The sequence below is a fragment of the Buteo buteo genome, chromosome 22 (genome assembly GCF_964188355.1).
Source record: "Buteo buteo chromosome 22, bButBut1.hap1.1, whole genome shotgun sequence".
Lineage (NCBI taxonomy): Eukaryota > Metazoa > Chordata > Aves > Accipitriformes > Accipitridae > Buteo > Buteo buteo.
Window position 1 is genome coordinate 3,648,757 of NC_134192.1, and position 139,449 is coordinate 3,788,205.

General features: G+C 41.7%; 2 protein-coding genes across 2 annotated transcripts; one reads left to right on the top strand and one right to left on the bottom strand.

Moving 5' to 3' along the window:
- The first annotated feature begins 12,529 nt into the window (after positions 1-12,529).
- Positions 12,530-78,217, top strand: TRPC5 (transient receptor potential cation channel subfamily C member 5). The gene is made up of 10 exons (XM_075053724.1): positions 12,530-12,907; positions 29,611-30,132; positions 45,962-46,298; positions 49,605-49,744; positions 53,740-54,062; positions 58,592-58,787; positions 74,552-74,758; positions 74,939-74,980; positions 76,655-76,744; positions 77,483-78,217. The coding sequence occupies exons 1-10, from the start codon at positions 12,530-12,532 to the stop codon at positions 78,215-78,217; spliced, it is 2,970 nt and encodes a 989-aa protein (XP_074909825.1).
- A 12,975-nt stretch (positions 78,218-91,192) lies between these two features.
- On the bottom strand, positions 91,193-122,751 carry ALG13 (ALG13 UDP-N-acetylglucosaminyltransferase subunit). The gene is made up of 29 exons (XM_075054554.1): positions 122,568-122,751; positions 122,047-122,209; positions 121,670-121,808; positions 119,840-119,945; positions 118,080-118,273; positions 117,805-117,961; positions 117,367-117,450; positions 116,358-116,408; positions 115,579-115,625; positions 114,563-114,635; positions 112,662-112,743; positions 112,123-112,303; positions 111,145-111,220; positions 110,309-110,417; positions 109,031-109,095; positions 108,019-108,119; positions 107,117-107,244; positions 106,165-106,402; positions 105,887-106,000; positions 105,518-105,674; positions 103,344-103,476; positions 102,277-102,312; positions 102,095-102,150; positions 101,402-101,464; positions 100,873-101,044; positions 99,453-99,575; positions 94,355-94,395; positions 93,343-93,526; positions 91,193-92,185 (listed from the first exon to the last, which is right to left on the bottom strand). The coding sequence occupies exons 1-29, from the start codon at positions 122,646-122,648 to the stop codon at positions 91,920-91,922; spliced, it is 3,420 nt and encodes a 1,139-aa protein (XP_074910655.1). The 5' UTR covers positions 122,649-122,751; the 3' UTR covers positions 91,193-91,919.
- Positions 122,752-139,449: the final 16,698 nt, after the last annotated feature.

The following is a 139,449-nucleotide window of genomic DNA, read 5'->3' on the forward strand; positions in this document are numbered from 1 at the left end:
CTCCCAGCAGATTCCAGACACCAGTTACGAGGGCTAGCTGGAAGAGAGCAGAAAAAAAGAGCCTTTACAGAGCCTTGGAGGTGAGAGGAGATCAGTATCAAGAGAGGAAAAGAAAACTAGTAGAGACAGCTGTGGTAATTACCACTTCAGGGGTGATTTTCATTAACCTGCAAGATCTTCCTCTCAGCAGAGATCAGACAGAAAAGGGGAAAGTGAAGCTGTGTCAGAAGAGACCTGAGAGGGAGGAGGAGGGAGGACAGGACGTCCACTCAAGAGAATCTGGGAGAGAAAAAGTAATGCCCAAGACCAGTCTGTGAATCCAGCACTGAAGACAGACCCAGGGGCAAGGTATTTGTTAACTGTTTTCTTTTTAAAGTTTGCAAAACATTAATATTTTAAATAGTTTATTCTTTATTAGCATAATTAAGAATACACAAGTCTAAACTCACTGAAAACAGAATTAACAAATTAGCAGGTGCAGGAATTTGGAAGCAAGAGGTTTGGGAAAACAGAGCTTGCAAATGTCGGCATTAAGTAGAGCAGTGAAATCGTGCCAAGCCTTATTTATGGATTTGTGCACTGCCTTTGCATAGGCCCACTCCTGCAGCCAGAGGAATACAGCTCAATTTAAACATGAACCCCCTGCAGTTATACTGTAGCTGAGCCTAAAACTGAGAACATACAAAATAAATCTCTTCTGAAGAAAAACTGATGAGCCTCACCTCAGATGTCTCTTGAAAGCCGAGATATCTTGAATGAACACTTAACTGAACAGGGAAGCAAACTGCAAAATTAAATCCAAAAGAAAATGGGAGAAAATTTTAGAACAGTATCTCAAGAAAAGAAAATAATAAAAAAAAAAAGCAGCAACATTAAGTTATACTGCAGACAAGAACTTGGGGAGAAAAAAAAAAGCATCCTATGCCCATGTGAGAAGTTCCCCTTAGGAAGACAAGGGACTGATTTCTAAGATAATGTCATGCAGATTTTTCAGGATCTGACAGAGTAGCCCTGTGGAATATTTAAAATAAGGTTTTTCTAGTAAGGTGGGGCTTTTTAATTTTTTATCATCACTTCTTGTGCAACCTTTCTTGGGACAGAACTGCTGCGGCCCATCAGGGCACTGGCCCCAGGAGAGGGAAGTCACTACTGTGAGATTGGAAAAGGGTGCCAGAAGGCTTCCACTGCAAGATCATGGCACAGGACTGCAAACTTCAGACCTGAGCCCAAGGAAGAGAGACTGCAGTATTCCTGTTAACCACAGTGGCTGCCTGTAAGGTGAGGAGCAGGTGTGGGCAGAGGCAAAGCTCCTGCTTGTTTTTCTCTATACAGAAGGCAACAGTAGGGCAGGGGAAGAGCATTTCACATCCCTCTAAAGGGGCTCAGTGACTCAGCTCCCCTGGAGGCATTTGGACTCCAGATCGCTCTGGCATTGTGTTTCTCTCAGTAGACACTAAAGGATCGGTTACACGTATTAAGCTATACATATATATGTGTGTGTATTTCTGGGGAATTCTGGTCAATTATCACTTGCTGTCACAAAAGGATGAAGCAGGTCACTTCACTTCTGTTTGCTGTGGATTTCCCACTCGTACAACGAGAGTATGAATGCTGCCTGTCCTTTAAAAATTACTTTTAGATCTGTGGCTGAAAAGCCACGTAAGAGATGGGTGTTATTGTTGGTAGCCAAAGGACACAACGTAAGTAGGCAAAGATTAAGAAATAACATGTTTACTCCTGCAAATCTCTGACCCAAATCTCTGACTTTATAAGAATGGTCTGGTAGTTGAATAGACAAGTTTTATACGGGCGATATTATTCAGGAACCTTATAAGGGCATTAATAGTAACAAACGTTTGTGTCCTATGCATTTCTTTACTTACAAGCAGTATAACAGTGTTACTCCTCTTCCATGCTGCTTTATGTCTGTGCAGCATTTTTTTGTGTCTTTTAGATTCGCATGCTTAATTCTCCTGAGAACAACATTTTTCTATTTTAAATGAATGTGTTTTTATCTCCTTCAGCCTTTCTGTGGGTCTTCAAAAATTGTCCAGTTTGCAGTTCTAGGTCTTTCCTGAGCTATCTTAATGAACTAGGATTTGGCTTTGCTTCTTTATTTCATCTGCAGACTATTCTGTTTATTGTCATTGTCAGGGGAAGCTCCCTCCCACTTTCTTTTTATGAAGATTCCTCTTTTCTTTTTTCTGTATGGCATTTCCACCTCCCCATAAAATACCCTGCTTTACTGCACAGCCGAGGCAGTCATTTTGTCAAGAGACTGTCTCAACAGAAGTGGCAGTGAAGGATGCTAGGACCAGGCCTGACTTGTGCAGAAACATGACTGAGATAAACTGTGATTGCACTACCATTGCAATCTGTAATGCTTGGTCTCCATCATTTTAAAATGGTACATTCAGCAAGACTTTTTGCTTGTAGAAACGTTTTTCCTTCTCAGCCCTACAACCATCCAGGTGGCTCAGACTACAGGATTTGCTGGCAAGGTGCGCCTGAGCCAGCCAGGATCCAACATGGTGGGGAAGCTGCACAGCCGCGTGGCTGCAGCCACAGGAGAGGAGACTGTGCCCTGCATTGGTCGGTACTAGTGAAGGAGAGGTAATACCCCCCACGCCGAGTTATGCTGCATTCAAATCAGTCACCTGCTCCAAGTACTTCAAATATTTGGATTTTTCAGAATTTTCTTCCTCTGTCTGGAAGCCCGTAAGAAATCTTTCTCCTGTGAAGGTTTTAGAAAGGAGAGATGTCTGAAAGCTTGTTATCTTTCCACAGAGCGCAGGCACAGAAGCATCACTGCCAGGCACTAGCACCCTCATGGGAGCAGGGCAGCCTCTCCTTGCCCATTGGGAGCTCTGATTTTGGTCCCATTTGAGCAAATGACTGCGAAATGCAAGTGGTGTGCTCGCTGCTCTTGGGACACAGATTCCTTGTGTTCATGTTCCCAGCATTCTGTAGGTGCAGGGAATTTGGCTTTTAATCCCTCCATATTTACCATAGTTTGGAAATTAACTCAGGGAAGCAGTATACATGGGTCTTACACTTTTTCATCTCCAAAAGGTGATGCAGGTGAGCATAGTACTGTCTGAAATAGCTTTTCTTTGCAATTGGGAAACATTTATGTGAGAATTGAGCACATGATTTTTCCTTCTCCTACCAAGAACCTCCAGTCTAGTTTGAATGACAAAATTAGGAACAAAACTAAAACGGAGTTACTAGAGCTAGAGTTACTACTGCACAGTAACCCTGGAGACTGTCAGCATAGGGGGCTTCAGGTGATGGCCACTGTATATGCTGGGTCTTGACTGTATTTTTACACAGGTGCCAATGAAAACAGTTCCAACAAAGCTTGTTCAGAAATGGTAATTGATAACCACAAATAAATCCACACGTTACTGAGACGAGAAGCAGAGCCTAAACAACTGTCACTGTTAGTTGTTTATAGCTTGCTGCAACTGCCCTTTTCTCATACTGGCAACTATGCCATAATCTTGTATTTTCCTTTTGTGACTGGATGGCTTACTTGCACTTTCAGCCAGGCTGAGGCAGGTCTAACAGTCCATACTGTCATCAGCTCTCCTAGAGACAATGTTCACAGATTATCTTGTTGATTGAAGAAATGATTACAACGCTCGTTGAGTGAGAGTGGGAACAGGCAAAAAAAATCTCTTCTTCAATAGCTACAGCAGCTAGAGATTACAAGCAGCGGGCACAGAAACAGTGGACATAGAGCACAGAGATGATAATGATGCCATGCCACATTAGTGCTGCATTAGCAGATAAGACAACGGGGCGGCTTACTTGACAGTATTTCTCAGTTCAGTTGACATCTCTTTTTTGTTATTAGATAGTGGAAGATGAATAGATAGCCCATCTCAAAAGAGTAGGGGACAGAGCGATGACGTCAGACAGACAAAATAAGCTTTCTGTTCTGTCTGCATTTGCAAAGATACGTACTGTGAATATATTCCAGAGTTTTGTTTTTTTTTTAAGCTCCTTACAATGGTGCATTTTTATTTATTCACACCTGTGTGATGGCTGTGTGGAAAGAAGTTGGAGAATTACAAACTGTAAATACTTCATTGTAATAGTAGCTAAAACCATGTGGTGCAGCCATTCCATCACCAGAAAGTCATTTAGTAGCCCAGACTGATTTTCGTTGAGGTAATACTGAAATATTCCAGGGATGGGTCAATACTCCCTGCTCCCTCTGCCTCCCAAATAGGAGCTTTGAAATTGGCTCTACACTAGAGGATTTTTCTGTCATCCATTCCATTAAGACATACTGGAAGCTGTGTGTTGCTTTCAGGACAGATGAAAACAAATCTGGGCTACCTGTACCCTGCAAAGACCACAGTGACAGAGCTGGAGATAGACAAGGATGTTGCTTGTCCTGAACACAGGGATGACTATTGGCCCATGTTCTGCATGGCTGCTTAGGCTGTGTGCGAATCACAATGGCAAGGAGTAGATGTCCTGTTTATTATTGTCCAGAGATCAGAGAAAGCACTCTTAAGTCAAATATATTACCAACTTTCCTGGAATGCAAACACTATACATGTGTGCATAGAACGCATCTACTGTTTGATAAATTCAGGCAAGCTTGGTATTAGCTTTTGCTGTCATTTCCCAAGAAAGGGTGCTGTTTGTTGTTTGAATTCACTTGCAGAGTATAAGGCTGAGCAGCCTTGTACCAGCTTGCTCACAGGCTGTAATGGATTCTGGTTTAAGCCCATATATCCAGGGCTTGTCCAGATTAATATGAAATGCTGCAACTTCTGTGCAACTAGACTGAAACTAATGAAGGTTATAACACAAACTAGGGGTTTCCTAATACAGTTTCCTTGGTGACTTTCACCCTTAAACGATGCCAGTACATCCTGTTCAGGCAAGAGGCCTTAAGTCATGTGCGATGGAGGAGTAGGTAACAGAAATATGCTGAGCTGAGTCAGGCAAGTACAAATCTTTTTCCTCCATGGCAAAGCAGAGTGTCCCAGAGAAGTGTTTTCCCGTGCACTGTTAAAGCTCAGGGCTTTGCTCATTCAGATCAATTAAGCAGCCTGCCCACAAAATGTAGTGACTGTGTATCTGCTGAAATGTTGTTACACTCTGTATTTTAAAATACAGCAAAAATACACTAAAATACACACTTAAGAAGCTTCCCATTGAGGAAAAACTAGTGTATTAAAGTCACAGATTTACAAAACTTAAATGTCTGGACAACACCTTTTTGAAATACAGTTCTGCTGAAGAGAACATCAAGCTCAGCAGGCGGAGATGGGGGACAGAGAACCACTGGGGGCAAAAGAGAGAAGAATAAATTTCCTGGGTTGCTACAAGTGATCATTGCTAGCAGTGAATCAGTGGTAGTTCACCTCTGCAGGACGTTTGAGAACGTCCTGGTCCTTTGAAGCAATGGTCTGCTCCTGTCCCCAGCATTATGAAGGACTCAAGTGCTGAAGCAGTAGGTTCAACAGAGAAACCTAGGAAGAACAAAATTCATAGTTGGCTTGAACAGGAAAGCAAGGAATATCAAACACCTCATCTTTTTAAATGGTTAGGCTTATGATGTGAGTTCTTCTCTATGGTCAGGTCAATCCAGATGTGAAAAAGGGCTTGTGTGCTGGCAAACTTGTCAGTTTTGTTTCCAGTTACAACAGTTCGATATAACAAATGCAAAAGTCTCTTCCTGCAAATTTTCTTTATGTACATCTGCAGACAAGTATAGTTATAATGGAACTTTCCATCTCTCCAAAATTAAATGCTCCTTTTCCATCCTGAATATCAGCCTTGGCTACCAGCTAGCTGACTTTGATTCTGCAGAGATATGGTGAGGTGGAGCCTTGCATCTACAAAACCCCCTGTGAAACCCATGGGATGTTTCAGGCCTGTAGAGCTCAGCCTGACACTGAGGCCAGTTTCATTGTGTTCTTCTCTTTAGGTTCTTGTCTCTAGTCATCACTAGAACATGGGACAGACCTTCAGCTCTTCACCAAGACAACGTGATTCACACCTGTTACATGCTGGCTTTTAGGCTCTCCCCATGGGTTTAAGCATATGTGGTGAAGTGTCATGATTTGTTATTTTCCTTTGAAATACATATGTAGCTGTGCTCCTTTACTTGAGAGGGCAAAGTCAAACCAAGTGCTTTGCATGTGGAATGGAAAGTGGTAAATTTTGCAATGCTCCTTACTTCCTGGATGAGTTTGTGCTACAGACTCATACTGGCTTTCAGTAAGGCTGTGTCCAGCAGAGAGAGCTTATTCATTTAGTAGAGAATTCAGCTGTGCCAAGATTTCCATCCTCCAGCATTAGGTGGCCTTGTAGATGTTCTGGACTGACATGATTGAGCACCCTAAAGCCAGAAGACAGAACTGAGTTTGATTCCTAAGTTTTAGTTAGGAGCACTGAATGCTCAGAGAGGAACAGGTACTTTCTTAAGCCCAACAGTATCTCCAAGCGTACTACATACGCGATATCTTTTGTAATGGTATTTTTATATATACATATATATACACACCCATATGCGGTTAGTCGTGACTCATCAATTGATCATGCAGCGGAAGAGAATTATACCAAAGAGTTGGCCTTTCCAAATCAAACATATATATCTTTGATAATTGTCACCCTCCCTAGGAAGTTAAGAGTTGCAGCTGGGACTTGAGTCAAATTATGGCATTTTGAGTTACTGGCAAAGAATTTTCTTTTGGCTTCTGTAAATTTATAATCTGAAGTTTGAGGTTGTCTTCTTTTACAAACACTTCTCAGATTAGAAGGTTACATGCAGTACCCCAGTGACTGTATGTATTCTTAACTACGCCTGAAGTGATGACGAGTGAAAAATGTTCTAAGAAGAATTTTTCTCTGCATCTTCTAAGGACATATCCTCCCATGTGAATCATGAACGTCTGCAGCCTTGCATTTTTATCACATACTCTATTAGTGCTCTCCCTTCACTCATCTTGGGCAGTGAAACTATATTACTCATCTCCAATTTTATTAGCTGTCGGTTTCTCATTTTTGTGTTGTACTGCAACCCTGCAAGATTTGGAAAGCACTTATTCCAGGGGAATGATATATCTTACATAACTTATGAGCTGAATATAAACTTCCTGAGATCATGGGGCCTTTGCTAAAGGGAATTTACACAGCCATATACACCAGAAGGTCATTGCAATTTTACAGTTTTAAAATACTTGTGAGGTTGTATATTTATTCAGTAGTGGCTCTTTTTGCATTTAAAAGCATCAGGAAAAATTTCTGCTTCTGACCAAAAAGGTGGTGAGTGTCATGCAGACACGTGAGAAGCAGTGAGACTTAGGTTGCAATCTGGTTCCCACTGAACTTCATGGAAAAACCAATTTTCTGGAACAAAAGGGTATCTTTGTAGAAGAAAAGGAATTGCAGAATGTTACAAAGTCAGTTTTATTTCCTCAAACTGTGGGAGGTATAAGCTCAGTCAGACATTGTTAGTAAATAAGATCTAGAGCACTTAAAAGAAGGATCCAATCACAAATTCAATTGGTCCATTAACTACATGTAATATTATTTACCTAAGTGGCCCTTCTGGACTATTTCATAACTCAGCTTTATAACCTTTTTAAAAAACATCAATATTACTGAGCACACAGCCTCTGAGTGTGATGAAAGAGTCAGGCCGTTTTAGCAGTTACGGTCCATGATTTCCAGACCTGAAGTCCAGATTAGAAATGCAAAATGAGGAAAATACTTTCCCTGAAATACTAAAAAGAAAAAGTAGCCTTGGAGAGAAGGATGGAGGGAAGCAGTGAAGTAAGATGTGTTGCAAGAGATCAGTTCTTTTATTGGGCTGATACAACTAGAAAATACAGGCAGGCTTTCCAGCACATAAACCCTTCTGCAGATCTGAGAGAGGGGATGTAGTGACATTTAAAGCCACACACACAGTTTTGCCAACATGTGTCAGAGTGAATCTCCAGTAGGAGGGAACAACCAACCGCTCTATTTGCAACTTGGCAGATGGGGTGTTTTGTTGTCTGCTCTAATGTGTGATGCGAGTTGGCTGCTCGTACCGAGTCCCATCAAGTGGGAAAGGTAGCTCTTGTCTATTGATCTTGTGTTCAAGATCGAGTATTTTATTTGTTCCTCAGGTAGTCAGATGCTCACATCACCTGGGAGCGATGAGCTCCAATATCTAAATTCAATACCCCTACAAGTCTCTGCTGCTTCCATTACACAGGGAACTCAGAAATGGTGCTTTTCCACCTCTTAATCAGCATCATGAAAATTCAAATGATGGTAAAAGCAAATAAAAGCCAGGAAGGTCCTATTTTATAATGGGCCTAGTGGCTACATGGATGTAAACCAGCACTGGCTCTCACCCTTTCAGTTATACTCATCCCATTTCATACAGGTCATTCTGATTCCCATGAGATGGTGGCATGTGGGAGTGTGTTGTGTGTGTAAAGTGGGAAATGAGGGATCGTTCAACTGCTAACAGATCCTAAGTTTTGTAGTGAAAACTCCTGAAATTTTTAGTGGCAAAGGGCAGTGCTGCTGAGTGATCTTTGCCTGTCTATCTTCATTAACCACATCTATTAACTAATGGCTACTATTCAGTGCTGCTCCCCTGCTCTTCTTTCTCCTTGCCCTCTCCTCACTGCTTCTTACACATTGATCAGGCAGCCCCCCTTGCCTTTTCCCATGCTACCAGACAACATTGCTCTAAACTTTGTGCAGTTTTCATAATGTTCTGTCTCCGACAAGAAACGTTAGAAAGGAAAGCTAATTTTCGTTCTTTCTGTTGTCTGTTCCTCCTTGGTGCTGAAGCAATCTCTGGTGCACCTGGGCATGATACATCAGTGTGATGAACTGATCATTTGGTATCAAGTTGTGATCCAGGGTGGGAGACAGGCAAGGGTGTTGAGGACAGCGCAGTGTCTATAGAGAGTGCTGACTGTAGATATCATACAGACGGTGACAAGTATAAAGCCGCTTCTTAGTTTTCAGCAAAACCCATTGTTTTCAGCCCTCAACCGAAGTAATACCATTCCCTTGTGATTGTGACATGTCTGTCCCAAGAGTTCAGTCCAAAAAACCCACCTGTGGCAGCTGTGATGCCATTTCATTCTTCGGAGTGAAAAAAGTGGACCTCTTGGTGCAGGGGATAAATACATCTGAACTGAGTATTGGAAGATGCAGAGAAATTTTTGCAGGGATAGAAAAACCATTTTGTGTTATTAGACAAAGTAATGTGGCTGGAAACCTTCCTTCCCCAAACCAGAGAAGCTTTTTCTGCCAGGTATGGCTGCTTTTCAGGGGCTAAAGCTCTCATTTCTGTGCCAGGCAACATAGAAGTGGTGTCAGGCTGAAATGGCTTGAAGATTTGGACTAATAGTTCAGGGAGAAGAGCAACCCAACTGGAGAGAGGTCATAGAGTCCAAATTGAGTGGTAAGTCCTCCTCCCCTTATTTTGTGTAGTTTGTTATGTGGTTCTCTTCATTTTTCTACACCTGTTTGTGCTGCAGGTATCACCATTGCATTAGCCAGTCATTGGATATTGTCTGATGCATCTGCAATCAGGCATAGACTGGAAAAAATTTTCCTTGCCCCAAATATTAACTCAAGTAGCAGAAAATGCCTCTCTGTGAAGAGAATTCGTATGGAAAACATGTGTTTTCAGGCTCTCTGCACAGATTCCAAAATTTTAATGTGACTATGTTTCTATTTTCGCTGCCTTTCAAGTACTTAAATTGTTTCTTCTCTCTAGGCACCTATGAATTGCCTACCCCTTTTCCTACCTGGATTTCATCAATATTTTTGTCATTTTTTAACTGTTAAGTAGGAGACAGTACAACTCTGGGACAAACAAGTGGTTTAGGGTCTACCAGCATTGTCTGTTTCTTTCACCGAAAGATGCTGCCTCCAGGAGATTGGTGGTATTGGGAAGTGATAGCTAGAGAGCAGTGATCCTTGGGTTCATTTGTTCCATCCACACGTTTGACTGATGCTCTGTTAGCCAGTTTTGGAAGAGAAAGACATCAGGTTTGGAAGGTCCATCTGTAATTGTGCTGGATCTCAGGCTGAGGGGCAGCTCAACAGCTAAAGGTTTTGCTGAAATCTTCCATGTAATCCAGACAGACAGATATTTGTTTTGATACTGCATGCTATAATTTCCAAACCCAGTCAGCAGTGTGTGTTTGTTAGGCTCTGCAGATGATGGCATGAGAATACTTCAGGGCAAAACATGCATTTCGTGAATCTTTCCTGTTTGGTTTTATTGCAGCTTCTTATGTGCTTGCAGTACTAACAAAATGCTTTCTTGGACTGGGGTCGTACTGGGAGATGAGATCTGGCTGAGAAGTTAAGATATCTGAAGCTTTCTTTTCTTTCTACAAAACTGTCGGAAAGGAAAGGGATCCAATTCTGGCATGATGTTTCATAAGGTGACATTTGTTATAACTCATTGCAAATGTTACTCACCATCTACAAAACATTCAATTAAACTGAAGAACAGTGAAAAATATCCAGTTCCACTTTAGCAGCTGCGCTTGTCACCAGAATCCTTCAGGTTTTTCGGAGCCAACAGATTCCCCCCTGGAGACCTCTACACGGTGGCTACTGTCCTCTGCCACCCGTCCCACCAGTTGGTGTTCCTGCTCCTGTGAGCCAGATTGTCACATGAGGACAAAATTTCCCTTCCCATTTGGGCTTATCTTTACTTTCCCAAAGATTTATTTGGTCCTTAACTCGTTATCAGACCTATTCTGCATCCTTTTGTGTCTTGTCAGTATTTCAGTGGGAATTGGCTGGACCCTGCAGGGATAACATTTTCAAAAACAAAATTTGAATAATGACCTGTGTTCCTTAGTCTTGAAAATCGGAGTAGTTGGTTACACATGTAGTTTATTGAGACTTCAAGCTCCTAAGTCACTCAAGATTGTTCCTTAGTTTTCAAAGCTTTAGTGGCATAACATTTCCATAGAAAATAAGCCAATACGTTTATGATGGTTTCCATTCAGATCATAGGTCCTTTTGCCTGTTAACACCTTTGTGTGTGTCTTCAGGTTGAGGGATATGTGCAGAGAGCTGTAACTCTGGAAATGGAACAAACAAAAACTTTTCTCGTACTTGTAGGAAACCAGGATACTAAGAGAGCACATTTTTTGAGATGCCAAATGCGTTGTTACAGATCTCTGGCTCCCCAGGAAATTCGCAGATGTAACTTTGCTGTATGCTACAACCACCCACTATTTTGCAGTGTCAGCTGGGCTGGAGCTCAGATCCACCCACTCCTGCCGCACCGGGCCCATTACACTGGAACTGAAGGCAAAATGCAAATTGGCTCTGCTGAGCACGGTTGCCTTATGGCATGCAGTGGGATGGTAAAGACAGAACCCATGGCGTCTCACTCCTGGTTCAGCACCTGAACCACAAGATCCTACTTCTTATTATCTCTTTATCAAAACCTCCTCTTTCCCCTGGATAGGGCACTAAAATGGAACAAAACTCTGGCTAATTTGCTGCAGGAAACCATTGAGCTTTGGGCAAGGAGATGGAATAAGTCATCCAATTAGTTATAGCTGCTGGTGTCCACTGGTCCTGATTTGGTGTGGCTTATTGATGCCAAACAGAGGTAGATAAGCACAGCTCCTTTTTTCCTTACGTGTGAATACCTGTCCAGCCCATGTTTCCTATGACTTCAGTCACCTGCTAGACTCTTTGAGCCGTGGGAAGGAACAGTAGTAATTCATTCAGTTTGCCACACTTGTTCCAGGGCTGGATTGATATTCTGGGCTTCTCATTTTCCTAGACCATAAACAACATCACTGCCTCTGGAGAGCAAGTGTGGTGGCTTTCTACATCAGCCTGTCTTTAGGTCCTATTTATGTATGAGGAGAGTGAGAAAATACGTTTAAAAACATGCAAGCTTTAAAAATAAAACTATGACCTAGTCAAAGAGTAAACATTAGGGAAAAATAAAAACCTATTTTAAGAGATGGAAGCAGAGAAGAAGCAGCAAAAATAAAATAAATCTTATTACTGTAAATAGGAGGGTGTAAATCAGCAGCTCCCATCACTGACAGTTCAGAGACGCTGAGGACCTGGCTCAGCAGTGAAAAAGGACGGAAGTGAAAAAAAAACATAGAGTGGGAAATAAAGCAAAGATGAGAAATCCACCTACCTGCACGTGATAGATTATCCACAAACAACAAGATCATGCTTCTGACCAGATAAATAAATGGCAGAGTGTTTAAACCAGATTTTAAAATTTACTGAGTGTCTGTCATTCTGTGTACCTCTTCTGAGCAGTAGTGTAACCTTTATTTTTTCAGGTAGCCTTTTAATGTGGGGTTGCTCAGGGGGTGTTACAGTCACTGTGTTGAGAATAAAACAGCTCAAAAAGGGATCAGAAGCTTTTACCACGATGGACCTTTGGAAGTTTGTCCCCTGTGAGGAACAGATAGGGGTTGCTTGTCTGTTTTGTCACTTAGGCATGCTTCTTCTTTCCCCATAGGTTGCCCGGTCACTATGAACAATGGCCCAGCTATACTACAAAAAGGTAAACTATTCACCGTACAGAGATCGGATCCCACTACAGATCGTGCGAGCGGAGGCAGAGCTCTCGGCGGAAGAGAAGGCCTACCTCAGCGCTGTGGAGAAGGGGGACTATGCCAGTGTGAAACATGCCTTGCAAGAGGCAGAGATCTACTACAACATCAACATTAACTGTATGGATCCTCTTGGTCGCAGTGCCCTTTTAATAGCCATAGAGAACGAAAATCTGGAGATCATGGAGTTACTTTTGAGCCACAGTGTGTATGTGGGAGATGCTCTGCTGTATGCAATACGGAAAGAGGTGGTGGGAGCTGTGGAGCTGCTGCTGAATTACAGGAAACCGAGTGGTGAAAAACAGGTTAGTTGAATGTTCCAGTTCAGTTTTAAGCTATTATCCACAGAGAGGTGCTGTGCAGGAGTCATAAAACAAAGTCCTTAATGTAGGTCCATTGCTTTAAATGCCCAGAGTAAACATGGGCAGTCCTGTTTGGATGATAACCTTCCAGTCTGAGGAAACGTGTTCTGCCTGACTTAAATAGTCAGCATTTTCAATTTCACTCGGTGTTCTTTTCAGTCTTACAGTGTTTGTGAACCTACTGATTTATAGGTTGATTTATAGACGTGCACTTTGTAAAGGAATTTGGGGCTGTCTGAAATTATATTACAATCTATAAATATGAACTATTGCCATGCTGTTGTACTGATATTAAGTGGAATTTCTTTTCATAAGTAAATCCTGAAAACACACAAGCTTATAAATAACTGTAAGTAAGCAAACAGTCTGCTAGGTTTCAGTACTTAACCATAGTGCAGACATATCATCTTGGTCTCCATCTCCAGAGAGCTCTAGTTCAAAGATGCTGAGGCAGTACATAACGTTCCAGCATGAGCTATGCTGCTGTATATCTGAGCAATGAACAACTATGACTTGTAAGAAGGATCCTTAGCTACAAAACCATCGGTAAGTCACATAAGGATCTTTGTGAAAAACTACAAAGTCTGAATCCTGTCATTTCAGGTGTCACATATCACGCTGTCCTTAACGTTTCTTTTTTTTTTTCTTTTTTGCTTCTTTTCATTTGCAAGTACTACTGCCAATAACTAGAATAGTTTATATACATTACTGACCACTGACAATTTTTGCATGTTCACTGCTTAGAAAGGAACATTCAAAACTTGGATAATCCTGAAATATCAAGCCTCGTTTTGAAGGCTACTTGAACATATCCCTCTGTGTCTGAAAGAAGAAAAAGATTAATACCAGTCAATCATAGAAGAAAACATTTTCAATGGATAGGCCCCTTAGTACATAGTTTTTCAATAGTAATTTTATGTAGCCAAAGCAAACAGTAAGGATCAACCTTGACAACATGCAAGAGTGCTCAGCTTGATACTTTGAAACAGCAGCATTGTGCATGCTGTAGCAATGTGATTCCGGTGTATAGTTTAAGCACTAGAGAGAGGAAGAAACTCTTCTATCAGACCTAAAAATTGAAATATTAGTACTAGGTTTTAGTCTGACAAAATGTAAGTAGCAAAGTACAGACCATACATGGAGAATGAGCTATTTTTTTCTTGGTCTTCTAGAAAGTTTGAGCATCCTATAGGCCAACAGGACAGAAAGTAGAATAGAAGAAAAGCTTTTTTCAGTAGCATGAGGAACTGCCAGTAATTATTACAGGTTAATGGCAAGTTTCTCCTGAAATGTCATGGAAAGCAAGTGATGGGATTCATGTGGATTTCTGTAAGATCTCTTGAATACCAAAACTTGTGTCCACTCAAATTCACAGCCTTGCTGGCTTAACTGAACAGAGGTCCATGAAATAAGGTTGATTTATTGCAGCTGAAATTCAGCTCCAACGTCTCTAGTTCAGTGATAACATGTCATAGCAGGTCTGTTTCATTTTTCTTTATCTCTATGGCAGTGTGCAGCTATCCTTCTGTAGCTAGGTTTGTATCTGCTGCGAAGTTTACAACTTGAAGGAGAACATGTGTGTGGGAGAAGAGATGCAGTGCCAGTTTTAGCTTTATTTACAAGGTTGGTTACAAGACCAGATTTTATCACTACATTAGACTAGTACTGGCTTGATGCAAGATCCTATGTACAAACTAGGATTAACTTCCCTGGCTGTGGTTCAGGCTCTTCTGTAGACTGCAGGAAGTGTTTTCTGGTAGAGGCCTGCAGGACTGGACTTCCATTTCAGCAGTTTCACTGATTGTTCATGCAGTGATGGTAATTAACATTTATTTCATGTATAGTGATAGAACATAAATGGAAAGACATGCTTAGTTAAGCAAAGTTGGGACAAAGTTAGCTTGTCAAATCACAAAGCTAATATAGAAGGGGTTTCTGAACACAAGTTCCTGATGCTAATTCCACAGCAGTATCGATATATGTTCAGTAATTATCTTTTCTGGACCCTTTCTCAGAAAGTCCTTTGGGAATCCTATACCTAATTGCTTTCACAAAAAGTACCTGATAAATCAGATTAGCACAGCTTTGTCCTAATCAGCTACTTACGTGTTCTAAAACCTATAGAAAACCTGCTTTTTTGGTTGAGTAGTAACAAAAATTAACACTTCATGCATTGGTTTCTGTCTGGCTGAGAAATTTTTAAGATAGTGTCACAGCACTTCTTATATATAAGGTTTAGTATAATCTATTCATTAGATGTACACAAGGTTCAGTCTGCCTGAACAAACCTGTGTGAAGGCAGCTCCTTGACTTATGTGTAGCAGCCTGTTTCCAATTAGGGGCTGTCTGTTTGTCTTTGCTGCACTCCGGGCATTGGTGCAGAAAAAGCATCTTCTGATTGCTCTCTCTTAAATGTTCAGTACATCGCCTTCATTCATTTGAGTCTGGGGGCTGTGAAAACCTGTTAGTTCCCATTTTCCTGCTCTCTGCCTCTGAGAGGTTATTATTTGACTCTATACCAAAGTGTTGTTTCTCTAACTGCCAGGCATGAAGAGCTGTTCCTATTTGCGTCTGTTCACGTCAGCTCAGTTAATTGTTGTCTTTGCATCTCAAAAGCAGCTGAGTAGCGTAATTCAGCATAATCCATTTTATGGGCATGTATTTTCGCTCATTCCCACAACCTTATCATCGTACCACAGTCCTGACTGAAAACGTTAGAAGTTGCATTATGCCAGCCTCTTGTGGGGTTCCAGTGACTGCATCTAGTTCGCAAAAGATACACCCAAAACAAGGTAGAAAACCGTAGCCCCTTACAGACTTGGCCTGCAAAGCAGTTTCGCTCACCAGCTACAGAGCCTCTAAAAGGTCATGTGTCCTGGGCGCTCCATACCTGTCTCTTGAGAGCTGCCCGAGGAGAGAAGCTCTGCTTTTCCCCTGTACGATGACCTTTCCAGGGAGCAGAAGTATAAAAAATTTCAAATATAAGAAGTGACCTTTGTTGTGTTTCTTATGGAAGAGAATCAGGGTCTTATTCATGATGTAAGGGACAGGGAGAAATGGATGAAGAGGTTGGGTGACAGAGATACTTGTGTCCTGTTATTAAGTGAACACAGGCAGTCGTTATTCTGCAAACCTTTGCTAGGCTGCTGTTTAAGCGCCGTTTACTGAAAATACCATGACAATGGCAGGGGTAAGTCATAGCCAGTAACTATAACAACACGCTTCTCCTGCACTGCAGCCGTGCATGTAAGGGGTGTCTCGGGAGAGGAAGAAATTACTCTGTTTACATGTGGAGCGTATGAGAGCTGGGAACATGAACCACCTCTCTCTAAATCCTGCTACAAAGCACATGATAGATGAGTGTGCTGAACAGTGATGTGTTTGAGTAGATATATTTCCTTTTAGGTTTACCTTCAAGCAAGGTTCATGGGCTATTTTAAGAACTTAACATTTCTCCTCAGATCTGTTCTGCCCGGTCCTGACAGCTTATAGCCATGGTTTTGTGTACTGCTCTCTGAGTCTCTTGATAAAGCTGGGGAGAAGACTTCATCAGTTGCAGCCAGAATAACTGGCTAATAAAGTTACAGCTGTTTTGAAAGATACTGTCACTTATCGGAGATTTTCAGTTCGGTGAGAGAGTCATCATGGTCCAAGCATCTTACTTTTGCTACCATGGGAAGACCATAGAGGTGTGCTGGTGTGCTTCACTCCCAACAAAGAGTAAAGCCCAGGTTTTAAAGGACCCATTCTCTTCTTCAGGTCAGAGCTAACCTCTCCTCAAATATGCCACACCATGCTCTGAGGTACACTTTAGCTTTTTTTTTACTGTCAGTGTGCAAGTGTGGTCCAGAGGGCCATGGAAGATGTCCGTGTGCAGAGTATGTGGTGCTGCAGGCTCCAACAGCCCTGCCACTCGCCACGGCATAGGTAGGAGCTTTGCTGACCTCAGCGGGACATGGTCTGGACCTGGCACGGCACTAAGAGCTGAGTTCTCAGGGAAATAAAGGAAAATTCAATTATCTACTCAAAATAGATTAAGTAACAAAAGAGCTTTTCTAGTTCTGTGATTTTTACAAGTTCACTTGTTATTTCCAAATGTTATGAAATTTACTCCAATTAATCCTCCGACCTTTTTTGTTTAAACCATAGTTCTCTTTGGCCAGTCACTTCGTATTGCTGATTGGTCACTTAAATCATAGGATAGTTTGTTTTTCCCCAGATAGATGACAGACATTTGGAAAGAAAGCAGCCTATTCATTAATAGTAAGAGGAGCAGCAAAACAAGCTAATATTCATGGAACCTGGAGGGTATGCAAGTGTTGCTTTTCCTGAGAAGATTTGTAGTCAGTGAATATGTATTCTCCAGGAAATAAAAATGAGCCTAATCTGGTGCTTTGATAGTTATTGTTTGCTTTTCAGGACAGTGAAGAGGCTGATATTGTACTGCATAGTGGCAGAAGAGTAGTATACAGTACTGCAGGCTGTGTGGCACGGCAATCCATACTCAAGTCTTCCACATGATAAGTGTCATGTTATTTAAATAAATAAGACAACAAACCACTGAATAATCATCAGAAAGAGTGGGGCTAGGTTAGAAATAGTAAAAATCAGCACACACAGGTGCAGTATGAACTTTAGCCCAGGCTTGAGTCAGGTGGCTCATCTCTTTTGGGGTAGGAATGTTAAACTTCAAAATTGTCTGTGCACAGGACAGGTCCAATACATACAATGGCAAAACAAGACTTTTTGTACTATTCCATCAAAAACAGAGATTTGGCCGGGGTCCTATGGGGTTGGAATTAACAGGGAACTTGAAATTACTTCTTTCTTTTTTTTGATTCAGTACTACCGTAGGAGCAAGGGAATGTATATATGAAACCTGTTGAACAAATTCTCTTTTCCAGTAAAATCTGTCTCCCAACCTATTCGATCTTTGAGTTTTGGTGGTTTTTTTCGCTAGAAGTCTTAGAAATTTTTTTTACTATACAAACATCAATATAGTGGGTTATGTTTTCAGCCAGGCTGGAGTCTGCACCTAAACTGCAACATCAAAGAGGAGGAAATATATGTCTCAAAATTCACATTTTCCTACATGTTTGATTCACTTTCAATTTATCATTACTAATAGTTGTATTTCCACACATTTTGAAGCCCACTGAAATCAGTACAAATTTTCCCTTGGGCTCCAGATGAGTCTTCAGGAGCTTCTCGTGTGAATTCTGTGAAGTGGTCCCCGTTCTCCATTAAACATGCATCACAGCTCGCAGGGTAGCGCTCTCAGTTTGCACAGATCTCACATAATTTTTTGCCTTGCTACAGTGGATGTGTTTGCAGTGGACCAGACATGGTCTGTGCTGACTGCTGAGCCCTCCTTCCTTTCTTTAAGAAGCTGTAATCAGTCATCTGAATTACTACACATTCATGGTGTAGCCATAAGCACCTTTACGGGTAGCTGTTTTCTTCACAACAATCAGAGCTGACATCAAATGTTTACATAAGGATGATAATAGCATCTCTCTGGTATCTGCCAAAATTAGCAATTTGCTCATGGCAGATGGCTCCAAATTAATCTGGTTCACAGATGGGACTACAAATGCAATTCCTCAGTAACGAGAATAAAAAGAAAAGGGATCTCAGTATTTATGACTGTGATTCAGTTTGTTTCGACAGTCCAATGGCCTTCTGAATCAATGAGATCTCAACAGATACCTATCCATATGTCTTCCAAAAGAAGGAGCTTTACAGAGATAAACCCTGGAAGAATAAGGTTGTGAAGGGGAAACTATAGAGAATAAAAGGCAAGTTTTCAGTCTGAGTTGCTAATCCTCAGATGCCTGCTGGTAGAAGGTTGCTGCACTTGGTAGTATTAGTGAACTTAAAATTTGACCTCAAAAATCCTCTTTCAGATGAGCTGATGAGTAAAAAATCTGCCTTAATCTTTGTGCAAATATCATAGCTCAACAGCCTAGAGAGAATCTTTTGCGAACCAGAAATTTTATATTGTATTAAACCATTTTAGTCTTGCCCAAATCCAGTAACTTTTTTGATACAATGTGGTTTAGCTTAATTTTCCTACTCGCATAAGGTTCTTTGTTCTGTATGGAGAGTCCAGTGCAAAGTTTAGCTGTTACCACCAACAGCCCTTGATTTCTGCAGACTTGCTGATGCTTATTAGATGTACAAGCTCATTGTTAGCATTGTCAGCCCTGTGCTATCACTGACAGGACCTTTTTAAGTCAAAGGAGGCAGATCAGTTGTCCAATATTTCATGACATAAAAGCTAGATTCTGCAGGCAATTAGATAGGGAAGAGTTTTAGAAGCAGCTGGTGTTCCTTCTGACTTGGCTGAAGTGGTTGCTGTGGATCTGTCTCACCTGCAGGCAAAGTGGACAGAGGCACCCTGGGGCAGGACCAGAGGATCCGGGGTTTGTAGCTGTGAGAAATGTTATCCTGCCTCCTTCAGTAAAAGGTTTATGTTTCTTTTAGAGGTGAAGGACAGACTTACGGACTTCCCAGCTAAAATTGCTAAGCCTTGCAGCACTAGCTCCTAAGCTATAAGCCGAGGATGGATGTGGGGCGTTCACTCACATACAGGCTGAACAAAGTCTTGCTTACATGGTGGTAATAGATATTCTGGGTGCATGCACTGTCTTTTTCTGGAACATGACAGACAAGATGGGTGCCAGCAAGCGTGGAGCGTTACAAAGATGTGAAGTACAACAAAGTGATCAAAGCATGCCCAAAGTGCAAGCAGATCTGTGTAGCCCTTCTGCAGTGTTAACTATTGCATACCAGCAGTATTTGTGTTCTTCCTTGAGTTTAAAAAGTTCAGCTATTTCAAGAAGTGTTGCTGAAACCTGGGCATCTCTATCTGGAAGACTATAGGCATGACCTGTTCTCATTGAGTTCTTGCTATTGAGCATTATAACAGAGAGGGTAACAGGCTGATTGGTATGACTCAGTACAGATACGGTACCCTTTGGTATGACTCAAACCAGCCATTTCCATGTTAATATGAGAGGTCCAAAGTGAAAAGGGAAGGCTGAACCTGGTTAGATACACTCTGAGCAAGAGCAGGTTCCAAAGAATAGAGAAAAACTGTTGAGAAAAACTAGCCACAAGTTCTCAGTATGAAAATATTTGAAAGGCACAATAAGGAAGAAAGATTGTGTCTGAAAACAGAAAACTAGCTGTTACTGCTCCAAAGCCTAATGGCTCTGCTAGCATCCAAGCTTTTCATTATTTTTATTGATGCAGTAATAATTCACAGCTATAGTTAACATGCCTTTGACATTGGCGTCTGCCTTCGAAATGAATTCCATCTAATTAAACTAAACAACAGAGAAATCAAAGACCACTTCAGTTAATGATTACATTTAACTGGGAATTTCTCTCCTCCCTCCCCACTGCCTTCCTCCCCAAATAGTCTTAAATCTACGAGAAGGAGGTGTGAGGCAAAACGAAGAACTCGGGTGATACATCACATAGACCTAATGAGTGGCATCAGGGCTAGGGCTCACAGGCCGCAGTGCCAGCTACCAGACATCTGACAGTGGCAAGTAAGTCACTGGCTGCTTCTCCTGGGCGAACATAAAGTCTGTTATTAGTTCCTAGGAGAGCTGGTGAGGTCAGGCTAAGAGCAGCATCACAGCATGCACAAACATGTCATGCTTGAAAGTTAACGTATAGACAGGTGGTGGTCAGGTATGCACTGTTATATGAGATGCTTCCCAGGGAATTATCTTTATTAATTTGTGGGAATGATCTTAGCACTTGCCTGTGTTTGGCACGCTGTACGGTGTATTTTCAGTCAGGAGTGATGGGTGCATGGGTTTCAGCTGGATAGACTGCCTGTAACAAACTCTTTGTAGGGAAAAAAAATCCTGTTTGTGTTCCTACACAAGTAAACTTTAGGTCTCTCTATAGATCTGTTGATTGAGGTGTTAAGTTTCAAAAAAATGTATTTCATTACCTACCCAGCATCCATGAATATGCCTAGTTTACTCACCACCTAAGTGGTGAGTTGCTCCTAAGCCCCAATTACAGCATTAGCTGCTTCCTTACATCAGCCCCCTGACATTGCACAACGTGTGGGTTTGCTTCTAATCTGTATGGCTTCTGAAACTCAGAAGGGGCTTTTGACATGGCTATCCAGATTCACTGATAGAAATATGCAGGAGAGTCTGCCTGGTACAATAGTTGCAACACATTTTCCGAGGGAAGCTTCTTTGTACGGGGAAATTGAACATAGCAAATTACAGGCTCCTCCAAAACAAAGCTTTGGGATCTATAAAGAACTGCAGGGTGGTTTAGTAGGAGTTCGCTAGTCCTTATCTGGCTGTTAAATAAAGCTGTGCTTGGGTTTGCAGAGTAGAATGGCACCTTTATGGCTCGTTTATCCCTGTGCTGGGCAGTCTTTTGGTTGGGGGTGGTGGGGTAGATGGATCAAAAACGCATTGACTGAGAACAATATTCTCCCTGCTGGTCTCCACATTGTTTACAGCAAGGGAACACTGTAATCCAAGGTCTGTGCTCTGTCATTGCCTTGGGAGAACATGTTGGAAAACTGCTCAAGCCTGCAAGAGGCTCAGGGTCACATGCATCATTGGTACTTAATTCATGGCAGTGCGAGAGGGCTTGTGTGCTCCACTTAAATACTCTTCAGGCAGACAGATGATGAGTTACAGCCAGTCTGTGAAGCATGAGGGGCATATCATTAGCTAGATGTTTTGAACTGCCTAGCATTAGAAATAACAAAGAAAGTCACTGCTTAAGTGGTGATAAAGGAGGATCAAAACCACACAGATTTTATTCTCATGTGAGACCCTGCCACCTGTCTAGATTGTCATTTCTTTGCTATCGCAAACTCTGGGGTCTTTTTGGAAGCCACAGTGTCTTCTTGATTGGTATAATAACAATGCCAAAAGCACAGCTCAATAGTCAAAATGGGGAGAAACGCAGCCTCCTGGTTTGTGAGCATCAAGATGTGTTCTGTGCAACATCAGACAGCGCTGGGCTGGCACCAGATGCAGTTACTCACTCCTCTCTGTGATGTTGTCTTATGATCAAATCTGATTCTTTCCTTTTTTATTTTTTTTTTGAGGAATGTGATTGAATAGGAACACAACCCCACCTCTCCCAAGCAAAAAGCCCTCCCTTTTCAAGCCCTATTAGCAACATATTACCTCACCTAAACTTAATGAAACATCTCTCATCCGCACAGAGTAATAAATTACAGGAAATAGGGATATTTTATGTACAAAGATGACATAAAAGGCTATAGATAGCATGATTATTAGCCTATATTAGTACATCTTGTCCCTGTAACCACTAAGAATAGAAAATACAGAGACCAGATAAAATGAATTAGAAAGCTGGACAACTCTTCCCTCCCAGAATAAATCCTGGAAAATACTAGAAAAAGAGTAGCCATATTAAAACAAAGATTACCTTGAATACAGAGCCTGCAAATTTCCAGCTAACCATGGACTGTCTTTGTTTCAGCATGCTTGAGGTCAGGGGAAAGCTTATGCGTAAAATGAAAAAATATCCAAGGTGCAGCGACATTCCAAGGCCTTTAGTGTAGCTAAGAAATTTACAGGACTGGATTAAGTATGCTCTTTAACAAAATTCATTCCCAAGCTTAAAAACAACATTAAAAATTGTTAGGGTTTAATCTTTATTTTTACTGAAAACAGCTGCTTCTGTCACAGAGTAACTCTTGAAATGGCAATGAAGAAAGGTGAAAAAATGAACAAACAGCATTTTATGTTTCCAAATGGGGAAAAAACCCAGCTTCAGGCATGTATGAACTAGTCTGCCTATCCACACTTGAGGAGACAATTCAATTTACTGTCATGTCAGCAATAGTAGGCTTACACCTGTGTTGGTATCAGAAGGTCTTAAGAAACAGATCTAACAAGCAGCCAGGGAATCTCTGCATTTTGGCAAGGCTTTGGTAGGTCCATAATATGCTGTGAGCCAGGTTCTGATGTCAGTTATGCCACTTTTTCTCTAGCAGGTTCATTAATGTCTGGATTTGTAACAGTCCCAAACGTTTGTCCCTCGTTTGTTTTAACTGGACAAGTGTCATCATTCAGCTAGCCCCAGGCTACATAAGTGTATGATGAAACCAAGATCCATTTGATAGTTGGTCATGTCATAGATATAACATGACATAACATGTAAGGTGTGACTACAATGAACTTCTCAGCCATTCTTACACAGATGAGAAGTCATAACCAGGAGGGGGTGCAATTGCTCACGGCACAACACTGGTCTGTCTTCTCTAAACAACACTAGGCACTTGCTAGCCCCTCTTCCTGCTGGATTCAGTAGTTCTTCGCTGAACCAAGACACAGAAATTCAGGGCAAAGCAGACCTCAAGACTGCACTTCATTTAAATACAAGAGGTTCAAACACAAGCTAACTCTTTAACAGCATCCCTCTGTGACTTGGAGAATGAACTCCATGCTGACTGCACTCTTTCTTCATTTCAGCATCAAGTGCCTCAGCTTATTTCCTCCATCCGCATGAGAAAGGGAGAGTGGCTTAGAGGAGAGTGCTCTATCTGGAATAAGTTGCCATAGGCCATTTGAATGCATATTTACAAAATCCTTTCCTTCTGAAGGTTTCTCTCTGGATTCCTCTTTTTTAATCCCCACAAAAGAGAAGTTATTATGTAGCATCAACCACAAATGGTGACATCTTTTGACAATCTTTCTGGCTGTGCTGCATTTCCTAAACACATGGCTGAACACAAGCAGCTCTGATGCAGTTCTGCCACTGTCAAATGCACTAGGTTTTAGTTTAGCTCTGAAAACTAATCCCTTGGGTCTACCTCCATTTTTAAACACATGGATAAGAAGCCAAATTAAAACTTAAAGAATCTAGAGCAGATTTATCTGTATTTTGCTTTTGTTTATTGGTTGCAGAGAAAAATGTTTGGTTATACAGGTATCACAAACCTAATTTTTCACATTATTTCAGTAGTAATGCATTATATCATGCTATTTTTTATTCAGACATACCTATTTCAGTGTTAATATGTACCATCTGGTAACCCTGTATCAGCATTTGGCTTGCCACAAGGCACTAAAAGGTACTAATTTTCTGTGTTTTGCAGTATCAGTCTGAGGGGCAGAGACTTTATTTGGCTTTACAGGCATGTAAGTCACTGAGCAGATTTTAGACCAGAAGGAGCCTTTTCTTCAGCTGGATATTCTGGGACAGCTGTATTGAAATCACTGGAATACTTCAGTAACAACAGGAGAGCTTGCCCAAAAGTACATCTATAACCACATGTGCTCTTTGCTAGAGTTACAAACTTGTTCATAACCAGCACAAAAGCCCGTAAAGTACATTACTTTTGTTATCAGTTTGTGTTGTTCATTATATTTCATTAACCAAATTACATCATTTCAGACAATTAGTTGCTCTTTAGAGAAAAACCAACCTCCCTATTAATATAGATACTGTCATCACTCTGATGCAAGATGTCTCTCAAGGCGTCTCTGATTAAGATACTCAGTTATTGAAACCTGCACTACTGCATCACCTAAAATGAATGCTTAAGATATTCAGTTATTGAAACCTGTGCCATTGCATCACCTAAAATGAATGCTTAAATCTACAGAAGGATGTAACATTTTTCCAGAGTCCCACATAAGAAAATAAATGCCCATGGGGTTCTGTCAGTGAAAGAATTTGTTTATGGGTTTCAGCAAGGAGCAGGATTCAATTGGTCGTGCCAGTTACAATATGTATTTTTTTCAAGACCCTTTTGCTGGTAACATGGCTGATCTGCAGTCTAGCAACACTGACTCCGTCTCTCATGCTCTATTTATAGAGCTGCAGCTAGAAGTACCACAGAACTGCGATTCTGAACAAAATCACAGTCACTGCTAAAGCTTCTTCTGACCACTGAGTCTCACACTAAATTGATGTAGTACAACATCTTCTTTTTGGAATGACAGAAATCGGCTGTGCCTGTTACTGGACTTGTGGATGGCATATGCACTTCCCCCATAGGGCTGCATGCAGAAAACCAAACTAGAAATAGGAAATCCTTGCTCAATAAGTTACCCAAGCTTCCATGTCCATAAGTGTTACATTTGAAGTTTTCCAGTGATGTTGCATGAGTTTGTTTTGTTTAGTAAAATGTTGTTTTGGCAATTAGAACATCTTTTATAACATATAGTTGTATCAAAAAGTTATGCAAGCTGAAAATAATGCAGATTAATATATTTACAGTTTATCATGGTTATACTTACAATTTATTACACCAGTCCAGGTGAGGTGCTAGTTTATGGAATGGAGATGGCTTCGAAATGGGGCAATTCCACCTGTAACAGGTAAAAGTATTACTAGTTATTTTCAAGCAAAAGTGGCAGCATTCTCAATGCCAGACAGGATGCATATTTAGACTGCCTCTGACCCAAGAAGATTACAATTAGAGAGTAACAAAACTAAGAAAGTAAAGAATTTTGTGGTTAGGCTTTGCTTTACTTTCTAGGTATTCTCTTTTCAGTGCAGGTCTGAAGCACTAAAGGGTTATCTGTGGAGACTGTAGCTGTGAGCACCACTAAAGGTGAACACTGAGGAGAGACCTGAACATGAAGGGAGACTAATGTCTGATAGGGTTACCACACCATAATCGTGAGGACTGTCAATAAAGAGGGGGCAGAAAAGCATAAGATTCAGAGATAGAAACAGAAAACCACCCCCAAATAGTCATTAGACAGAGCCAGACTACTTCCTCGGAGTTCAAGATTTTGCACTTGACTGGCAAGTTCCCTTTGCTCCAGAACATCTTTCTTTCACCTAGTTGTCCTTTTTTATATGCATAGATAGATGACAAATGCTGTAGAAACACTACAGCTTGCTTTGAAATCTGCTGGTGTTTAAACCTGGATATTAGCTTCTATGGTCCATAAAAGGCAAAAGATGGATTCATATTAGTCTTTTAGTTTGGTTGAGGAGCATGCTTTTGAGCTGTATCTCCTTAACCTCCCCATTTACCGCGCTTTGGTTTATTCACATTGCTGAGCAGTCTCAGAGCACCCGAGCTGGATTTCTTTTACACAATACTAAACCAGAGGACGTGCTTCAGAGGCACTCAGATACCAGACTAGATTAAGTCCAAAGTAAAACTAAAAGACCTATACAACAAGGCTGTCAGGTCTTCAGTGCCAGGGTTTCTTGTTGCTCTGTAGTTCTGCTCCTCTTATACTGTACTAGTTACTAACATAAGCAGAGATTCCTGGTCTTCCTATCTGGAAGTTCTTTCTAGCAGTGCACTATTTACTGGAAAACTTGTTTTTCCGTTCAGAGGAGAGCTTAGCTATACTGAACAGTGCTTTTATGTGAGCTAATCCTCCCCTTTTCTTCTCCTCTAATGAATTAAGCTTGTTTCTTCCCCCCGCCCCTTTTTTAAATAAAGATTTTTCACTCACTGCAGTATCTTTTAGAGAAGCAGCAGTACAGTGGTAAGCAGCCTACCTACCTTTATGAGGTAGTGCTCCATTTTTGGGGTGAGGGCTTGTGATACGAGCCAGAATAAAGGATGAGAGATCACTTGATGGATACCCCAGATTTGATCCCAAACGTTGGGACAGCTTTTATGAGGATTAAGTCTAGGAAGATGGTAACAAGCATTCAGTCACTTGTTAATTGTAGCATTAATTTCTTAAGTGAACATTACCAAGATGAAATACAGACAAGGCACATGCTCCTGTGCAAGTAGTGACAATAAGGTTTTGAAGGACTCAGCCTAACAGCTTGTGTCAGGTGATGAGGTTAATGGAAAAGAATTTGTTATTCAGGTCACTTAATGAAAATAACCTTGGAAGAGCTTAGCAGAGCCCTTGGGGTAGAATAATTTATTCCTCTTCTGCTTCCATCACTGTAAGTTAACCCAAGACATAGAAGAAGCTGATCTAAACATGAACTCAACCTGTCAGAATAGTGCAGGAGGAACATCAACAATTACAATGCATTGTTGTAATCTCTGCTGCCCCTCCAGTGATAATATGTAGAATACAGCCTTCAGAGCAAAGGCTTGCTTTGCATAGCCCCATCTTTAAAACAAGACAGTTTAAGATGCAGGTTGTCAAAACACTATGCAAGAAGACAACAAAAATATTCACCACAAGATATGTAATTCTTAGCCAATGCATGGTCTTTGGATCAGCCAGGCATAGAAAAGAGAGAGGCCACTGCAGCCATCATTCACACTGTTCCTGTTCTGTGTTTTGTTGGTTTGTTTTGCTGCTCAGCTATAATCAGAAATAAGCTTCAGCGCCTGTGATTTGAGGCCTTACACTGATCTGCTCCCAGACCCCAGGGAGCCTCTCTGTCTCTGCACCACCATTTCACTTCTTATCCCTTAATTAAAAGTGCTGCACACTGCCTAGGAAAACATGCCTTCCACACATCAGCTGCCCGAGTCCTAACGAAGTAGTGCTCCATTTTTGGGGTGAGGGCTTGTGATATGAGCCAGAATAAGGGATGAGAGATCACTTGATGGACACCCCCAATTTGATCCCAAACCTTGGGACAACCATTTTGATAGCCTTAGATCCAGATTTAGAAAACCTCAGGAGTAGACAGGAGCAGACAATATTAGCACTATCCCCACCTGTAACATTACTACCTTGTCTTGTCTGCAAGTGCCCGTTTCGTATTCTGAGCAACATGAATACCTCATCTGTGTAAAGCTGAAAATCCTTTTCACAACCCTGGATACAATAACTTCCATACAGGAAAACAAGATTAAACTTGACAGTAATAGGAGTGATAGAGAGGGAAAGCGTTCTTCCTTTGAGGCAGAGGCTGTGAATACAGCAGCCAGTGACTGACTGAAAAAGGAGGGGAAGAAAGATAAATGCAATTATTCAAGCATCAGGGATTTTAAAAAAATGCTTCTAAGAGAGAGAAAAAAGAAAAACCCACACCTTTCTCTTGACATTTAACAAACTACCTAAATGAGCTAAGTAAAGGAAAAGAAAGTCAAAGACCTTACAGAGAGAGCTGCTTTCAGCTGTTTGTTACTAGATGTCTTAAAATACATTTATCCAACCTTGCTAAGAGACACCAAGCCCTGCACAACCCACAGCAAATCCTCACTACCATTCTCTCTTCTTTCCCGTGAGCCATATTTATAGGCTCCCTCCTGGCTGCCTCTATAGGGACCAGCCTTGTTAGCAAAGCCTCTTTACACCTGGGTGTCTGTAGGCTGCCAGAGATTCAACTCCTCATGTGCTGCATCCAGGGTAGCAGACTTGTATTATACCCGAAAATACCCATAGCCACCCAGTGAGCCCTGCTCCAGTAAATGACCCTGCATCTCAGTGTGATGCCGACCTTTGGGAGAGTGTTGTGTACTATGAACAGGCTCTGTCCTGCTGTCGCAGGTGGGTTGTGTAGAGATTTATCAATCAACTGCAGCCCAGGAGTCTTTAGTGCTAGAGGCACTTAACTCACAGGGAACTCAGACTCGTGGTTAGAGGTTCACTGTCTCATAACCAGTCCTAGGTATATCCTACAGAAGGATTTCTAACCAGTTACTTCATGCTACTTTATTGCTGCTTTACTTTTGGATTTTTACATACTGAGTAATATTTCCTGTCATTAGGACTCTTTGACAATAGTTTCTCTGAAACGCCTTTGGCATTTGCAAGGGGAAACAGGCCTACTGTTCACCAAAGCCAGCAATCACCCCTTGAGCAGCAGGATGCCAACTGCCAGGGCAAGAGTGGTGGGCACACGAAGTACAGTATGCTTGAGTAATGATTAACACACAACAAAGAGAGCTGCCTGTGCTGCAAATGGGAACATACTGCGTGCTTGGGATGTAAGAGCATTTTGGTCTAATTTTGCACTCTGTGTATAGTAATAAGACACAACAGGGTGTGCATTAAGCTCATCTTTTGAGAAGTGCAACAGTAGCTGAATAATGCACACCCTGGAGTGTCTTATTTGTAGTGGACTATGGCTCATTAATTCTACATTTAAATTTTTTCAAACCCATTATAAAAAAAAAACCAAATCTATTCTGAGGGCAGTTATGTAATGTATCCTTCCACTGAAAAGTATTTTCAAATAAAAACAGTAGGGAAAAGGTGAGGAAGAGCTTTGCTCAGCTGCAGACCAATGTTTGGTTTGGTTTTCGTATGGCCTACTACGAGCAGGTTCTTGGCCTGCTAATGCAAATGATGATAGTTATGGAAATCTATTCAGTGTTCACTCTTTTCTAGACTTTCTTTCTTTTTGTGTAATTACCTGGGCCTTTTGTCTTCCTTTTTTCCTGCAGAAGTCCACCATTTGGTATATGAACCAATACCCATTTCAGAACAGGTTCACATATAAAGCATTCAGATGGGGATATGACTGACTTTTACACCAGACTGGGAGCTGAATGAATGGTCACAGGTTCCTGCTCAGGAGGCAGACAGGCATGATTTGAGGGAAGATGGTTTTGCCAGAATAGCAGTGTGTGTGTGTGCATGGTTACAATAGGATTTAAAGAACAGAGGGTGTTATAGAAAGTCTGTTTTGTTATGACATCACTTCGAAAGTATGAAGAAGGGACATCTGATTTCTGCTGTTCCGCATGAAATATGACTATGGTTTATCCCTTTATATAGGTTCCAACCTTGATGATGGACACCCAGTTTTCAGAATTCACTCCAGATATCACCCCAATAATGCTGGCGGCTCACACCAACAACTATGAAATCATCAAACTGCTTGTCCAAAGACGGGTAACAATTCCACGCCCACACCAGATCAGATGCAACTGTGTGGAATGTGTCTCCAGTTCGGAGGTGGACAGCCTAAGGCATTCCAGGTCAAGGCTGAACATCTACAAAGCCTTAGCCAGCCCTTCGTTGATTGCCTTATCAAGTGAGGACCCCATCTTGACGGCCTTCCGACTGGGCTGGGAGCTGAAGGAGCTCAGCAAAGTGGAAAATGAGTTCAAGGCTGAATATGAAGAGCTTTCACAGCAGTGCAAGCGTTTTGCTAAGGACCTTTTGGATCAAGCACGGAGTTCCCGAGAATTGGAGATCATTCTCAATCACAGAGATGATCAAAGTGAGGAGCTGGATCCCCAAAAATGTCATGATTTGGCAAAGCTAAAGGTAGCAATAAAGTATCACCAGAAAGAGGTAAGAGTCATCCAAATGCAAATGTGTGTGAAGGCTTCATGTATTGGGTAAAATGATTCATTTCTCTAGTCTCCATGGGTTTGTTCCGCGTTGCTGAGAGCCAGCAGGGGTGAGTTTGGATTGAGTGGAGAACCACGTGCAAATGAGTTACTCACAAACCAGGAGGTTCAGTGCACCTTGGTGACAGCGTGAATCTGATGACAGTTGAGGGCAACAGGACTGGGACTTGCTGCAGTGGGTTATGGCTTCTGTGTCACTGACACTTTCTGTTTCAAAGATACTTCAATCCCATTTCATTGTAACCCATCCCCCTGCAAAGAACAGCCTTCAGAGATTTCCAGGTTTGTTAGCTCTGAGAGCTTTTCCCAGTAGCTGCTTTTATACAGGAACCAAAAGCTAGAAGGGGTTGCCTGGCTCATGAAAGTCTTGACTGCAGGAAATAACATAATGCAGAATTCACTTCCTCCAGCCACCAAACACTTCCTAGCACCCATTCAACACTAACTCATAAGGGCCAGAGAAACAACAGCAGCAAAAGAGAGCTCGACAACACTCTCACTGTCCCAGGTCTGCATGCTGCCAGCAATTTTGTTAGGTGAAAATGCTTGTGAGGTGCTAGGAAGTGGATTATGTCATGCAAATACTTCTTCACACCTGAGACACCTCAGGTTGATTCTTGCCCCTTGATTCGTCTGTGTTTTAGGAACTGAGAAGCAATTCCCAGAAATTCAAACTCCTGCCCATAGTACCAGAAAGGAAAGACATACTTCAGCTAAAGGGCACAGAGCCTTTCAGAAGCCCTGCAAATCCAGAGATTTATAAGTTGATTCAATAAAGGCCATGAACCTATGGAGAATGCTGACAACAGTTTCATTAGTTGGCTCTGGATTTTCTTTCTCTTTCCAAACCTGGACAGAATTTAGTAGATGATGTATTACTGTTGGCCAGTAATGTTCCAGGTTATCTGAAGGAGGAATTTAGCTTGCTTGGTTAAGGAACTGAATTGCAGTATCTATCACATTCTTCTGGAGAGTCTGGAGGGTGACAGAAGTGGCGGAAAAGCCTGCCACATTACTCTTTTCACTGTCTTCCCCACATCTGACACTTTGTTTTATGCATTGACCCAGATGAGGACAGCCTGATATGATACATTCCACCTCCTGTAATGGCTGCTCAAGTCGTCCGAGGTACAACAGTCAAGAAGTGAAAGATACAGACCGTCCTTTCTTCTCTTTGGTCTGTTATGCCTCCTGAGTACTAGCCCCTTGATGCAACAGGCTGGAGCTGAAGCCTCAAGCTTTCTGGGATCTAGGACATGGTCACTTACTGCTCTTACTGGGCTTCTCCAGGGAAGTGTCAGCAAGGCTCACTGGCTTCATGTCAGGTTGTGTGTTTTACTGTAGCTGACAGGGTTAGGTAATGCCCTAAGTGCTTTAGGGACACCAACAAGTAGTGAAGAATTGGTCTGGAGAAAGGTAATACAATGTATCAGGTCAAATGTTCCTTGAATCTAGGAAGGGTGAGAAACTCTACTTCTGTTTTTTTTACTGGCCTGATAGCCACAGATGCTGCACCCACATACACCCTTCAGCAGCCAGGATACTATTGGCACTGCTGTGTGTAGATCACTGCTGATTTTGACATCTCGTCACAGTTCAGGCTCACTACTGACATCCAAGCATAAATCTGTGGCTACCCTTATCTTGTGTTTGCATTAAGAAACTGCAAGTCTGAAGGAGTTTGGTATATTTGAAATGTAGTGCTGAACAGTCCTGAAGCTCTTTTATTTAAAGTAACAAATTTTTAATCTTTGCTTGCTTGCTTGACAGTTCTTAGCTCTTTTTTTTAGGCATATTTGACTGAATTCCAAGCATATGGACAAATTCCATGTTTTGTGACATATTCATGACAGTTCCAGCATATAAATGATAGCAAGTATGCTCTATGTTGCCAGCTAAGTCAGTGCTGTTTCCAGGTAGAATACTGATGGGCAGGAACAAAATGAATGAGTTTGGGAAACCAGCACTACTGAACGCCCTCATCCTACCCAGTTATTCACAAATACCTGATGCGTCCTGCAGGATGGTGTTTGTATGCAACAAGATATTGCAGTGGTTTTCTTAAATTGGTAAATTAGTCCAATACAAAACACCAAGCAAGGTACAAATGTCATTGCCAGCTTCTGAAAAAAATGAGTAGGAACATTTGTCAGGGAGACACTGAGAAATGCCTTTTAATCATGATTGAAGAGTATCAGACTGAGAGAATTTTTGTGGGGACGGGAAGGAAAATAAAAACAAGTTTGGTTTTGTGAAAGACAGTTCTGCAGAGAGAAACAGCAGACTTTTTAAAAGTAGATCATCTTGTTCCACTGAAGCTTTTTATGTCTTAATATTAAATGGGATTGGATTGAATGGAGAAGCTTTTTATATCTCAACATTGACAAAGTTACAAGTCAAATATCTAGTAACCTAAGACAAAAATCCAAAGTGGACCTTAGTTATTTTCTGGGGCTGTAAATTGTTACTGCAGTTGTTATTTCTTTGTATTCAGCGTAAAGAATGTGTAATCTCACATAGATTTTAGACTAATTGCTAGACAAATTTTCTGCAGCTTTTTTCTTTTTGAGTGAAATAAACCTCAAAATTTTCCCCAAAACATGAAATGATGCCATTTCAGCTTATTCGGGCAGATACGTTCAACTTTAAGATTCTTTCTAGAGGTGCTGTTAAGAAGAAATTGGTAAAGAGATCGTTGCCTTTGCATGGAGGGGCAGTACTGTGTGTTCTGGGTAGGGAGTAGATCTTAAAGTTACTTTTTCTTGGTACCGGAGTGAGTGATCTGGGAATTCAACAGTACTCTTCACCAGACACATTTTTCAGTGTTCTTGTCTCCAAGGCATTTCAGATGAACCCACTGTGCCTTTTTTTTTCCCCCCATCACACTTCTGTACTGAAGAGTAAATGCTGGTTTGTTCCAGGTACAGAAAAGTAACAGCATTCAAATTTCTAGTGCAGGTTGATGATCTTCAACAGTGAATGTACAGGACTGAAAAAAATCCTGATGGGAAAAGCTAGACATCTATGGGCAGTTCTTGCTCCAAACTGGGGCCTTGGAGGAGAGCTTTTTAAAGCTAGTTAGGCTGCTAAATATGCAGGTAAGTAGGCAATAAGTTTTTAAACAGCGTGTAATCTGGTTAAGTGCCTAAATCCTGTTGGAGATTAGACACTTATCTTGCTGAGGCATTTTGAAATTCCGCTGCTGAATTAGCTGCATCTTTTGGCACCTGGCTGCTGGAGAAAAATCTGATTTTATACGTTGAGTTTTAGCAAACAATTAGCAATCATCAGCCCCACCACAGACACAAATCTGTGTTCTTTGCACTGAATCTAGTAGACATATTCATGGTATACACAACTTCATCTTTTGATCTGGCCTGAGTGCCTCAGTCTTCACAGTGAGCAACCTGGACGATGGCTGGATTAGCAAGGGGAACCACTTCAGTTCAGTCGTACCTCCAGGGGAATACCGCCCTCATCACAAAGGCTCTACCTCAGTCTGCATCCCCAGGTAAATCTCACTGCCAGTGCATTTCTGCCTCATGACATAGATACGGGTTTCATGTTTACAAGGGTAGAAAAATCTCCCATTCTTTTTTTCCAACAAAAAAGCCTGGGAGATACAAGTTTTGATTACTCCCAAACATTACATGTGTTAAGTATTTTATAAACTGACAAATGGGTCGCTCATGAGGAAGACAACCTTTTTCCTTTGGAGGAGGGCCAAAACAATGGGAGAAGAAATTTCTTGCTTTCCATATTTGTTTTTAATAAGACCATATATCCTGGAAGGTAAATCACTGTTCACACAGAAGGAAAAATTTCAATTATACAGGAAAGATTAAAATATGCCCTAAGGTAGCTTTGTAGTATATTTTATGGTAGTAAATGTTAAAACCATGCTGTGCAATGTTCACAAGCTCCCTCTCCATCTTAGGTATAGAATGGTTGTGTCCTCAGTTTCAAATTACAAAAGGGCCCTGATCATTTCTTTAGAAGATAGGAAGGACGTAATAATTGTGATCACTATTTGCATCACAGTGACAAAATATTAGAAAAAAATGAGGACAGCTCTAGTATACTGTGAAACACAAGTTCAGTCCAGCACACACACATCAGTTTTCTCAGTCCACTTCTGAAAGAAATTATTTTTGCAGGATCACAGCAATTCATGGTCTAAGAGACAAGCAGGCATTTCCTAAATGCTCTGTAGTATATGGCATTTGTCTTCATATTATTACTTTTCTCATTTTTTTATTCATGACTAATTTTGGAAGGAGAAAGATGCTGAAGACTTAATACGAAAAGGCACAGCTCAGCTGTTGAGGATCAATCTTCACTATGCTGTTCTGGCACCAAATTAGCTCTGCATTTGTTAATTTGTTTGCATTTCTAAGAAAAGATGGGGAAAAGTCATCTCTTAGGATCTTGCCAGTCACATAAAGCACAGTTGTATCTACAGTGTACCATTGCTGTATTAGAGAATCAGAGCATAGGCAGGATGCAAATATAATTTTTATGTCCTTTAAGGTTTTTTTACATTGCCAAAATAATGTAAAGCAACCATAGTCTAGCAGTGAAACAGGTCTAAAAGGGGAGATTTCTCCTTGTATATAACATTCTGCTAAGCCACAAGAATAGCAAAATACATTCAGCCTATTCCTGCTTTCCTGCTCTCCATCACAGGTCATTCACATCTTCAAAATGAAGTGAAACACCACAGTAGTGGTTTTTTAGTGCTTTGCATTTTTCTGGTACTGGTAGTTGCAAATGGCTGTGCCGGTTTAGTTTATATGTCTGTAAGAAATGCACACAATGCAAGGCACTCAGAAAAAAATTTATTTTACCTATGACTATATTGCTTAGCACTTTCACCGAACTAGATCAAAGGAGTGCATTAAATTCACTCTCAGAAACCTTAACCTTAGCCTCTCTTACTCACTGTACTCGAATCAATGACAGGAAAGGAGAGAAGTAGAATTGTTTGCTTTTCTAATTTAAAAACAGTGCTCTTTGCTGTTTTCTCCTCAGGATGAAGCTTCAAAAGTTCTAGTTCCTTTTTTCCAAGACATTTACATAGACAAGTACCTCCTGAGATACAGTACTGAAGTGCATGAATAATCATTCCTGCCATGCCACATATTTTTCAGCTGTGTCTTGACTCTTGTCAACTGTGTGGCTGCAGTTAGACGCACAGCATCATTCTCCAGGGAGTATGCATAAACCTGGCAAATTTCTAAGGGCACTTCAGTTAGTGTATAAAAAGAGCTTTTAAAAATATCAGAGATGCATGAAAAATGAAATGTGAGGTCTGCAAAAATCAAAGCTCATCTACAGCACCTTGTTTACCTGTTTTGAAAGCCATTCAGGTATCTTGATGGATAGCCACAGATCTTTCTTTGCTTGCAAGGCAGTGCTAAGTTATTCTCACATGAATTTGTCTGTTTTCTTGCCACACTGCCTGGAGGTATAATGATACAGGGCTGAGTACTTGTATTGTGCTCTTTAAAGGCACAATAAAAAAGCTAGCTTTTTGGTGACCCTGCAGAACTCAGAAGATTAATAAACAGGCTTTTACTTTCAGGTTTCTAGAATGAAATCATACCGCATCGTGAAAAGATCTTTATTAGGACTAGATGGAGGAAGCAGAGCTGCTCCTTGTGGAAGCTTTTTTCCTTTTTAGTGACCTGGAACATCTGTATCCCTTAGGTATTAGATGGTGAGGAATGGTGTGGTTATGCTAGGTCCAGATCTGTCCTACACCACAAACCTGAATGTAAGTTTAGGGATTTCAAAAGCACTGAATGTCCAACTGTCACCTTTCATTTTCCAACAGCATTCATTCATTCATTCTTGTATGCAGCAAAGTTACCATCTGATGTGTGAACAGTGGCCTATGCTAAATGAAGCTGTTTTTTCTCAAACTCAATCCCAGCAGGCAGATGACCACATTACAAAATCTTCCATGCATGTGGTACTAACAGAGCTCTTATCAGCAGTCTCAGAAGCAGGACTTTGGGGTGGCAGGTGGGGAGACTTATCTGCATTTGCACCCTTAAAACAGTCTTTCCTGCTGATTGCTGGTGGGGCAGCAGGGTGAGTGGTGCATATCTTGGAGCCCCTATTCTATAGGTTTGTACAGTTGCCAGATCTATTTGTTCAGTTTTGGAAATTAGCATGGAAATTTAACCCATACAGGGCATTGTGTTACAAAAATTAGGACAAGTGACATTTAAGTGTAACTTCCCTTCAAACTTGGAAGAAGAAGAAATATTCAGAGAACTGATGGTTCATCAGTTTGACAAAGTGGACTTGAATGTTTATTTGAGGAAACAGTATTATTTGGTATATTATTCACGTAACACCAAAATGTTCTAACTTGATGAAGGTTAGCCACATATTGCAGCTGTCACAGAACAGAACTGCAGAAGACTCTCTGTTGACAGCAAAATCATCTCTGACTAATCTCGCCATGCACAAATTTGAAAAAACAACATAAGACCGGTATGTCAGTCAAGGACAAGGACTCTGCTTGTGTTAGCGTAATGTGTAGAAGGCAGTAAATGCCTGGATCATTCTTTAAGTCATTTTTGGTGTCTCGTGCCTCCAACTTAAATGATCTCTCAGACAAAGACAGGAAATATGTTGAAAGCTAAAGGGATTGGCACTGTTTTAAGAACATTCAAGAATGATTTAGTGAGTTTGTCAGTTCCCTTAACTTCATGTATCCCATCAGTCTTCTTGCCAGCAAGAGAAGAGGCTTGGGAAGCCAAAGTTGAAGTACAGGACGTGATTGATTGGCTTTCTATAGACAACAGAAACTGGAAAGAAGTGATGCCTTGTATGTTGTATAAGCCAAGTGTTGAGTCTTACTGCATCTAGAAGTCTAGAGTGCCTTTCAGAGTCAGCTTTACATCAGTAGTGAAGAGTATATCATGTTTATTTCATACTTCATTTTGAGTGATACCCTGAAATAATAAACTCTATGGAAAAAATATTGCTGTGGATTCTCGCTTTTGGATATAGAAGTGGTCGTTGTTACTTACCTGATTTCTGTGAATTTCAGCTTTACTTCTGTAGCTTAGTGAAGAGAGTTATGAAACTCTATAGAGAAAAGAACTGAGATTCCACTCCTCTTACACCTCTTAATGTATACATCAGATCCATCATCATCCAGACAAGCCATTTTAGGTGTCTCATGATTGAGAACACAGTTACCTCATAGTTCTTCACTCCAAGAAAAGTGAGATGGATAGATGGGTTAATCATAACCCCCCCCAAACTGATATCTTTTGCAGAATGGCATTTAAAAGCTGTGACTGCATTTTTGTGTTCTTATTCTTTCTCTACAAACCCCAGCTGGCTGAGTAAACATCCTTCAGCAAAGCATAGGTCCTCCTCACCCTACAATGGTGATATTACTCAGAAGCAGAGGTAGCCTTTAGAGGCTCCCAAGAATGTGAGAAGTGTTTATAGAATGCTGGTCTGTTCTTTTCCTGGATATTGGAGTAAATTTACTCATTCAGGAGAAGGTAAGGTAGAAAGAAAAAAGAAACATAGTTTCAGTGTAGGTATTTCTCAGGTCAGAAAGGAAGCAGATGAAAAATATTTTTAGAACTTTTTATTAACACTAGTAGGGTAAAGTAGATACGCATTTAAAAATACTTGTGAATGACTTTTAAAATTCTCATGTTTGCTTTACTTATCACTTATTTAATGTAAATGTTAGAAATTCACGAGGGAGAATAAACACAGCCTTTTACTTAAAAGTCAATACCTTCTCCACTTCAGCTAAAGCCTGTGAGAGCTCCCAGTGTTCATTTGCAAGATCTGTAACTCTTGAAGTGCTGCCTGCAAGAGGGCTTAGGAAACTCTGCAAGATTTGTCTCTAAACAGTTTTTAGCCTGAGTGTTTTTTCAGTGCTTCTGTAGAATATGTCTGATATCCCCTGTTCAGCTCTTGAAAACCAGTTAGTGTGTTGTGAATTAACTGACTCTCTCAGGTATATCGCTCATATTCAGCACTTGCTTGTACTACAGGACTCTGCCTTTGGAAACCCAGTCTATACCTGCTTAATCTTTGTAACAGAACTGTATCCTGGCATGTTTGCTGAAATACATCCTACAGGAATTTATTTATCAACTGTAGTCTGCTGTCTGCTAAAATAAATGCTGAAAAGTTTTGCTTACGTCTAGACTCTTTGTGCAAGGTCTGAGCTAGAGGAACCGTGTTCTGGTGGGGTGTTTGCTAACAGAGGTTGGCCCCCAGAAGCACTGTTCAGCAGCTTCCCCTTTTTCACTGCAGAATTTATACCTTCACTTAAATCCTGCTGACACAAACCACAAATATAAACCTATAGCTAAACACACATTTAAGCACTCTGAGTAGAGATGGATTTAATTTCAAGCTTAAATACTTTGTTAATTGCTTCTTCCATGGGTACGTACCCAGGGTTTGCAAGCCTCTGCCATTGTCCTAGAATATGTGGGACCTCTTTTATTTAAATATTTAAGCCAATCCAACATAAATTTGTGAAAACTATGAATTTTGATGGAACTGTAGCAGGCTTTCAGATGTTATTCAGTCTTTTCTTTTGCCAGCATATACATCACTGGTGAATTTCCAGTTGCTACTGCTTAAGCTGAGTTCATGTCTGCTACCATCAAGAGATGTTATGGACAGGAGACCTTTAGTTATAATTCATGTGTCATCATCACTTACAATATTTTAAGAACAGATTAGACAAAATTTGGTATAATTTGAGGCCATATGTTCATCTGTGGAGGATCTGGAGTTTGTTGTATTCACCAGCAGAGGGATTGAGCAATTTGGGTAGCACCTGGTTTTCTTGAAGGACTCTTCCAGCTCAGCTAGTGATCTTAATGGCAGGAATGACTGCCATTTGGATTTGCATCAGTGCTTCACTGTTAGTAGTAACAGGCATGTGAGTAGCAGCTGTGTTTTTTATAGGATATTCATCCTATATTTTCCTGAGAAAAAATATTATTTCTTGGCAGTGCCTGATGAGGAATGTTGAGTTGTAGTCCCTTTTCCCCAAGTTACACAGCCTCCCCTCCAACTTCTTTGTCTCATTTCTTCTTTTTTTTTTTTCCTCTTGCAGAAAGTACTTAATTAACAGGATGAACAACCATTAGGTGTTTACCCTCTGCAGCTCACACTTCAGCAGCAGAATGTAAATAACTTTGCAGTTATTAACAAGGTTGAACTTTAAAAAGAAATGTGCTACAAAAAAGAATTTTCTTATTCATCTCACTGTTTGTAACACTGCAAACTTGTGGAGGCTGGTATTTCTTATGTAGAATATCTGATCGCATAGGGCTTACTGGCTCTCTGCAGCAGACATCAAATTAGGCCACAGATAGTTTCTTGCTTGTCTTGGGCTAGTTTAGAAATGTAGCTCTTTGAGTATTGCCCACTGTAATTTCCTTTAAGAGCAATCAAACTGATACAACAACCACACTTCCTTTCTTCCTCAGAAGATCCTGTCCTTGGTACGAGATGGAGGCAGAGTGGTTTGCCTGTTGCACTGGAGGTGCATTGTGCTACTTGCTTCTGAGCAGGGGCATCTGCAGGATTTGGGAGTGCAGGAGGAAGATGGGATTTTAAAAGTTCATTTCTTTGCACGCCATTTCATGTTCCTGAAGTTGGAGTAAAGAGGATCACTTTATTGCAGAGTGTGATCCATATGCCTGCTAACATTGTGCCAAGTGTTACAGCATGTTTGGGCTATTGGACAGTGTGTATTGAGCTTTGTGGGTTTGGCATTGATTGATAAACCCAAGCCTGTGGTAGGACTGACAGTGTAGGAGTTTCCTGTATCTTCATGGGAGGAAAGAAATTCTAGCCAACTGATTCTGAAAGTTCAAGTATGAAAGGCTGTGCTCTCCCCAGTCCATCTGCAGTTGTATTGGTGTGTATGGGGTAGGTACTTCTGTGCCTGGGTAGGTCACCCTTGCTAGCAACCTGGGATGAAGAGGACCATAGACCTGCTGCTCCCAGCCCTGCCCGGCCACACCGTGCTCACCAGCACAGGGGGGAGATGTGTCTTCAGAGACATCTCCCTTCAATCTGCCAGAGAGGGGGTGCAAGGTAGTACCTCTGCAGGATGGGACAGGGCTTTCTACTGAGTGGAGAAGGGCAATGGCATTTATCCTTTTCATGATAGAATTGGATTCACAGGAAATCTACATTCTTTGCAGATCTTGCTAAAATATATACTTATGCTACTACATCAGACACTGCAATTGCCCGATTGTCACATAGACTGCAAAATCTAGCTTAGTTCATGTGAAAATCTGCCTTTCCAAAGCCAAAATAGCTTTAATTATAGAGGGCAGCAGCATGTAATAATACCCCCAAACACAGTAACCTTGCAGGTATTCAGCTGCCATGTTTTAGATACTGTGGGATACAGTGCTGTTGGTGAGATCTAACCTATTGAAATGAGTGTCAAACGGGAACTAAAGTTAATTTCATGGCTCCCATGCCACATTTGGCTCTCAGTGGTAACCTCATTGGGAGCTGATGTAGCTGACTGATAGAAGAACTCGGTCCTGCTTATTAACACAGGGCTCTGCAGTTACAAATTAGTGCTTATTCATCTATGAAGAGCATTCACTATCACCATCCACAGCAAGAGTACAGAAAAGAACTCCAACAAACTCCAAACAGAAGAGCCTGTTGGCAGCCGTCACGATGATAATCAGAATAAATGCAGAGAGATACTGTGCTCAGCCCCTGTGATGTCTATCAGGGAGCTATTTCAGTTGCTCCCTGAGGCATTCACATCTCAGCCCATCTGTGTCTGATCCTAAATTACTTATGACTATGAGAGATAAGGGATTTCCCCATAGATAAGGGGAGGGGGGGGTAGAACATAATTTCAGTGTTTGATATTTATATTAATGGCACAGCATGCAGAAAGCATTTAAATCCTGAGAAGTAGAATTTAGGTGACATAAAAATATCAGTAAAGATTAGATATTAAGAAAAAGACACTCCATCCAGCAGCTGTTTTTTTCCCTTAAAAATTTTCCCCTTGGTAGAGGATCAGGTGACAATGAGCATGATGAACATTGAAAATGAAATTCTCTAATAGCACAATCCAGCTGCAAGCCAAATGTTACACAAAGACCCTGGCAAGACTGAAAGAAGAAAGAGAGAACATAAAAGACTTTGTATTGCAGTAGTCTCTATCCTGAAAGTGCTTCCCAACCATGACTGAAGTTGCTGATCTCACTTCTTGGAAAGGCAAAGATACTTATCCCCATTTTCAGAAGCCAGGAGACTGAGCATCTTGCCCACTGGTGACACAGTGGCATTGTCCTCACAAGAAGGTATTCTGAGTTGCATCTTATCTCCTCGTCATTAAGTGAACTGCATCTTCAGCTAGGGACAGGTTCTGCTCAACAGGTAATGGAGGAGGAGCTTGCTCTTTGGCTTACCTCCCCCAGAAATACATCTACAGGCTTTGTCTACAGGTAGGGACAATCCTGGACAATGTTATGCTAGCACTACCACAGGCTTCATAGCATTGAATGTTTAGTTCATACATTAGCTGAACTGATTATAAATGCCACCTTTTGGAAGCATTTCTTTTCACTAATGCAGCTGTCAGAACATTCTCCATCATGTCTATGGGATGATGTTTTGTGCTGCCATTTGTAATAGAGATTGGAGGCTCCTATAATGCAGCAGTCCTTGAAAAAAATGCTCGATACCATGCGTGTTATGTATTGGAGAAATACACTGTTTGCAAGTCATATGCTCATCTTCTTAAACAAATAGAGAGCTTCTGGCACAGTACATCTGCCTCTGATTCTGGACCATCTACAAAACTGGGACAATACGCAGTTTTTTAAATTACCACAATCTCTCCTTTTCACTGTGTAGAAGCTTCAACTGATACCAAATCCTGTCACATATGGTATGTTAATGTGAAATGATAAAAGACTATGATATACACATGCGCTATTTCTGTCTATGGTAAATGAAAGGCTTTGCAAGAAGGTGAAAAAATGTATTTGGGACCCTACTTACATGGAAATTGAACTTGTACTCAGGAAAGGCCTTGGCATAAGTAGTGTTGGAGAAGGCAACTTGCTTTTCCAGATCTCAGTTCTGTCTATTTGCAAAGTAGAAATAAGATTGTTTCCTTAACTTTATGAATAAATTTGAAATTATGGATGATAACAGAAGTTCCACGATATTATTACAGTTCCAGGCTACTTCACACCTAAAAGGGCTAAAGCTGAGCTTTTTCATGTTTTTATATTTTATGTGCATTGATTTAGCAGTATGAATCCTAGACAGTCTTTAATGAGTTGAGCATTCAATGGTTTTGTCTAGTCAATGAATTTGATGGTTTAGTCTAGGTAACAACACCTAGAAGCAAAGATGAGCCTGACATTCACAGGACTACTTAGGGCAATAGCTAGTTTCTGTATTCTTTCAAGTTAACACAAAGTTACTGAAAAGCAATTGTCTCTTTAGGCAGCACACCGAGGGCTTAGTTGAGTTCTTCAACACAATTCAGAATTCCAGTGTTTCTGCACACTGGAAATTCTGTTTTTCAGCCAGCTGTAGCCCTTGCACTACTTGAGATCTAAGCTGCAGTATTTACTAATTTTAAATCTGTGATTAGTAAGTTGGACTAATACAAGTTAATAAAAGCCTACTCTACAAAAAATAAGTGCTTAGCCTTACCTTTAATAAAGACAACATTTGATGGTTTGTGACATTAGGGCGAGTTTCTTTCTGTGGTGTGCTTAAATTTCCCTTAGGCCATTTTCAGTGAGGTAGGAATGGGCTTGATTGGAAAATTTAATGGCTTTTTCCATTTCCATTCCTTTTTGCCAGGCTGGTCTTTAAAGCTGCTCTTTCATGATGTGTGAATTTCTCTCCATTTGAAGAACTATCAGATACAACACAGAAAGCAGATTTTAGAAATGAGCTATTAGGCAGAGAAGAGGCACTTTTAAGATGCTCGCAAGTTGCACAGCAACCAGGGGAACATATAGTCATTTGATTTCTCAAATGACTCTGACTTTGACTCGAGGGAAAAACAGTTTTATCCTCCCTTAGAGCTTTCTATCATATGTGATAAAGAGAAAATGTGTTTATACATTTTCCCCCTAAAAAAAAAAAAAAAAAGAGTTGTACCTCATCTCAGAGAAACAGCAGCATCTATTACCATGTAAATTATCACAGAACACATCTGGGCACAGCTCCTGTTTGTGATCTTAAATGAGAAAATATAGCAGTGTTAGCAGTATAACCTTCCATTTCTTCTAGCTTTTAGACATAACCCTTCTGAAATCATAGATTAAAAACCAACCAACCAAACAACAACCAGTGCTTGATGTTTTTTCAGTTTCTGTAGAATTGTTTCTTTCATCACTGTCCCAGACTTGGAATTTTACAGTAATATTTTCTGATTGTTACAGGCAACAGGTCTTGGCTTTTTCTGGAGATCATCACCATATCAGCTATCACCCAGTTTCTGCTGCATGCACATGTAGGTTGATTCCAAATCAAATGCATTTCTGATTTTCTTTTCTCATGCTCTCTAGAGCACGGTGTCACTTGTATGTTAGATGCAGCAGTCATGTTTATTATAATAATAACACATAAACATCCAGCTTTATAAATGCCAGATATTCTTCTTGGAGATCTTATTTTCAATACTAATTTTGGTCAGTCCATATATTTGAACTATTCAGTCCAAAAATGGTCTGATTCTGATATAAACAGCCTGTTATAGCATATAAAATATATTCACAAAATCTAAAAATACCTACAGAAATTAATTACTTTATCAGACCGAGCAACTAATTTTTCCTTTCGCTTGACCTTGGTTTAGTCATTTTGAACATGGCAGTGATAGTGCTCTGCTTGTATAGAGCACTCCAAGAACTGCACATAAAAAGTCCTCACAATATTGGGCAGTTTTGGCAGTGAATGAATATTTAAAAGATATGGGTGTGTGCTAAAGCTTTTATTAAGAAATTGTCTCTTTCACACCAAATCTGATCTCCTGGCGACTAAGACCTACAGGAAGTCCTAGGTATCTTCAGACATGATGAGAGGAGCCGTGTATCTGTCTCATAAATGCACATGTGATGGCTGATTCAGTATTAGCCTAGGCCATGTCTACACTGAGTGCAGTAGTGTCTACATAGAGGCTTCTGCCAGGGTTGAAAAATCATACCCATTTGGGGTGATAAAACAGTAAGACTCTTGTATTCAGAAGCCAGTGCTGTTGCTACCATGGCATAGTCCTTCCAAGAGCTGGTTTAAATTGTAGCGGTGAAAGAGTGCTTTGCCTGAAAAAATCTTCTCGGGGGAGGGGAAGAAGAGTTTGGTGGCACTACATGCCTCCCAGAGATCCCTTTTAAATATAGAAGAACCAAGTGTAATAAACAGTACTGTCATCTTCAGGTTAGTCACTACTTTGAGTCTCCTTTATAAGAGGTCTCTTCTCCTTGATAAATGCTGCTAGTACTATTGTGTCCACTGGAAGTGTGATTCTTTCTGATATAGCTGTGTCTAATCATAGATGTAGTTATATTGCTACAGGAGTATGTTTATCGATAACTGTATCCATGCGAAGACAGTTTTTCTGGTTTAATTACAGCAAAATAAGTATAACAAGCATCCTTAGAACAATAGTTGAGATTTGCTTTTGAACTTGCAGAGCCCAGTGAGAAATATGAATTTAGTAGATCAGAAGTATAACTTCATTAAGATGGATTAGAAATCAAATCTGTGAAGAAAACCACAATTGTCTGGGGCTTGCAGACATCTCTAGCTATGGGTCTGAAAAGTTTTGAAAACCATGGGGCTGTCCAGGTATGACAGGAACATAAAGTCTTCTGGCATAGACCAGAAATATCATGGCTTAAGTTTGACATTCCAAATGCTATTAGATATTAGAACAGCCTGAAGTAGTTGCAACCTGAGCATGTCTGGTATGGAGTCACTGAGATGCAATAAATCACCATCGTAATGCTATTTTTTGCAGAGTGAAAGTAAACTTTCAAGTGTCACTTTTGGTACTGTGATCAAAGATTTCTTTTTGCATCTGCTTAATCTCTTATATTTTACAACTGCTCTCTTCCTTAATAGTGAGGCAGATTTACAAATATGCTGTCCTGCTTCCCAACAGATGTCACCTGGCTGAACTTTACATTACTGCATGCTGTCTCATGCCTAGCCCATCCCACACACACATATGCTGGCCTCCTTGCACAAAACCACGTGCAGCACCCCACACACTTCTGGAGACGTTCTCTCTCCCTCTCTCACACACAGACTCTCAGAGCTTCACACCTTTTCCCTCTTCTCTCATCTTTTAGTCACTTCTTTAAGATGCTGACAGTGAATTGTTTGAGGCAGTTGAAACCTGAAACATTCTGAAAAGAAACATGCTGAAAGAGAAACACATGGGAAGAGAAAAAGCTTGTAGTAATTTTTGTTGTATCACTTTTGCACGAGGCTTCATATGTGGTAACTGATCTATATAAGGATGCTTCAAATAGAAAAAAACTCATAGAAGAAATCTTAAATCCTATGTAGAAAAATAAGAGCGAAATCTCCCTCCTTTCTTCCCTCTGTCTCCAAAATATGCTTTTCCACCCCATAGCCAGCCCCAAAGTTAATCTGAGGGTCTCTGTGGGCTCTAACACATATTTGAGGGGGAGTGCACATGAAGTACCAGTCAGTAATAATCTTTTTTTTTTCCTCCTCAGTTTGTTGCTCAGCCAAACTGCCAGCAGCTACTAGCAACACTTTGGTATGACGGTTTTCCAGGATGGAGGCGGAAACACTGGGCAGTAAAACTCTTGACCTGTGTCACCATTGGACTGCTATTTCCTGTGCTATCCGTGGCATATCTGATTGCACCGAAGAGCAGGCTGGGACTGTTCATTAAAAAGCCATTTATAAAGTTTATCTGCCACACTGGCTCTTACCTAACCTTCCTCTTCATGCTCCTGCTGGCATCGCAGCACATTGTCAGGACTGACCTTCACATGCAGGGACCACCTCCCACCATCGTGGAGTGGATGATCCTGCCCTGGGTTCTAGGTAAATCAGAAATACAAAAATGCCTGAGCCACAGCCACCTGACTCGCACCCATGGCAACTGTGTGGAGACTCATTCCTGATCTCAGCATCATCAGCATGTAAAGAGATTTGGCAGCCAGCTTCAGTAACTGCATAAAACAGCTGGGCTCCTTCTGGAACAACAGATCCTGTTGGCCTAGGGCTCTTCTGCTGTTCATATTGCCATCTGACATGCCTTTAGACATGACCCTGAGTAAACTGCACCAGACGCAGCACTCACTCTCCCTGTTTCCCCCATGCTCTGTGCAAGGAACGGGTTAGGAATTAGCTTCTGGGTCACGCTAGTAACAAATAGTGTCACTTCTCGTGCTGGCTTAGTTCTGCTGGCTGGTACGTGGCAGAAGGCAGTGCCGAGAACCTGTCTCTGCTTTTGCCTTCTCACTGATCTGCTCCTGGAGCCAGTGCGCAGGTACCGGGCCTGTTTATTCCTGGGCTCCCAGACTCCCAAATAGCCTACAGGAAGGCAGCAAAGGGAAGATAAATCTCAATCTGCTGTATGCCTCTGTGCTGATAAACACTGACCAAATCAATATTGAGTGCTCTAATATAAACAGGAGAAGGAGGGCATGTTTATTATCAGAAGGTTAAACGTGAGGCTGTTATTCTGGTCTGGCTTGGGCAACCACAACTGTGAAGAAAAGGAGGTGTCCATGTTCCTGAGGGCAGGATGTATGGGTGAGGTAGTGAGATGGGATGGGAGAAAGCAGATAGAGGCACTGAGGAAGAAAAGCAGAGAAGCATAGTTGGATATATTTTTGATGAGAGAGCAGTATTTACCGTTTCAAACTGAGCTCCAACACAACAGCAAGTGAAGACCTGTGGACTCCATTAGAAGCATGATCTCTCCTCTAATTAAGCTCCTATCTCCCTTGCCGTGCCATTAACGTGTAGCACCACTGTGAGCTGGGCTGTTACTAGGACGCCTGCTCACAGGGCATGGTTTCCACACCCTTATAGCTCTCCTCCAGCCTCTGTCCGTACAGCCCAGGTCAGTTCAGTGCAAAACCCCAGAGGTCAGGTACAGTGAATTGCAACTGTCTAGTAGGCATCAATGGCCTGGAAAGCCATGCTGATGCTTTCTGAGGATACCCCTCACAAACCTCAACCTCTGGAGCTCTCTGTACGGCTCCTCAGTGCTTCTCGTGGGTCCACCTCTGCTTTTCTGTGCCTGCCGGCTCCCCTCTCCTGGTAACACTGGGCCCCAGCTCCTCATTTCTGTGGTGCCTCTGGATCAGGCTGGTTCTGTGCTGAATGAACCTAGCTGTTCCCCATGCCAAACCTAAAATTGCTGATGGAAAACAAGGAAAGAAAGTAAGAGTTGCAAACATGCTCACAAATCACTTTCGATCATGACCCAGGGCACTTGACTCCTTGCATAGCTGTACCACAACTTAGAAATGGTAACTCAAGCCTCATTATCTTATTAAACTGATTTATGGCATTGAAATTCATGCCTTGGTAGAAATTTCAGAATAAGCTGAGAAGTTTAAATGTCTTTTCTGAGCTTAGGTGATCTCTTCACTTTATCCTTAACTTCATGGTTAAAATTGAGGGAAATGGTAGGCATTTCAGCAAAATTGATTTGCAGATGAAAGAAGGATAATCCATTTAAGAAACCCTTTCAAAATCACCTCTTACAGCTGTCTGCTCTTCTTTTTGAGTTCCTTTGTTTCGGATAAATAGGGACATTGGGGGACTGTTTATTAAATGGAGAACTTAGAACAGTTTCACCAGATTAAAGGTTATTATTTAAGAAATATTTTCCACTATAAAAGGAGAGAGAGAACAGGCACACACAGCATTGCTGTAACTATAGTAACCAGCAATGATAACTCAGTATAAATACAGTGTATGAGTTCAACAGGCTCCTCTCCATTGATTTTTTTTTTTTTTTTTATGATTTTGTGTGCATGCAAAGATCTGGAGGCAGCTGTAATAAAATTACCTTTTTGGCCTTGACATTATGCTTGCCTGACCATTCACCTGCCGGCCGGCAGCTGAAGAGCCAAGGTTGGTTATTTGGATGTTTGCAGCAGTTCATTTCAACATTATCTACTCTTCAGATTGAACTTTCAAGTCCTAAAACTTGAGTTGCGAGTAGCATTTCAGTGACCACTTCAGTATCCTGTGGTTAGGCATAGATAGCAATTTAGGTAACTATATTGGTTATGCACCTGGAGGTGTATTTTGTTGTTTGTGTTTTTTTTCACACGTCTCAGGTCTTCATTCAAGGATAATGTTGTAAACTGGGTAATGCAAAACACCTGGGGGCTCTAACGACCTTCTCAGAAGCATGTAGGCAATGAAGGAGCCTATTTGCCTTTTAATGGGACTTAGGCTCTCAAAAATACTTAAACAGTTCTACAATAAAGGACATAGAAGTTACTTAAGATTAGAATTGTATGCCAGGTGAGTTTAGCAGTCTGGTAATTAACTTCAGAATCTGCCCCTCATCCCTCCAGCTGCAAGGAGCTATAGTGAAGGTTAGCAAGTGCCAAAAATTATTACCAGAAGGAATTTCAGAGTTGAGATGATGCGCTCTGGCTGTATCCTCAGGAACAAATATTCACCTCACAAAACCCATAGCCATATTTGACATTAGGTGAGTCATTGCTGAGAGATGCGATGCCAGGCTGCAGTGCCCTTTTTCATGCTGAGTCCTCCCTTTTTTCACAAATAGTTCCTGTGGGCTTTTTGTGCAGCAAGATGCATAAATACAGTGACTGAGCATAGAGAGTCAATTCACTTCTTCCTTCTTTGGTGTGATATTTCCAGGTCAGGGAGGAAATGTACTGGCACGCAGAGGCTGGTACTAGTGTTGCATGTTCTGCAGAGCAAGTCAGGAAAAATCAGTACAGTCCACCTGAGCAATGAATTACTTCTAGTTTCTATGAGAGCAGACAATCTTTTAGAAACTGTACCAAATACAGTTGCTTAAATAGTTTATTGATGTAGAACAAATTTCATCTGAGCCAATCCACTCATACTAGTTATAATTAAGATATGTTTCAAGCAGTCTCCTTGTGTGCTTATCTGGAGCCCTGGATAGGAAACTTGGGTCTTTTTCATCTGTCTCTAGACTACCTTCGCCACAGAGTTGTAAAATGTCTCATAATCAGCAGTATTATACTTTGTAGAAGACAGGAGGGATGAGACATTTTTTCCAAGCTGTTAATTTAGAATTGTCTCTTATTACATCAGATATACACAGTACTTTAATGGCGAATAATACCTTGTCATGACAATGAACTCTCTTTCTTTCTACAGGTTTTATCTGGGGAGAAATCAAGGAAATGTGGGATGGTGGATTCAATGAGTATGTACATGACTGGTGGAATCTGATGGATTTTGCAATGAACTCCCTCTATCTTGCAACTATCTCCCTTAAAATTGTGGCCTACGTCAAGGTACAGTAACTTGGGAGAGAGAATTTGTAACTTGCTTGTGAGAACTGTAGTACACAGGGTAGAAACTGTCAAAATCACAGATCAAAGAGAACAGCTGCTTTTCAAGCAGCCCAGTTTTGAAAATTCACCTGGAAAGCTTATTAATTTGTTTGGAGAATGATTGTCCTTCTCATCCTGGCTTTTGATTAAGACTGAAGTAGATTGTTTGGGCATTGGGTAGAAGTTTACCCACTTGCTGTCTGTTTTGTAGCTACTTAGTTGTCAGAGATATGTTTTGTTTTCCATACCGACACTGGACCTCTTTCAACAATGCTAGAAATAGTGAAAACATGATTTTTAAATAAAACAGTAAAGGAAAAACAAGAATAGGTTTATCTGAAAACATCTACAGCCAAGATTTATAATCTGTAGTCCTACAGATCTGTAGGTTACTAATCAGAAGTTTGTGAAAAGCCTACTAAGAAAAGCAAGCCTGCTAGTAGGAGGCTTCCATCTGATATAAAGGAGTCAACTTGCTCTCTTCAATACAGAGTTTTAAACTATAGGCAAAGAAATGACAAAAGAGCATGCTGGAGCTTTAACACCATGTAGATTCTTCACTGTCATGTTCCATTTACGGCAAGAATGCACATCAGAGCTCATCCTCAAAAGCACCTTCCACATTTATAAACTTCTGATGCTCCAAGTTAGCATATGCACATGTTTTGAAGCCAGAGGATGGCCTGAAGCACTTTCCTTCTGTCTCTCTTTTTTCAAAGACACAGACGAGACACAAATGGCCTCCTGCAAACTTCCTTATGCAGTGGCTCTCTTTGACTTCAGTTGGAGCTGCACGCTTGGCCTGATTCTTTTCTTGGTATGAATCAGCAGTAACTTCACTACAGTTAGTATAATTATACAGGTGTAAATCAAGTAACTGGAGTCTGCTCCTTGGCCACTTGTGCACTTTCTATTGTTGGTGTGCTGCTGTGATGGTTTTGCCCTGGTAGAAGGGTACTACTTCTTTTAGCCCAGCTCCTAAAAACCAGGACAAGCACTTCCCCAAAGCAACCTTGTTTAGTCCCACCCAAGCATGTATGCAGGCAGAGAGGAAAAGAGGAGAAAATTTCACAAAGCTCATTGACTCTAAAATGGCAAGGCTTTTATAAAAACCTCTTTAGCAAGCAGTCCTGCTATGGGGCCTTTTTAAAATCCAAAAGGCTGCATAGCGGTGAGTTAGTTTTTCAAAGGGAGAAGCTTTAAGATAGTTGCTGTTCCCTGAAGAGGCAGCTCTGTAACAGCATCAAAGCAGGAACAGATTACATCTTTTTTCTCCCAACATTCAGAAGCAGTGAGGAAATCACAGACTTGAAAGGTTGGTCTTTAAACTGTGAGCAATAAAAAAAAAAATATGCTGGAAATCATAAGATTCATGAACAAATCTTAAAATGTTAACAATCTCGTTCTTTCTCTTTCTCACACACAAATTACTAGAAGAGCTGTGCATCCACAGAATTATACAGTCACATGCTGAGATATAAACTCATAGCCAAACCGCACATACAAAGGAAGTACAGCTTTGTTTATGTACTCTGTAAGAACTACAGAAGCTTACAGGCTAACTACAAAGACCTATATGCCAGCACACAAAAGAATGCTTACAGGAATATATCTGTTTGTGTACAGATCGGACCCACTTGGATTAGACCTGGCTGATCTAAGGTCTGTTCCTGATGAGGACCAATGTCAGACAATTCTGAGAGGTGCATAAAATCTTATGTAGGAGTAGTTCTGAAACAGTGTGCTCACAGAAGTTCCCTTCTGACCTATGTCACTTAGAGGTTGCAGTATGCTCTGAAACATGAGGATTTATAACATGATAATAGCTTCAAAACCTTTTGACTTGCAAAGGTTTTTGTTATTTATAGAACAGCCCCGAGCTGGAAAAGGCTGGTATATATATGCCAATATACCATATTCTAACATTTCTTAGAACTTCAAAGGATTACATGGACATTTAGCTTTCTGCCAAATATCAGAAAAATAAATTGTATACTGACACTAATGTTTTCCATCCTTGTTTTTATGTGGAGACTTTTTTTTCTTGATTTGACTGGTTCCAAGACCTGGCCCTAATATTGTCCAATACCAATGAAATCTTCAGGCTAATTATAGGGTGAAAATACATTCTTAATCAGTTTTCATGTGCTGTATTGAATTATCATGTAATGAGGAAGGGTAAATGTGACTGCCTGGTGTAACTTACTTGTACTATTCTGTATACATCTTTGCTGTGTTTCATCTTCATCTTCTGATGCCCACCCCAAACAACTCTAGCCTGCCCAGATACCCAGCTTCATTAGATACCTCTGAAATCTTGTTTCTCTATGATGCTAGGCTGCTCTGAAGACACTACTATTTTCCAAGCAAGGATATACCATCAGTTTATAAAGGGCCAAAATATGACCCTAACAAGTTGCTTTAAAATTAGATGTGAGATGCAGAAGACCTTTTCACATATCTTTACATGCAGTCTATGCTAAACCCTAGCAGAGAGCCCCTGGGCTGCTGTGTCCAGCCAGCATGCAGAAGAGAATTGCTAACAACTGTGCAAACCTGCTGTCTAGGCAGGGGAGGCTTTCCCATCACAACTATCCGCCCCCACTGCTGGATACTGGCAAAAAGTTAACATGTCTGCCTGTTTGTAAACATTTTAAGACCCATCTTCACATCAAGTTAACAGACTCAGGCCATGATGTTCATGTAATAAAGAACAGTTTGGAAATGTCAGAAGCAATCAGAGGTCATGCTGAAATGCCTTTGTATCATGTCTCAGCTCCTTCATACAGAGGAATAGTTTGAACTATCAACTTGTTTTTAGCTGTGTCCTTGAAAAAATTGTGCAGTCCTGTACAAGACCTTCAGATTTAAGTAGAAAGTCCCTGCAAACTCATCTGTCAGTATGATATTGATACCATTTCTTTTTAAAAGGTACAAAAATTATTTCAGGAGTCCTAACAAGCTGGCTATATTAGCTATATTATTCTAAGTACATTTTTGCCTTTTTATACATGTTAAATGAGCAGAGACAAATGTTAAAAGGACAATTACTCCTTGCTGTTAAAATGTCTTAGACTCCATTCTGGCGTGCCAGTGTAGTTACATTTATACAACAGCTCTTTTGTGTTACCTATTTGCATCTGGCTGCACTTCGCTCAGAAAATGCTTCTGCTTTTAGAGTTACATTACAAACCAAGTTAATGTTATAATTGATGCACTCAAATGTATCCAATATTTCAGCTGTAATTATGACCTCTGCTTTAGCAACTCTTTTAAAATTGCCATGACGAATTAACTAATAAGAAAATTAATATGAAGAAACCATTTTGGTTCTGGGCTGTTGGCACTTTTTTTTGAGATTACTAGGGAAGGAAAGCATCCACTTCTTATGCTCAGTTCATTGCTTGCTTTCTTCCCTCCCTTATCCCTCCCTTGCATTCTTCCTGGAACGTGCAGTGTTTTGAATGTACAGTCATATTTAGGAGGAAAAATTTAAAAAGGTAATTGGAAATTTCTGACCTGAACTCCTTTAAATGGTAAAAGAGGAGGAGATTGTGTATGAACCCATGGACCTGAAGAACCCGCAAACAGTAAACTCAACATTCGAAAGGCCTGTTTTCTAAATTTAGGCTAAGAACAGCCAACATACCAGAAGCCTCTAAATAAAAGCTGGTCCCACAACTATCCATGTCAGGGGGTCATAATCTAGCAGGGAGGGTCCATAGGAACACATCATTAAGCCTAAGTCTCTGCCCTGATCAAGTCAGCTTCAATCCTGAATCCCGGATGTTAGTCTGACAGTAGCTGAGACTTAAGAGTTTAAAAGTACTTCTTGTGTCACCAGTACCTGGTTAGTATTTATAGGTGAAGCATTAGTATTAGCAGGTGTGACTTTTTGAGTTATCTCAGAGTAATTACAAGATAATTCACTTCTATACCCTTGTTATTTCTTTCAGTACAACGGTTCTCGTCCAAGGGAGGAGTGGGAAATGTGGCACCCGACTCTCATTGCAGAAGCCCTCTTTGCAATATCCAACATTTTAAGTTCCTTGCGTCTCATATCCCTGTTTACAGCAAATTCACACTTGGGACCCTTGCAGATTTCTCTGGGACGCATGCTGCTAGACATCCTTAAATTCCTTTTTATCTACTGTCTGGTGCTTCTGGCTTTTGCCAATGGACTGAACCAGCTTTATTTTTATTATGAGACCAGTGCCTCGGAGGAACCCAACAACTGCAAGGGGATCCGATGTGAGAAACAGAACAATGCCTTCTCCACGTAAGATGTCCTTTACCTTTCTGTTTTTAAGGTTGACTTCCACTATCCCCTTTCTGCCTTTGCCTGTTGTCTGTCACTGCATTGAAAGTGCCTTTATTCATTCATTCGCAAATATCAGGTTAGCTGGTTGACTATGCAGGAAAGGTGTGAGTTAACTGGGGCAGACATTCTGCTGAGCTTTGCTGTGGGAAAGACTCTTATTTAGGTCTGGAAGCAGGAGACAATTGTTTTAGTTCTGGACCAAAGGGTCTCCCTAGATGATCCTGCAACTTAAATTTTATTATGGCTATGTACGATTTCAGTATATTTGAGAAAGCAAGTATCCTTTTGCCATAATAATAATAATTGTTTTGTCTGATTCCGGAGGAAAGGAGGGGAAGCTAAACAAAATGTAGAAAACAAGGGATAAACTTATGAAAAAAATTTATTAATAAATAATGTGATACAGCAACAACAACAATCTCACCTAGGCCATTTTTATTCATACATGATGTTGCAAGTTTCTCTGATTTCCTTGCAGTGGGGTGAGACCAAAATCCCAGCAAAATCTTTTTTGCTGGAAATGCTGGTACTTTACTGAGATGTTGGCATGGAAATTGCTGTGATGACAGCTGGCAGGGCTGAAAGAGATAGCATATGCTGAAAAATAACATGAATTGTCTTTCTGATGTATTTGTTTTAATTACTAATAGTTGAAATAATTATAATAATCAGCCCCCACCCAATTGTTCTTGCTGCTTGCACAGTACTTAAAACACAATGGGAAGAGAAATAAATAAAGCACGGTCTAGAAAAAGGCCTACGCCCTGCAAACAAGCAAAACAAAACTGTTGTCCACCACTTTATGCTAAATTAAATAAAACTTGTCATAATGCCCAATAATTCTCCACCCTTCCTCAGCTGAAGGCTTGAGGTTAAGAAAGGATTTGTGACATATTTGCACTGTTATCAAAAGCAGATGATGGTTGAGGCCACATGACTAGGTTGGAAGAGGAAAGGCTCCAACATTGTCCTGTGAGCTCCCTCCTTAGAAGAAGTGGGGGATTTTCATGGGATAGAGTCCAGCCTTACAAGAGCATCATGACCTGGTAGACCAGACGTGCTGCCATTTTCCACTACAGAGCAGGAACACCATAGGCTTGATTGATTAATTTTGTCATTAAACCCATCTATATCTGGAGGAAGTGAATAGAACTCCACTGTGCTAATGAAAAACAGAATTAAAGACTTCAGTCTTTTTTCTATTTTAATTGCTTCGCATGCTCCAGAATGTGTTGTGCTGCCCTTGCAGAGGAATTAAAGAACAAAAACTGTTCCTTGATCTACGTTGATATTGATGCAGCAGCCAGAGAGAGAAATGTTTGGCAAGCACAATGTTTGTTAAGTGGCAATTTCCAGCTCACGAAGGGTCAAACTCCCAAAGTTCAGGACTAGAGCCTGCCTTTCCCTGGAGCTATGGTGAACAGATGTATTCAGTTCTGCATTCTGGTTTGGACCTGTCTCCGTTGAAAATCAGTTGTTTTACAGATTTCACTGTCAGCAGGTTAGTGGAGAAAACAACAGCAGGATTTGACTAAAGAAAAAGAACGTTGGGTCAGCAGGAAAAAAAAAAGATTCTCAAGTCTGTAAGAAGGTATAATATCTTGGGAACTAGAAATGATGCAGAACCACTTAACAGAAAGTGTGCAGATCAGCTTAAATACAGACCACAATTTCTCCCACCCTAACATTCACTTCTCTCCCCTGCCAAGGAGAATGTAGCACAGAAAGGAAATTGAGGGGGCTCAGCCTTTATGGCAGAGGTTTGTTTAAAACAAAATCGCAGTGGGAGGGGATCCATTAGGACTGAGGTCTCCTGGCAGGGGACAGAACACTCTGCAGTTACTTTTTGTTTGAGACTTGCTTAAGAAATTTATTTAACATGTTCTTAAAAGTTTAAATAGTCGTTATTAACACCCCCAGTACAAGCTGACATTTGGCCCTTGAGCAGCTGCACAGCATGGGTGACAGGCTAAGAACGAGCAACCTGCAAAACGGAAAATTGTATTGTTGGGCTGGGGAGAGCAAGCATGGCTGGAGTGAATTCAAGCCAGGGCTGGTGTTACCTCAAGTTTGCTCATAGTTCATCCCTAATGAAAGAATAAGTATAAAAAGCTTTCAATCAGTACCATTTGATTCCTACCAGCATTTCTAGGCAGCCACACAATAAGATCTAATTTTGTAAGGGAAGGAAAAGCAGGACGCCACTCGTGTTTGTACAGCTTGTTTAAAATGTGACACCTATTTACTGGTGCATTATTTCCTACTACTCCCAAAGGATGGGTTTAATATTTTCTTGGTGAGGAAATTTTCTGCATCGCAAACACAGATCATGGAAAAGTAATATTCCTTTGTGACAGCAATGAGGTGAAGTCATGAATAATTTAAGGTTTTATGCTTTGGCCTCACCATCCCTTAGAAAGCAGAGTGTCTACTGTTTATGCAGACAATTTGAAAATATGTTTTATTGCTGTGACTCTGGCAACTGAAGGAGGGAGAAGAGAAAGGAAGAGGAGGAAGGGGTGGAGGAAGTCACACCTTACTGCCTGCTATGTCGTTCTCCCTGGAGGGTCACACAGATCGCTGGAGCCATTTCTCCAGGGACTGCGGGAGGTCAGGAGGGTTCCTGTGGCAGAGGGGGCCACTTGTTCTCTCTAAGTTGCCATGGAGAGTGGTGGATGGAGCCTTGAGATTTCCCCTGTTTGCTTAAGATCTAAAATATACTTGGCAGGAGGGGATGGTCTCTCAATCACAATTTCCAAAAGTCTTTTTTTAAAGCTGCTTCTCTGAAGTGATGTGAGCCCACCTGAAACACTGTGAAAAGAGATTGTGGTCCTGGCCTGTCATTAAACACTTAGGAAAGAGTAACTAAGCCTCACTTCTATGCAATGTTGCAGAAACCAGTTACTGTCTTTTTTGAGGGGGACTACGTGTCCACATGTAAATATATTGGCCTTAGTCTGGGCCCCAATTATACTCCTACTTAATACTGTGAATTCAGAGCAATACACTGATCATTTCTAAGACATGATTTCAGTTTCATGACAGGAACCTCTGTCTCCCCTGAGCCTACAGCCTAATCAGTACTTTAACTGCTAATAGTTAAAATAAGTTAAAAGATAGCTAGCACTGCACCATTTTTAGTACACAATTGCTTAGCATTCTTTGGTTAATCCTTATTTTACCACCTCACTTATTTAATAAATCTAACAAACAGCCTGACTTTTGGGAGAAAGGATTTTTTCTTTAAAGAGTCTTCATAATTTTGGCCAGTGAAAAACAGAAAATACATCCACAAAATATAAAGAATCTAAATCCCCATATAAAGCATGGGGGTACCTGTGGAACAAGATGCCCAGAGAAGCCGGGAGAACAGATTCCTGGTATGTCAAGTAAAGTACCTGAATTATTTTTATTGATTTTTCCACTAGGAGCATTTGAAAATATCTACTGACCTCAGGCCAAAATGGAAACTCTTAAACAGGCATATAAATGTCATTTTTGGATGATATAAATGCCATATTTTGGAAAGACAAAACAAAGATGCCCAAATAGAGCAATTATTTAGATTGCTGATTATGTATTTGACGTGGTTGGGAAAGGTCACTTGTCTCTGGCTGAAGCAAATAGAGACCTGGGATGATCTCATCAGCTGTAAAGCACAGTGAGGTCAGGTCTAGTTCATCTATGGAAAGAAGACTTCAAAAGAAGAAAACCTCTCGAGCTGAATTAATGTGATGACTTTCTTTCATCTGAGTCATTACTGATCAGTTGTTGCAGCATGCTATTGAGGGCACTGCACTGTGGTGGGTGGGAGCTGCTGCACAAACAAGCCATAGCGACCAGCATTTTTGGCCACGTGCATTGCTAACAGACAGGGTCTTAGCACACTGGCCTGATTCACTTGCAGCCAAAGTAATTGCGAGCTTTCCGCTTATATTAGAGCAAAACGTGTAAGTGGACGTGGTTTCTTGCATCTCCTACTCCTACCTCATGGTGCCTTGTTGTTGTGCACTATTTAACTACTACGGTCATGCTGTACTTGGGGATGTGTTCCCTGAACGTTTAGTCTGCAGACATGTTAATGATGCAGGCACTGATTAAACAGGAGAGTTTATATCTATAGCAGTATCACAGCATGGCAATTTTAATTAGAGGGAATTTATTGTGACTGTTCTGTCCATGTGTGTAGAGTGGGCAAGGGAACCTTGGGTTTCTTCAGGGCAGTTAGGTTTGTCGCATCTCACAAGGATGCGGACAGGGCTCTCGGACAGGTAGCAAGTGTTGTTGATGTGACACAAGTCTCACATGCATTGGCCAATGGGTCACTGTGGCTGGAGTGCAGACTGCCTCCTGGGGAGAATAAATGGCTGTGCGTGTCCTAGGCTCCCAATGTCTGCATGTTCCCCACCTGAACACTGCCTGAACCAGGCATTGTTTTCCATTCTCCAGAGTCAGGTAGCCAAGTAAAAATCTTGTTTTATTTGCAGACTTTTCGAGACCCTCCAGTCACTCTTCTGGTCTGTGTTCGGTCTGCTGAATCTCTATGTCACCAACGTGAAAGCCAGACATGAGTTCACAGAATTTGTTGGGGCCACTATGTTTGGGACCTACAACGTCATCTCCCTTGTTGTGCTGCTGAACATGCTCATAGCCATGATGAACAACTCCTACCAGCTCATTGCCGTAAGTTATCTCATTCTCTCTCTTCTTGCTTTTATTTTTCTCCGTGTGCCTCATCTGTTTGGCTTATAGCAAGTGTGTATCTTCTGGGATGCTAGAGACTGCTGCCCCCAGTTTTTGACAGCAGATAGTTGGGATTTCTACTCACTAGCCTGAATCATGCTTGCGGAGGAGTTTTTGCTCTGTTTGTAATGCTTCTTAGCTGGAAAAGGCTTATCAGCTGTGATCTGCCCTTGTCTTCCTCTGTAGAGTAACCTCACTAATCACATTGTCATTAGCAGCTGATTTACTTTGTAGCAGAGAGGGCATATAAAGGGAAGCCTTCCCACTGCTTCCTGATGTTTGGTTTTAATTTGGGAGGGGGGGCGGCAGTGGTGTTTTATATTTTTTTTCTTCTCTCCTATTACTATTTTCTCATTTGAAACCGTGTGTGTCAGGAGCCCAGTCCTGTAATTTCTTATTCCACAGTCTTCCCACTGAAATGAGATCATTTCCATCTGTAACACCAGGCCGTCTCCTGGCAGCTGACTGTAGACCCATAATCTTAGATTCCTAAGTAACCTCAGTGCAGAACGGATCTGAGCTGAGGCAGCTCAGGGCTGCCAGTTGGCTGTAGAGCCAGTTTCAAACTTAACTTTACCTTCATTTGAATGTTCAAAACTGGTCTCACTACTGTAATCTCATTCTGTGTACCTAAAAGCTAATCTGCACATTGATGATTAAATTTGTCAACAGATTGAAAACTAAAGCAGCGTGCTCTGCATTTTAAGGTTCTTCAGGTAAACTACACAGAAACAGTATGGAAAGAAGCTAAATCTTGTGTGCACAGTACTTAAGATAAACCAGCGGGCACTTGCTTTCCAGTGTGATAGGTTTAGAGATAGTGAGGTGATGAAGTGTTACATCATCTGTGAACAGAAACAGGAGTTAGGAAAGTCATTTGTGTCCTCAGCTGGTCACTCAGAAGTACAGGCAGAGCACAGACTTCCTTCTCTGCTTTGGATGACTCTTGGATTTACTCTAGAAGATAGAGGATAAAACAGAGAAAAAAAGAACCAGCACCAGCTCCCCTACTATTTCCATTCCCAACTTCCTGGACAAATCTCTGGGGAAATGTATGGGTGAGCTCCTTTCCTGGCTAAAGCACACAGAGGAAAGTATCGAGTTGTCTGCTTGAACAGGTTCCACAGCTGCTGTTGATCATCTGCTGATTGAAGTGGCTCCTAAATTTAGTTATCTAGTCAAACTGAGCACAGACCCAATCAAATCGGTGATACTTTTGGACATCTGATCTTTATCACATTAAAAAGTATGAGAAAAACTGGACCATTGACCTTCCAAATGAGCAGAAAAGCAGCTTATCACAAAGGCATCGCTGCTTTATCAGTCTGTTTCAATGCTTTAAGTGCTTTCTCTTTGTTTAGTGCTACTCCTCACATTCCAGTGAGACTGGAATGAGGGGCAGAAAACAAAGATATGCTCCTTGGCCATTTTCTCCCATTCCCCTTCCTTTGTTGTCATCAAATAGGCTTGTCACTGACACAAAGCCCAAACCTAAGATTGGCATAAGAATAGCAGTATTTGCTATTCACTGGGATACAAACCACTCATCATTCTTTTCCTTGAATAACTTGAGTGATGCAATGACACATTACAAACAATCCCGCATGACTTAGAGAAACCCATCATAACAATTAACTGAAGTGAATGGTCCAGAGTGGACTGCCGTATTAATGTTTTGTATATGGAGCAGTTGGGAACAGTGAATTGCTCCATCAGAAAATGTGCTTGTGAGAGACCTGAGGGTAAAGACTGAACTCACCAGTTAACCTAGGCATAACACACAATTCAGCGTGCAGCGTGAGCCCCCTACTCAGAAGAATGACAGTGAAAATGCTACAGGATACTTCTTTGTCATTTAAGCTGTCATATTGCAATTGCTACTGAGAGCAGTGACATTTCTTGGGAAGGCAAGAGGCAGTCACTTCCAGCCTCTTCTTGTACAGCGCATGCGGCTTGTTTTTTGAAGCTACTATTTCTACATGCTCACAGCATTCTCTCAGGGATAAGTTTTCTTCATGTGTCTTCTAAGGGCAAACATCAATTAATCTTTTCCCTGAAGAAAACAACTCATTAATAAATGTTGAGCTTTACAACTGTGGGTCATTTTTTAACCTCCTATAATCAGGTCTACCCCTTTCTGAATCACAGTAGACTGGTTGCTAGACTGAGCATTTCTTTCTCCTGGTATTTATATTACATTGAATACACACGGAATAACAGCATTCCAGGGAGGGAGGAGGGGAAAGGACCAAGAAGCCCTTGGAGTAGGGTGGAGGTCTTCTCCTCAAACACATCAGTAGGAAATCTTGTGCCATGTGCAGGACTCTGCAGAGAAATTAAATGAGCGAGACGTCAGGGATGAGAGTGCATCTCTGCTTGTCGATTTCCCTGCAGTGGAGTGGTCAGGACATCTTAATTAATTCCACTTGTTAATGATCCAGTGGCATTGCTGCAATGCAAACAGTCTTTCTCCCTTCCTTTTTTTCGGGGACAAATACGTTAATGCATTTGTAGTGGTTACTCTTCAGGTTAGTTTTTCTCCATTGTCTCATATATATGTGAATTTCTGCTGTGAGGTTAGAGAAAGGAGAATCTAAGCTGCTCTTTCTTTGCTCTTCATTGTGTCTCCCGAGTATGGGGGTTAGGGCTTGGTAGTTAATTAAGCACTGTAGGCACACAGCATGAAACCACAGAGTATCTGTGGAAGACAGAGCAAGGCAAGCAAAGAGTAAAACCTCCACACAGCTTTGAGTGATTTCTGACTCACAGAAGGAAGTATTCTTCTGCCATAATTTTGTTGTTTTTTTACTAAGCTATTTCAGACTTCAATAAATACGTTTTTCGAGGGCTACCCTGAAGCAGTTTCAATATTGATTTTTTTCATACAGCCCATTTTTCTCTTTTGCCAAACCATTGTCAAGAGCTGGTTATGGGAGACACTATGTTTCACTGACAAAGCAAACAAAATCCAAATGCACACAATTTCCATACGCTTTCCACCATTTCAATATGTGAAGGTCAGAATGTTCTATACAAGCAGCACAGAATGCAACTGGATGTTATGCACTGCCTGGTCTCTCATCTCAATACCTTCCCAGACGTGACAGAAATACCATCACCTGATGAATAGAAGAGGAATATGTCACGATGACACAAGGAAGGACAATGGAACTTATCTGAGAGTAGCCAGATGGGTCCATCATTCGTAAGTGGCAGAAAGTAACAGAGTGGGTAATGAGGACACTTTATGTCATAGGCTATTTCTCACAGAATTGCCACTTGGCTGCATCTGAAGTTATACAAAATCAGTTTGTAATTTCTTCAAAACAATGTGATAGTGCGTGTTACTGGGGGTCCTAGGGTGCAGGTACATTTTGCAGGGAATCAGCAATCACGCATGTTTTCTGAAAGCATGTTCCTTACGGACACATCCATGATATTCTGGGAAGTCATGCAGGAATTAGTCACTGGAACTGTACCAACAGTTCTGACGCTGACGCTGCAGGAGCAATGGGAAGCAAGATCAATGCAGGAACGGCAACTAAGACCCATCTGCAGGAGGAAAACCGTAGAGCTGTGAACTCATAATCCGAGTTCCAGGTGAATTAGAGCGATAAGTGGCACGCGACAGCACTGCAGCAGTAGGCATCCCACTGATGTATTAAGGAGAGATGTAAGCACTTGCAGCTTTCAGATGTTTTAGGAAAGTACAACAATGCTTAATACCTCAGGGATACCGTCACACCAACATAGGTCTGAGAAAAATTAACTAGTGTGCATTAAAGTGAAGGTGTTACAGTTTCAAGTGCGTAATACATGGTGTACGTGTGATGTTGGAATGACTTCACTAGCAGTATGTATTAAGTTACGAAATTGTTTTGTATATTGTATTTCGTATCCTCCTGTTGGTTTGTATGTCTATTATTTCAACTTAGTTCATCTCGGACATCTGTTACTGCAAAAGACAGCTGCATGTTTAATTTTTTTAAGTGTATCTCTGGGAGTAGAGTGTATGACCAAATTGAAACAGAGTTGCCAGTGTTCGGATTGGAGAAATTAGGCCACTGGACACCAAAATAGGAGTGCAGTTTTAAATGATGGAATAGAATTGGGTGGATTAGCGCATACTATGGAGGATGAGAATGAAAATGATAACTATTTTGCATAGCAAAACAAAAGCTGTACAGTAAACAGAAACAGTTGGTATGTGCAGCTAAAAATAAGTGACCACTTTCAGAAAATTTTGACTTTAAGTGTGGGGATGTTGCACATGGAATTTTCTCCATGTTTGCAGAGAGATTAAAAATTAAAGCACAGAGGAATATAAGGATCTTTCAGCTCCCTATTACATTGTTTCCAAGATGACTTTCGATTTCCCCCAGGAAGTAGTATCAAACTTTTCTTGATCTACAAAGAACAAGAATTCCTCTAGTTTGCTGTGCCAGTTGAACTCCCTCAGCACCGTGGCAGTAATTGCTACCCAGTTTAATTCACAACAGCAGCAGAAATTCTCTTCTCCACTGTGATCTATGACCCTTAGAACTGTCAAAAAAATTTTGCACTTCCTCTGCTTGCATGACCTGCACAGTTATTACTTGGTGGTTTTGCTAAGGAAGAATTTTACACATCAATAAACTTAGTTCAAGACACACAGCTGGACAGTCCCTGCATGTGGCAGGTTTTGGGATGGTAGATTGTCCCTCTGTAGAGGGAAGGCTAGCTCCAAAGCTGGGACTCAAATCTAAGCTACTGTAAAGCATCAGGAAGTGTTCATCTCACAAGCCCCATTTCAGAACCATTAATTTGAATTTCTGAGGAGAAATTGCGATGTGTTTGTTTTTTTAACTCTGTCATACAGCAGGAAATTAAATTATGCTCTTGTTATACTCTTGTTGCCAATATGATCTGGGATTAATGTCTCTTGAAGCTTTTTATGGTGTAGCAAAACAACTGGGCTCCAGAAAGGGGGTTAAATGGCTCTTCTTTGGTTTGCTGGCTGAATGAAATATCACTGTTTGTCACCCAGTTTTATGGCCCTCGGGGGCTCCAGCTGACCAACATACACATCCTGCTGGTCACTGCCCATGTGCAGACCTCGTGTTCTGGGTGCAGGTAATATACTCAAGTCTTTTCTTCATTCTACAATGCCACTGTAATTACCCAAATCTCAATTACTGCACTCCCAAAACTCATCTGTGTCATCAGTAGTAATTAACTGAAATCACAAATTCTTCTGAACTTAATTGGTGCCTTTTGTGACATTTGGACAGGCAGATTTCTGTTATATTTCCCCACAGAGTGTGATACATGTCGAGAAATGCTACACCCCTGCTCTCTAGTTCCCGCCTGGGTAGCACATCTTTAGAGGAGTGGGATTGATTCCCAAGGCTGGGTGCTCTCTCTGGAGCTTGTGACTGGATGTGGGGGACTGCCAGCAGATTTTTCTTTGAAAGTGAAGGGAGATATGTTGCAGCAGTGGTGTGCTGTGATGCTACCATACAGTGAGAGGTCTGTGCGTGAAATTAGCCCTGGAGCCTCGCTCTAGACTGGCAGGCAGTTTAATTGCTTTTTGTTAGCAAGCTAAAGTATTCATTTGAAGGTGTAGAACTGTTTGTCTTTTTGCTGGCTTTGGCCTAATTACATATAACCGATGGACTTGAATCAAGTTGTTAATATTCATCGGGTGTTTGTAGAGCCTCTGAAGGGAAGCACTTGATGTGCTCTGGCTTCACATGCTGCATCTTTCTTCTGTTGTTAGACGAGACAAAGCTAATTCTCCATCCTAGGGCCCAATCCTGCTAACTCCTGCTCATACAAGTCTCATCAGCAGGATCAGAAGGTTAATCCTTTCTCTTGTTGTTAATCTTTGAAAACCCTGATATTTATCTGACTCTGTGTACCACCATGGCCAAACCACTCCAGCACTTACTCAGAGGAGCAGAAACATTACATTTAAGTAAAAAAGATGAGCTTGCAATCTGTAGATGACCCCTGGCTGATTTAAGATATTACAGGGAATTTGCTGGCATTTGTATGGGTAGGTTCTGTTTTCTTTGGTGTAGTTAACACACCAGTGCCCCGCATGACAGGTCAATAATTCTCTGCCCATTACGTGCGAGGCAGCGCAGCAAGGTTTGTTCTTGCTACATGATAGAAGTTGAAGTATCCAGATGGAACCACGTAGGTTGCAGCCCCCTGCATTATCCTATCTTTTATTTAGGCCTGACAAGCTCAATTAGCATTATCTTGTGCTTCTGCATCGAGGGGACTTCTGTTAAAAAGGCAGAAGAAAAGACAAAAAGTGAAAGATAAAGGAAAAATATTACTGAGGAAAAAGCAGTGAAAAACTAAAAGGGATTTATCTGGGAAGAGCTTTCACCTGATATTGAGCAATGGGAACAGCTATATTAAGAATCCTCTGAAACATGACCTTTTAGATGCCAATGCTTCACCGATTCCCTTTTCAACACGCTGCAATCTAGCAAATAAGTTGATGCTGATTATAGAGGTGAAACAGGATACAGACAACTCTGTCCAATTAAATGGGAAGATGTCTCATAACCTGGATGCTGAGCTGTGGCTCCTCGTCTGCATTTCTGTTCTCCGGTCCAGTCCTCCACAGCTCCTCAGCTGCAGACCCTGTTTTCAGAATCTGGAGAAGAAACAGGGTCTTCGTCTCCTGAATCGGTGCTATCTGCACGGCTCAAGATTCACTTAGAGACTTGAGTGATCTCATACATTTATAATGGTTCCCTTCCTTTTGGCTCAAGGATATATTTAAATGATGGGGATGTTTAGCTAGGATTTTTCATTTTTGAGCAATTTTTCTGGTTTTGGCAACTAAGCTCATGCATTGCATTTAAGTGACTATGCAGGCAGGCTGACTTCCAGAGGTGTCGGGCACCTGCTTTTCCCACTGGTGCTATGACCTTTACAGACTCAGTAAAAGACATAGTCCAGCTCCACTCCTTCGCTGAGGAAAGGCACTTTATGACCAGTCATAAAAGAGCAAAACACTAAAGCATTTGGTACCTGAATACATGTACACGGTTTCATTGCTTAACTATGGAAGATTGAGAATGATAATTTTATTCTTTTCGTTACTTGAGGAAGGGATATAAGGGCTGTGTATATATGTGCATAAAAAGGTTGTAAAGCCGAAGGAGATACAGTGAGTCTCAGAGCTTTGATTCAGGGAAATTCCAGCAACACATGAAAACAGCTCCCAGGGTCAGACCAGTAATGAATTTACAGTTATTACCCCTTTTGGTCAGCTCAATATGACCAGATATTCTGGTAAATATTTTTGTAGCATAGGAGTCAGCGGCAAAGACTATCAAATGTGCTTTGTGATTATTCATAATCAGAGCTCAGATCTAAAAGTTACAAATGGTCCAAATAACACATTAAATAAATTGTTAGGCCTTTAAATACATTTGTCGCAGCTGACATTACATTTCCCAGCTAAAATCACATCCTCATAATGGCACAGACTGGATCCTGGGATCTGAAATTCACATGTGGATCCAAACTGGGATTTTTCTTCTTGGGACTAATTTCTCTTGGGGAAAAAAAAACAAAACCAAAAACCAAGAAATAAATAGAGGGCTACAGAGAAGTACCTGATTTTCCTTTGTATCTGGCTCCTACCAGTCCAGCAATAAACTTCAAGACATTTCTTCCATGGAAGAGTCAAATCCCAGGCTGACCAGCTATGCAGAAAAAAAATCAAAGATAATATTCTGGAAATAGTACAAGTAGAAATGAGGCAAAGCTCTTTTTTCTCTTTTTCTTTTTTTTTTTTTTGCCATGGTACTAACAGAGTCATCAACATTTAAGCACTTTGCCTTAGACATACCTTCTCAGCCCACTATTTCTCTACAGGTATGTGTGAATTACTTGATTTTGACCTGGCTGGAGGTAGTTAACATTATCAGCACAGATGCACCTTATCTCTCTGACTTTCAGCATGAAAAGAGGCTCTTATCAGGCAGCGATAAAGGAGAGAGAATGGATGGTAGGAAGAACAAAGCCTCAGTGATATCCTTCTCATTGTTTCCTCCTGCTGAGGCTTTTTTAGAGAACTATTTGTCTGCATGACCTTCCTACTGATCTGATTTATTTGACTATTAAAATAAAAACTGAATTTTGCTGGGATATGACTGAAGGAAAAAAAAAGGTGTCAGTTCAAGTAATTCAACTGCACTAAAACCAGCACAGTCCACAGTTCTCTGTGTGTCTCAAATATAATATTCCCTGGCCTTCTCATTAGCTATCGTTGTTTCCATCCAGTATGCTGGTGGGAGATGAAAGGTAATTGATATATATAACCTAAATGCATTGTGGAATGTAGTGCATTGCAAGCTATAAGAAAAATGTTAATTATGAATATATTCTGCACATAGAAGATATAAATAGCAGAGATGCTAAAGCATGCATTTTCCAAGTACAAACAAACTGATTCCCCAGAGCTGGGAAAATCAGCCAGCTCGCAGTATGGACGTCCGTTCTGGGGAAGCAATGGCCAGTGCAGCAGCTCATCTAATAGGTCTGCTGTGGCTGTGGAGTCACTCAGGAGTGAATGCCCATGCTCTTTGCTTGACCTTGTGTATTCAGAAGCCATTAGGAGTTTTCTTTTCCACTGCAGCCAGTGACCTACCCCATTTCCATAGTTTCCATGATTTCAGAGCCTCTTTGGCTATTCTCCAAAGACGAAGTCCTTTATCCATCTTATTATAAAATGCAGTTGCTGTGATATATGTCTTGTTGACGCTGAACTGGCCATTCCCTTGATCTGTTTGAAGTGATGGACCTCGGACACTGCAAAATTAATGAAGCTTTACCTAACTTCCTCTGTTACAGTGTGTTCTTTTTTGGGCTCTACCATGACTGGGATCTTCATACAGCTTTCAAGTTTTTAAGGCTTGCAATCCCATTGATGGCTTATCTGAAATTTTTGCTATGTAAAAATTTAGATTTTGGGTTTTTTCTCCCTTGTGCTCTGTTTGATTTCCTCACCTAAGGGCCTTGCTGCTTTCTGCCTCTTACCAGATAAGGATAGCTCTTTTCTGAAATCCAAGTCTTTACCAGTACCCTGGCCCAAGAATTCACTTTTCTCATATCCCAGTGGTGGTATTTATTTATGAGTCTTTCTTTAGGACCTGCCTGTGCTTCATGAACATCCTTTTCTGTGCTGGAACCAGAAGGTGCCCCGCATCCCCAGCTGAGCTGCTGCCTGGGGAGCAGCTCTCCCTTCTCGCCCTGCACATCCTGCCCTTGCCCATTTGCCTGCATTGCGTGCTGGCGCGTGGGGCTTGCTTTATTGCTCTCCAGGCATGTTTTCCCACATATTGGAGCGCTCCTTCGCTATGTATGTGCTGGTTTGCATCTGCCGCGGGCTTTTTCTCCCCTGGGTATTGCCTCTTCAAAGCCGTGTGTGGTTGGCGCGGGGCCGCTGCAGCTTCCCTGGTGTGAATGTCTGGTTGCTGGTCAGGACTTCGTTTGCTTTACCCAGTGCAGCATGTGATTTTGTGCTAGACAGTACTTTCATCTCCTCTCTGGCTGTCTTATTCCCCAACTGTTCTAATTGCTTTTTCTAATGCTAGATTGTCCTCCTTTAGTAATTTTTCTTGTATTATTTTTGAGATTGATCCTATTAAGTTCTTATCCTTCAATATGTCATCCCCAGCTTTGAAAGCAAAGTCATTTGTTGTGAACTGCAGCTGAATTACCTATTCATTAATTGCCTTTGTAGGTCCCTGATTTTTCTCATAGACTTTTTTTCCTATGACATATTTTTCTTTGAAAAATATTAAGCATCATTTACCTCAAATAGCCTGCTTGGATTTTTGCTGCTTGCTTCTCTGAGCTTGTCATTAAACCCCCAAGCTCTGCTGATGTTATTACCAGTTTGTCCAACACATATTACAAAATTAACAGCTCTGAAACTGCGCAAGAGTTGTCTGTGTCAGGCTCTGTAAAGATTAACTTTCTCCTGACCCTCTTCCTGTAATGCTTTCTGTTCAGGACACACAAGGGTGTAGTTCTTGTGCTAGCCTGCTTGAAAGCCATTGCTGATATATTTTCTGTGCTGTTTCCTGCTCTGGGTTTTGCAATGAGCAATAAAGAGGCACGTGAGATAGAAATACACTAAATAGCATTTAATGACTTCTGTACTTCACAGCGCAGCTAATTACACAGCAAAAAAAGCACGTTTGAAGTTCCTGTGCCTCTCAGGCAACGAGCCCCCCGCTCCATAGGCTGCAAGTAAGATAGATATGTCAGCGAGCGCATTTTAAAGGCGAATGCTGCATCTCCTCCTTCCTTCCTGGAGGAAAGTACTACAGCTTGGGCACTTCCTAATCTTGTGGGGCTGCTGCCGGCACCTCCTGGGACAGCAGCAGACAGCAGTCCTGCTACTCCTGATGTAGAAATCATGCCGGCTTCTGTCAGCATTCCCGGCATAACGGGAAGGCTTCCAGACTCAGCCACGGCCAGACAGCCTGGTCCTGAGGGCATTGTCACAGCCATCTATATCTGCATCTGACAGGCAGCAGCCTGATTTCCAGCTTAGCCCACTGACTGCTGTATAATAAAACACAAGAAAGGCACACACAGCCCTTTTTGTGCCAGCGAGAAAGATGCTAGATATCTTTATTCTTTCCAAATGGGCGTGGGGAAGATTTGCATCCCAGGAACACACTTAGAGGAAGGGGCAGAAGCCCTTGTGCAGCTCTGTGTAGCGTAGAAGTGCTTAAGTAACTGATTATCTTGTGATTGTTTCACAGTAGGAAAGTTTGAAGATCTCAAGAGTGCCTGGCTGCTGAGCATTACCATCACCTCAGCATTATGTTTTAGCTGAGTGTTTGTACCATGGCTCTGCACCAGCCTAATCCAGAGCTAACCACAGCGTGCAGCAGCAGAGCGCAAGGAGCTGCCATAATCCATTTCAGCCTATCGGCCCTGAGCTAATGTAAACTCAGGACTATCCCAGTGCTTTCAGGGAGCTAAATCGAGAGTCACGGGATTAAGCTCCTGTGCCCCAATTTGCCACAGGCTTCCCATGGGACAGCCCTGTGCTTCAGCTCCTCTGTGCTAAGTTAAAAGTAACAGCGTTTTCCTCCATCAGCTTTCCAGCCACAAAGGAGCTGAAATACTAAACACATGAAGAGGTTGAGGAACCTAGAGGCTGCAGCAGTGGTAGCCATCTCATACAGAGAACTGAAACTGTCTTCCATCACTGGGGTCTGCTGGCTGGGTCAGTACCAGCTGAGAAGCTGGCTGTTATTTGGCAAAGTATGATCTAAACCATATGGCCCAGCAAGGAAATGGTGATGGAAATCTTTATAGAAAACATTTCACAAAATGTAAACAACAGATTTTCTACACAGAGATGAAGATGGAGATTAATGCTTGAATTATCCTGGATAATTAGTGTAGCAGGTAATTATTTAAAATCTGGCACATCTGTGAATACATCACTTTGACTGAATTAGAAAATCCTCACAACTGCTACAGTAAGATGGCTTCAGCGATCCCACGGGGAAATCTTTATGGGAGATTAATTCTCACTTCAAATGGCAGAGATTTGCAAGAGGATTATGTGGCCAGTATGACACATTCGCATTGTGATAGTAAGTGATACAGTTTTTTTTCCTCACAGAGAAGCCGAGTGCTGGTTTCTTTGAGTTCATGTGTTCTTTGAGCTTGAGGGCTCAAGCCCTCTTAAGGAGTGTTTTATAGCTGAAATGATGAGCAGTGCTTGAAAGAAAATGGTGACAAGAACAAGGGCAGGAGCAGCAGAAGCTCAAAGAGAGGACAGTGGTATCCAAACTTGGATTTAAATTCCTAAAGCAACAAGGTCACACTTCCAAAGCTAGTGGATATGTTTCTTTAGCTTATTATGAATGTTACCAAACAGTTGTAGTCTAAGAACGTTGTATGAGACAGCACAGGTCTGCGAGGATCCTGTCCTCGCTGTGTAGTGGATCTGCTTGAAGCCCCTTGCCATGGCAGAGCGCTGCAGGGCACACCTCGCGCCACCGAGCTCCCCTTGGCACGTGAACTCTCACTGTATTGGTATTCGGGAGCTCACTTTGAGTATTCACCTACGTGCAATCTTTGCAACAGCTCTGATGCAAAGCAGGCTCACACTTGGGCAGCTCTCAAAAATGTAAATCTTGCCAAATGGCCTGCGGTCACTGGGGAGACGCACCAAAAACCTGCAGCACGTCTGGTGGTCCACTGGGCCACGTTCACAGCCCATGCAATGACTCAGGTACTGGTTATAACTCACAAGTGCTTCAGGTTTGAATTGGGTATCGAATGATTGCTGAAGCACGGTACTCTTGGTACTCAACACAGGGAGGAGAGTTAGGAAAGTGGCAGTTTTGTGTGCAGATTTCACTGCTTATAGCACTAAAGAGAGCTCTAACCAAGAAAATGGTGGTTTCCTGGCACACAAAGACATTCTCAGTAAAATTGAAATGTATCTTTGCTATATATTTCCAACACAAAACTGCTGCCAGGAGCTCTCATCTGATTTTTCTCAGGTTCTCAGAACATCAAGGTGAGTAATTGAGACAGGCAGAGTTTATAAACCCTAGGGAATTCACAGCAGCAGAAAAGAGAGAAAGAAAAGATACTTTGAGCTTTGTACAGAGGGTCTAGTCTTTTAAGAGAGGTTATATTGCACTTGTTGACTGAGACTGCACAGGAACAAATACAGGTGGGGCTGAAGCCAGCATCCACCAGCCTCACCCACACATTTATATCAACAGGGATTTGTTCAGACCAACCACAAAACTTCCCCAATGAGAAACTCCTGCTAAGTTTCACAGCACAGCCCCACACCTGCATTTAGCCCCTAGTCAAGCCCATGTAGTCCCCTTAAGCTATTTTAAAATGGAAGAACAAAACCCCAAAACACTCTGTGCAGAAAAACTAATTTACAATTCCTAAACTACAGATTTGCCTTATCCTCCTCTACAAACAGCATCCAACATCCACTACTAAATTGCTGCTGCCTAGGACATGCCCTTTTTATAATGGGCTGAAGGAAATTGCTACCAAGTCACCACACCTGATCCCACCACCAACATTGGACATTTGATGGACCTTTGTAGAAGGGAAGGGTGGATTTATAGCCTTCTCCAAACTACCTTCTCCCTTCTGACTCCTCAATAGGACATTTACACCTACTTCTGTATTGACAAAGAACTTTAAATATATGTGTCTGTATCCAAAATAACAGGTTTTGCACTCTCCTTCAGCTACTGCCTTGCCCTAGACTCTCCAGCTGCCCCAGATAGTGCTATCAGTGTTGCCAGGTGTCTGTAGTTCCTGCACACCCCAAGAAAGGCTTACTCACAGTTGGGCTGAAGAACTCAATGCTGGTCTCATGCAGCTATTTGCCTACAAAAGGCTTTAGATGCATGAACCAGCAATGCAACCCTTCTCTGCCAAGAGAGGTTTGATCTCCTGCCTCCGTTGCATACAGCATATCCTCCCCAATAGCCCCTTGGCTCAGCTGGTGTGTGATGCCAGTCATTCTTCTTCCGAAGGCTGTTTCCACTGAAGTTGCCCAGACCAGGAAACACTCAGGTAGGAAGATGGGCACGAGTGAGGCTTTAGGATTGAGCAGGGAGCAGCCAGCCCTGCTTCTGGAAGAGGCTGGGACAGCTCTGCCTTTAACTGTGAGCAGTTATTAGGCAGGAGTCATCCTGTGGGCTGGTTGCGGAGCTCAGAGCACTAACCCAGAGTCTGGGAAGGAAGAATAGTAGCTGCCTGACACCAGCTTGTCCTGCTCTTCTCTAGCTCTGCTGAGCTTTCTGCGGCCTGCAGGTAGAGATAAATGAAGAAAAAATGAGCAAAAAAATTTTTTTTTAGTGGGGTGGCAGTTATTTCTACTGCTGTAAACTGCATTTGTTACTACCTGGAACATTGTTTCCACCAGCATTAGTTTCTAATGCTTCATGGGGATACTGCAATTTTCCTGCTTATGGGGTCTGATAGTGTATGAGGCAAACAGGAGCATGGCAGGCTGCTTCTCTGAGTCTACCTACAGCTTGAAAACAGCCCTTTTGGTAAGCTGGCAGGGGATAGTAGTGTTCTGGGCTGATTCAGACCATCTGCAGAGACAAATGTGCTCCTGGGCCACTGAGGAAGTCTTTTTAAATTGATTGCTGCACATAATTTGAATACACTACTAAAATGGAGTTCAGCTGCACCTCACTGTCAAAATGTAAGCGTATTTTATCCATGTCAGAGCACTGGAGCGTAGCCAGAAAGCCAGTGTAGTAATTTTTGGGGCATGATGTTCAGCCATATTTTATTGAACTCCCTGTCCTACACATCGCTGCTTGTTTCTGAGAGCTGCTGCCCTGCAGCCCAGCATCCTTGACTCAAGAGGGCTGCTTGTTCCAACCTGGCTGAAATCTCCTCAGAACCTTAAAATCCTGCATTGTCCTTTTCTCCTACCTTGTGCTGTTACTTAGCCTAAATCATTACGGCTTTGGTTTAATCTCATGTCAGATACCGTTAGCGTAAATGCTGAACAGCTAAAATGTCATAACCATCAGCTTAGCGCTATACTCTGCAATGACAACAATATACAAATTTACCATTTAAATTCAGTGTACGATTATAAGCTGTGTTCAGCAGTGCTTGGCTTGAAGGCTTCAAACTATTTCCTTCCTTTTCTGTCTAATGTCAGAATTTCTGCAGAACATACAAAACAGTGGCATTTTTTAACTTTAAGACTAGTATGAAACAGCCTGAAATCCATTTTGAATAGCTGCAGTATCTCTCTGAATCCAGGCTGCAAGTAGATGTCTCTGCCCTGATGTTGAAGGGAGTATGCAGTTTGTTACTGGGCAGGACAGCCTGTTGACTCCATGGACTAGACAGCAAATAGCTTGATTTGGGGATCACCATTTTGCAGTCTGTAAGGTCAGTGTCTTGTATAGACTCACTATTCCTTTCCTGGTGACTGTATGGACTGTGTGCCTATCTGTGCAGCTGGAAAATGATGCTGTTAACTTTCCCCCTTTATTTGGTTGGGATGAAAAACACTAGAGCACAGCAAGCTAGCATGGTGATAATATAAATGAAAAATACCCACAAACCAAACAGTAATATGTCTCCCGTTTTATGTAAGGATAACGCAGAGGCAAGATTTAAAATATGGCACGCATAAAATGTGTTACTTCCCTCTAAGAGCTGAATTAATGGATGCTATAAAAAAGAAACGAAATCAAAAAACACCATGAAATATCTTTTTCCAGGGAAGAATGTGAGAATTCATTGGATTTGGACATGAGAAACAGCAATCTGTGATAATAAAAGTGCTAGCAAAAAGCAAAATAAGAAATGTGTTTTCTTGCTTCTTGTTTGGCGAACTAATAAGCACAACCTCTAAAGGACGAAGCCAGGCTTTAGCATGTGAAATTATTTTTGTGGAATATTGCTATCATCTCATTTTTAAGTGATTGGTATTTTTACACTCTAGCTACATGTCACACCGATTTTTTTTTTTTTTTTTTTTTTTTTTTTTAACTACACCTGCAGCAAGGGAGATGGAAGAAGCGATACTGCTTTGTCTGCAGCTGGAGAAATCCTTTATTGCTCACATCACCTCAGCCACAGGCATTTGTGCCAGGAAAGCCTGCCTGAAGCTGTTGATAGTCTCTTTCCTTCTCTCATAGGACCATGCGGATATTGAGTGGAAGTTTGCACGGACGAAGCTCTGGATGAGTTACTTTGATGAGGGTGCCACTCTGCCACCTCCTTTTAACATTGTCCCGAGTCCCAAGTCAGTTTGGTACCTTTGCAAGTGGATTCACAATCAGCTGTGCCCAGGAAACGACTCTGACAATGAACAGAAGAGGCATGAAAACCTCAAAACGTTCACAGTAAGGAGCTGCGTGGGTTTATACTTCATTTTTCGAGGGTGCTTGTGCATGTTCAGGATTGTGAGGGCCATTGCTCTGCTAGTGCAGTAGAAGGCTGCTGGATCCTTACCTGCTAAGAGCCATCAGGAGCTCTAAAGACAGGACTAAACAGGTAACATATCTGTGCCTTTCTCTTTCCAGGAACGGCACGCAGACAACCTGATTCAGAATCAACATTACCAGGTAAAGTCTTGAGCACATAAAGTTTTTACTTGCTGTTTCTTCTTCCTGCTCATTTTCTAATACCTCAATTCTTGCTTGCTTCTAGACTGTATTTTGGAAGTGTAGGTTCTCTAAGAGGATTTTGCTTATCATGGACTAAAACATTTCCTCATTAGAGGTGGGATGATTCAGTAGATCACTCCTTTCACCCCCTCTGAAGTAGTAGAAACACTTGCCAGGTATCAGTCTGTCTGCTGAAGTCAAAGGTGACGTCCCCATTGCCATCAGAGGGACCAGGCTGTCACACCATCCTGATTAAAACTGTTCCTGCAGCACTTTTACACATTCTTGAATTGTTCCTCTTCTGCTCTTTTTTGCAAAGCATCCCCAACTCAAACAGTGGTTGGGATTTTCTTTTGTTTTGGACAGCTCAGGAAGGAGGAATGGTTCCTGTGTTGAATTTTGCTGGTTTTGTTTATTCTCAGCCTGCCTGTCATCAAGTACTCATTGAAGTCAACCTACAAAAGGATGAAACTGTATTAAAAACACCAGCTTCAGTACTTGAATTCAGGGTGATGTATTATGCCAGCGTGCTGGAAGGAAAAAAATTCTCCAGAATGTTAGGTGGTACGTTAGGCTATACTGTCAAAAGCCATTAGTAATTTGTCTTACTGAAGACATCTCCTGCTTTTTGAAGAGTATTTTTATCTGCAGTTGATGTTTAACACAATTAGTCACCTCTGACAACAGACATTTGGTACTTTCTGACTGCGCAGCACAGCTTATGGGTGCCAGCAGTGGGAGCTCTTAAAAAAACCTCCCAGTAAAACCTTGGTGTGGAGACCATCTTCATGCTTGGTGTTGCTCAGAATTATCCCTATTTATGAAACAGGGGAAATGAACGGAAGGTTTGCAGTAGTCTCCTCTTTATGTAGAGATCACCCTCTGTGTACGTTGGCTGGCACAGATAAACGTACAAGCTCGAAGTACCAGTTTTTGCTTACATAAAGCCAGCAAGGAGGGACACAAGCACAGAACAAAATGGATATCATCCTACAAAAAACCTGTACTGTAACAAACAGCCCAGGTAACACAGAGGAGCAAAAGCCCGTAGAGAAGTCAGAGGGTGTGATTCAGTCCCTCCAGCGCTGTCCACAGACACTGCAGCAGCCTTGAAAGGAGTTTCTAACCTGCCATTAGGGAACGCAGGGGCAGCTGGCAGGTGTGGTTTAATGTGAATGTGCATTGCCCCATGGGGTCCTGGCTGTTCTTCAGGTTATTTGTTGTCAACAGCCTGCTTGCCTTTCAAATACTCGATAAACAATCTTCAAATGGCAAGCTTAGCTTATCACGATACACAGCATATACACATGAGATTGGTAATCTTAAAAACTTTCAGCAGCTGAGATTAAATGGCTTGAGGACATTTAAGACCACCAAGAATTTTTTCTCAGTGACTTTTACATATACAAAACAAGTACAAAATACCTGCTTGCTGTAGTTAACAACTGAGCCTTCAAGATGGAAGGTAGATAACCCTTTCCAAAGGTGTGTTCTGTTTCAAATGGTAAGTGATTTTCTTTTTAGACAGCAGAGTCAGGACAGTCGCTGTCAGTAAGAACTCAGTAAAATGCAGTAAGAACAGAGTTTGGTCTGAGCCAGCAGTTGAATCACTCGTATTGTTTCCTATTCCAGGAAGTGATAAGAAATCTTGTGAAAAGATATGTCGCAGCAATGATAAGGACTTCCAAAACCAATGAAGGTTTAACTGAAGAAAATTTCAAGGTAATTTATTATTCCTTAATAATAATTTATTATATTAACTCAAGTAAGCCACTTGCAGAGTTTGCACTAACTTGTTAAGATGATTTGTAACCTGCTGTGGAGACGGGACTATTACGGGAGCTGGGAATATATTTGATGTGCATGTAGGGGTTTTTTGAGCAGAGAAAATATTATTATTTGAGTGTCTTCTCATATGATCGCCTCCTAGATTTAATATACAATATGTTATGTAGACAAAAGCATTGGAAAACTGTAGGAATGAAGTATCCGATTTCAGTCAACATGACATTCCTAATCCTAACCGAGACAGAGCCAAAGAATAAGTCTCAATTAACAGATATGAAGAACACTTACCAGCAAAGTTAAAGTTGGGCCTATCAACTAAACAGGATTCCTGCCATATTTCTAAATTTCAGCGGCGTTTCCCCCTCTTCTATAACTGTCTTATTTGACTTTTTGGGGGGGAGGGGAGCGGGGTGGGCAGAGGGGGCTGGTCAAGAGGGCCAGTCCCACAGCTTTAGAGACAAAGATCTTGTGAAGTCTACAATTCTCAGGATTACCAATACTTTTTCGTGTGTGTGTGTTACTGAATAACGAAGATGTATGTGGTATTCTTGTAAGTGTGATTTGGTATCAGCCATTTGCATAACTCTGAACAGCTCTCCCAAGAGAATGTGATCATTCTTTCATGTCACAGATAAAGCTGCTGAGTGTAACTCATTTCTCCTCTTGCCCTAGGAATTAAAACAGGACATCTCAAGTTTTCGCTATGAAGTTCTTGACCTCTTAGGAAACAGGAAGCCCCAGAGGAGAAGTTATTCTACCAGCAGCACAGAGGTGTCCCAAAAGGATGAAACAAATGAGGATAGCGCTGGAGAAAAATCCAAAGCCAAGAGCGTGTCTTTCAATGTAGCCAACAAAAAAAAGGACTTCAATGTATCTGCTCTAATTAAAACTATGTCTGGGATCGATATGGTGGAAGAGAAGCCAAAAAGCAATGGGATCAGTAAGCGCTCTTTTGTCCGAAATGGAAATAGAGTTCAGAGACTTTCCAGCTCCAAGAAGGAGTCCTTTAAGAGACTGGGCCTGCTTTTCTCCAAGATGAACGGACACGTACCTGAACCAAATTCAGAACCCATGTACACTATTTCAGACGGAATTATTCAGCCCCACTACATGTGGAAGGACATTAAATATTCTCAGATTGATAAAGAGAAGGAAGAGAATTGTTCCAAAAGTGAAATTAACCTCAATGAGGTGGACTACAGTGGGAACACAAGACTTGCAGGACAGAGCAAGGAGTGCCCTGTGGTTTGTACCAGCTCCCTTCACTGTGCTTCCAGTATTTGTTCCTCTAATTCCAAACTTATAGACTCGTCAGAGGATGTGTTTGATTCATGGGGAGAGGCTTGTGACTTGTTTATAAACCAGTGGAAAGACGGGCAGGAGGATCACGTTACAACTCGGCTATAAGTAAAGCTATCTTAACACTTGCTGGAAAACTTAGCCAATTATTTGTAATGGTTTGCTCTCATCTGATTCAGCATTACTATTTCCTTTCTGTCCACAGGTGGGAAAAAAAAAGTGTAAAACTACTTCTGTTAATCTATTTTGTAGCCATCTGCACCTTTTTTAATTTACTTTTTTTACTAAACTAAAGGTTTCACCATTTATAAGGTCACTATAAACCACAGGAATCCCTTCGGATGCAGTCTTAGTCTTCAAACCCCACAGACTTCAGACATACTGGTGGCCAAGTAAAGGATTTCTCCAGTGCTCTCATCGTTATCCCACTGCCGCTGGGTTATCGCTGCTGCTATCCAACACAATCGGCTCTGCATCCTGCTCAATTTTCCTCATCAGCACAACCAGCTGGTGAGCAGTGGCTTAGCAGGAGGCTGCAAATCATATTTAAAGTCTTTTTAGAAAGGGTTTCAACTTATAACTGGCTTTTTGTTTTCTTTAAGCAATACAACCTCTGATTTTTTTCGGTTGTGTGTTTTTTTCAGGTTATTATATTAATATTGTCTCCTATTCAGTAATAATTTACCCCTTTGATTATCCAGCTAGAACATGTTATGATTTGCTTATTTACCTAATTGCCATAAGAAATTCCCCCCACAGGGAGCAGAATGACCTTCCAGTTAGGCTGACAGTGGAAACCAGCACCTGGCCTTGCTGCCAGGTTCTGTGTAGATGAACTGACCCAAAACCAGCTGTGGCTGCTTGAAACATAAACCTCAGTGTGGTTCTCATTTCTCATGGGCTGAACTGAAACCCAGCCCTGAGCCTTGCCCTTACACCCTACCCCTCAAGCTCTATCTGTTTTTTGAAATGACTAATCTTACTTCCACTGCTGCATTTGCTTTTTGCTGCCTCTCTGATGGATGTCAGGCTTTAGGAAGAAAACCATCATCCTGGTATATGGCAAGAGAGATCGTCTTCCCTGGGCCTGTGAGCTGCATTTCTGAAAAGCAACCTAAGCAATAGCAGCTCAAACTGCATCTGGCAGCCTGCAAAGTCTCTGCAGTTCCTTTTCTAAGGCGCAACAAAAAGGAGTGTGGTAGATGTTACCTTTTATTTCCCCAGTTGCGGTAATGTCCGGACAGGGCCTAGCGCTGTCACTGCTTTTGTCCTAAGGAGCATCAGAGAGAGGAGAAGACAACCCCATGAAGGGCAAAACGGTTGAATTTTTAACAGTGATTTTTTTTTTTTTTTTAAAACAATGTGATACTTGAACTTTCTTCTGCAGTGTTGCTAAGAAACACAGATGATTGGCACTTATTTACCACCACTTCAGAGCTGTTATTAGTCAGCTGCTTTCTTGGAGAAAGCAAGTCCTGACCGGGAGCTCAAAAATGGCAATCGTGTGTGACAGAGCTTCGTTACTGCGCTCGTGCAGTCACGCCTGAGGCTCCGTTCCCAGGAGAGGTTACATGAGCTGGAGCATATCCCAAGGGTGGTTGCCAAAAATCACCTCTTCTGTGAACTGGGTTGTGAATTGCATTTGTAAAAGCATAATGCTGGAAAATCTACACCTACTGTTGGCCTGGTCAGATTTTAGCAGCAAGGGGCAGGAGCAGCTCTCACGGCAGCACGGAGGGTCATGAGGAGAGGGATTTCTCACCACAGCAGTCCCCCACAGAAGAGATGCTGGGATGTTTGCAGCTGGATACTCTGCCTGAGCTTTAAACCTGACTCCCTCCTCCTGTGAAGGAAAACCACCTCGTTGTGTTTCCCTTTGGGTACCTATACAGCATTACCTAAAGGTCATGATGGAGCAGCACCTACATCAGAGAGAGAAATGTGAACAATGCAGCCAGCTCCTGTAGCGGAGTTGCAGATGCTAGCACACCAGTCATGGGAAGTTTTCAATACAGACCTCAATCAGGGTGGAGACCGTGGCTCTAGGCCAGCTCTGGTGTCAGGAAAAATTAGCAACTAAACAATGTTTCTGTATTCCTTGCTTATAAATGACACCAGTCTTGTTACCAGCATGCAGTATAAAGCGCCAAATATTTAAGCCCCTAGCTGTGTTAGTTAAGGCGGAGTGAAAAGCATTTTTGTATCATTGGGTTTCAGGCTTTCATACTAATTGCAGGGTTAGAGTTGTCTTTGAAAACTGCATCTCCTCTTCCTTTATGAAAGGCTTAGCAAACTGACATCGGCACTACGCAAGGAGACTTGCAAAATCTGAGGCTCAGAAGCAGTTTGCTGATCATTTGTGAAGAAATCCAGCACCCCAGTCTTTTAAGAGGCAAATCCATCGATACGGGAGCGCTGTGGTCAGAACCAACTGAAAGCAATTCTCAAAGCAGCTCACAATAAAAGCCCTACAGTTTAATAAACCAAACTGAGCACACTTCTGGAAAGATGAACATCAGCAAGACCTGCTACAGGGGGATGAAGGAAAGGGTTTGAATAATTTTCTGCCTCACCTAACCACACTGCAGTTTCTGAACTCTACTTGACATGGGGCCAGCAAATCTTTATGGTATTTCCTGTGTAACGAGTAAGAATGAAAACAATCCAAGTACAGTTATGCAGATTACATCAACTGAGTCTGAGGCTGGGAGAGAAGCAGGGTTCATATCCTTGGACAGTAGAAAGGCTTTTAAGTTTTCCACAAGAGCAAACACACTGTTACTGGTGATGATAATATTGTGTCATTCAAATGCAGCACTGCATTAACAAGTACAAATAACAAAATGAAATGCAATTAACTCCGCAGTGGTGCCCCCCAAAAATGTAAAAATGACACCAGGCAGCACAACTCCCTTCTGTGCAAACTGTGAGTCATGTGCCCCTGCTGCATCCTGAAAGGGCAGGAGTAGGAACTGCCACGTTGGAATGGCATGATGGATAACGCAGTCTGCAAAAATCTCTCTATAACGTTATGTTAAAGGCAAGAGGTACGTCACATGGCTGCTTGGCTGGGGCTCCCCTGGGATTTGTTTCATGACTCAGATACTTCCTAGCTCCCAGCTATGAGCTAGTCTGAGCTGACTTTGGAATTTAACACAAATATTTGATTTGGCTGTGGTTAATACATGTGTCCAGGAGTTTGCAAAACTGTCACATTGGTTCCCCAAAAGGCAAAATTCTGTTTGATTGCATCTATGCATCCCCTTTGGTAGCAACAGACTTCATAGCAGCTGGTGAGTTATTATGATTATTACTCTAAAACAGGAGCTTCAGGGGAGGGAAATTAAAGTACCTTGTGAAAAATACACTTGATAAGCAAAACCTGTTTTTTTTAAATTCACTTGCAGTCACAGTATTTGGGATTTCCAATTGCTCAAAAGAAAACATGTTTTAGTGAAAGTTTTTCTTTCCTTCAGAGAAATCAGTGAACTACCCCTGTGCTATCTGTACAAGCGACCGGGGAGGAGCTGATGGGACACTCGGAGCTTCTCCTGTGAGGAGTTAAACTTTTCCTTGGCTTGGGTTCAAGATGCACAGCTATGCTCCAAGTGGTACATGCCTGGCCTTTATTCTTTATACATATGCAAGGAATTTGGAATTAGTTGTAGCAGAGATCTTGACCACTTGCCCTTTCTTAAGGTGTCTTGCTCTTGAAGCTGCTTTATTTCTCACCTCCCATCCCTGGTGTCATTTTCACCTAGCTTTTTAAAGCAGCACACCTACAAATAATCACCAATTAAAAAGTTAACAACAAATATCCAGGGTTAAGAATATCAAATAGAGTTAGGGGGTGTTTGTACTCAGGTCAGAGATTAAAGAAGTTGTTTCAGAAACAAGAAATTAACTGACATATCTCTGCAGATTATTTGGATAATTGCATTTGTATATTATTCACTTACTGGTATATATGTAAATACTCAAGTATTTGTATATGTGGTCCCTACAGAGGAAGCATGCACAGCGGCTAGAGTGCAGGATTAGCGAACAGGACTTCTGAGGGCTAGTCCCAGCTCTGCCACTGACTCACCTGTGACCTTGGGCAAGTCACTTAGCCTCTCTAATGCCTCAGTTTCCCCATCTGTAAAATAGGGATAATAATACTTACCTACCTCGCAGGGGGGGTTAGTTCATTATTTATAAGCACTTTCAGATCTTCAAATTAAAGGCGCTATATACAGTAAGTAGTTAATATTCGTAGCAGTAGTATGTACTTTTATTTTCTTACAACTAATTCAGGTTAGGATTTAACTGTATGTCCGTTACGATAGTTTTCCATGTAGAAAACTAGCACGGTTTCCCACGAAGGGAATTTAGGGGACTTCTGCAGTAGACAGAGAGCAGGAGCAGCGTACCCTGGAAGCCTAAATTCTTAACACCCTTGCTTTTGTGATTTATGTCTCACCCTTAACATCACTTTACCGTATTTGTGTTTCACCCTTTTTCTGACGGTACATGTAACATAATTTTTAGCAGAAACAGCCACTGTAAATATTAAGAGTATTTAAATAAATATATTCATGTATAAATGTAAAACCTTTCCTTTTAAAGAGGTTAAAATTAGTTGATGCAACAGACTTCTAAGCATGGGGAGGTTCCACAGGCAGCCCAGCACTGATGCACGCGCACACGGCAGGATACTGGAGCAGGGCTATAGGGAAATTCCACATCTCATCACCTCCTTAGTATTCACATTTCACCCCATCACTGGCAAGGGCAGCAAGTCACGCAGGTGACAAGGTGTCACAGGAGGGCACGCCATGCGCTGGGGCAAAGGGAGGCCGCGGCTGGAGCAAAATCGCCCCCCCCAAGGAGCGGGATAAGGTGGCTCCCAGACACGCACCTCGGGCAGCGGTGCGTCGCCGGCACGATGGGTGCGGGAGGAACCTTTCCCGGACAGCAGGAGACTGTCTCCTGCGTCCCTCCGAGGGGGCTCTTCGCCCTCATGTCTCTGTAGGTACAGTTTGGTTTTCTTTAGTGCTTACTCGGGATAAAGGTCTTTGGTTTGAGCAACAGGAACTCTAAGATTTGACTTGCACAGTATAGGCACTACGAGCATCCTAAGCTCCCTTCCAGGAACGTGAGCGGTTGCAGGGTATCCGCACTGGCTATTTGGACAGTTACTAATAGTGTGAGCAAGGATCTGATTTACTGCTGGCTTTTCTAGCAGTCTGAAAACTACATGAGCACCTGCTGCTCTCACACCATTAAGTGTATGTCCCACTTCCCTTGGGACTTCTCAGCTTTGCTTTGATATTTCTACTTTCCTTTTCGAAAGGCCAAAATCCCAAAGAAAAGCATACTTCAGTTAACCAGGAAGAGGTGCAATTTTGGTTTAATTTCTGGCTGAATTCTCCTTCAACCGGTTAACTTGTCCTGCAGCGTGCTAACACTTTTCCACAGACACATCCATGAGAAAGCTCTGTGCCCCCTCAAAGGCTGATTTCCAAAGAAACAGGACCACTCCACCACCACCGTTGCAATTCCACTAACAGAATGGCAAAAAATAAGCAAAAACATCCGAACCACTAGGGCAGCCTATGATGAATTAAAGTTGTTACTTAACTAAAAACTCTCTGGAGCTGTTTTTGGGTTGGGTGCACTGCAAGGACCTCTTCCTCGCAAGAGGGACTCAGCTGGCCAGGGCAGGCAGCACAGCAGGTTGCAGCCCAGGTGTGCTGGAAGCACTGATGACTCTCATTCATGTAATGGTAAAATTAATTGGAATCAGTGAGACTACAGTGAATAATAAATCAGCTCACTGGAGGAGCATCTAAAATAAGCTGTTACCAAAATAATCCGTAGTTTTCAGTGACTGTGTAACTTGAAAGCTAACAACTATAAAGTCAGTCCCTTATTGGATTTTTTTTTTTTTTTTTTTTGGAGGAGCAAGCAGGGAACACTCCAGGCTAGCCACATTAGTGTATTTTCTAAACATTCGTAATTTGATTCAATTTCATTTTCACACTACTTCTTTCCCCATTTCAGGCCATTACACTCTTACAAACAAGTCATTTATATATTATTCACATAATTGCCTCCACCCAGAACAACTACTGCTCGAGTAACTTCATGACCAAGAACAAGTGTTTTAAAAACAAAACATGCTTTGTCTAAAAAGGTAAATTTAAAAAGCGGAAGCATTCGATCCTTATCTTCTGAATGTTTGATAGTATTTTATGCTTCAGGGAAATACTTTTACTGCTCTGTTTTTTTAAGGTGTGCAAAACAAACCAAAAAACCGAACCATAACAGCAACAGAAACACCCTAACCTAGCTCAAACCACCCACAATTTTAAAGGCCAAATTGATCCTGGAGTTTGTTCTTTACATACAGACCCTTCTTGATCGATGGCTCACCGACTACAGAAGACAGTGCAGCCCATTCCTCCTGGCTAGCACATCCTCCTTCAGCATGGCTTATTTTGTTTATTTTGGGGCCGTTTGTTTTGGTTTGGTTTTTTTCCCCTCTCCAGTTTAAAGCATTTCCATATCAGCAGTAAGTCCTAAGCCAGCAGAAACGATGTGCTTGGGACAAGACATGATCAATCAAGGAGCTGGCCTTTTAGCACATTAGCTAACAGAACACTGTGATACCTTTAGCCAACAGAGTGAAATGCCTTTTGACTATAAATAGTTGTTTTTGAGCAAGGGGGCACTTTTTGGTCTAGCTATTTTTTGGGTATTGTACAGTCTTATTTAAAAACTACTGAATGTGTTTATAGGTGGGTCTGGGAACTAGAGGGCTAGAGATCTTTGAGAAACCAAGGACAGCAGATATTTAAGTACTCTCTTTTCTATATGGCAAGCCCTAGAGACCTGGGCTTACTCTGCAAACAGGTTTTTTAGCAATCAAGTTTTAATATCAAATTAAATCTTCATTAAAAAAAGCTATCACAGAAACGGCTTTACACCTGAGCATATTTTAAAATGCCATTTTACTTCATGGGATAAAAACGGTGAGGCTTTATTTTTTTTTTTTCCTCCTTTTTTATTTTAGTTTTGGTCAAAAACTTGATGGCCTTTTCCAGGCAAAAGAGCTTTTAGATGTTGTAAGAATTTTGCGTACATAAAGAGAGAGTGGGGACCTCAGCATTTGCCAGTTGGGTAGTAATAGCCACCCCTAGAGAAAGTGGGGGGCGGGGGGGGAGAAAAGGAGAAGAGCAAAAAACAAAAACAGACGCTTAGTTTTATGTACTTTTCTACTTGCATCTCTTCTGTCCGTAGTGCAGACTCCATGTCATACCCTCGTATAACATGTAAAAATGAAATGGTGTACATAATAAATAAAATTATTTATTTTATGTGTATTTTTAGCTTAACTGTAAACTGAAAAAAATAAAAAGCATTTAATTTTTTTCCCAGAAATGTAAGCCTATTGAAATTCAAGGTGTTTCTACCTTTTCAGATGTAACATTTCCAGCTGCCTATTGATAATAAACATTTATGAACAGCAATAGATCTGACATTTCATAGTTTTTTAAGATCGTGTTCACCACAGACTTCTCAAGGGCTGTCAGTGGTCAGAGGAGCACTTAAGGGCTCCAGTTCTAGAGCAACTTATATTGGTATTTACATAAAAAAGACACGGCACAGCTTACCTACAATGAAGTCGGCCACCCAAATTGGAGCGAGTGTTCATGGCCAAGAGCTGAACAACACCTGGCTGTGGAAAAAAACAAAAACAAAACCAAAACCACAACCCCAAAACATTATATCCTGTCTACAACAGAAAATAGCAAACCACTGGAACTGTTGGTAAATAAAATGCACCACATGAAGGCAACTACTCCTGTACAAAGAAGTCTAAGTGTAATTCCTTTTTAATTTGCTCCCCAAAGATATCTTCTATGAGCACAACTACATCAGCCACACTGCAATATACAGCAATATAGGTAATAGTGTAAAAGAGTCATTAAGCAACAACATATAACTGTATTTATGTAATTTGCTCACATAAAGCTGTCGTCCAAGCAAATCTCATTAAAGCACTGGAGGCATGCAGATACATTTCAAAAGGTTTCCATCAACTACCAAAGGCTCTTGGTCAAGCCTCCAGTAAAATAAGAGTTTCCTCAAGTTAAACAATAGCAGTATCCCTTTCCTTTAAATGCAGAATTCTGCACAAAAGAGACAATGTGGACACACACAGAAATAAACACAGTCCCTGCCAAAAGCTGTAGCAAAGCCCAGCACCACAGTGATCCACAGCCACAGAATTTTAAATACCCACATAAAGACAGAAGGCTACTTTTTTTTTTAATAGAAAAGGACATTTCAAAGTCGGATGTGTACATTCCCACTCACATCAGAAAGCCTAAAAGTTCAAAGTTAAGGCACCCCAAATCCCCAGTTGGGCTTCCTATCCCAGAAACGGGAACTGAACTGCACCTGAAAATGACTTCCATCCCCTCAGCTGTCCCTGCAGAGGCAGACAGATGTGCTGCAGCAGAAAATACCAGATTTGACCAGGGAGGTGGGAGGCAGGGGAAGAAGTGTTGCAATGTATTTTATCTCCTCTTACTTGCGCTTCCTGAAAAGTAATACAAATCATGCATTCACATAATCACCACAAACATTAGCACTAAGATTTTTTGCTTTCAACTATGATACATATTAAAAAAGTACTGGTTTAAGAAGTCAGAAACCATAGTTTTAGATTTGATTGGAAAATGCAAATTGGCAGGGTAGGGAACAGGAAAAATATATAAAGGAAAGGGTAGAGGGAGTTAGATGGCCCATTAATTTCATCGTTAGAGGATATTTCACTTTCTCTTAAAAAAACATTTTCTCTCACACAACAAACTTGAGCAGTCATCACAGCTATAAGAACAGAATGACATTTATCTTGGGGTAAACCCCAGCACCCCGAAGCTAGCGGCAAAATGTTCACCTGTTGCAGGGAAGGCAAGATTTAGCATCTGGAATAAAAGCACTACCGTAAACTGAACCCAACACATAAAAACTCCCTGTCAGGACTCGGGCACATGTTCCTGTTCCTGCAGATCACCACACTGGCAGAGATGACTAAATTGCAGTAGCTGCCTGTGTACGTGCTCTCAGCCTATGGCTCATACTGGCTGAACTATTTCATACTTGCCGCAACTGAGCTGACTGTGAAATCTGGTAAGCAGCAGTGACTTGATCATGTGTAGGAGTTTCTAGATACAGGCCTACCCTGCAAAATCTAAACTCTGATCTTATTTCAAAGCTATAAAGCCCTGGTCCGAGGGCTTTATCTTCCTCCCTTATGAAAAAAGCAGTTACTTGGAAGTCTGGGTCTGGATTTGTGTGTTGAATATCTTCCATACATAATACAGTCTTCTATGGTGTAATTTTATAAAAGAGAAAGGTATCCAGCACCACTGCAGAGAGAACACTGGAAGCTAAGAGTAAAACAAAACAACTGAGCTAGAAAAACAACTTGCTGTAAGAATCGGTTTGGTGTTCTTATGTGACCAAGGGGAAAACAGCACAGGAGCAACAGCCGGTGATAGCCCAGCAGGCTAACGCTGCTGGCAGGCAGAATCGGTGTGGTTTTTCTCTACAGTATTTATAATAATTATCTTCAGTAACAGATGGATTTTACAATTCAAAAGACTTCAGAAAAACACTCATGCCTCTGGCAAACAGCAGTAACAAAACGGGTGTTAACACACGCAGACTAAAGCAGGACTAGCGATACCCCGGCTGTGGGGGCAGGCTGCGTGGCGTGGGACAGAGGAGGAGGAGTGGGGTACGCACCAGGAGGGCAGTGCTCGCAGCCTGACTGCAACAGGGCACAGGCTTGGCACCTCCTTTGGTGCAAGACCCAAGCACCTCTGCCAAAATACCATGCTTTTACTTTACCGCGTAGCAAGCGGCGCTCAGAGGACAGAAGTACGCTCTGGCGTCTGGAGACCTGCAGGCAAACGCAGCCAGACCGAAGCCTGCTCCTTCTAAGGGCAGAAAGATTTGCAGCAGTTTAGAAGAGTGACAAAAAGACAAGAAGCTCACACCCCAAAGCACAAGAACTGCGGTTGATCACCGCTTCTTTCATCCTGCGGCTTCAGAAAAGGCTCGTCTCTGAGGCTGTTTATAAGGGCTACGAAATCAGAAGGGCTCACATCTAAAGAGAGCACACTGTGGCACTGCCAGCTCATGGATCCTTCCTGCACATCCTTCAGGTGTTAATTTAATTTGAGCCCCTGCCTTTCATATATAAAAACATGGTGTGGAAAAGAAGGCGGCAAGCATGACTAGCACAGACTTGGCTGCACGACTCTTCTGTTCTCCCTTTCAAAGGCTGAAAGCCCATCCACAAAAAATAAAGAAAAATGAAAAACACATTTCAGGATCAAATCCTTGCTTTAAAACTTATTATGCAACATACCTCAAGAAGCCCAAGAAAGAAAAAAAGAAGTCTGAAGGAAAATAATTGTTCCCAATAGAAATCAATACTCATGGATTTTTTTGTGCTTCTATTTAAAGATAAAATATGCTTATAGCTGCAAGCTATGTCCCACTACCCCCATTCATGACAATTCTGCTGGGCATGAAAAACCCAGAGCATTAGGGTGGTACCAAATTGTAACAAAGCAATAATCAAACCGTGTGCCAAAGTAAACAAGTCTGGATGATCACCAGGCTGACACTGGGCTCCCTACAAAAAAAGACCATGAGCCCACATCTTGGCACCCGCAGACCACACATACACGTACACCGCCCCCCCCCCCCCAAAATAACCCATCTCAAACCCCCAGAATTCTGTGTACTTTTGATGTGAATTATCTTATAGCCTTTCAGGAGGCAACTGTTCTGTAGCAATTAGCCACCAGAACACTTAACCACAAAACTAGGAATATTATCGGTACAGGGATGCTGCAGCCAGACCTAGTAATTTCTAGATGAGGAAATGGCTGACATATGAAGCAGGTTAGCTGTGTTTTAGGTAGAGCTGTGGCTTTTTTTAGCAGCTGCTTTAGTAAGTGATGTAGAGCTATTGTAGTGCAACACAACTCAGGAAAGCAGAATTCAAGAGAAAAGACTCCAGCATTCACTTAAATTTCTGTACAATTCTAAGCTCTTTTGCTGTTAGTAAGAACGTAGCACTCCCTGACCTAAGGAGAGCGTGCATCAACCAGCTCCAGGACATGCTGATAACTGTTCCCCACAGCCCCTGCTTGCTAGTTCAGAAAGTTAATTTTGAGCCTAAACAGCCCTGGCAAAAATACATCTATCAATTCACAGAGGTACCTGTGTGTATCAAATCCATAAATAAGTTAATTGGCTACATATTACATACATTATTATATCAATTAATGTAATTTTCCTGTATATCAAAGTGGCCAACATGGCCATGATAGCCCATAGCTAATGCTGAATAATCCAGCTACTAGAAGGGTAAGCAAAAACATGCAAAAAACTTGACTCCATACCAGAATTATCAGTCAGTGTTTCCAACTAAAAAAAAAAAGTTGACTTCAGGATACAAACTAATACCAGAAGATAAGAGACCAACACTTAGCTAGAATAGAAAAAAGCAAGGCTGTCTCAGTGACAGCAGAAGAAAGGAGGCATTATTCATAGCTAAAGCCTGAAAGTAGAAGATACTGACTTCGGTGCTTGACAGCAGCTGTTTGGGATATGACAGATGGCACTCGTGACTGATGCGGAAACACACTTCATGACTCCACCATGGAAACTGTACTTCTTGAATCTGTTCTACTTTAAAGTTCATAAAATAAGTCACATGCTTTACTGGTCCCTTTAAGAGGTTAGTCTAGTAAATGCTTTTTCAAAGAAAGGAGCAAAAAAATCCAGTAGGAACTTCTCCCTTTCTGAGAAATGTCTGGGCAAGTCAAGTGCTCCTCCAGAGGCAGAAATACAACGGCCAAAGTCCTAACTGCCACCAATTACTTTGTTCTGTTTGGGTTTGTTTGGTTTTTTTTTAAACAGCACAACAGCTCATAATCAAATTAGCTATTCGCGTGTCATTTTCATCATGCTTTGACTTTCTACCTGGTTCCTCCATCTTGAAAAGCCATTATTAAATTGCCAAGTTAAATGTACAGCAATTAGAGATTTGAGGAGACAAACCAAAAGCCAAGTCTGCAACCCTCCTGACAGAGGATTATATTACCACCTTCTCTTATGAAAGGAAAAAAAAGGTCTCAAGAGTTTTAAGGAAATAGGATCAACACCAGAAGTGCTGCATGAATTTAAGATAAAATTGAAAGGAGTCACTTTTTCCTACTATGTTTCTGCTTACATGATTACTTACAAGGGATACTGAAGGAAACCCACTTTTTCCCCCTCCCAATTCTGCAGCCAATCACCTTTTCACCACCACCACACACACACACACAAAAAAAAAAAAAATCACTAAACAATAGCATGGGCCCATAGAGTTGATTTCAACTTTGGCAAATGGCAATTGTGCCACTATCTGAAGCTACCAACTTCATCTCTTTATCTAAAACAGGCTATGTGTGAATTTGGAGGACTCAAAATTCCCTACAAGATCTGTCAGGCATAGCTTTCAAAATCCAGCTCAGACACCCAAATGCTGAAGTCATGTGAAAGTCAAGATTTGTTAAATAAGGGTCTTTGCTCCTTTCAGGGCCTCTGGCACTGAGCCGGCATAACCCACACTGGTGCCCTTCTCTGTTAGCCCAGGACAGGGCTATGCCACCATGATGCCCCCAGGACTGCAGGCAGAGCCCAACTCGCGCCCGCTCCTTGTGGATTTTGCATGTACAGAGCAAGTTTCTATCAAGGACAGAGCCTCTGCAGACAGTCATTTGAAAGAACTGCAGTTCACATGCACAGACTAAATGTTTTCTTCCTAAACTTACCAACAAAAACACAACTAGAGTTTTCCACTGCGCCTCCTTCTCACGCTGAAAGCTTTTGCTACTTTCTCATAGAAGGCTGAAGAAGCCTTACCCCACACAAGACAACGACATTTCTTTGGCCCAGGCTGTCAGATGTCCAACCATCAGAAACGTAGCCTGCCAGTGATAAATGACCACTCGTTTTCATGTGTTCAATGCTTTTATTTTGTGCTGTCAGTGCAAATTAAACACCAAGACTACCACCACTTGTGCAACAGCTTTCACAAAACAAATCTTACAAACATACAGCAATATACAACAGATCAAAACAGTAGTCTTACACTTTCAAGAGTCACAAAACCTACGCAGAATGAAATTAGACAGAAGAAATACAGCTATTACAAATATGTGACCACTAGTGGCAAAGAAGCTTTGTTTTGCAAAATCTGAGAAAACCAACCTATTTCAAACACTTTCATCCTCTAACAACCCTGTGCCCAATTTCTACCTGTAGTTGTAATGGCAGCCTATTTCAGTGCTTAAACAAGAACCAGGTGTCTCAGTGTTCCAGTGCAACCCCTCACAGAGGTACATGATGCAACATTCCTTTAGTGATAGCATATGGTTTTTACACATATTTTATGTAGTCAAAACCAAGCTTTGTGTTCCCTGCACTACAGTTTGTGTACATATACTCTTTTCCTATGCTTTCCTATGTAATCGACTAAAACAGTATCTTGTCAAGTCAACAATCACTAGCATAAATCAACAATCACTAGCATAAGCCTAAAGAGAAACATGAAATTTGAATGCAGTTTAATCAACTGAACCAGCCCACCAAGACAGCGTAGCGTTTACAAAACAGTATTAACACATAGAGTTGACAAACAAGATACAAGAGAAACCAAGGGCAAGAAGTGAGCTTATAGCTCCCAGATTTACATTCCTTGAGGCACATCATGAGGTGCAGGGTTAGGTGAGGCAATATAGCTGACCTGGTGCAGCGGTCCAGAACTTACAGCATTAGCAATTTGCGGAGAATTTCCATATGGTGCATTTACTGGATGCCAGGCACTAATATAGCGATAGGCAGGTACTAAAGAATCAAACCCAGGAAGAGATTGCTGGCTGAAGGGGTCCGACACGACTGGGTAATATACTGGCCCATAGGACAGGGGTGGAGGCTCTGCATTTTGAAAGTTACCTTAAAAGAACAGAACAAAATACACACACACACCATATTTTACCATATCTATGGCCTTTTTTATGCAGACTTGCATTACCATGAACACAGCATTATTGTGGTGGCCAAAAGGGAAAAGCCATTTAGATGACAATTTTATGCCCATATATGTCCCTTCTAATGGAGGGGTCAAAATCATTTTGGGTTCCAAGTTACGACTAGAGGACAAACTTGCTCATCTTCTCACTAAACCCTGTTCCAAGAATTGCTTAGCTGCCTTCTGCTTTGGAGCATCAGCTTTCAAGACAAACTCAGATAGAGAGCTAATATATTCTTTCCCTGTTTGATCTCTGACCATGTGACACTAATCTATGCAAAAGAACCACCCTAGCTGAACAGGTGGAAGCATTAGCAGAGCAATAAGCCTGTATGCCTCTGAGCAACAGTTTTGTTATGATGCACTCCTTTCCAACAGTTTGCCAAGTTCCATAGATTTTAATGAGCTAGGCATCTGACCTTTTTGACATCTTTTTCCTCATTTAATACAATCGTCCTGTTTCCTGCCAAGCAGATCTACAAGCTTGCTACAAAGCCACCAGGTGAAACTAAGTCTCACTGTAAATCTTATGCACAGTAAGAGACACAGCTAGCAATAATGGCTACTCAAGAGGTAACAGTTCAGCATGCTGAGCCTAAAACCAAGGCTTGCAACATCTTCCTTTTAAAAATTGCCCTGGAGCTGAAGCACCAGTGCTCAGTGCTTGCCAAAACTCAACTGCCTCCTTTAAATACAGGCATTCTGTTTTGATACCATCACTATTTGCTTATGAGTAAGCAAAGAGATTCCTTCACAGTTTTAGACAGAGTTGCCCCAAGTTAAAGGTAGCGTACCTAGTACAGGTCTAGAAAGGATTACTTCTTCCCTTTTATGGCTTTAGAAAGCCCTTTACACATTGGTGGCTACACCAGTGACTCCGACATACTTCAAGTACTACCACAGATGGCAGAGGAACTTGTGATAACCCCTTACAAGGCATACTCTACGTCCTCTCAACCTCATGCTTCCTACAGGACAGCAAAGCTGCAGGCAAGCAGCTCCCATGGAGCAGTCATGCTCTGAAAACCTGTTCCCTCACGTCTCATTAGTTGTGTCTGTGGTGTAACACTCAGATACTAACCATTTGCAGGTGCTTCCAAGGGAACATGGTGGACTTCAGTTCGCCCAGCATCAGTGTAGACCTGAGGTATTGACTGATCTAGGACAGGAGCTGGCTCAGCATATGCTGGATAAACTTCCACAGGCGATGGTGGCAGCGCTGGCTGTACATACACCATGGAAGGCCAATAGCTCTGATGATAATACTTGAAGAAAAGGAAAAAAAACCCCACAAGGTCATGCATACAACCACATACTCTCCATCCCTCCTCCAAATCACTGCTAGTTTCAGATCTAAAGCTCCCAAGAAGTGCATTTTTTCCTTCCTAGCCCCTTAAGATACTACACATACCAAAACAACCCAATACTGCCTACCAGAAAACATACTGCAATACCTGCAGCAATAGCCACCTCAGTTCCACATTGCTGTTGTGTCAGAAATCTTTACAGAGAAAGATTCCCACCTATCAACTTTGTCATATTCAAAGAGATTTTTCTTATTTCTTCAGTTGAAGAAGCTGACATTACTTCTTTTACTACCCTGAGCAGCAGCAGCAGCACTGACACCGCATATGACTGCTGGTGCAGAGACAACTCTTCAGCAGAGCAAGAGCTCACAGAACATGGAGAAATAGTGCTAACCAGTCTGAACACTGTTGTACAAGTCCTAGAAGACTCAAACCACACACGCCTAAATGGTCTTTGATGTCTTGTCTAGGTACACACCTTTTCTTAAGAATGGCTTGGGTTCCTCCCTTATCTTGAGGGAAAAAACAGTATTTATCCACCGTTCTCCGCAAAAACAAAAAAAACCACCACCACAACCCAAAGGAAAACAACTAATGTGCTTCACATTCACTAATGTGCTTTACTTCCCAAGCTGTTAATCTCCACCAAGCAAGCCTATATGTATTAATAGTCAAGTGCACAGGATGTACATTTAGCATGCTTGGAAGTCTTAAATACATCAGTACATTTGTCAAGAAAAACAGTTTTCAGAGGCAATTTTCTATACTCATTTTAAAAGCACTTACTTGCAATCCCAGATTAAAATAATACCGCAAGACCTTCGTATCTGAAAGGAAAGGTTATGACATTAAAGAGCAGAAGAGCATAAACCAAGAAGCAAAAGAAATTTACACACATTAAGAGCATTTTATTTTAAGTTACTCAGTGAATAAGTGAATGAATGAATTTTAGCACTACTTTTTCTTTAAAGTTTCAAGGGTAAAGAATACATCTTGAATATAAATAGTTGTTAAACCTACTTTATCTTTTTCAGTTAATCCAGTTAGCTATTTGTGCAATAGTAGAGCATTTGTCTGACCAACTTACTATCAAACTTCAATGATTACATTAGCTTTAATTTAATGTTTATTCATCTTGATTACTCAAGTGATAATTGTCAGCGTTGTTACAAGTCTCCCCTGTCAAAGCAACGAGGACTTAAGCAATTCTGGCTTCCTATTAAGGCTGCATTTTTAGAGGAAAAGTATTTTATCAAATAAGAATTTGATTATGAGCCCCTAAATCAAGTTGACCACTAAAAGCACTCCCTCCCTTCCTCACTACAGAAATGAGAAAGGGTTTGGGAGCACACAGACAGGCAGGAGCAGCCTTCTCATACACGAGTGACAATCCACCCCCAATGTATATGCATTAGATACACACTCTGCATACATATTGCAAATACCCATACGGGGCTGGCATGCGAGGCAACATGCCAACTCCATGGAGGCTCCAGCTTCACAGGGTTTCTGCCCAGTGTGAAGTCTGGCTCTGCCACTATCTCCATCTTCAGAGCTTTGTTGAACAATGACGACAGAGACGTGTCATATGCAGCAATCCTAAGACCTTCTGACCTAGTTCTGGGGTCCCCCCAATTGTCCTATCAAGTCAGAAAATGGAGGAGGGGGAGGAATAAGGAATATATTCCATCCTTCCCCTTCCTCACAAGGGTACTCAGTTCCCTGCTTTCTTGCAAGCAGTCTTTTACGTCTGTCTTCCATGAACTGAATAATTTGCCCCCAGGCAAATACACAACATGCTGAGAAGCAATTCCAGATGTATGGACGAACCTTGAAACCACTCTCCAAGAACAACAGGGTTTTGAACTTGGAAATACAGTTCCAACTGTCCAAAAACAGTGAAGCAGTTTTAAACCTTTAAAGTTGACCATTGAAAAGAAAAAAAGAGAGCACATTTTAACCCTGTGACACAGTTCCGGAACTGTGCACAAGAGACATTGTTGATTTCTCAGATTCAAATACAGATTTGTTTTAAAGGCTCAGGAAGAGCAAGTCACCTATTCCACAGCAGTAGGTTTGCACATGCATGCACACGCACAGACTTTGCTTTAGTACTACTGGGAACTGAAAGGGAAAGCAGGGAGACAACTCAAAAGGAGCAAGCCACTAAGGGCTTCAACTTAGCAACACCTTCAGAGTTACCATATTTACCATCTTCTTACCACCTACCCACTTAACTCTAGACCAGGGCCTTGGCTCCACATTGCTCCCCTGTCCACCCATCTACAATGCATGCACACTTTCCCAGCCCTGCTCTTCTACGCGTCATATTTTGCTTCAGATAGGCACAGTGACAGAAATGCAAATGGCCAGACTTGAAATGCACGAGGATTTGTTCCTCTGTGGCTGCTGCCAGTTCTCAACTCTTCTACTGTTCAGCAGCATATCTGATCAGGGCAACAATCCATGCAGCTATTTTAGGAAGTGCACACAGATCCTTCCTTACATCTAACAGCTGTAAGCTTACTCCTGAAAGTGCTGGTGATTGGCTGTGATGCTGACCAGTCAGTATAATATTAAAAATAACCCAAAGGCTAACACAAATGCCAACTTCTTAGTATCTAGCTGAAACTGCATCCATGTTTGGAACAAGTTGTTGTGGGTTTGGTTTTTTTTTTTTAAATCTGAGCTCATTCTTCAATTGTTTATGCAAATCTATGCAAAACAAGCATAAGAGTCGAATGAAACAGCTGCTTCATAGCAGCAATGATAACAGTACAAAGGAGAGCTGGGAGACTGAAGTGACAAACTGATACTGGAAATACTGACGTCTGTGGAATGCTGGAACGGAAGCCAGTACAGTAGGAGACCAGTTTTTGTTTATATTCCTCTTTTAGATGTCTAGAAATCAAGTCAATCTTTGCTAAAACATGACTACCTTATGAAGCAATAGCTAAGCCAAAAAAGTGAACTACCCCAACATGAAAACATAAAGACCATGTTGACTACTGATAAAAATCTCATCTCAATGCATCAGGACAAAAATCATGATGGAATTTTTACTGTGCTGATGGGAAGCTCTGGTCAACCCTGAGCACTACTGCAGTCTCTGGAACACAGTAATATCAAGTGGTCTTTTATCAACAGCTCCTTCAAGTACAAGCGAGCAGGCAAGGGTAGGACACCTAAGGTCACCAAGTTAATAAACATGTTTCACAAGCCCTAAGATCCATTAAAAAAAAAGATCTCAGAGACTGTGAAAACTGGAACAAATGCAGGGGTACCAAGTAACACTAAGGCACAGGGCAGGGTTTCCTCCCAAGTCCAGGACTTCAGTCTGTTGACAAGTCACACCCCCCACCTATACCATGCCATCTCCAGCTAAGTGCACAGAACTCTAGGTCAAGCATACCCACATACTTTACCCCACACTACTCCAAAGCTTCTGGATTTAACTTAAAGGCCATAGAGATTATACTACAGCAAGCAGTGTGTCAACATAAATGCTACATGCAATTCCTAATTAACTACCAACCTGAAAATCCTTAACAAAATTTCTAGAGTCTATGCCAAGAAGAATATGGCCAGTATTATGTGGAGTGACTCAGCTGAAGAGCTACAGGCAGGGTCTGAAGAGGTTATTAATCCACATCCACTCCAGATTCTTGTCAGTACACTTAACACTCAACCCTCCTAAGTGCTGAGAGCCTCAGTTAAGTGCATTCAACTAAAGCTGAAAACCGTTAACACTGATGTGTGCATAGCATCATCTAGAGCGATACTAATGCAGCAGGGAAGTGTAAACAGAATATTCAAGATTAACAAAACCAGGAATTGAGAGCACCTGCAAGAGAGCAGAGTTACTACAGACCACATTAGCAGTACCTGTGAAAGCAGCACACGCCATAGTGTTTTGGAACCTGCCTTTCTCCAGATCAAATTCTGACAAGACAAGCATGTTACATGGTAAATGCAGCTAAAAGACTCCATACCATTTCAGCCCAAAGTTCTTCTGCAACCTACCAGATGTAGCTACCTGAACTGTAGATACCAAGAGCAGCTCTATCTTACCCAAAAGTAGCCCTCTAGGATTAGGATTAGTACATTGAGGAAAGGCCCACACAGGGACAACAGAGCTACTTTAGATGGCAATACGTCAAATGAAGCATGAAAACATTTTGCATTACTAAAACACTTTATGCTCCATCTTCAAGTAATAGATTTTGGAATAAAAGCCAAAAGCTTTACAGTCTGATGCAATAAAAGCTACAACTGCCATATACCTAAAATGCAGTCAGTTACAGGGATGTTTGGGTTTTTTTTGGGGGGAGGTGGGGAGGAAAGCAAGTCAGGCAGTTATAGCAAAACTACACTTTTCAAAAGAGTGTAAAAAGGAACACTTGGATTTCACAGACCCTACATATATGCAGCCAGTTCATTCCCCCACTCACCCATGAATGAAAAACTACTCTCTACACCAACAGGGAACATGGGAGATTCAGGAACTTGAAATAAAAGTAGTTAAGTCTGATATAACCATGTCATCTCCTGTATCTATAGATAGCTGTTAGAATAAGCCAGCTATGATACACAGACTTTCAACATACCCAGTGTATGGGGGGATATTTTAAAAGTTTATTATTTCAACCAATGTGCAGAGATATACCTACTACTTCAACAGCAAAAATGTCAACAGTCAGCCAGTTTTGCACTGCTGCTCTTCAGAGTAGGCTACAGCTTACCTCTAGCTTGACCACACTACTGACAAAAATAGCTTCCCCCCATGCTCCCTGCCAGAGGAGGGACACAACCAACACACAGCCAACAATCCTTATCAGTTAAGACAAGACACTGTGGCACACAACAGTTTTATCTGCCTCTTGAGATGTGTGCAGCGATGCAATGGTGGCACGCTTGGGCCTCACAGCATTCTCCACCTAGAGAAAAACAAGTCACATAGCATAATAGCAAGCAGTACTGTTATTCCTGTAGCTGAGAGGCACTTAACTTGCAATAAGGACAGCAGACAGCTTGATCTTTGGGTTATTAAAACAAACAAACAAACCACCAGCTCTGTGAATTACAGGGTCTGTTTATGCCTTGTCAGCCATAAACATGGCAGAATAAGGGAATAAATTAATAACAAAAAAAATAATCAAATATGTATATGCCTGTTGCACTGCCTACCAAGCTTGGCTGTCTGATGCAACCTTGCATGGTACGCTGATATTCTTAAGTTTTAAGAGCAAGTTGACCGATGATTACCACTTTCAAAATGAAGTCCACATTCAGCTGACAAAGCTGAAAGCTGTTTCTGAGCTGCTTTGCTGGTTGGTACTATGTTCTTTGCACGCTTGTTGCTTAATAGCTGAAACGTACCACAAACACTGTCATAATTGATGCCCGTATACAAAAAAGGCTAGGCACCCAAGGAACAAGACACTGTATCTCTGCTGTTTGATGCCACAGAACGAGATCTTGGAGCCCTACAGGAAAACACCACAATATCCCACTGAACTGTGCAACAGCACAACTGTATAAATACACAGGTGTTTTTTTTTTTAATCAGTTACCAGAAAAATAATTACTCCACCAAGAACCAGTATGATATAGGCTAAGCACCCTCTCCCTTGGTATTCCTTTCTTTAGGATGCTGTCTAAAGCTGCAGCCATCACATATTTGAGTCCAATATGAACTTGCTATTCAGAACTGGGAATTAAAACATTTTTAGCATAAGCATCCATAATATTATTTCTCACTCCCTGTGAACTGCAAAGAGCCATTTCTTCTCACTAGAGGTATTCTGTTAAGTTTCCATGGAGAACACAAGTCAGAAGTGTGCTGAAGAGCAGCAGTAGTAAAAGCATAAAATACCATCGTTACCTCGAGGTAGATCACTGCCACTGGGATCACAAGAGTAAGGTGGAAGAATGGCACCAGCCTCTCCCACCTCACTGACTGGAGGAAGAGGAGCTGAATAAACTGGAAATGGCATTGAAGAAACTGCTACAATTAGAAGGAAACAAAAGTCAAGTCAAATTTGCAATGGCATGTCAAATGAGCAAGATGCTAAGTCACACAATTAACCATGTACTACTTCGTCATCTCAGTGCCCCTAAATGCAAGCTTTAACACAGTCCTCTTTAGAAATCAGTTCAAAAGAAGTCCAGAAGAAATTTTAAAACTAGATGGGAAGTTTCCAGTCTCACAAGCCTTAACTGTATGGCTATCTGCAAGCTTTGTATTCCAGTTAAGAATAAATGTCTTTTTCAATCATTTCTCCATGCTAGAAGGCAGGCCAGACTTTCCTTACATAACTGTCTGTCTTGGAACAACAGGGAACAGATTAATCACTTTAAGTCATCAGAAGCATGACAGTAAGCCCACAAAAACAGGGGAAGGTTCAAGACATGTCAGGCCACAAATATTTTGGACAGACTACTGTTAAATATTCATTAAGTGGTCCACACCTCTAACACACCAGTGGGTTATTTGTAATGGCATCAGCAAGCAGACAGCTTAGAAACTGTGCCGACTAAACTCTCATGCAAAGCAGAAAGAAACAAGCCAAGGAGAAAAACAGAGAAGAAAAAGGGAGACGGAGTTGAGCAGAATTGCAGGTGGAGGGTTTTTTGGATACTAAATGAAGAGTTACAGAAGACATAAAAAGTCCTCTTTCTAAGAAAGGAAAAATCATTTTTTCTTAACAGACATTTCACAAGAACTACATAGATACAGCATTTCAGGTGACAAGTGCACCACGTGACAAACCACAAATTTGATCTCCTTGCATAGAAGTAACTAAGCACAGGTGCTAACTAAGGGGCACAAAATTGAATTGGACATTTGTGTGGATCCTGAACTATCCCAGCCAGTGACACTTTTGGAAAGGATAGTAAAGCCTCAGGACCAATATCTCAACTCAAGAGGAAAGTTAACTGTAGGAAACAGGGGGGAAAGGGAGCTGCCATGAACTTTTGCCTTCTGAAAAAGAACTTCCTAGCAAAACAGTTGGCATTGATGGCTAAAGGTGGCAAGGGAGGAACCCAAAGCAGAGACCTCCAATTCCCATGCAAATTCAGGGGCAACTGTCCCCTCCAAAGCATGAAAGCAAGAAGTCGGCAGTGAAGTTACAACTACTAGTAAGTCATTTTCAGACAAAGCAAGTGACTTTTTTTTTCAAAGCCTTTTAACATTTGTCTTGGATAGGTGGGGGAGGAAAGGCGGTGGAGGGCGGTGGAGGGAAAGATGTAACCAAAAATGTAAGACATCCAAGTTGACAGCCATAGTATGTACACTCTACCTGGCCTCCCTATAGAAAGGGGAGATACTATGACTGGCTGAACTGCTGTTTGTGGGGGAACTGCTGTTGTGACACTGGCTGGACTGGAGGCAGCAGGGTTTGAGGAGAAGCCTGTAGCTGGAGCAGCATAAACACCTGCTGAGGTTGAGATAGCCGTAGAGTTCACCATCACCTGGAAAAGAGTCAGAGTATTCAGCAGGCTGCCTCTACAACTGGCTTTCACAAAGACTATGGAAATATCACACAGTTCAAAAATTCTCACTTCACATAAATGCATTTTGGAAGTCCTAGCTGTAAAGGTAACTAACTATCCCAGTTACCTAAAAATTGGCTTGAAAATACCAGTTTAGAGTTGCAGACACCTGCAAGGCACCTTCCTACCCTCCTGTTTTGCTTATATTTATATGGAATTGTATTCTTTGCTATAAGATGGTGTAAGAGGCAGGTAGAGGGACCCCACAAACTGGCACTAACCAAGCGGAGTGGTCACCTCTCCAAAGGGCTACCACAATAAAATACTAGATACTACCTTCTGGGGACAGCTGTAGGAAGCCACTCCATCTCGAGGTGACACAGAGATCGGCCCTTCTTCCTAGAGGGATTCCAAAGCAAAGCATGGTCCATTTAAGAAGCAAAGAAGTCACAAGGCATACACACACCCTACTCCTAAATTTTTAAAATTTATTTACTGACTATACACACACAGAGGACCTTTTGTAACTCAAGTAAAAGCAGTTTTGTTCTGACATGCACAGGGCTGGCTTTCAGCTCTACTGTAGGCCAGTAGGTGACTACAGATTTAGTTTCAAGTTTAAAAAAAAAAAAAAAAAAATCAGAGGCAAGATCTCTCCAGTCCCACAGTGGAGGAATGACACTAACTGGAATAGGACTTGAAGGGTAGCATGATAAAAGCAAGCGCTGTCTGGAGCGGAAAAAGAAGAAAAGTAAACAGCACTCAAGTACATGCTTTCTCTTTGCAGAAGGGAAGGTGGAAAATCATTTATGTATCTAGTACAATTCAGACTGTACTTGCAGACTCAGACAAAAACCTCACCATTTAAGGAGGAAAAGGGGGGTGAATATATAAATGAAACCATCATTCCTTTCTTCCAAAAGAAGTCTCTGACCTACTGTGTTAAGCCTGCATCCAAGGACACTTTCCATGAAGAATACCACACACTTCAAGGATTCCTAATCTGAACAGACAGTGACTAAAGCTTACCAAGTTTGCTGTAGGTTCTGCTGAACTAAATACTGTTGCAGTTTCACAGTCGGGATCTGGAGGACATAGGCAAAATTATTTGAAAAAGAGTAGCATTACATCTCATCCTTCAGAAACTTACAAAAACATCATAATGACAGCATTACATTCACCAAGTGTTCTGTCACTAAAGTTTTACTTACCTGGAGGTGCATAGATATATTCTTCATGAAATTTCCCTACAAGGGAGAGAACAGGAAGCTTTGATTTGGGGCAGGGGGGAAAGCTTAAAGCTGAAGTTACCACAATTACATTTCAGTGCATCCATTAATAAGCTGTTTTCAGTATCATCTTGTTTTGTGCAGAAGAGGTAGAGTAACACTCAAAATATGCTCATTTCATTATTCCACCAAGTGTCAAGGTTGCCATTACCAAATTTACACCATGCCTTTTTAATCAGCAACTTGGCTCGTGTCGTGGTTTAACCCCAGCCAGCAACTAAGCACCACGCAGCCACTCACTCACTCCCCTCCATCCAGTGGGATGGGGGAGAAAATCGGGAAAAAAAGTAAAACTCCTGGGTTGAGATAAGAATGGTTTAATAGAACAGAAAAGAAGAAACTAATAATTATAATAACACTAATAAAATGACAACAGTAGTAATAAAAGGATTGGAATGTACAAATGATGCACAGTGCAATTGCTCACCACCTGCCGATCAACACCCAGCTAGTCCCCGAGCAGCGATTCCCCCCCACTTCCCAGTTCCTATACTAGATGGGACGTCGCATGGTATGGAATACACCGTTGGCCAGTTTGGGTCAGGTGCCCTGGCTGTATCCTGTGCCAACTTCTTGTGCCCCTCCAGTTTTCTCGCTGGCTGGGCATGAGAAGCTGAAAAATCCTTGACTTTAGTCTAAACACTACTTAGCAACAACTGACAACATCAGTGTTATCAACATTCTTCACATACTGAACTCAAAACATAGCACTGTACGAGCTACTAGGAAGACAGTTAACTCTATCCCAGCTGAAACCAGGACAGCTTGCTACAGACCTACACAATCACAAGGGTGATGGTGTAGCAAGCTTAAACTGAAGGGACACATTTCTATCAGACAGCGAAGGAAAATAATGTGCTCACAGGCATATTCAAAGCTCACAATAAAACAGATATTTAGGACATAAAAGGAACCTGCTTTGACAATCAAAAGCACACTGAAAATCTTCTAAACCTGTCTCTTTACCCACTAATCCTTTAAGAACTCACCATTTTCACTTGTTTCTTCTTCCTCCTCAGAGGAATTCAGGCTCTGCTTGTTAGGTGGAACAGAGTTTGGGCCTCTCCTTGCTACCCAAAATCCTGCTGGACCATGGACAATGGGAGCAGGGCTACTCTGGCTCTAAAAAGCAAAGTCAGAAGTGTGCAATTAGAAATAGTTTAAAGCCTTTCCATGCTCTACACACACATATGGAGTAGAAGCAGGCTAGCAGACCAAGCTTGCTGCAACCAAAACTTACTACAATTACCATTTGTGTGTCTGTTCCTATGCACCTTGATTGCAGCACAACAGTTGCTGACACATTTCTTTCCTTTACCTTTTGTTCCGCCTAGCATAGTTAAGGTAATCCATTTTTGAAGACCTACCACTGTCCTATGCCATACAGTCAAGTTGCTCCCTCCCAGAACTTAGCCAGCTTTATCTCCAGCTCAAAGACAGCTGAAAAGAAGGGAGCAGACCCCAGACAACAGCCAAGACTGCTACCCCCAACATATACTCCTGCATTCCTCATCCTGCAGCATTCCCACCACACCAACAGATCAAGATCAGTTCATCCAAATACTCAAATTATCATGGAAAAGGATTATCTTTAGGTCACAACTAGTGAAACCCATGGGTGGCTGCTGGCATAGACACCACTGTCTGCACTAACCTGACCCACACATGCAAGCCTGACTCTTTCAGAGAGCAGCAGCCATCAAGGTTTCCCACAGGACTCCTTTAACACTTCACATGCCCTTTGTCTTTGCTTTGAAGTCAGTCCTTAGCTGCACCACAATTTAAAATACAGAGTTCTCTGAAGCAGGAATATAGGATTGAGATGCTCAAGTAAAAGAAGTTGATTCACTCTTTTGTGATGGCTAAGGTGACACTCAAAATTCTCCTCAGAAGACATGGTGACTATGAGATCGATAAAGTGCTCAGAGAGGCTTGTAAGATTTCCAAGGTTGAAGCAGAGGTGGTAAGTCAGAAGATTCTCCCACCAGGCCTCTAGTAGGATGGCAGAGTTTTCTGCGAGATGCATCTTTCCCCAGGAAATGTTATATTCCTTTACTAAACAAGACAAGGAAGAGACAGAGAAAAGGCTTTGGCATTGACAATAACAAAGTCACTGAAAGAACATGAAAAACTATTCATTAGGAGCTGCAGGTATATAGTCTAGCAATGGGGAGGAAAAGCTAGTAAGCTATATTGATTTCATGTCAGAAAAAAAAAATTGTAGGATAATCTGTCCTTATTCCTTGACACTCTTGGAGGAAAACGGGAGCAAAGATTACAGATCTAGCACATGAGGATGAATTTAAAAATGGCTGCTGCTGAAACAGCCCTGAGCAGGTTCCCTCGCTCTCATTTAAATACAAGCCCAACACTTGTTAAGTTCACTGCTTCAACACAGTAAAAAGAAATTCAAATCTACCAGTTTTTTTTTTTTAAAAAAGATCAGCTTTCCTATTCAGATACCTAAATATGAATTGATTTTTTTGTCACATATCCAGCTTTGTACTAGACTTGAACTACAAATAAAAGATTTATTTTAAAGTTTAAGAATACACTGTGCCACTTCATCTACAACCTGACAGAAACACTGTTTAAAGAAGTCTAGATTTGGAATTTACTCCTGTTTCTGTAGCAGAAGAAAAATGTTTCAGGAACAACAAGCTAGCCCAAAACATCACAACTATGAATTCATAGGAACAATCCAGGCTATCACTATACAGTTTCTGAATCTAGTTACATGAATGATAAATTACAGTGTGGCAAACAAGTGAAAAACTTTCTCCCACAATATTTAGAGCTAGACAGACATCCACAGTAGGAAGGGATTTTTTGCTTTGTTTTGTTTTCAAACAGCTATAGAAAGGAGAAACATGACCCTACTTTTATGAAAGTATACTAAAGAGAAAACAAGTGCTGCCGGTGAGGGGAGGAAAGAAGGGGAACATTTAGAAAACTTGAGGTTTTAAGCAGGTTTTACAGGATCTAGACTGATTTCAGCCTTCCCTTCTCAAAAACACATTTTTGAGAATGTGCTAAAGCTTATTCCAAGCAAAAAAAAAAAAAAAAAAAAGCTGCTGTATATTTAGGTAAAGTAGTGCTGCACATTTGTACAGCTTCCCCCCCTCCTTAAGAGGTTTTAACATATTCATTGTTCATAACTTACTGGTAAAGTAGGAAAAGCAGTGTCATGCTCTCCTTCAATTTCATAGAAAGTTATAGTTTCTTCTGATCCTTGAGGCTCCTCTCCATTCCCTGGTACAAACCCATACTGACATTCCTTATTCACACACTGCATCTGACGGCGGCTACGGCTGTATGAGCTTTAAAAACAAGAAAAGAGGTTAAGAATCACCACTATCTGGAGCTTCACCTTGGTTTCATTGCTCAGTTTTAACTCTGTTCTTTTTGGAGAGACACAATAAACCCATTGTTTCATATTGTGCCATTAACAGCCAACTCAGCCCTCCACACACCACCACCCACCCCAACTCTTTTAGAGCAATGTTTTGTAAAGAGGTTTATATTCACTTACCAGGACCTGCAGGAGAAACTGTCATAGCTCTGATAGCATCTCTTTCCTGGACTGGGGCAGAATGCTATTTGAGGGCCAACCATGTTGTGCCTGTTTATAAATCGGGCAGATCCCCTAAGTTTAAAGGGTAAAAGGTGCAATTACCAGGAAGTGCCTCTCAGGTGGAACTCATTTGTAGTTTTACCTATTAAATAGCACAAACTCTCTCCTAACTAGTCTGCAGCAAGAATGAACAGAAAACAAGTGGTGATGTCATACAGGTTTTCAAGGCTTCATACCTTGGCATCCCAAATCCACGGTTATGTCTCTGAGGAGGATTCTGAGGATGATAGGGTTCATAAGGTGCCATGTTTCCACCACCCTGTGAGCAGTGAACTGGAGGAGAGCGCCCCGAAGGACCACTGTGCTGTAGCCGGGGTGGAAGAACTGGCTGACCCCTGCTATAAGCCACAGTCATAAAGACTTCCTTTCCACGAACTTTCTTAAGGATTCTCTTCCGTGTTTTCATATCCATTTCTGCAGTTTCAATTGAGGACAGAAAAGATATGATTTACACCTTCAACGGCTGACTCCAGAACTATGTTCTCGTTATCATTTGAGAAGAATCAGTATTTGGACAGAAGAGAAAGAACCAATGGCCTAGCCCAGAAAAAGCGCATTTTAAGTACACAAACTTCATACCCTTATTCTGAAGGCTCAAGCAGGCATTCTAAATTATGAGCAGAATACAAGCATCTCACATGTGAATACCTTCCCAACTTCAGCTAATCAAACCAGCACTCTCAGTGTTAAAATCTCTTTATGAAGGCTGCATTTATTTATTAAAAAAAACTTCTCCAAATTAAACAAATACAATCCATATTTAATTGCCTGGGCAAGTCCTAGCTCATCCATGCATCTCTGCTAAGGCCAAATCAGACAAGCTTTTTGGTACACAGACCCAGTCTTTATACATGGTTCTCCAATGCCCAATTTCTTCTTGGTAATTTTGAGCAATACTAACTTTGCTATGTATTTTCAATGGATGTGCTCTTTTGCAAAGGCAAATTCATCCCTCTGTCTGAAGGATCACTTTACATTAAACCCCTGCAGTGACCAGGTTTTTTACCACAGGCTGAATTAAGTCACTTCCAATATCCAAAGACTGCTACCGTTAAAACTGTCATGAGTGTCTCCCCCACTGTCCCCTGGCCCCACGGGAAGGAATGCTTGTGGAAACCTTTTACAAACCTATTCCTGAGAAGTATCCCCCTGTTATTTTCTGATAGGTTCCTCCTTTTCGGCTGGGAACCATATTCCAAGCAAGGACAGGTGCCACTTGTGTCACTGGTTTTAAGTTTGCCAAAGGAACTGTATGCCTACACAGAGAACACTGATGTTAGCAGTGCCACAAAGATACACTGTGCATAACTGCACAACAACATAAGCTGAAGCAACACCAAGACAGATGAAAAGTAGAAAAAACCCAAACTTAAAGAGTGTAAGGACCTTCTGGAAATTAAAAAAATCTGTTTCTCTGACACCAAGCACACATTACTGTTACTTGTTTATTAAAAAAGCAAGCTAGGATGTAGTCACAACACTATTGACTTCCTGGGCCAAGTCTTTCTTCCCTGCATTTGTATGCCTTCAGAGGTATACCTGAAAGCATTTGACAACACAGCATTTTTACAATATGTCATCAAGCTGAATTCTAGGTTTAGAGAAGGGTGTATGCTTTGAACAGCAAGGTGGAGAAAGTCATTAGACTCACCAGAAGTGCCAATTATTTAGTTGTTTGGGTACAACATAAAAACTCCAGAGAAACCAACAGCAGAGCGTAATTTGCTATCCATGAATTAAGCGCAAACTGCAAAGATCACTTTCACGTTCCAGAAAAGAAAGAGCAGAAAGATTTCAGAGAAAGCATTACAATAATGATTTTGGTCATTAGAAATCAAAGAGAAAAAACTTCCTGCAACATTGTATTTGAAGAGCGACAGCCATCAAGGAAGCAAAGCCTCACTTTATATTTAAAAGCCTAGGTTCTCTTTTCTTTTCAAAGTATCTTAACAATCCTATTTTAAGCCTCTGTGAATATACAGACTCAACCAGAAAGAGTTCAAACATCAAGTTGTCACCAGACTGCTTACTTTTCTGCCAGCTCCTCAACAAATACGGTCAATGCGTTGCCATCCTGTCCAACTTCCTGGATATGAGCGTTGTAATACTTACCTCCAGGCTCCAGACGTACCTGGAGAGAGAACAAGGGAAAATCTAAAAAACCCAAACTGTATCAGGGGATTCAGAATACTGTCTACAAAGCACTACTAGCAAAGGCCGCTCCTAGCTGATCCTGTTACTGAGTTAACTGAGAGTCTCAAATACTTCTTAAAAATAGAGAGCACTGTACTAATTTTGGGGAGGAAGGAAAATAATAATAATAAATAATAATAATAATGTCTTGTGAGTGACTGAGAGGTAAGAAGGTACCTGCTTTCTAACTTATTTTTATACACTGTTCCAAGCAGATAAGTACCAAGGAAGACCACTATTTAAGAACTTAAGGAGGATGGAGGATAAAACAGGAAATTGGAATGGAAAGCTCTGCTCAGCTAGAAACAAGCACTGAGCGAATCATCAGCACTACCTCAAACAGTGATAAAAAATAAGCCGTCACTACCTATGACATTGGAATACAAAGAAAGCTGACCTTCCTTTCAGCATCTCCTGGCCAGATCATGCTTCTCCTCCCTTTTTAGCTCTTCCTTTTCTGTTTTATGAAAATATTTGCTACATTACTGTTGAGAACCAGAAGACTGTCCAGACTTGTTGCTGACCGCCAGTGAAAATCTAATAGACAACTACCTCAAATGCACACCCTGTGCATTTTGAGCTCTAAGTCTAGAACTTCCACACTCACAGAACATACGTCACTGGTTTGCAATGAATTTCCAAGCAGCTTTTCCTTCATACTACCCAACGTTTAAAGGAAGATTTTAGAAAGAAATGAAATTAAAAAGAAAGTCAGATTAATAGCTACAAGGAAAAGAACGAGAAAAGCCTTGGAAAATTCTTTGAAGTCACATGATTTTACGGCTTACCATACTCCATTTAATGCAGCTGTAATAGTTTATCATAACTGAATCTCCTTTGAGTACTAACCTGACACTTGTCTCCTAAATAGTACTGTCTCCCAGCAAACACCATGTAGTCAGTTTTTTGAAGCTCTAAAAAAATAAATAAATAAATAAGGAAAAAGCCTTTAAACCACTGTTCGTTCTTCATGTATCCTATAAGTACTTCATGACAGCATCCAACTATGTATTACAGGCCAAATGAGTTAGATATTTCCTACACATATCTGAACTTTCCCCACAGTAATGGTGAAGTAACTGTAGATGTTCTTATAACAGACCATAACTAGCCTAAGCCACAGGAGATCAATAATATGCAGATAGTGCAGTAAGTAGCACCACTACTTCAATACTACAATGCGTTTTGTGATGGTACCGAGTTAATCCTGCATTTAATACCAATTCTGGTATTGAAAGTGTTGGACATGTCTTGTCTTGCCAGAGTACTGGTAGAACTTGGCAAAAATGAGATGTCATCCAGGAAAAAATAACATTGCCTGAAGTCTCCTTGCTGCAAGATTTCAGTATGTTTTTCTCCATTCCTTGCCTGGATTCTCTGCACACCAGTACTCTACATAGATAATTAGTTACTATACTCTGTTCCAAGAATTTTAATGACCCTCATTACTACTTATGCAGTTGTAAAATGCTGGAGTCCTTCAGTATGCAAAGCACTTCAGGTCAGACATCAAACACCCCTTCAAAACTTATCTTTCTTGGTAACTTCTTGCTTTACAGATCAGCCATAGTGTATGCCAAAAAGCAGCAACCTATCCCAAGCCATGAAGACCATGAAATCTCTCCAGAATGTTCAAGCCCAGAAGAGCTGGGAAGCAAGAGAAAACTCATCTCATTTGACAGATCTCAATGCTAAATTTGAGATCTTCATTATTATACAATTCTGAAGCCAAAATCATGCTTTAAAAAGCAAAAGTCCTTGCACACATGCTGCAACAAAAAACTTGAATTTCAATATGATTTCCAATACAACAGAATGGTAGCAGAGTTCTGTACTCTGCTCCGACTCCTCCTATTTCCTATACTATAATCAGTAAGTAGCAGAGATCAGATTTTTAGCAATCTTATCACCATTATACAGTGTCAGAAGCAGTTTATTTTGTACTGAAATGAAGCCAAGAAACCAGCTACTAGCAAGAAGGTGTAATACCTACAAGTATCTGCTGGGTTAACCAGTATCCTTCACATTTCAGCTGTGAAGAAACAAGTGACATAGGCCTCAGATTTGTAAATGTAACACTGAGCCTGTACAGAAGAAGTTGTGGTTTTCTTCCCTTTTTGAAGATACCTTTTCTGCTGTCCAGCCAAACGTCAAACTCCACATTCCGATAGATCTCAGGGTCCAGCGCCTTTAGCACTTTGTAAGGAACAGGCATCTTTGATGGATTTTCTGGCAGCTAAAACCAGAGTTGAAATGGAACATTAACAAGTGCATTTAATGTGTTCAGCATAGTCTCTATCCTGCCAGCACCTGTGAATGATTTTAAGATGTACACACACTGTTTTCCAAAGTTTTCACTTCCACTATATTTGCCTAAAAACTAAAGCTCAAGAATATGAAAACACATTTAGGCATTCAGAAGCTGAGTAAACAGACTTTGGAAAGGTTAGAAACAGGCTCAAGAGTAACATTCGGCATATTCTTTACTCAAAAAGAATCAAAGGAAGCTAACTAGACCAATGAAGCCATGGCTTCAAAAGTTGGTGGGAATTTAAGTTATTATATCTGAAAACAGGTTTCTATAGAGTTTCTAAAACTGTTCCAAAGTGATTTATACTGTGTTCAAAACAAAAGTGAACTGATTTAAACCATTTCTGGGAAAAACAAACAGCAGATCAGGAAACATCTGCTAAGCTCCATCTTTGGAGGGGGGGAATATTAGCTAGAGACGAACAAGAGAATCTCCGAAAGGAAAAAAGGTTTATGCAATTAATAGAAACTCAAGGGCAAAACCAAAAGACAAGCAGATGGAAGAAATAAGCCACCCACTTTCCAAAAAGTCATTTTTAAAAAGTGGAAAAGAGGGTTTAGCCCCAACAAGGGTAACATTATACAACACCACCACCACAAAATAAAAAAACCCCAAACCACCACCATAAGGAATTCTTCCCTAACTGACAAACCTTTTCTTCTTCAATGCCTTGTTTGAACTTATCTTCCTGTGGATTATCAGTATCATTGCCTTCCCAGTCGTCCACTCTAAGTAATTGAAAATAAGATTACAGAAGATGCAATACATAATTTCTAGCCAGGATTAAAATCAACCAACTGCTCGTACAATCTGAAAAAGCACCACGGTGCCATCAAGTGGTAGGTTTTGCCTTAAACACTAGCCATGGCTTTGATGCAGTACACGACAACCCTTTTCCTAGTTTCAAGAACATGACCTTTACTTGTTCCAACACCCACCCCTAACAAGGGCTACTGCTTGCGTTAGGAAATGAAGATGATCCCACTGGCTGATTAAACTCTTGCACTGTCAAGTACAAGACACCCTGTTCTAAGTCCTATCAAACCAATGTCATCTGCAAGCATTCACTAATGGTCAGAGGCATCCCTCAAGCCTTTCTAGTGATCTGAACAACACAGGATATGAGACTTTCTATAGGTACATTCTGTCTGTTCCCCTCATCCCTAGTGATCCAACAGACTTGAATAATGCCACTATTTAATTATCTATCTGGGATATGATTTCATCAAAAAAAAGGAAAAACAAAATAAAGCAGAGCTCATTTTCTCAGTACACTATTGCCTCTGCAGAGATATAGAGGCTTAGAAAAGCAATAACAGTTTCTCACTAAAAAAAAAATATTCTGATGATGTAAGGAACATTTTTATTTACAAATAAGCTGTCATTTTACAGAGTAACATGCAACTATAACATAGCCAGCAGCAGAGGATGTTGAACTATATGACACTTCCCAGCTTCAAGGAAAGCACACTCTCTTCTACAATATACTTCAGCTTTGTGTTTGTGTCTTGAGATAGGAAAAAGAGTTAATACCCCATGAACATTCAAAGAAACTTGGAATAGTTGCCCTTCACAAGGTTTTAAATTTTTTTTCCTTCCCTTTTACCACATTCCCTTCCCCAAAAAATACCTCTTTTCTGATGGATTTCTGGATACTTTTTCATGAAGACAATCAAAGTTTGCATCCTCACTTCCTACAGAGCCACTGTTTCTGTTCTTCTTGGATCCACTTCGAAACACCTCAACTGCAGACCGTAATTCTTCCTCATCCATGCCAAACACATCTTTGTACAGGATCTCGTACAATACAGCTGAACAAATCAACACAAAGCTTGAACCAAATTAAGATAATACCAGACCCATAAGAACTGCTGCAATTTTCAAGGTAAGCAGATCTTCAGTATTATCTACTGTTACAAGGCACTAGTTATATTAAACTCAATTAAGAAGAGGATCATAAAATAATTCAGGTGGGAAGAAGGGACCTCTGGAAGTCATTTGGTCCAATACCCCACTTAACAGATGGAATAATGAGCATAGGTATATATTAATATACAATAAATGAGCTTCCATCTTTCTCCTCCCCACCTCTGAAACCAAAACAAACACCACCTATAAACATATGAAAACATGTAATTCTCTTCCATAGAAAAATGATTTCAAGTTTACCCTGGCAAATAGCAGCATTTTCCTGGAATTGTTTTGTATACACAGAGTCATAATGGTCATTGCCGGAACAACACAGTAAAATCTAGGGGGGGAAAAAAAAAAAAGCTTTAAGGCTGGAATGATGTAAAACCTCACTCTTTCTATTTGATATCCTAGGTCAAGACTACATTATTCTTTCATTCCACAGTCGACACTAACTTATCAAGAAAACAGTAAATATTCTCGATGTAAGTATGAAAAAGCTGTAGAATCAGCTTAAAACTGAATCCTAGTTAAAGTCTCTAAATAAGTTTGTCTATTATACAAAGAAAAAGTATCAATTTTTACATCATGCTGTATTAAACATGAAATAAAGAGTTTGTTTCCAGCTTGCCTCCAAAACCACCAATTGCTCAAGAGGCAAAATAAATACAGGCCATTAAATGCAGTACCCCTGAGATACACTGTCCAAGTATCAAACGCACATTTCACCCTTCCCTACGTGAGGGACTAGAATAGCATCTACTTCTTTTACGCTCAACAAAGCCTTGCTTTTAATAAGCAATATTATGCTGCCTTTTGAAAAGATGCATGCTTTCTGCAACATATGCATTGATACACCAAGTAATAAACATATAGCATCAAACCCCATCTTGGCATGTGACCACAGCCAACTGCAGCTGGCAGAAGCCCTTAGGCAGCTGTCAGCACATTGCCAGCAAGGACGCTTCCCAGTGAACCAGCAGGAGCTGGGATGCCAGGGCTCTTAATTCAGTGTGCACTATGTCTTCTGCCAACACAAGCTCTCATCTCATGGTGAGAATGAGCAACACCAGAAAGAACTGCTGCCTGTACATGCAGTCTAATGACAGACAGCTGCTGACACTTAATGAGACCTCTGGTGGTAAAGCCTTTAAGGACAAACACACATTTAGACCATACTACTTGATTTTTAAAGTTAGCTCATTTTGGAATTAGATTAAGCTACACAGGAAACTAACTACATAAAAAGAAAGAAGAGCATGTAAACAAAGACAGTAATACTAACGAACAGAGAAGAACAGCTGCAGCAGCACAGATTTCAGAGCTAACTAGCCACTTTGGCAAATACAATAGCCCATACTGAAATCCATACCGCAGCAACTTCACTGGCATCATGCCTGAGCTAGCCACGTAATTGTGCAGGGACATCTACATGAATGCACAAAAAACAAGAGGGGTCAGATGAGATGTAATACAGAGTATTTCTCCTTTATGTTGCTTCTTTTTGCCCCCAGCAGTAATTCTTGTGTAGATGAGCTGTTTGATTAGTTCCCATAACTGGGCTCTATTTGTATGTCACAGAAATGAATCAGTTTGTTAGATTAAACCGTTCACATTAACTTCCCCTTTTCAGGAAGAAAAACTGCACATCTCATCCAACTTCAGGAAGAGAAGCCCTGGGGGTTGGGGGACAACACCTTCTCTCCACCAGTATGATAAACATATCTTGTTCTGCTCTTCAACTCAACCCAGATATTTCATTCTACCCTGTCAGATCAGTCAAATTCCCACTGGGAAGTGTTGTTAGCCAAAGAGATTTCAGAAACATGAAAGAACATTCTGGAATTGTGATGTTACCTCTTCCTGCCAAAATTAAACTTCTTTCCAATAACGAGCTGGAGTAACAAAAAAGATTGGCAGGGGAACAGCACACAATCCATCCCTCCGATGGGAAGCAAAGCCACTGTAACTGAGTTAACCATTGTGCAAATACTGTGCTTTTTCCATGAGCTGAAGTCAGCTTTAGGGTTTTGTTCAGGTACACAAGAGCACTGGAGTTAGAAGAGCTCAATTCCAGTGGCAAGTTTTTACAACTAAGCAGGACTGGAGGTAACTAGGATTCAGGGGTAGAGGTAGGAGATTGCCTCACTTCTCCTCACCTTGTCTTCAAATCCATTGTCTGTAGCGTAAGTGGGTGGTTTTCCAGGGTACCGGTACAGAATGAAGTCTCGCCTAGGTAAGCAGAGGAAAAACAAGACTTGAAAGATCATATTTTTAGTAGAACAATGTTATGAAGAAGTTTGCAGGGAGCTGTTTAGAGAATCTGCTGCTGGTTTATAGAAAAACCAAGTAGAATACTTTTCCTGATAAATGAATGTTACCATACAGCAATAGCTAGATGAGCAAACACCACCCATCTTAGGGGGGGGAAAAATTACCTGGGAAAGACCATTATATTTAGTCACAGATTAGGTCAAGTACTTATGCTTTCAGCAGGGCGCTCAGACACCGAGACAATTAAGTCCAAGTAATTTAGTCACCCTGTAAAAGGATTAGAGTCTCAGTATAGAGAACTAGTAACTCTTGTAAAACTTCAGTTTGTTCCTTTAGTACTGGAACAGAACGAGCCTGCAAAGGGAGGGTTCTTCCTTCTACCACCAGCAAGCCAGACTCCTTGTTACAGGACAGCATCATTTTTAGCAAGACAGCAGCACCTGCGCAGGCTTATGTTACCTTTGAAATAAATATCAGGGTTTACGCACCAAGGAGGGCAAGTACTCCTTACTACTGGAGCTTTCAAGAACACCTACATGAGTTTTAGTCACGCTTATAACTACCACACAGTGCTTCCACCACACAGACCCTTGTTTTTCCCCCCCGTTTTCCATCCTTCACCCACTAGAAGGAAACACTTGACTTCAGAGTTTAACATTAGCAAAAAGATAACAAATAAACATCACTGGAAACCGACCCTCCCCTTAATCCTAACACTGTGAGAACAGGCGTTGTAATGGCACCCGTGTACATGTTAGTTTAACTAACTTTGTTAGGGTAGCATTTCTCACCATGTTTCACACATTAGTATCTCAGTGACAAACAAATAAGAGGTTCTAGGGCCAGAACCCAAACACCATCAAGTCCAAACCAAAGTGAAACTTAAGAAAGAGACGCTTACTTGTACATCACTGATAAAGCACTCATTTCCAGCTGGCCAGCACTTTCCTATGCAAGATTATGAGATTACATGAGATAGCAGAGCCATTTTCAACACTGAGAAGTCTATTCTAGCTCTCTGTAGTATTAAAATATCTAACCAAACGGATCAGTTTGTTAAAACAATCAATCAATGCATTGAGAGTTGAGATACTAGGATTTCTGGGGGCAGGGGGGGCAGGGAAGTCTGCAACCAAGCTGAGTAAAATGGAGCTAGTTCTGGCAGCGACTCTTGAACACATCAAGATACTTTTTTTTTAAATTAAAAACACTAAATTTGTTTCAGAGACTGTTGCATTCACCATACATATTGGTTAAAGTCTAAAGAAATAAAAGTTTGAATTCTAGTATTCGAATCTGAGGGTAAGGGAAGAAGCAAGGGATTGCAGAGCCTGATAAACATTTGATGGGAGGTACACTCCACATATTTTGCTTTTTCCTTCTTAGAGAATAATTGCAATTAAGAATAAGGCCCACGAAAGGCCTCAGCTTTACTGTCCAGTCTGCATAAATTGCTCCTTTGCAGCAACACAAATTCCCACTAAAATTGATACTGTTTATACCTGTGAATATTCAGTACAAACCCATAGTATTACCTATGCAAGTGAGACCTCAGGATTGGGGTCTCTCTAAGAAAAAAAAACAAACCCAATCCACTGCATTTTAAACCATCACCTAATTAATTTCCTGTTCTAGACTCCTCAAATTTTAATCTCTTGACAAGTATTAGATCCATCTTACCTTTGGATCTCCTAGTCGTTCAAGGTATTTCTCAAATGATCCTTCCACATACTTTAAACAAAACAAAGAAAAAAACACATATAAAAACTTAGCCAGTTGGAAAGCAAAGTTAAACATAAACTTTACCCATACGTTACTAGCTGTTGAACAGGAGGAGGCAGGGGCTGGGGGCATAGACACCAAATTTGGGAATAGTTTGCCAACTGCTATCATTTTGGGGTTCTGAAGGGCTGTGGTCTAACAGGGGGTATGACTTCAGCTGTTCCCTGCCTTAGAGCATGGGAATGATCTCGGGTACCAATGTGGAAGTACCAAGGGATCCTAAAAAAATTAAGAGCATGAGTCTGAAAAATACTCAGTGACTCATCTCCCTCCTAGGTTAGATAAAGTACTTAACTGTGATGGGGGGGGGGGTGGTGGTGTAGGGGGAACAAAACACACACCAAGAAAAAACAAAACAAAAAAAGGCCAAAACACCCCAACACCACAAAAAACGGCGCTGTGCATGCACCCGCACAAACTGCCACATGCCTGTGGCCACGCTAACTGCCACACGCAAAACCAACCAAACAAAAAAAAAAGCCAAACCCCATGACTTTATGCAATAATTAAACATACTCTGGAGTTTTCCACCATTTTTTGAGGTTTGTTTCTCACTCCAAAATCCTACATATCTCCTACCTACTAAATTCTGCAATGGTTGCTCCACAGAGAATATACTACACAAATAACCATCACCTTACTGGTTACTTGGGTATTAGTAACTTGCTTGACTTCAGGAACTTCAGAAATACAAAGTCAAATAAAACTTGTGCGATTACAACTCGAATGAATTAAGTGAGCAACCGCCCTGCCGTTTCTCTTCTCTTACATGCATCAAGCCTGGCAAAGCATGACGTGTTCTCAGTGCATATGTTTACGTGGGTATGTTTATGGCTAAACCGCTCACCCCCTCCCACAATACTTCCGAACTACGTATGCAAAACTGCCTAACGCACGAGTTACTTACGGATTCAAACTTATGCTGGTGTTGCCTTATGAACGCGACACAAGCTTTCCTGACTTCCATGTGATGAATTTGAGATGAAAACAGCTGAAAAAAACGAAGGTTATGAAAGAATGAAGACGACCGCGGTTTAATTAATGCCTCGCGTTAGCCTTATTTTCCTCGTAGTTTACGAGGACCAACACCACCACAAAACACAACACAGCGAGAGGACAGGCTGCAAGGGGGCCACGGGCGCTTGGGGGAAGAAGCTGAGGGAAGCCCAAGCGACGCAGGAGCCCGCCCGCCCCCGTCCCCACACACATCCCCTCCCGCGAGGGGTCCTCCGGGAGCACCCCCCTACCCACCCCCGGCCTGCCAGCCCCGCCGAGGGCCTGAGGCGCCCGGGCTGCCCGCCCCCCCCCCCCCCGAGGCCGTGAGCGGTGCCGCCCCGCCGCCCACCTGCTCCGAGACGGCTCGGAAGAGGCAGGAGGCGTCCTTGGCCGTCATCTTGCGGTACAGCCCCAGGCTGCCCAGGTACTCGTCCATGGCCACCTCGCCGAAGGACTTCTGCCCGAAGTACTTCTTCCAGCCCTTCTGCATCTTCCACGGGCGGCGGCTGAAGCGGCAAAGGCAGAAGCGGGAGAGGGGGGGGGGCTCCGCGCGGGGCGCTGCGCGGCGCGTGGCGGCGGGGCACGCGGCTGCCGCTAATGAGGGGCCGCACCCAACGCGCCCACCTGCGCCGGGCGCCATGACCCGACCCCCGGCATCCCCCTTCCCGCCGGCACCGGGCGCTGCCGCCCACGGAGCGCACCCCACAGCCCGATTCCGACTCGCTCCCGTCCCGCCGCAGCTGGGGCCGGTTCCCTTCTCGGTCCAGCCGTCCCCGGAGGCAGCTGCGAGCGGTGCCCTCCCGGCCAGCCCGCAGGAGCTGCGTCCCGCAGCAGCCATTTTAAGATGCCCGCGAAGAGCCCCGAGTACCTGTCCCGCTCTCCCGCTTAACGACTGCGGGGGCTGTCCGAGCGCCTGTGGGGGGGGGGGTCGCTTTCCTCCAGCCCCCGGTCGCTCTCGGCGTGGGCGGGCACGCCGAACCGCGGTAAGCCCCCCCACTCCCCCCCCCGCAGACGGCGTCTCCTCCCGGACCTGCCTCGGGAAGAGAAGGGAGTCCGCGCTAAGCTAACTCCTTCGGGCTTCATCGCTTGATGTGCAAAGAACTAGCGGAAAAATCGGTCAAACGGTTATTCGAAATTTCCCGTGACGTTCCGGCCTGCTCTCGGACTGGAGACGAGCTGCTAGAGGTAAACTTGAAATAACAGCCCTATAAACATCGTTAAGGAAGCAAGAATCTTAGTTGCTCCCAATAAAGTACTCGGGGAAAACTTTGGGCATCAGTGAAAATCACTCTCGCGCAACTCTGCAGCATGACTTACTCCGCGGATAGTGCCTGTGCTTGATTTGATGAGGAAAACGCCTCTATGTAAATTCAGCTTGCTAGTAAGAATTGCACTCGGATATGAGATGCACTGATTCAGAAGTTTCTCTGTCTTTGTTTTAAGCAACAGCAACAAAAAACCCCAAACAAATAACGTCTTTGCAGGAAGGGCAATTAGCACCAACTATGCATATACAATTATAGACTATTACAGACCAAATAGCCCACGTGTACACTTTTAAGTTTAATCCCCCTCTGTTTTTCAAAATATTTACTTAAACAAATTGATGGTAACATCAACAGTTGACAATTTCAATTAAATTACATGGCGAGCTTGAAATGGGGAGCTCCAAACAGCATCAAATGGGAAACATTGCGCTTTAGTGAAGTCCACACTAAGTAATGATGGAATAATGCCGTGTAAATGGATTGACTGTACTGTCAACTCCATTCCTCTCCTATAGGCCATGTTTTACTTTGGGAGTAAATCACCCAAAACCGGGCAAGTCAGTTGGTGGATAGTTTGGCAGCAGGTTTGCAGCTCTTGACTTTTCCCACCCAGATTCACCACATGCCCCTTTCCCTTTAAAGAGGCATAAATCTCTCAGTTTTAAAATTCTCTTTTCAGTGCTTCTGTAAACACATAAAATGAGAGCTGAAGGCATCTGCTTATTTGCAGAACATCAACAAGGACAGCTCACTTCCACCAGTACTAGGCAAATATGGTCAAGAGACCACTATGGATATGCCATGTCTGTTAAGAAGTAATTTAGCTTGGCCTTCTCATTGGAATTACCAACCTTTTTGTGATGTAAATATCTGTCTGCCCAAGAAACTAGACAACTCATACTCCCCCTGCCCCTTGTTGGCACTGTGCTCTCTTAAGCATAAAGCCAGATGACTTCAAACTGGCACTAAATAGGAAACCATGTAATGTCAGTTAATATTAACAGATGTTTTCTTTGAGGGTTTGTCCCAGTTGGTGGACTCTTAAGTATGGAAGGCCTCACTAGGAGAGGAGAAAGGTTTTATTCTGACATTTTTATTCCTCTGTATTGTTTATTGAAACCCAACAACTTTATCCAAGAACAAAGCAAACTTTTCTGGCTGTCCAGGAGGATAAGGTTTCAAAGTTGACAAGTCCATTGACTGCAGTGTCTCCACAAGAGTGCTGTAAAAAGAGACCAAAACCAAAAATTTAAAAAAAAATCCATCCCAAAGGGAAGTATTTTCTTCACACAATTTTCTTTCTATTCATACATACATAATCCTTTAACACGGAAACAAAAATAAGGACACGTATTGAAAGGAAGAGACCCCACAAACCAGCAGGCCCCAACCATCGCTGGCTCCTAGGCAGCATTGCCGAGAACACAGTTGGACCTACACCACAGCTTTGACAGACAACCTCAGCTCTTGACTTTTTAATCTGCTGTGGTTGCAATGTTGGGAGACTGAACAAGATCTGAGGATCTCCACCATAAACGGTACCAGGAAATTCATCCTATTTTAACACACAGCATAGTTCTCCACTTAGCACATAGCCAGAAAGAACAGTCAAAAATCAATCTGTTTGCTTGCTACTATCAGACTGCAAGTAAGGCTTGAATACTAGGCACTGTTCAACACAAAGAAATAAAAATTCCTTCCTGTCTCCAAAGCTGTCAGAAGCACTGAGACAGTAAGTTTAAGAAACTTGCCCAAAATAAATGAATGACAGGCCTAGTCTTTTCAGAAGGCTCTTCTGAAACATACGAAAGCCTATTTGCAGGGCAAAGGAACAAGATGCAGACTAAATAATGGGAGTTGCATTTCCTCTGCCTTCAATTTAGAGGTCATTGTTATTTATAGAGTGCAATCAATCATAAATAAAAACAGTAAGATATAGTCAAAACAAGAGAGCAAATGAAACTAACAGGAGCCAGGATGAACACAAAAGGAGCTGGGTTTTTTTGGTGATAGTTGGGGGGGGGAAGCTGGTTGTTTGGTGGTTTGGTTTGTTGTTTGGTTTTTTTTCCCTGAAGTGACAGGCAGTAGATCTGTGAAACTCCCTGTCAGAGGATGTGGTGGATTCAGGAAGTTTGTTTAAAAGGGTAGCCTGAATAAGTACTTGGAAGACAGAGGTATTGAAAGTTACTAACCAAACAGCATCTGATTTAGGAATCCCCCTGAATCAAAGCACTTAAGAGCATTAGAGAGAAAGTAATACAAGGAACTACCTTATGTTCTTGCCCTGTTTCTACTTTTGGCTGAGCATCTGGATATGGCCACTGCAAATAGGATGCTGAGCTACGTGGACTCCTGATCTGTGTCAGTAAGGCCATTCTTATGGTTTGTTCTAAATACTCCAGATACTTTCAATTTTATTATGTCAGTGCATCTATACAGTCAGCTTTAGTGCCCTTTACTAGGAGAATCTACATAGCAAAATGATGAAATGAAATCGTAAGTCTGCAGGGAGCATTTTATTCCTTATGGCTCATGGTTACATACAGATGGTCTGACTTGTATTATTTCTAGACTTCAAAAAAGAATCCAACAACTAGTGAGAAGGAGCAGAGAAAGAGAGAAGCTGTTAGGTGCCTCTAGGATGCTACCTGACTGTTCCAAATTCAACCACTTCTATTTGGTTTAAACTCCTCTTCTTTCAATCTGAATACATGTGCCCTCAAAAAATAATAATTTAGAAGGACTCATGGTCAAATGGTTTGATAAGTTTGGTAAATTAGCACCTAATGTTAATCTATCCACTATGGGAAATCTACATTGCAAACAAATGGTTGTTACAGAGGAGGATGTCAATTTCCTTGTTACATTCTCAATACTGTAATAACACACTGAGTGATGGTGCTGAACACTGCTTGTTCCATCAGGACAGCCACAGCAGCTCCATACCTGCAATTACAGTAGAGGACGTGCCCATCTCTGTGGAGCTGTTTTGCCAGCTCAAGCTGATGGTTGTTCATCAGTTTTTCATTTGTTACTACTATTAGTGGCTTTCCTTCTTCTAGAGTCTCCAGACAGCTACCTGCACCTACAGGAGAAGCAGAAAACACGATGAGTTTTTTGCCCTGACAGACGAAATACCATCCTACTTGCTCTTGAAACACAGGAGACTCCCGAAGGTGAACATTTAACCATCCAGCTCTAGCTCTGGACCTGAACATTCACTGCCAGCCCACCTCCGAGCCGCAGAGAAACAGACTTCATCCACCTGACACCCACTCCTGACCCGAGAAGAACAGGCTCGGCAAACAAACAGGGCTCTCTACCTGCGTGGCTGATGACCAGGTCCGCCCTCCGCAGGTCCTCGGCCAGCGAGTCCTTGAAGCGGAAAGCTTCCACCGCCAAGGCCGGGCTCCCGCGCAGCGCCGGCTTCAACTCGCCCCGCCCGACCTGTAGCACCAGCTTCTGGTAGCCGCGGCTCTGCAGCACCTGCGGCGGCAGGAGGGGAGGGAATGGATGGGATCGATGGCGGGGGGGGGGGGGGTGCGTGTACCCGGGTCGGACACCGGGACACCGGGCCCCGCTCCCGCTTACCCCGGCCCGGGGGGCCGCTGCCACCCCCCCCGCCCCGCCTCCCCGTCCTCCGCCACTTCACGCCGCTCACCACGGCCCTGCCTCACGCCCCCCGCCACCCAGCGCTCCCGCTTCCCCCTCACCCCGACACCCGCGGCAGTCACGGAAGGCGGGGCGGGGCGGAACAGCTCCCAGCGCGCAGGCGCCCGGTTGAGGCGCTGCGGGCAGGCCCGGGTCGGCTGCCCCGCGGAGCAGGGCCTGTCCGCCGCCTCACCTGCAGGGCCGCCGGGGAGCAGACGGTCGCGATCAGGTCGTCGAAGCTGGTGGTGCCCACGGTGACGAAAACGGACTTCATGGCCGGCGACCGCCGGCTCCTAACTGATCCGCGGGCGGGGAGCCGCCAGAGGGCGCCGCGCACCGCCCGCTCGCCGCACCGCTCCCCAACATGGCTGCCGGCCTGAGGGGACGGCTTGGCGGGAGCGGGGCGACACGCCCACTTCTCCTCACGGCCCACGCGTGCTCGTTTGGGCCCGCTGCCTCCGCCCCGGCGAGTGCGGGGGAGCGGGACCGGGACCCGGTGCCACCGAACCCTCCCCAGGGGTGCAGGACCCCCTCCGCGCTGCCGGACCGCGCCCGCCCCGACGAGCCTTCTGGCCGGCAGCGGTCAGCAACCTCAGAGTGGCAGCCGCGAGTGTGTCTCAATTTTTCAGACTTTCGTGTGGGGGGAACTGGCGCAAATTCGGAAAAGGGATTCAGAACGTTTTGATCTCCACGTATTATTTTAGCGCTTGGGGTCACTGTAACTGACAGCCTGGCTGGGGCCAGGTGCTGGGTGTGTTCACAGCCTACCATTCCCATAGCATGGCCACAGCAGCCTCTTCTTTATAGACTGACCTGGGCTAGGCATGGGATTATCCAGTCTGGCCCAAGCCTCCTATGGCACTTACCGCGGGAGTAACATTACAAAAGGATAGTAGCGAGTGAGCAGTCAGTCGCACCTTGGAGGAGACATTGATGTTTTAGACAACTTGCCTGAAGCTGTGCTGCAGCGGGTCCTGTCACGGCTGCCCAAGAGCGATGGGCTGACGCGTCCCCTTGAGCACTGGGCCTCACTGGGGGACGCGCTTTGCTTCTGGTCAGAGCATCACCTGGGGACATGTCATAGCATTGCAGAGAAAACGCATGGGATACAAGCCTACCTTCAAATGGCCGAAGGCAGAAGATTGCATACATTTCTACTGGTGGGCGAACTTGGGTGGTTTTGCTGTGTGGATACTTCCACTGATACCACAGGGACTGGTGAAGATAGGAGACAGAAGGAAAAGAGACATATAGTTTGAACTCTGCATTCTATGGGGGTTTTTTAGGGAACTTTAATAATTCTGGCTGTGTATGTGCACTGTGTCCACTCCCCCCAAAATCCCAGAAATGCTGCAAACTCCAGTAGAAACTGCTGTCTGCTGGCTCCTAGTTGATTCCGGAAAGTCAGGCATAAAAATTATTTGGCCTAAATAGATGAACCTGTCACAGGACCTGAGACTGCAACTCAAGGAAAACCCTGAAAGTGAGACTGAAATCAAAGCTAAGAGCTCTATTGTCCTGGTTTATTTTCCTCACTTTGCCGCTGGCCAGTGTTAGCACCTTTGGGAGGTGCTCATCTTTTCTGTTTCTCCACCTGCAAGGCAGTGTTTAGCAATTTATCTCCTCTAATTGAAGAAGAATTGAGTCTTTTAAAAATCTTCACTGTAGCAAATTTGTAAAGACATTGAATAGTTTTTTTGCCTACCCTCTTTCCCTTGGCCTTTTGAAAGATACATTCTCAGTATCATCGAATACAAGTAGGTTTCCCCTCCCTCCCTATTGCCCTTTCTCTAAGCACACATCTTTCTGATGCTGTTTCAGGCTGGTCTTACTACCTTCTAATGAGGACTAAGGGAAAATACTCCCTTGAGCAAAGGCATGTCAGCTCCTTGTGGAACGTGATCCTAAGAGCCAAGGGACAGGAAATCAGGCAGGAGCTGAGGCTGGAGATGAAGGCCCTTTCTGAAAAATAAAAATGCTGTGCAGTGCTAAACCACATTAAATCAATTGCAAGGATTAAGTCACCAGTAAGTTTATTATTTAAGGTACATTTCCCCTTTGTGATGAAAACCTGGGGTGGGGAGAGGGATAACATTTTAGTCTCCTAAAAAATCTGAATGTTAAATCTGTTAACAGTCTTGTCCACTGAAGGCTAGGAATAACCCCATAGCAGCTGCACAAACTGAACTAGCAGTTTTCTTAATTGGAAATGTAACACAATGTACAATTCTACAAAAAGGAACTACTCAAGTTAGACATCTAAATCTGTTTATTCCCTGGATTAAATTTAATAGATGAGGTCACATCTGTATACACTATTAAGTGTTCCAAGAAAGATGCAGAAAAGATGTAGCTATCTTGAGGATACCTCTGATTGCCATGTTAATGGATCATTCACAATGCTCATTAGCCCCCTGTTGCTTTCATTTAGCATAATGAGCCACAGTGAAATGTATTTATTTTTTGATTAAAGCAAATGGTGCTGACAGCAGACATGGCTGGGGGGGAGGGTAGCACTTTATCTTGGGAAACATGCTATAGAGCAAAACAGTATGGGAGTCCCAAATGCACAGGGCCTTGTGGCCCTGACCAGCCTCACTCAGCTCTTCCTGCTCTCCCTCAGGACAAGGAAGCCAGGAGCTGAGGGTGATCACAACACAAGCCAGGCAAAGACCTCACCAACAGGGCACAGTTTGACTGCACCAGAGAAAAGCAAGCAGAGCAGTGGCACCAACAGGTCCAGTGACCGTCAGGCAAGACATGGTAACAAGCCATTTCCGAGGTCAGTCCAGGAAACCCAAACAGCAATTCAGGAGCAGAACTAGAGCAAGGACACCTACTATTCACCTCTGTCATCCCAGCATAAGAAAGACATGGACCCGCTTGAGCAGGTCCAGAGGAGGGCCACAAAGATGATCAGAAGGCTGGAGCAGCTCCCCTATGAGGACAGGCTGAGAGTTGAGATTGTTTAGCCTAGACAAGAGAAGGCTCCAGGGAGACCTTATAGCAGCCTTCCAGTACTTAATGGGGGCCTACAGGAAAGATGAGGAGGAACTCTATCAGGGAGTGTAGGGATAGGACAAGGGATAATGGTTTTAAACTGAAAGAGGGTAGATTTAGATATTGGGAAGAAATTCTTTACTGTGAGGGTGGTGAGACACTGGAACAGGTTGCCCAGAGAGGTTGTGGCTGCCCCATCCCTGGAAGTGTTCAAGGCCAGGTTGGATGGGGCTTTGAGCAGCCTGGGCTAGTGGAAGGTGTCCCTGCCCATAGTGGGCCAGGGAGAGGGAAGGGGCTGCCACTAGATGTTTTTAAAATCCCTCCAAACCATTCTACTTAAAGACGGAGCTTAAATGAACTCCCCATCAGAAGGTGTGGGTGGAAGCCCCAGCTGAGGCTGGTCAGGGCAATTAAAACCTATTAGTGCAGTCAAGGCCCTGACAACTGATGGATAGGAGGTCAGACTTTGGGACAAAAGGAAGGATGCTGATTTTTTTCAGGTGTGTCAGAGATGAGGGTCAGCACAGGTGTAAATCTTTGTGGGAAAAAGTAAGGACAGGATAATTAAGTGATTGTAATTTTTTTTAAATGAGGATAGAATTTAAATACATTGGAGTGTTTTCCTGTTTATATAATTATTTTATATTAGGTTAATTACAGTAGTTTAGGAAATTACTGCTCATTTGTGACTAAAGCACTATAACTCACCACATGCATGCTCTTACTCTGCTAAAATTGAAGAATAAACTCACCATCATGATAAGTCCACACATTCATTCTGCAGGTTTACAGTGGTTGCCATTGTACCTCAGCTGTGACCTTGCTTTCAGCCATCCACTTAACTTAAAATTCATATAAAGTAAGGCACTCTCAAGAAAATACTCCATGCATGAGCAGCATTTTGTTCATACTCTCACTGCTCCTTCAAATTTCAGCAGAGTAAAATGTGTATTTAGAATAATGAAGACACTTTGAATAATACTAGTATTCGTAACCCTCAAGCAAGAGAGAAACTGGAGTACAGTCAGCATAGTACCGTGAGTTAAATTCCTATATCTAGGTTTGCTCTTACTATTAATGATTGCATACAGAAAAACTTCTTACCCTTCCAGTCAATGGGTACCCATTTGGTGGTATTTTCTAAACTCTGCTCAGTTATTCTTGTTAGTGCTTTAGGGTATTCACAAGCTAAATTAAACATTGGGCATTTTAGAAGAATGACACATTAGATAACAATAAACCCATGCAGCTCAAGAAAAAAACAGATTCGCTGACCTCTTCTTACTCTTAAGAAGAGGTTTGGACTAATTGCAGTGTGATCAGAGGACTGCTCAGAGGGAGGAAAGCATAGTGCTCTTCTTCCAAAATGTAGAAGGCCTGATTGCGTAAGAGCACAGTACTTCAAGTTTCAAGGACAGCTGAGCATACTCAGCAGTTTGCAAAACCAGACTTAATGTTACTAGTGTGTTAAATGGAATCTTTCAGTTTTCTTAATCAAAAATGTCCAGGAGTGAGTGAGCACCTGTCAACAGGGAGTCCTTCTTACACTGAATCTCTTTTAATACTGCTTGTGGAAGATGTTATATACAGTTTTGTTTGAAATAATGGTTAAAACAGCTATTCTTAAAATACAGTATGTTCAGGATTGTGGCACATCAGGTTTTACATTAGATTCTTTTGCTTTTTATTGTATGAATGCTGAATTTCACTTCTACAGGCTCCTGTTTTGCTCATTTGCTTTCTAGAATGAAGAGAATTCAGAAATCACTGGAATGATTTCTGTGGTATGGAGTAAGTCTGTGTGATTCCAGCTTGGTATTTTCCATGTGTGACTGAAAGTCAGTGTCCTCTGCAGCTTGTACTCCCAGCATCATGCTGTACAGGGACTAGAAGAAAAAAATATTCACAAGTAACGTTACAGTGGCTTAAATTTGCATCTGAGTTTTCACTGGAGGATACGTTCTACTAGCACATTGAATTAGGCTTGTTACGGTGATTTTAAACTAAAGAGAAAAAGGAAAGCCATCCATTATAGGACTCAATCTCATGCTAATTTGTACCTGCTATTTTAATTAGATGTTGTGTAGGGCATAAGTAGAATTTTGTCCCTGAGCACTTGTGCTCTGGTCCATGAGAACTACAGATCATTCGCAGAATGAGATACTTGGAGCTGATCCCTTGCAGTTTTAAAGCAGTTAAAGATCATGTAATCCAGACTTGGTGCTATGCCTTGTTTCTGGCCATTTTTTGCTACCTCTGTTCTGCATTTCTACAGATAATCATACAACCACGCGGTGATCCAATTCAGAGAACTGATCTGACAGGAAAGTGATTTGTTTGCAGTTAGATCAGTTCCCTGAGTTGCACGAGCACCACTCCTAGCACAAGGAAGAAGGCAGAATTGTGGCACCTTGGATTTAGGTTGGCTTAAATGCTGGGGAATTGCATCTATGTCTACCCCTTCATTGCCATTAGTAGCTGCGATCACATTCTCTGAGCCATGTGGCTCAGGTGGTTGAGTACCCATTGCCTTTGGGGCAAACCTTGTGTGAAACTGTCACTGCTTGGGCTGGCGAGTCTCTCTTTGCAGTGCCAATTGTTTCTCTCCAAGATATGTGTGTGGGATATTATCAGGGACATTCAAGAAATGTGGGCTCAATCGGATATAATGTAGTCCAAGACCCCAGAGAGAGGCTAGGAAAGGGCTAAAATGGAAGATACATTCTTGTGAGAGCTTGCTCCCATCTGTGCTTTATATGGTATAATTAATATTCTGATATTTTCTTCCCATGACAACATCTGGGCAAGAAACTGAAGATGGCATGAGTGCAAGCTGTTTTTTGTTAAGTGAGAAATGATGTATGCGTCCTCCCTTCTCCTTAGCCTTTATTTGAAGTGTTTCTGGATGGCTCCGTTTTGAGCACTGTCACTTTGTATTCAGCTCAGCTTGCCACAGTTTGCCCTGAAAGTTCCATAATTATATTATTCAAGAGTAAGAAAATGCATGAAAATAAACTGGTCAGTTCACATCTTGGTTTCTGAAAACTATATACTGCTCCGTTTGCTCTTGAAGTCTAAAGACTAACTCACAACTGTTGCAATAAAACTCTGACAACCCCTGAAATGCATGGGCTGCAGACAATGTATCAAATAATGAATCATAACATATAATTTAAAAATATACACCAACAGAAAGGCAGGTAAACCTGTAAGCCTACATAGTCTGATTTTCTTTGAAGGAAAAAAAAGCCAATGACTAGCTAGTTAAAAATGCACCCCTGTCTTTCCTTTACCTTGTATTTTGTGCAGATTGATTCTCCATTTGGCTTGTGATATAATGGTGCAGTGGATGACATGAGGCACAAGAGAGCAATTAGACTTCTCCACACTAAATTTACATTGTGTTTCCGTACTTTTTATATGTTTATGAATGTGCAAAATGAGTAAAGATAGTCTTACTTCTATTTCCAGTTGGCTTTATATAAATTTGAACTGAAAAAATGTTCACTTCCTTTTCCTCTCTCATTTAGAGGTAGTGCTGTACCTATGATATTTCTGTTACCATAGGGAACTGTGAATATTAGATGGAGACTATTTTGGGGAATGATTCCTTCATATTACCATGATTCAGAGATGCTTGTTCTGGGAAAATAACAGAGGAACATTTGTCAGGCAAATTTAAATAGTATACTTTGAAATATTTCATCACAACGCTTCTACATCCTTTGAATTGTCTCTTTGTGGGCCTGTTATTTGGCAGTGGGGATTGTCAGATAGCCTGCAGATAGAAAAAGGCTCAGACTGACTGGAGACAGCCAAGGGGATGTTCGATCACCTCTTTCTCAGGGCTGACTGGCCTACAGATAGGAAAAGGCTCAGACTGACTGGAGACAGCCAAGGGGATGTTCGATCACCTCTTTCTTAGGGCTGACTAGCAGAAGACAGGCGCTGAAGCAGCACAGAGGAACTGTCCCCACTGACTAAATATTTCGCATTTGAAGTGAAAGGGGAGGCTGTGGCTTAGCTAGAATGAGTGTCCATGATCTGACAACTCTCATGGATTTTTCTGAATTTTGCAGTATTTGATGGTGTGCCTTGAAGCCCCAGGTTCTGGAATTACGTGATCGTGATTTCTAACGCCTTATGCTTCTGAAGAGACCAAGAAAACAACTCACTGAACGTTAAGGCCCTGAAGACTAACACATAAATGTAATATATAACTACGTACCTTTTTATTACTCCTGTTTTGCTTTATATTTAAACGATGTCATGATTCTTTGAGACCTGACTTCTGGAAGCTCAGAGCTTACTCATTCATGAAAGTAAAGTGCTGCTGGTCTTTGCCCTGCCCATGAAGCAAGAGGTCACCTCTACACTGGGATGTAGCACATGCTGTGTTTCAATCCTTGTTACAAGCAGTGTGGCTCAACTGATTTGTACCAGCTGTTGAACTGGACCTTTGCTGATGTTTGGTGCCTCTGCTAGGTTTCTGTCAAGGGTGAAATGCTTGCATTAAAGAACCAGAAAATGGGCTCATATCAAGTCAAATTTCTTAAAGCTGGTAATTTCCAGTAAGTGTTGGGGATATTTGGGAGACTGTAAAGGAAATAATTTGAAGAATGGTTGCAAACCAGGCCAGTATGCAGATGTAGGAGGGAGTCTGAGGTCTGTCACAAGGAACGTTATTCTGGCTGTGAGGCTCAATATGGTGATGTCTCCTGGCAACTGGTCCCTCCAGCTCCCCAGAGAACCTCCGCCTGTGACAGCCCAGCACTACTCTTTGCTGTCTGTGGAAAACACACACCACTATTCCTGCCTACTAGCCACGAGCAAACACGTCTGCAGCAATCCACTATGTGAATGCCCTGCCATTTCATATTCCTACATAATCCCTCTGACAACTAAATCTATTAAAAATTCATTTTCATCCAGGCAAATCAGACTCCTTGAAATCAATTGAGCTTTGTTCTCTGAAGGCAACTTGTGCTGGTGCACATGTAATCAAATCCTGAGGTGCCTTGCATGCATTTTTACAAGCACTGAGATAGACTTCATGTTTCAATTATTCTTTTTGATGTGCGTTTTTGAAGGAAATTAGGATGTTATGCTCAAATAAACTAACAGGTTTAGATCTTTAGGAAGGAGCTCCAAGTGAGCAGAGTTCCTCCCTTTTCCCAGCCAGTCCCAACTATACAAGTACATATATATATCTCTCCTTGCTATGCAGCATAAAAATAGGTAAGGAGGTGATCTATGAAACCATTCTAAAATGCACCTCTGTCCATTCGCCTGTTGTTTTCCAACAGCTGGCTCTCAGCAGCAGTTTATGTAGGCATTTTGAATTGCTCTTCAGAAGTCTTCAGGGACACCTAAGTCAATCCACTGATTAAGTAAATGGATTTTGGAAGTATATAAACTAGCTGAATATACCCTATGATTAATGAAAACCTACTCTAATTCTGCCTGAAAAGGAAACAGAAGAGCACGGTGTTGGGCAAACATGATCAGTGGCATTCATACCAGTAGATGGCTGCCCGCATACATTGCATTGAGGGAATCAAAAGGCATCAAGCATGCAGGCTCCTTTTTGCTCGGTGTTTTCAGCATAATATTAGCATCTTTACATTGGCAATGCCTGTTTTTTCTTCTCAAGCTGGCTCTCAAAACCAAAGTGAAATAGTGAAAGCATATGAGATTCACTTCCCAGCTGATCAACAGAGATAGCCATGGATAGCCATGGATTTGCGCAAGGCCTGAAAGATCTAATGATATTTCATGCACCGAGCCTGCCTGTTTCCAGCAAGTCTTGTTCAGAGGAACTGTACCCTCTGCATCATTCCCGAGCCTTTGCAACAGCAGTGGGGGTGCTAATAGCAGCGACAGAGTCGTGATTCATTTATCTCTCCTTTTTGATAGTACTAATAAGATGATAGTCAGCTTATTTACAGGCAGTCTAGTTTCCATTAGACATTCGGGATCAAAGTAGCTACTAGGTACTTGCCAAAACCACTGAAGATTCTTTAACAGCTCTGTCTGGGCCACCATTTTTTTTGTTTGCATGTTTATATAGCAGTGAATCATACTGAGAAGAATCAATACCAGAAATATCTTTGTTTGCACGCATTTCCTGTTTATGGCCTTCTTTTTACCACCAGAAATGCTAGAAATATTTTATGCAGAGGCAAACCAGAAGGTTAATATTATGTTGTGAATTTCACAAAGATGTGAAGATAAAAAAATTGTGGCTTTTATTTTTTAATGTCCTAAGGATGTATGCAGAGAGACACGCAAGAGAGATATATAGTCATGTTTACAACTGGAAAACTGTTTTGAGTGTGTATGCCTGTGCACTTTACAAATATATACTCTGATTTAGGTATCAACATATAATGGTGAATCTGCTCTCAGGATTTCTTGCATTATAATTCCAGGATAACATTCAGCTGTTTAAAATAAATAATCTTGCTAGACTTTGCTCAGAAATATTGGACCAGATTCATCCCAGGTGTAATTTAACTGACTTAGGTCTAAAACAGAGCTCAGTGTTATATTTGGGAGAGTCATTACTGCTGCATGCACTAATGTCAAAACAAGACTGTTTTACATTATCTTGTCCCTAGAGAAAATTTTGCTGAACTCACGATAGTCCTGTTTGCTTCACCCTGTAGCATATTTATGCATGGCCACCTGTACTTCCATCTACAGTAACACTGCCTTTCCCTTTCCCTGATGAAACTAAGAGATGTTCAGATACTAAATGTGACTGTTCCTTTACATAAGGCTTCGTGTACCAATGTTTCCTGTTAGTGGCACACTACAAAGCACTGTTCTTGTCACCGTGCTGTATTAAAATGGTGATTCATGGTTAAATCAGTCCAATGAAGAGCATTGGTTTTGGTTTATCTGATTTTTAAGTGTATCAGAGATTGGGCTGGCAGCTGAGGGTAGACTGAGGTCTTTAATCAATCCAAAAGTGAGGTGAAACGTACTTGGCAGATATACAGACAGGTCAGCTTTCCTTTGTCTTGCTTGGGAGGTGGAATTATGAAGGCTGAGAAAATTCTTCATGCTTCACAGCATGGTCCATTTCTAATCCTTCTAGTAATGGCTCTGAGCTTTCAGTGGAGATATGGGTAGTTGGCCATCAGAAATTGGACTGAGGACACTTGCAGGCTGCTGGGCAACCATTGTATAGAATAACATCAGGTTGCTATCAGACAGTGTTGTACTTGACCCAATGACTTTGCCATGAAGCACATAATCTTCCTTTTCTGTCCCTTATCAAAAGGATATAATTGCCTGGCAGCACCCACAGTTGATACGATGACAATTCTGGCATAACTAGCAAAATTAAGTTAATTTTTCTGAATGTAATGAGCTTTGATATTGAAGAAATGATTCATGTCTAAGATCAAAAAGAAACATCTTCTGAAGCGAACAGTGTTCCATTTCCCTCCAGGGCCTTAGATTTCTGTCATGATAGCCAAAAACATTCCCTTTGGTTTCTCTGAACCTGGAATTTTATTTTTTATTTTGTGAGGCAGTGACTTGGTGAGGATTCAAGTGAAATCTTAATCGATTCTGAGACTGGTATTACACAAGGTACTGCTGGGATATATTGCAGGTCCCTTACCATTTTCTGTTTATGAACAACGTACCCCAAGGTGCTAATTAGCTAGAAGAATTGCATATACACAGAGTACTGTTTTGTTCCTCCATAAAAATACATTTGTGGTTGAGGTAAATTTAACTGCTTGCCTTAATTGTGAGCATACTGGATTTCTGAAATCAGCAAGCTAATAGCAAAAATTTGTGAGACTGGTATTTTTCATCTAAAAACTAATTACAAATATTTGATTAATTCTTAACACCCATCCTCATTAATGATTTGTTAGATGCAATAAACCCATTGAAATATTTTTATTTATTTTCCACAAAGTCTGGCCACATATTGCTTGTACTCAATACAATCTGTCTTTGGTGGTTTGTACCTCTGTTCTATGATTGTAATCAGCTATCTTCTTGGCCTATGTTCTGCGTAGGCTGGAAGAAATTCTTTTGTGTGTCTTACTTTGACATACAGATACGATTTGTGCCATGCCAAGTGTTTTTTTTCTGACTTGAGTTCAAGGATGCATGAACAAGGAACATGAGGCAAAGCATGCCTGGCTGTAATCTATTGCTTCTGAGAGTAGGCAATGCAAATGCCACTGATCTTAAATTTTCTTTGGGGCATTTTATTTTTCTCAGAGGAAGAAGGTTCACGTCAGACTTCTTAGATGGATGAAGTCTTGAGGATACTTGTGGGTACTAAATAATAATGATACATCAGTTTTAAATTGAACACTATGCTTTAGAAGTGGCTGCAGTAGGAGGAATCAGCATGATCTCCATGGGTTTATGTAACAAAAATGAACACCAATTACAGTGCATTTTTTCCACTGGGACTTAGCCCATCATTTTGTCTAATTATGGTATGAATCCCACAATGGAGAAAACCCTTCTTCTGTAAAGAACTAATTCCCTCTAGAAATGCTAAAAATCTTAAAGAACTCTAATTATAATACATTTCTCAATAGATAAAGAGAGCCAGAGAAAGCCTGCATCAGCCACTTACCACAGAAAAAAAAACCAGAAAAAGATGAAGGACTACCCTGCGACACAAAGAGGGAATGTGAAGTAGTTTGTATAAGCTCCTCTCATCCTTCATCTACTCTTTTACTAAATATAATGACTGATCTATGCCTAAAAGCCTTACTATCAGTTGAGAGTTGATAGATTTATTGACATATACTCGAGGAATAATGTTGGACTAGAGAAACTTGGGAAGAAAATGGCTGAAAACAAGTTCTACAATGCTCCTAAGAAGTTCTGAGACACTCCAAACTAGCATGGGTACCCAGACTACTCAGGTATGCAGTTAGCTTTGTGTTTTGTAGTTTCTGTCACCAGGCATGTTATACCATGAAATGGGTTGCCTGTGATCAAAAAGGGAAAAACCTCTGATTTCCTCACTCCCAATCCTATTCTTCAGACCAGGTTCCAACATCAATTTGACTGGATTTCTGCAAACCTGAGATAGTTCATTAAGCTGCAAAGCTCTACTGAGGGTTGTTCAAGACTGCTGAATGGTAAAAAAGCCATCAGAGAGAAGAGCCTGCAAGGCTTTTTCAGCACTACAGAGCATGGTTGTAGATGAGAATGACAAAGAATAGGCTACAGTCACTTGGGGATGAGATAACCACACATACACATAACTAGGCATTAGTTATTTTGCCTGATTATGAGTTTTAAACCTGCAGTATTAAATAAAGAGGCGGTATTTAATATGGAAATTGCCTAAAACATGCCTTCCCCAGCTGTCTGGTGAAATTGAGTCCAAACTCTTATTTTCATTCAATGGAGTGGTCTCACATACTTTATAACACTGAATGAAAGATCTTTCAGACTCATTTACAAGAAAGAATAAACAGCCTTCCCAAGAGGAGGACTGCATGTTGCATTTATTTACAGATTGATCTACAAAAAAAACCAAAACCACGTGATGATTACTGCTGAGAGATGATAGCTTGGGAAGTGAAAACCTGGTATAGCTGGATCTGATCACCCGAGAGACAGACAACAGCTCTCACTGCTTCCTGGCCATGGAGACGTTTGTTTGTTGTGTTTGTCTTTCCTTGAAGGAAACAATTGAGAGAATTTATACACCCACAAAGACAAAATCTCCAGAAAACAGACAAAACCTGGCAACTCACAGGTCTTCCTGCCTCAATAATGCTGAAGTTGAACTATGTGATAACAGTCCAGGGAAAGCTGGTTGGCTTCTCCTCATTTTACCTTTAAATTACATTCAAAGAGAATGTAAATTTAAGAATGTGAAGATTTTATTTAGATAATTTCTTGCTATCAGTTTCCCGTGTTCTTTCTTAAGTGGTTGACACAGTGATATGGAACAGTAAATGGAAGGAGAAGCACATGGAACATGCACAGAGACAAATTTGGTACAGCTCAGCTGCATTTGGTGTACCTGACCTCAATGCAAGGAACTGCTTGTTGAAAGACACTTTTTTCAAAGCAGGTTTTACTTATAAAAAGTAGTCTCATAGTCTGTCTGCATTCCAAAGTCTTTGGCTGGCAGTGCAGCATTGACTCTTTCATTTGGTTTGGCTATTGCTGGTTTCTCTGAGTCCATTTCCTGCTGTGAGAGAGGTAACATTGCTCTAAAGTAAGAAATAAGAAATTACTATCCTCTGCAATCACACTATCCATTGCCATCTGATCTGAGTCTGTTTCATCCCTGTAGAGGAGACATACAAAAGTTTGTGCAGTTAATTGTGGTGAATGATATGTCAAGTGTTAAAATGCAAGCACTGGACCAAAAGATCAGCTCTACCAGTAAGGGAGCAATTGATTCTGCCAATGTCTTTGCCTCTGAGACTGACACTTATAGCACCATCTGATTTCTTTGAGAAGGTAATGGTTCTGTGAGTGATGCTAGTATAGCATAAGCTTCTTATGATTAAATGGGTTACTGACATTGTCATTGCACATGACAGTTCTAGCACATAGACAACACCTTTCTTTCAATCTAAGTTCCTTAGAAGCAACAACATCATATTTTAATGCCATTTTGCCATCGTGAGCTATTGTGATTTTAGCTTGACATGAAGCTCAAGTGCTGTATGGTACCTGCTGCTGATGGAGTTGGTAATCCCTTCTGACCATTGCTGTATTCCATACAAGATTAGTCCCCTACTTCATTGACCTCTTTGAGCTTGTCATCCAGTAGCCCAAATTCCAACTTAGTGAGCCTTTTCTTGGAACTGTTCAATTTATGGTGAGCTGTTATTTGTTAGTATAGAAAACAAAACTTTAATAATCACTTCTTGTTAAGGTGTTGAGTTATGAGCTTTATTAATTGAATTGGTTCCTGCTTCATTTCCTCTCTCCCATAAGATATTTACTGTTGGGGGCAAGTATCTACCCGTTTTGAAGTTCAAAACTAAGCATGCACTGAGAAAGCTTTGATGTGGTCCTCCTATAGGTCTTGCTTTTCTTTACCTTTTTGTCTGATGTGCAACTGGTCTCCAGATTTGTCTTTTTACTTTATATGAACATCCCTAGCACTCTGCTGTGATTCATTCCAGTGATTTACTGTGTGGCTCTTCTGCCTGTTCTTGGATTCAGAGCTGGATCATGAGTAGAACATACTCATCGTAGGAGAAAGCTACAGTTACACATCTACCCCCAACAGACCTTCCTTTGCCTTGCCTGCCTGTTGTATGGATTACTGTTCTCCGTGTCTTGGATACTTGTGTGCCTGCATAAACTGGACACTCTGACCTAAAGTTTTAATTAAAAGTATCTTATTCTGTCCCCTGTTCTTGAGGTGTGAGTAATTCCTGTGATCTCAGGTTTCCTCAGCAGGAGAAAAAAAGAGGCAATGATGCTGAACTAATCTGTATTCATAAAATGTAAAGGCATTTTCAAGCCTTTAAGTGGCAGGAGTGATACTGAATTTAAAGATGTTGTCTACAAGCATTATGTCTGAACTGTGACTTGCTCATGGATACGGAAGGCAGCTTTTCAGAGAAGGGCCTTCAAGATGGCATCTGTTCCATCCCACTACCTCAAAGCACGATAAACTCTTCCTAATCTCTGTTATTGCTGTTGTCCAGCGTGAGCACTGAAGACACTGAATTTCCACTAAAGCAGTATCCATTTGGAGGTGTTTTAAGAATTCTAAGCCGGGCAAAATTAATTGGAAAAACAGAAACAGAACAAAATCTTACCCAGGCTAAGTATATACTCAGTCTGTCAGCATATCTTTCCCAAATTGCTTTGCAGCAAATTATTATTCAGCCTCATGCCAGCTAAGCTGGTGCTGAGCAGTCTGACTGTGGAGGTAAGCAGGACAGTGGGCCAGTGGTGTGTCTGATATTGAACTCATGGATAGTTATAAGCAAAAGTCAAACAAAGGAAAAGCAGCCTCAGCATTGTGATCCCAGTGGTTTCTTTCTTCCTGAGTAGCTTGCAGAGGTGCAAATGGAGAATGTTGCCACGCTGTAGTTATCTGTCAGCTGTCCCTTTCAGTGTTGGTTACACTCTATACCAATAAACAGCTTTGAAATTCAGCACAACATTAGCCAAAACCAAGTGCATTCAGAATGCTCCTCTCTTTCCTCTCTCTGTTTTGTTGGATGCATTCAACAACAGCAAGTCACATTTCTTCCCCACTAGGTGCCAACATGAACTAAATGCAAACTGGTGTGGGTTTATCACCTGGACTCCACATCCTGACAGAGTCAGTGCCAAAAGGACTGTTCAGAGGTTTTCCAAGCTGTGGAAGCATGAAAAATTTGTGAACAGCAAACCCACATCAGTTTGATTCTGTTGTGACAAGCTGTAAGATTCGCCAGTGAGTGTATTGCAACAACCTCACACTGGCCCAGATGTGAGCTTCCTGGGGCATTATGTGCTCGTCATGCCACAACTATTTGGACAGGTTTCTAGTAACCTAAAGATTATGGAGTAATGATATAAAAAGTGCTACACATTAACTGCTATGAACATGAATTAGTTTGAATTAGGATTGCTAAAGCATAAGGAGTAAAGGAGAAATCTTCCCTGTAAATTTTGCTTCAGCAGATAGCATCCAGGTTTGCGTCTTTCAAGCTAATAATACAGGCTTACATAGCCTTAAAAAATCCACCCTCAGCTGCTCTGCGCACCACAGCACTGGAAACACCTATTTCTGAGTTCTGGGCCAAAGACAGGATTCTGATATGGAAGATGTTTAAGAGGCATGGGAAGAATAGTAGGAGGGTGCTGGAGGATGCCAAAGCCAGTGAAACACTCAAATCCAGCTCATGGGTTTGCATTCTCCTGTGAAGAGTGCCCCAATTCAGCACCTGCTTACCCACACAGTTCGACAGGTAGCCCAAGCCCAGTTTGCTTCTGAATCTCCCCTGCATTGTAAGGAAGAGCTTGTCTGCCTCATGTTTGGTCACATGTGTGGGGTACATAGAAGTATCCCAGGTAGGTGCTACTTGCTCCTCCAGTGTTGCTGGTAGGTATGTGTTTTTTCATAAAACTACATGAATAAACATCAGCCAGTAGCTATTGTGGTGCAAGTGTTTCAGGACTTGAAGAGGAACTAGCTTCAGGATGACAGCCCGGATTAAATAAGATAAATTTCTTGCTTGCAGAAGAGAACAGATTTCAAGTATCAAAGAATGTTGCTGAGCTCTCATTTGACTTGCAGGTGCCTGTTGTTGTATCTTAATCGATTGCTATTAAATGGGACTGTAAGAGTAGGACTATGACCATGAAAACAGAATTAATGTAGAGAGAATCAGTTTAGGAAGTCTGTGGCTATTAGCTTGATCAAATTATACTTTGAAAATGGGTTAATAAATCTAGAGGAGTAGGAAGGGAGGGGAAGGTCTTCTGAATTATTCATTATTTGTTTCCCAGTTGACAAGTTTACATAGACATGAAATTCAGGTGGGAGTATAGGGAGTGGGTTATTTATTAATTACATATGAATTGGACAGACCTTTCCCTCTTGTATCCAGATCTGCTTTCACAACTCAGCATTGCCTACAGCTGGACAACTTCTTTTTGCTTTCAGCTGAAAGCTGAAAATCCTAGAGTACCTCTGAAAAATCCAACCCATCAAAATTCAAATTCAGTTTAGGATTATTTTTCACACATAACATCAATTGTCCTAGATGATACTTTAACCGTTTTCTCTTATGAAAGAACGGAGGAAGAAATTTTCATATACTGCATTCTAGAGAGCAAGTGTGCAAGGAACCAACTTAGCATTGTGATTTTTCAGGCTTTGTTGTGATAGCTATCTGTGCCCACAGAACAAACATCAAGAATTGAAGACTGCTCTTATTCATGATGGAATTTCACAACCTTCTGTAAAAGCCTGAGGATGGTGAAGATCTCAGAGGGCTTTATGGGATTAGGCTTTTGGTAGACAGAATGTATAACATGCAGTTCCTTTTTGTGAACAAATGTGAAATCTGTGTCAGGAACTGTAACTGAAAACAGTATCTTCCCCA

What these genes read in the sequence shown, in the direction of transcription:
- ALG13 (XM_075054554.1), bottom strand. Translation starts at nt 122,648, where the DNA reads ATGAAGTCCGTTTTCGTCACCGTGGGCACCACCAGCTTCGACGACCTG. An exon ending in GTCCTCTACTGTAATTGCAG is followed by an intron (nt 119,946 to 121,669) that starts GTATGGAGCTGC and finishes CTCTTTTTACAG; the next exon opens with CACTCTTGTGGAGACACTGC. An exon ending in AAGGCATTGAAGAAGAAAAG is followed by an intron (nt 110,418 to 111,144) that starts GTTTGTCAGTTA and finishes CTCTGGTTTTAG; the next exon opens with CTGCCAGAAAATCCATCAAA.
- TRPC5 (XM_075053724.1), top strand. Translation starts at nt 12,530, where the DNA reads ATGGCCCAGCTATACTACAAAAAGGTAAACTATTCACCGTACAGAGAT. An exon ending in ACTCCTACCAGCTCATTGCC is followed by an intron (nt 58,788 to 74,551) that starts GTAAGTTATCTC and finishes CTTCTCTCATAG; the next exon opens with GACCATGCGGATATTGAGTG. An exon ending in TTCAGAATCAACATTACCAG is followed by an intron (nt 74,981 to 76,654) that starts GTAAAGTCTTGA and finishes TTCCTATTCCAG; the next exon opens with GAAGTGATAAGAAATCTTGT.